Source organism: Bombina bombina, chromosome 6 (assembly GCF_027579735.1).
Source record: "Bombina bombina isolate aBomBom1 chromosome 6, aBomBom1.pri, whole genome shotgun sequence".
Taxonomy (NCBI): domain Eukaryota; kingdom Metazoa; phylum Chordata; class Amphibia; order Anura; family Bombinatoridae; genus Bombina; species Bombina bombina.
In genome coordinates this window covers 838,281,111-838,425,289 of record NC_069504.1, presented here as the reverse complement: position 1 = coordinate 838,425,289, position 144,179 = coordinate 838,281,111, and positions in this window count along the sequence as shown.

The window sequence follows — 144,179 nt, the reverse complement described above, 5'->3', positions numbered from 1 at the left end:
TTATTAGGATGACAGAAAAATATAACGTGAATTAAAGTACAAGCATATTATATTAACAAATTCGTACATTCTATATAGTTGTCCTCATTTTTATCCCATTATGTATCATAATGGACCAGTTTTGGATCCAGCATTTTAGTTTCAGACATTAAACATGGGAGTTTAATAAAACAATAAGACAAAAACAAATTGGGTATGTAGCTTAATAGTTTTGAAGCATGTTAAATAGGTCCGTAACTAAACTGACACCACAATTAAAAATAGAAATATAAGGGGAGAAATTTCTTATTCAACCCCAAGAACGTTGAGAAAAGTTAGAAATATAATTGCTGGGTAAGTTGTGAATGCAAGGAAGACAAACAAATTATGTGGGTACATTTTCCCTTTACAACAGCATAGTAGTTCTGATAAAATATACCCTTGAAGATAAAGTCCTCGCTTTTACCCCAGGATATAAAAGTATAGGTCACTCTTGGACCAAGTATGTAGAAACAGAATATAAACAGGGGAGATTGTAGAGCAGAAGTATAAAGAAACAAAAAAAAAATTGCATCGTTATAGAAATGAGTGAAATAACAAATTGAGGATAAACAATGCTTGAGCCACAGCTAAACACATTCACAACACACAATAGAGTCCATATTCTCTTAAATTAATGTTGTGAGAGGTATTAAGTTGATTGGAGTATGTGGTATAAGTTGTGAATCAATGTCATATAATGGTTAGCCCACTGCTTCGAGAAGTAAGCTATAGCATATGGGGCATTTTGTAAACCCTATTATTTTGAGAGTTTCTTAACCCAGTGTGGTGGTTTAGCACAACATTTATTATTAACTAGTTATGTTGTAAGAAAGGTCAGTGCCCATTATGTGATATCCAGCCTGGCTTTTTCTCCCTAGCTCCGTCCGCAAGCCACAAGATCCAAAAACAATGCTATCTGTAACTAAAAAATATATTACTTAAACCATGAAAATATATATGTAGGGTATAGGACAATTCGGACTAGTTGAATGAGGGCTCATTGATATAATACCGATACAGCAAAACTATCTGTGATACTAAGTAAGTGTATTTGTGAATACCCGTCCAGCAGGATGAATTCTTTTTGCCAAAATGAGCTGTTTGGTCTCAAGTACAGAAACTGTAGATCTCTATAAAGCAGTGGAAGTGATATAGTGCATTTTGAAATTACAACAAAAACAATAATTTTGGCAACCAGTCCGTATAGTAAAGTTTAAATTTAAGACAACCGTGTCTAGACAAACTATCATGTTTGGGTCTGTTGTTACTATCTGCCGATATGCATAATAAACAGCTATTATGGCAAGTCACCAGTCAACCCCATGAATTTGTAAGCATAACAAGACAGACCTTAGCAAAGTCCTGATGATTTCGTGTCACATCACTAATATGAGCAGATAGTGATAAGTCTAAAGAGCGTGCAGGCCTGATCTTCCTCAAGCCGCCTGGTGTTAGAGAGTACCTGTTTTTAATGTAAGTGGGCTCCGGTAGGTGACTTAGAATCTAGGTAGTCAAGAATAGTTTCTGCATCCCTTGCAGTCCCGGCTTCCCAGGGGTCCCCTCCAAAACCCCATAGGGCTGCGACTGGCCGCAGGCACACCAACCCTTGTCGGAGCCTCCTCTTAGTGCTGAGTGAAGCTGGTTTCGCTGGTGTCAGTAGATCTTTCCCCACAGATGTAGCTGTATGTCTTCCTCCATGTAGGCCATTTTGGCTGAATAGAGACGTATGATACTATATAAATATGTTTGTATAAGGCTGCAATCTGAAATCCTTCTGTTAAATCTGTTGGCTTTCAAGGATTGTGATCTGAAGAATTTGGTATATATGCTGGGGTGTCCAACTGTAGCTAACTACCTCAGGAATCCGAGGGGGGTAGCGCTGCCTATTAGGTGCCGCCGCCCTAGGCCTTAGTCATCTGATTTCTTCCTTCACCTTCAAGAATACAGCTTGATGTAGGTTATATAGCTTACCACTGACGAGCGGGTCAATTATAAGTACAACATTGGAAAATTGGCTGTAAAGGTGCTCTTAGTATTGGTGGATTGGAAGAGACTCTGCTGGAGATCACAAAAATGTGACCGGTCTCAATCACTGTTCAGACACACCCCCCACCGCTAATTTTTTTGCGTTATTTACGCACCGGATTTAGTGCACAACTTGTAATCTTGGTGATTGTGCTGATTTTCAGACTCCTAACCAAGCCTCAAATTATCAGATGTAGATCCAGGTCTACAAATTATAGTTTGTGCAATCTGTCTTTTCATATGCAGGGATGGAGGGGGGAGTTTCTGCCCTTCCTGATTTCCCAGCCCCTTTCAGTGGGTGTCCCCAGCCTAACCTCATCAACAGTGCTAAACTGGGAGCTTCTATGTAAGATTTTAAAAGGTTTTATACTGGATTTTTAGATCAGCATCTGTGCACATTCATCTTTATAGTAGTGTCTATTACATGCACATATATGAAAACTAGGTATGCTCCCCAGCGTAAAGGTGAATGTAATAATTTGTTTTGCAAATTGCTTGAATAGCACTGAATAATGGAAATTGAAATTTTGACTTTCATGTCCCTTTCACACTGAAAAAAATTACCAAGATATTTGGGTTGTTAAGAAGTCAAGGTATATTAGACCTTCCCTCAAAAAATGTAGTTCTTGCACAGACCTTTGTTACTGCACTACAATTGTATTTTAAACTCTTGAGGTAAAGGGTTATCAAGGTTTTTGTTTAAACAACTATGACTTCATATTTGAAAAACTCATGCAACACATTTTGCTCTGAAACTCATAGGCCTAGATTTAGAGTTCGGCGGTAGCCGTCAAAACCAGCGTTAGAGGCTCCTAACGCTGGTTTTGGGCGCCCGCTGGTATTTGGAGTCAGTGATTAAAGGGTCTAACGCTCACTTTACAGCCGCGACTTTTCCATACCGCAGATCCCCCTACGCCATTTGCGTAGCCTATCTTTTCAATGGGATCTTCCTAACGCCGGTATTTAGAGTCGTTTCTGCAGTGAGCGTTAGAGCTCTAACGACAAGATTCCAGCCGCCTGAAAATAGCAGGAGTTAAGAGCTTTCTGGCTAACGCCGGTTTATAAAGCTCTTAACTACTGTACCCTAAAGTACACTAACACCCATAAACTACCTATGTACCCCTAAACCGAGGTCCCCCCACATCGCCGCCACTCGATTAAAATTTTTAACCCCTAATCTGCCGACCGCCACCTACGTTATACTTATGTACCCCTAATCTGCTGCCCCTAACACCGCCGACCCCTGTATTATATCTATTAACCCCTAACTTGCCCCCCACAACGTCGCCGCAAGCTACTTAAAATAATTAACCCCTAATCTTCCGACCGCAAATCGCCGCCACCTACGTTATCCCTATGTACCCCTAATCTGCTACCCCTAACATCGCCGACCCCTATGTTATATTTATTAACCCCTAATCTGCCCCCCTCAACGTCGCCGACACCTACCTACACTTATTAACCCCTAATCTGCCGAGCGGACCTGAGCGCTACTATAATAAAGTTATTAACCCCTAATCCGCCTCACTAACCCTATCATAAATAGTATTAACCCCTAATCTGCCCTCCCTAACATCGCCGACACCTACCTTCAATTATTAACCCCTAATCTGCCGACCGGAGCTCACCGCTATTCTAATAAAAGTATTAACCCCTAAAGCTAAGTCTAACCCTAACACTAACACCCCCCTAAGTTAAATATAATTTTTATCTAACGAAATAAATTAACTCTTATTAAATAAATAATTCCTATTTAAAGCTAAATACTTACCTGTAAAATACATCCTAATATAGCTACAATATAAATTATAATTATATTATAGCTATTTTAGGATTAATATTTATTTTACAGGCAACTTTGTAATTATTTTAACCAGGTACAATAGCTATTAAATAGTTAAGAACTATTTAATAGTTACCTAGTTAAAATAATAACAAATTTACCTGTAAAATAAATCCTAACCTAAGATATAATTAAACCTAACACTACCCTATCAATAAAATAATTAAATAAACTACCTACAATTACCTACAATTAACCTAACACTACACTATCAATAAATTAATTAAACACAATTGCTACAAATAAATACAATTAAATAAACTATCTAAAGTACAAAAAATAAAAAAGAACTAAGTTACAGAAAATAATAAAATATTTACAAACATAAGAAAAATATTACAACAATTTTAAACTAATTACACCTACTCTAAGCCCCCTAATAAAATAACAAAGCCCCCCAAAATAAAAAATTCCCTACCCTATTCTAAAATACAAATATTACAAGCTCTTTTACCTTACCAGCCCTGAACAGGGCCCTTTGCGGGGCATGCCCCAAGAATTTCAGCTCTTTTGCCTGTAAAAAAAAACATACAATACCCCCCCCCCAACATTACAACCCACCACCCACATACCCCTAATCTAACCCAAACCCCCCTTAAATAAACCTAACACTAATCCCCTGAAGATCTTCCTACCTTGTCTTCACCATACCAGGTTCACCGATCCGTCCTGGCTCCAAGATCTTCATCCAACCCAAGTGGGGGTTGGCGATCCATAATCCGGTGCTCCAAAGTCTTCCTCCTATCCGGCAAGAAGAGGACATCCGGACCGGCAAACATCTTCTCCAAGCGGCATCTTCTATCTTCTTCCATCCGATGACGACCGGCTCCATCTTGAAGACCTCCAGCGCGGATCCATCCTCTTCTTCCGACGACTAGACGACGAATGACGGTTCCTTTAAGGGACGTCATCCAAGATGGCGTCCCTCGAATTCCGATTGGCTGATAGGATTCTATCAGCCAATCGGAATTAAGGTAGGAATTTTCTGATTGGCTGATGGAATCAGCCAATCAGAATATAGTTCAATCCGATTGGCTGATCCAATCAGCCAATCAGATTGAGCTCGCATTCTATTGGCTGATCGGAACAGCCAATAGAATGCGAGCTCAATCTGATTGGCTGATTGGATCAGCCAATCGGATTGAACTATATTCTGATTGGCTGATTCCATCAGCCAATCAGAAAATTCCTACCTTAATTCCGATTGGCTGATAGAATCCTATCAGCCAATCGGAATTCGAGGGACGCCATCTTGGATGACGTCCCTTAAAGGAACCGTCATTCGTCGTCTAGTCGTCGGAAGAAGAGGATGGATCCGCGCTGGAGGTCTTCAAGATGGAGCCGGTCGTCATCGGATGGAAGAAGATAGAAGATGCCGCTTGGAGAAGATGTTTGCCGGTCCGGATGTCCTCTTCTTGCCGGATAGGAGGAAGACTTTGGAGCACCGGATTATGGATCGCCAACCCCCACTTGGGTTGGATGAAGATCTTGGAGCCAGGACGGATCGGTGAACCTGGTATGGTGAAGACAAGGTAGGAAGATCTTCAGGGGATTAGTGTTAGGTTTATTTAAGGGGGGTTTGGGTTAGATTAGGGGTATGTGGGTGGTGGGTTGTAATGTTGGGGGGGGGGTATTGTATGTTTTTTTTTACAGGCAAAAGAGCTGAAATTCTTGGGGCATGCCCCGCAAAGGGCCCTGTTCAGGGCTGGTAAGGTAAAAGAGCTTGTAATATTTGTATTTTAGAATAGGGTAGGGAATTTTTTATTTTGGGGGGCTTTGTTATTTTATTAGGGGGCTTAGAGTAGGTGTAATTAGTTTAAAATTGTTGTAATATTTTTCTTATGTTTGTAAATATTTTATTATTTTCTGTAACTTAGTTCTTTTTTATTTTTTGTACTTTAGATAGTTTATTTAATTGTATTTATTTGTAGCAATTGTGTTTAATTAATTTATTGATAGTGTAGTGTTAGGTTAATTGTAGGTAATTGTAGGTAGTTTATTTAATTATTTTATTGATAGGGTAGTGTTAGGTTTAATTATATCTTAGGTTAGGATTTATTTTACAGGTAAATTTGTTATTATTTTAACTAGGTAACTATTAAATAGTTCTTAACTATTTAATAGCTATTGTACCTGGTTAAAATAATTACAAAGTTGCCTGTAAAATAAATATTAATCCTAAAATAGCTATAATATAATTATAATTTATATTGTAGCTATATTAGGATTTATTTTACAGGTAAGTATTTAGCTTTAAATAGGAATCATTTATTTAATAAGAGTTAATTTATTTCGTTAGATAAAAATTATATTTAACTTAGGGGGGTGTTAGTGTTAGGGTTAGACTTAGCTTTAGGGGTTAATACATTTATTAGAATAGCGGTGAGCTCCGGTCGGCAGATTAGGGGTTAATAATTGAAGGTAGGTGTCGGCGATGTTAGGGAGGGCAGATTAGGGGTTAATACTATTTATGATAGGGTTAGTGAGGCGGATTAGGGGTTAATAACTTTATTATAGTAGCGCTCAGGTCCGCTCGGCAGATTAGGGGTTAATAAGTGTAGGCAGGTGTCGGCGACGTTGTGGGGGGCAGATTAGGGGTTAATAAATATAACATAGGGGTCGGCGATGTTAGGGCAGCAGATTAGGGGTACATAGGGATAACGTAGGTGGCGGCGGTTTACGGAGCGGCAGATTAGGGGTTAAAAGTGTAATGCAGGGGTCAGCGATAGCGGGGGGCGGCAGATTAGGGGTTAATAAGTGTAAGGTTAGGGGTGTTTAGACTCGGGGTACATGTTAGGGTGTTAGGTGCAGACGTAGGAAGTGTTTCCCCATAGGAAACAATGGGGCTGCGTTAAGAGCTGAACGCTGCTTTTTTGCAGGTGTTAGGTTTTTTTTCAGCTCAAACTGCCCCATTGTTTCCTATGGGAGAATCGTGCACGAGCACGTTTTTGATGCCGGCCGCGTCCGTAAGCAACTCTGGTATCGAGAGTTGCATTTGCGGTAAATATGCTCTACGCTCCTTTTTTGGAGCCTAACGCAGCATTTGTTTGAACTCTCGATACCAGAGTTAAATTTATGGTGCGGCCAGAAAAAAACCCGCGGAGCGTTAACAGCCCTTTTACCGCCGAACTCCAAATCTAGGCCATAGATTGGAACAAGGCCAATATTAGTGTTTTTTTATTTACTGTGTTTACAGTAATTGCATATGTTCAAAGAAACAGATTATTTTCTTCCCTATTCCTTGATGTAGATAAATGTCATTCTAAGTTGAAATGCATTAAATTTATTGTATTATTAATCTGAGCAAGAACACTTTGCCGGAGGTAGAAAATCAGGGTCAGGCATACAGGTCTCCCAAATAAACCTATTAATTTTGCACAATATATGAGGTGACGTCTCTACTGAAATTATTGCAGTGTACAGATTTTCTTTTTTTTCCCGAAGCTGCAAAAATAAACATTTTATCTAAGGCTTTCTAATATTCTGAGTTGTCAGTAGAATTTTGTGATTTTTTGTATCTGCTGTGCTGTATATAACGAAAAGATGTGGCATGCGTTAACCTGATATAAAAACAAGCAAAATCCAATCTTAATGTCCTACTAGTGACTACAACAGCTCAAACAAGCAACAATAAGTGTCTTATAGTGAAGGTTATAATTCCTGGAGGTTCAAAATAACTATAACTTCAGCAGAAACTGTGAAACAATAAAAAACTGAAGTTACTAAAAGAAAAAGGAAAGCAACATATTTATGAAAAACAAAGTTTCAATGTACTTATTTTGTCTAATTTCTTCATTCTTTTGGTATTATTTATTTAAAATTTAAAAGCATACCTAGGTAGGCTTAGGAGCAGCAATGTCATACTGGGAGCAAGCTGATGACTGGTGTCTGCACATACAGTATATGCCTCTTGTCATTGGCTCACTTGATGTGTTCCCCTAAGGGCCTGATTCTCAAAAACCTACTGACATGGAGAGAAATCATAAGCTTATTTTACTGAGCTAATTTTAGCTTATTGTAAGTGTCTCTCCTTATCATAAAGCATATTAGTGAAGTCATAGGGCCTGATGATCTAAACCTCTCCGCTTAGGTGAGATGATCTATAATGATCCTCCAGCACTGCGATATCCCTAGTGAAATTCTTAAAAAGGCAGATTTTGCTTTACTTCTCAAAGGGGCGTTCCCTGCTTTTCTGTATGTGAAGGAGAGACTGCATGACATGGTAGTTCTGCTGCATTTACACTTTGTGTATTACTTTACACTTCAGTTTGCATTTTATTATATTTAAACTTTGCACTTTCTATTTTGATTATGCCTTCACAGTTTCTGTTTAACTTTAATAACAAATTAGGATCATACTTTCTATTTGAAATAAAACTGGAAAACTAACAGCTTTGATTTCCCAGAGAGCTACATTACTTTATATGGGCCCAATTAGCAAAGATTCTCTTCTTTGGAGAGGAATTATAGTGCAGACTTCACAGGAGCTGACCTCACTGAATACTATAAGAAAAAGGCCCGAACCTGGAAGTCCCTGGATGAGAGATGCCTTCCATGGAAAGTAATTAAGCTCTCTGGGATACAAAATGTTTCAGGGGAGAGAGACGGTAACTAGAAACCCCATAGGGCTGATATAAAAGCTCAGTTTGCATCAATTACAAATTAAACTGACATGTGTTTACTATAAATAAGCTTGCTTTTTGTTTAGTATATATTACTTCTCTGTCAGTTAAATAATTGTTTAAGATGTTTACAGCATTTAACAAGCCTTGTGAGAGAGCTTCAAACATATCCTGGGAACTCCACTATTAAGCCAAGGGAACTCCTCTGCCCAACCACTTTCTGAAGTAGTTTTTTAAATAGTTTTTTTTTATTGAGGTTTGAAAATGAAATACAGCAGACATACAGAAAATTCCGTTTCTTCTAATATTCAAAACACATTAGCTTCCCTCATCAACATTAGAGATCACTATTGGACCTCATTTTTTGCATTAGACTTTATATAAGAGAATGCACGCAAAATGTTAACCTCTAGCGAAGTTAACACTAAAGAGTGAATAACTTGTAATATAGCTCTAAGCGTGTAATCTTATACTGTCTGTTAACTTTTGTTTGAAGTCACTGACCAGAGCATGTTAAACACACTAAGTGCCCGGTGTTGTTGCAACCTCACTTTGCATATAACTATATTAACACTGGTGTGTGTCTAGATACACTAAGTGCATGGTGTTTAGCACAGCCTTGGTCACACTTTGAACTCATATTACTTTTATGAGTTTCTTCTGCATACAGAACTGGGCACATGCAGGAACTGTTTGCGCTCTTGCTTTGCAGCGCTACTACACAATTCATTTAACAGTTGATGCAAAATATAAAGCTTTCTGTCTTGCAATAAAATGTGTATATCAGGTAGAGTAAATATCCCCAAATCCAGCATTCTAAAATCTAGAATATTTCTGAAATATAGACATTTTCATTATTATATTATTTTAAAATAAACGGCTAGATTTAGAGTTTTGTCGGTAACGACCCGCGTAGCTAACGCTGGTTTTTTTTCCCCCGCACCTTTTAAATACTGCTGGTATTTAGAGTTCACAGAATGGCTGCGTTAGGCTCCAAAAAAGGAGCGTAGAGCATAATTTACCGCCACTACAACTCTCAATACCAGCGGTGCTTACGGACGCGGTCAGCTTAAAAAACGTGCTCGTGTACGATTCCCCCATAGGAAACAATGGGGCAGTTTGAGCTGTTCCGATCAGCCAATAGAATGCGAGCTCAATCTGATTGGCTGATTGGATCAGCCAATCGGATTGAACTTGAATCTGATTGGCTGATTCCATCAGCCAATCAGAATTTTCCTACCTTAATTCCGATTGGCTGATAGAATCCTATCAGCCAATCGGAATTCGAGGGACGCCATCTTGGATAACATCCCTTAAAGGAGCCTTCATTCTGTGTTAGGACGTCGGAAGAAGAGGATGGATCCGCGCCGGAGGTCTTGAAGATGGAGCCGCTCGTCGTCGGATGGATGAAGATAGAAGATGCCGCTTGGATGAAGATGTTTGCTGGTCCGGATCTCCTCTTCTGCCCGGATAGGATGAAGACTTTGGAGCCTCTTCTGGACTTCTTCTTGCCGGATAGGATGAAGACTTCGGGACCCTCTGGAGGACCGATCGGTGATACCCGGCGTGGTGAAGACAAGGTAGGAAGATCTTCAGGGGCTTAGTGTTAGGTTTATTTAAGGGGGGTTTGGGTTAGATTAGGGGTATGTGGGTGGTGGGTTGTAATGTTGGGGGGTGGTATTGTGTTTTTTTTTACAGGCAAAAGAGCTGATTTCTTTGGGGCATGCCCCGCAAAAGGCCCTTTTAAGGGCTGGTAAGGTAAAAGAGCTTTTCAATTTTAATTTTAGAATAGGGTAGGGCATTTTTTTATTTTGGGGGGCTTTTTTATTTTATTAGGGGGCTTAGAGTAGGTGTAATTAGTTTAAAATTGTTGTAATATTTTTATTATGTTTGTAAATTATTTTTTTATTTTTTGTAACTTAGCTTTTTTTATTTTTTGTACTTTAGTTAGTTTATTTAATTGTATTTATTTGTAGGTATTTGTAGGTAATTTATTTGATTAATTTAATGATAGTGTAGTGTTAGGTTTAATTGTAGATAATTGTAGGTATTTTATTTAATTAATTTATTGATAGTGTAGTGTTAGGTTTAATTGTAACTTAGGTTAGGATTTATTTTACAGGTAATTTTGTAATTATTTTAACTAGGTAGCTCTTAAATAGTTATTAACTATTTAATAGCTATTGTACCTGGTTAAAATAAATACAAATTTGCCTGTAAAATAAATATAAATCCTAAAATAGCTACAATATAATTATTATTTATATTGTAGCTATATTAGGGTTTATTTTACAGGTAAGTATTTAGCTTTAAATAGGAATAATTTATTTAATAAGATTTATTTTATTTCGTTAGATTTAAATTATATTTAACTTAGAGGGGTGTTAGTGTTAGGGTTAGACTTAGCTTTAGGGGTTAATACATTTAATAGAGTAGCGGTGAGGTCCGGTCGGCAGATTAGGGGTTAATACTTGAAGTTAGGTGTCGATGATGTTAGGGAGGGCAGATTAGGGGTTAATACTATTTATTATAGGGTTATTGAGGCGGGAGTGAGGCGGATTAGGGGTTAATACATTTATTATAGTAGCAGTGAGGTCCGGTCGGCAGATTAGGGGTTAATAATTGTAGGTAGGTAGCGGCGACGTTGGGGGGGGCAGATTAGGGGTTAATAAATATAATATAGGGGTCGGCGGTGTTAGGTGCAGCAGATTAGGGGTACATAGGGATAAAGTAGGTTGCGGCGGTGTGCGGTCGGCAGATTAGGGGTTAAAAAATTTTATTAGAGTGGCGGCGGGGTGTGGGGGCCTCGGTTTAGGGGTGCATAGGTAGTTTATGGGTGTTAGTGTACTTTAGAGCACAGTAGTTAAGAGCTTTATAACCGGCGTTAGCCCAGAAAGCTCTTAACTCCTGGCTTTTTGCTGCGGCTGGAGTTTTGACGTTAGATTTCTAATGCTCACTTCAGCCAAGACTCTAAATACCGGCGTTAGAAAGATCCCATTGAAAAAATAGGATACGCAAATGGCGTAGGGGCATCTGCGGTATGGAAAAGTCGCGGCTGGAAAGTGAGCGTTAGACCCTTTCCTGACTGACTCTAAATACCAGCGGTAGCCCAAAACCAGCGTTAGGAACCCCTAACGCTGGTTTTGACGGCTAACGCCAAACTCTAAATCTAGGCGAAAGTTATTCAAAATGACATTTTTCCTTGCCAGTAAGTCCCAATATTCTCTTCCTGTGTCTTTGGTTTGGCTTTTGTGTTCTTACATACAAATGTTAGTCTATATTTATATACATCTATATATATATATACTATATATATATATATATATATATATATATATATATATATATTTAACCTATTTTGGGCTAGATTATGAGTGAAGTGCTAACAGTGACGGGCGAGGGATAAGTGGTTTATAACGGGTGTTTGCATGCATCGGGTTTTCCTCTCATTTTCCAAGTTGAAAGTAAATGCGCTGGTGAGCAATTCATGTTAAAGGGCAATAATACCCAAATGTTTAAACACTTGAAAGGGATGCAGCATAGCTGTAAAAAGCTGACTAGAAAATATCTCCTGAACATCTCTATGTAAAAAAGAAAGATATTTTACCTCAAAAGTTCCTCAGTAAACACCTCCCATTGTAAAGGATTTCAAAGCAGCATTTTAGTGTGTCTGTCCTAGGACAGCTTAGGGGATGAGCCTTGTGAACTCTCATATTATTTCACCAATCACGTAAAGGAAGCTTACTATGAAATCTCATGAGAGTTAAGTCAAATATCATGAGATCACAGTAAGAGTTCATGACCTCAGCACTGCTGATGCTGATTGGCTGCTGTTCATTGCTTCATTTTTTTTTTTTTTTACCTGCAGCTGGGAGCAGGTGAAGTATAACATTTTACACAGAACTTACTCTGCTGAGCTGAGGAGATTTTGAGGTAAAATATCTTCCTTTTTTACATAGAGATGCTCAGGTGATATTTTTCTGTCAGCTTTTTTACAGTTATACTGCATCAGTTTCATGTGATTTAGCATATGAGTAGTATGTCCCTTTAACATTCACGTCCAGACCAGAGCTTTGGTTAAGGTCTAGATTACAAGTAGAGTGCTAAATTATCTCACCCGCAAATGGTCAAATTTGCATTACAAGTGGCTGGTGATTGCTACCGCGAGCTCACTAGCAATTTAGTGCTTTTAAAACTAACCAGAGTTCAGATCTCTGGTTAATTTTATAAATGTGCCCCAAATGCCCACAAAATACAATGTATTGTATTTTATTAAAAAATAATGATATCAAGATCTTTATTTTTTTAATAAAATAACTACACTGGGCAGTATTTAGAGGGTAAAGTTGGCAGGAGTGGGGTGTTAGAAAAATAACCGCACTTAAAAGTGCCTTTACATTGCAGTCTATGGGAATTGTGTGTTCCCAGTAAATATATATGTATGTGCTTATATACATATATATTTATGTGTTAATATGTGTATATACACATAGTAACACATAAATATATATGTATATAATCATATATACATATATATTTATATTTGCTGCCATCGCTGCACTACTAACCTCTTCGCTGCGCTTAGGTTCTGACTTCTGATGCCGTCTCTGACGGCATCAGAATGAGGCTACCACAGGAGCCTATAGAAGCGCACTCTTGTGAGCACAAAGCTTCCCAGCAATGCGAACACGTAGCTTGCATTTGCATTCCTGACAATTTGTAATATCAGCGCACATTAGCGGGAGCTGGTATTACACAGTGGAGTGCAAATAGCAGCACTCCACTTGTAATCTGACCCTAACACATCAAAAATACATTACACTCATAAAACTATCTAATAAAAAATATTTTTTAAAAATATTGCACAAAAAAAGTTATAAGTGCTTAAAGATATGAGGTATCAGTTGTTAGAAAAAGGCAGGTAAAGGGCTTCGACCCTCTCCGCTTCAGTTTCGGCTGAAGCGGAAGTTAAGAAGCAGCGGTCCTAAGATCGCTGCTCCTTAACTCGTTCGCCACCTCTAAGGTGGCAGACAGCAATCCGCCCGATCAAATACGATCGTGCTGATTGACACCCCCTGCTAGCAGCCGATTGGCTGCGAATCTGCAGGGGGTGGTATGCCGATAAATGCCAAAAGTGTATGCTGTCAGCATTTATCGATGTGCGGCGGACATGATCCACTATATCGGATCATGTCCGTCCACACATTAATAAATGGACCCCTATGTATATATATACATATATATATATATGATTATATGTGTGCACAGATGTATTTATATGTGTATATATGTATTTACAGTCATATATACACATATAAACACATAAATACATATGTACACTGTCACATATAGACTTATATACAAGTGCAGTGGAGCCCTTTGCAGTTAAGTAGATAAAATAATTTAATATTTAAGCAATATTCAAATTTTAAAAAACTGTTTATTTACTGTAAATATTTCACATACCAATGTTCTGCACATAGCAGAATATGTTCTATTTTAGATAGATATTCCTATATTGAATTGTTGGTGTGGAGAAGAATGCACTACAGCACTCTATGCCCTGACTATTAAGGCAGAAAGCGAAGCAAGAAGTAAAACATAACTTTTAATAATAAATATAAAAATGGAATAAAAAACAACCAATAAAAATGGGGAAATTAGGTGTACAGTTGAATAAACTTGTTTAATACATATATTATGTTATGCCTTTGGAGTACATTGATGAATATTTAAATATCCACAGATTTAAAGGGATACTGAACCCAAATTGTTTTCTTTAATGATTCAGATATAGCATTCAATTGTAAGCAACTTTCTAATTTACTCCTATTATCAATTTTCTTCGTTCTCTTACTATCTTTATTTGAAAAAGAAGGCATCTAAGCTAAGGAGCCAGCCAATTTTTGGTTCAGAAACCCGGGACAGCACTTGTTTATTTGTGAGTGAATTTATCCACCAACCAGCAAGAGCAACCCAGGTTGTTCACCAAAAATGGGCCGGCTTCTAAACTTACATTCTTGCTTTTAAAATACATAATACCAAGAGAATGAAGAACATTGGATAATAGGAGTAAATTAGAAAGTTGCTTAAAATTGCATGCTCTATCTGAATCACGAAAGACAAAATGTGGGTTACTTTAAGTACTCAATGTAGGAGCACTAATATTTGGCAGAGATGGAGATACAGTGAGTCCATGGTGAACCCCAGTAAGTCTAAAGTCAAGTGTTATCCATGCAGCTTTAAAACAACATCCGTGTGGCATTAATGATGTAAACCAGGCTTTAAAAGGACAGTCAACACCAGAATTTTTGTTGTTTTAAAATATAGATAATCCCTTTATTACCCATTCCCCAGTTTTGCATAACCAGCACAGTTATAATAATATACGTTTTACCTCTGTAATTACCTTGAATCTAAACCTCTGCAAACTGCCCCCTTATTTCAGTTCTCTTGACAGACTTGCTCACTCCTCAGTAAATTTACGTGCATGAGCTCAATGTTATCTATATGAAACACATGAAGTAACGCCCTCTAGTGGTGAAAAACTGTCAAAATGCATTTAGTTTATAGGCGGCCTTCAAGGTCTAAGAAATTAGCTTATGAACCTCCTAGGTTTAGCTTTCAACTAAGAATACCAAGAGAACAAAGCAAAATTGGTGATAAAAGTAAATTGGAAAGTTGTTTAAAATTGTATGCCGTATTTGAATCATGAAAGTTTTTTGGACTTGACTGTCCCTTTAATGTTAAAGGTTCATAGGATGTAATTAATCCTGAGGGAAACAACAGCAGTGGGGAAACGCTCTGTGACTCAATCTGCCACAATGACCATTGGTGTTTGAATGATTTCATATAATATTAATATTTGAATCAACTAAGTTATATTTCCACTGTGTATGATCAGTGTAACTAAAACACCAGTATCTAGTGTGAGTCTATTTGACACATTATGTAGTGTATGTTATGTTTCAACGCATGTTATTTATAATGTTCACTATATTGAATAGCTAGTTGTATATTGATAGCCAAACGCTTTTATTCTCAGGAGTGAATTAGTAAAGCATCATAATATCCCAATCGAACTGTAGGAAAAACATTGTTTTTAAGATAATTCATTCTTTGATCAAAGCAACAATGTTGCATTGGGATTATAATGTTACTATTATCAGGAAAAAGTATCAGTGCAATATAATAGAATCCACTAACGCAGTATTGGGTTCAACTAGGATTATATTTTTATGTGTAGCTTTGTTCCATTGATTGTGGTCACTGATAATACCACTAAAGATCAGTATATCTAGCACTTATATGTTAAGTGCCGTTTGGAAATAATTACAATTCTACATGTGGTTAGTCAAAACCATAGTTGCAAGTGCTCTATATGCTCCGTAGTTAAAGGCCATAATACCCAAATGTTTAAACACTTGAAAGTGATGCAGCATAGCTGTAAAAAGCTGATTAGAAAATATCACCTGAACATCTCTACGTAAAAAAGAAAGATATTTTACCTCAAAAGTTCCTCAGTAGCCACCTCCCATTGTAAAGGATTTCTAAGCAGCATATTAGTATGTCTGTCCTGGGACATCTGAAGGGATGAGCATCGTGCACTCTCATATTATTTCACCAATCAGGTAAAGGAAGCTTACTATGAAATCTCATGAGATCACAGTAAGAGTTAATGACCTCAGCACTGCTGATGCTGATTGGCTGCTGTTCATTTCTTCATTTTTTTAAATTTTTTTACCTGCAGCTGGGAGCAGCTGAGTATAACTTTTTACACAGAACTTACTCTGCTGAGCTGAGGAAATTGTGAGGTAAAATATCTTCCTTTTTTACATAGAGATGCTCAGGTGATATTTTCCTGTCAGCTTTTTACAGTTATACTGCATCAGTTTCAAGTGATTTAGAATATGAGTATTATGTCCCTTTAATAACGTTGGTACACCTATTTCCCTTAAATAGAAAGAGCCCCCATGCCCTCTTGATAACCCCTCAAGCTCAATCCAAAATATTCCAGTAAAATCTAGGGCCTGAAGTAAAACAATATTAATAGTATAGCACAGAATTATATGAAGAACTCTAATACTTGCAAACCATCGGCTTAGTACCCCCATTTGTGGGGGATTTAGTATACCTGTGCTATTCGACATGCAGATGCTAGCGCTCCATCGACTTTTGCTTAGCCAATAAAAATAAAATTGGACTTGTAAGTAATATGAGTGCAAAAATAAAAGTGCTATTGATTGTGCTCAAGCTATGCTAACACAAGTGTGCTAATATTTTTGAGCTCCACTTGTAATCTAGCCTTAATGTGTTACTTCGATTTTTTAAATATTGCCGAATTTGCCTATTTCTTACTCAAAACACAACAAAGGTTCTGGTTCAAATATTTATCATACCACATCCTGATTACTGCAATTCTTTTCCAAATGGTTTACCTTTCAGCAGACTTCTGTTTGTTTTAAATGCTGCTCTCGGGGTTGTCCAACTTACCCACTGTTTCTCCACTGCTGTTCCTCTATGACGGTCCTTACGCTGAGGGCCATAACCTCCAGTATCAGATTCAGAATTCTAACAATGCCCTACATAACTCTATGCAGTACCAAAGCCCATTATATCTTTGATCTCATCGCTACATTCTCTCCTAACTACCTAGAATAGGCATCTTATCATCTCTGTAAATTAATGTGTTTTTCAGAGATAAAAGTAGTTATCATGTTTGTAAATTTCCTTTAAATCGACACAAAAATTTGCATGTAGAGCACATGAGATAGAGAACTTTTCTAGCATGTGTTGTCAGAAATTAGCCAGAGCAAGATTTTACACAATATGTGTGGCAGAGGCAAGGGAATTGCCTATTATTTCCGGCAACAATATTATGGCATACATATGGCTGCTGTTTTTAAAATTTTGTTTTGATAAACAGTTACATGTTTTGAAGCAGATTTGAAGCTGAAAGGTTAGAACCCCAATACTAGAAGTATAGAGGTATAAGAGATAGCCAATCTGTTTTTGGTGTTTGTATTTGTGCATAATCACAAGAGAAGTTTACAATCAATCTGCTCGGGCGGTGATTGAAATGACAGAGCAATGTTCACCCAGCTTTCTCTGAAAATACTGTACAAATAAACGGCCAGATTACGAGTTTTGCGTTATGAGCGGCTCGGTAACAACTTACAAGTTATTTCCACCGCTCATCTTTAATAGCGCTGCTATTACAGGTTTTCCAAAAACCTGCGTTTGCAGGGCAATATGGCAGCGTTGAGCTCCATACCACACACAAATACCAGCACTGCTTTGAGCTGGTTTTACGTGCTCGTGTACGATTTCCTCATAGACATCAATGGGGAGAGCTGGCTAAAAAAAAGCCTAACACCTGCAAAAATGGAGCGTAAAGCTCCATAACGCAGCCCCATTGTTTCCTTTGGTGAAAGAAAATTTATGTTTAAACACTCTAACATAAACCCTGAGTCTAAACACCCCTAATCTGCCGCCCCTGATATCGCCGCCACCTACCTACACTTATTAACCCCTAATCTGCCGCCCCCGACATCTCCGCCACCTACCTACACTTATTAACCCCTAATCTGCCGCCCCCAATGTTGCCGCCACCACTATACTAAAGTTATTAACCCCTAAACCTCTGGCCTCCCACATCACTAACACTAAATAAATATATTAACCCCTAAACCTAACCCTAACACCCCAAACTTTAATATAATTAAAATAAATCTAAATACAAATTACTATTATTACCTAAATAATACCTATTTAAGACAAAATACCTATAAAATAAAACCTAAGCTAGCTATAATATAACTAATAGTTACATTGTAGCTATCTTAGGTTTTATTTTTATTTTACAGGTAAGTTTGTATTTATTTTAACTAGGTAGACTAGTTAGTAAATAGTTATTAACTATTTACTAGTTTCCTAGTTAATATAAATACAAATTTAACTGTAAAATAAAACCTAACCTGTCTTACACTAAAACCTAACATTACACTAAAATTAAATAAATTAAATTAACAAAATACATTTATCTAAATTACAAAGAATAATAGACACTAAATTAGACAAAATAAAAAAGAAATTATCAAATATTTAAACTAATTACACCTAATCTAATAGACCTATCAAAATAAAAAAGCCCCCCAAATTAAAAAAAAAACCCTAGCCTACACTAAACTGCCAATGGCCCTTAAAAGGGTAAAGAAATCAGCTCTTTTACTTGTAAAAAAAAATACAAACAACCTCCCAACAGTAAAAACCACACAACCAACCCCCCCCAAAAAACCTACCTAAAAAATCTAAGCTCCCCATTGCCCTGAAAAGGGCATTTGGATAGGCATTGCTCTTAAAAGGGCATTTAGCTCTTTTACGTTGCCCAAAGTCCCTAATCTAAAATTAAAACCCACCCAATAAACCCTTAAAAAAACCTAACACTAACCCCCGAAGATCCACTTACAGTTTTTGAAGACCGGACATCCATCCTCATCCAGCCGGGAGAAGTCTTCATCCAAGCAGCAAGAAGCCCTCAACGAATCCGGGAGGAGTCGTCATCCAAGCGGCAAGAAGTCGTCCTCCAGGAGGGCAGAAGTCTTCATCCAGATGGCATCTTCTATCTTCATCCTTCCGACACGGAGCAGCTCCATCTTCAAGACATCCAGCGTGGAGCATCCTCTTCTTTTGATGGCTCTTCAAGAATGAGGTTTCCTTTAAATGATGTCATCCAAGATGGAGTCCCTTGAATTCCGATTGGCTTATAGAATTCTATCAGCCAATCCGAATTAAAGGGTAAAAAATCCTATTGGCTGATGCAATCAGCCAATAGGATTGAGCTTGCATTCTATTGGCTGATTGGAACAGTCAATAGAATGTGAACTCAATCCTATTGGCTGATTTGTTACCCTTTAATTCCGATTGGTTGATAGAATTCTATCAGCAAATCGGAATTCAAGGGACGCCATCTTGGATGTTGTCATTTAAAGAAAACTTCATTCTTCAATAGCCAGCGAAAGAAGAGGATGCTCCATGCCGGATGTCTTGAAGATGCAGCCGCTCCGCGTCGGAAGGATGAAGATAGAAGATGCCACCTGGATGAAGACTTCTGCCTGCCTGGAGGACGACTTCTTGCCGCTTGGATGAAGACTTCTCCCGGATTCATTGAGGGCTTCTTGTCGCTTGGATGAAGACGTCTTCCGGCTGGATGAGGATGGATGGTCTTCAAAAACTGTAAGTGGATCTTCGGGGGTTAGTGTTGCCAAAAGAAAGCTCCCGATATAGAAGGAGCTTAGCGGTTAAGGGTTAGACATCCCAGCACTCTATCATTGCCTACTGAAGCAAAATTTGTCGCTTCTATCTCCATATTATACTAACCAATGTTGAGTTTAAGGGGTAGATTTATTAAAGGTCGAGCAGACATGACCTCGCTAAAAGCCGACAGCATTTAACATTGCACAAGCATTTCTTGTGAAATGATTGTGCAATGCCGCCCCCTGCACACTCGTGGCCAATCGGCCACTAGCAGGGGATGTCAATCATTTGGATCGGAGCCTTAAAGGAACATGAAACCCAAAATGTTTCTTTCATGATTTAGGTAGAACATACAATTTTAAACAGCTTTCTAATTTACTTCTATTATCTAATTTGTTTCATTCTCTTGGTATCATTTGTTGAAGGAGCAGCAATGAACTAATGGTTTCTAACTGAACACATGGGTGAGCCAATGACAATCGATATATATTTGCAGCCACCAATCAACAGCTAGAACCTAGGTTCTCTGCTGCTCCTGAGCTTTCCTAGATAAACCTTTCAGCAAAGGATAACAAGAGAAGGAAGCAAATTAAATAATTAAAGTCAATTGGAAAGTTGTTCAAAATTGTATGCTCTGTCTGATTGATCGAATAAAATTTTTGGGTTTCATGTCCCTTTAAACAATGGGCGTAGAAAGCAGCATTTGCTGCTTAATAAATCTATCCCTAAGTGTTTTTATCTAGTATGCGTGCCGGTATGAATTACTTCAAAACTTAATAAAATTATGGAATGGATGAATGATGTATACACTAATCTATAATTTGTAATTGGAAAAAAAACATTCTTTTCTTTGCTGCCTCTAGTTGCAACTCATATTTACTCATATTTAATAGTGAGTTTATTCAATGGGGCCCATTTATCAAGCTCCGTAAGGAGCTTGTGGGCCCGTGTTTCTGGCGAGTCTGAAGACTCGCCAGAAACATAAGTTATGTTGCTCCATAACTCTGTCCGCCTGCTCTGATGAGGCGGACAGGAATCGCCTGAAATCAACCCGATCGAGTACGATTGGGTTGATTGACACCCCCTTCTGGCAGCCGATTGGCCGCGAGTCTGCCAGACTCTGCTGAATGCTGAATACGAAGAGCGTATTGCTCTCCGCATTCAGCGATGTCTTTTGGACCTGATCCGCACTGTCAGACATATGATAAATAGGCCCCTTTGTCTTTCTTCCCACTAATGGGTGCATGGTATATTTAAAAATAACAAATACAAATAAATAACCTGCAAGCACTCGTAGTGATTTACAATAAAGGTAGTCCCCTACCAAACAGTATACGTCACTATAATTGGTATTGAACATTTTTTCAGAAAACTACTACAGCGAGAAACATGTAGGATTTTAACTTTAAAAACTTTGACCGTGAATGGGTTAAATGAGAAAGTGGAGTATTTATATTTTCTGTAGTGTAGTCTGTCCTTATTCCAAATGTTGTGATTAACTTTGATGCTTGGGAATTCATTTTTAACAATAACCATGTCGTGTAATGATTAATTTTCATATGTATATATAGGTTTTTAAAACATATTCATATAATACATTGTGCCACTTTTATTGCCATGTATTCAACACTCTATGTTAGAGATATATGTGAGATCTATGTATCGTTATTTGCAACTACTTATTGTATACGGCTTCATGTTTGTTAGTATTGAGCATCTTAATGGAATTCCGTTCACAAGGACAGGATGGAGGCGAGGACTGTGATTGGATGGAGTCATCGTGGAGGGAGAAGTATTTTGTATAAATAACTTTACTGGAGTCATGGCGTATAAATCCGAAGATGCCCTGTGCCGCCTGTGGGAGGGGCAAAACGAGCAGTCACACTTTCTAGATACTTTGGGGTAGATTTAACAAATGTCGAGCAGACATGATTCGCTATATAGGGTGTTTTTCTGTACGTTTTGGGCACATACTTGAGATGGTGGGGCACCTTTGACATTGGATATGATAAGAAGTACTGGTCGCACTATTGCCCAGGCTTGGATTTTGGTTACCAGTTTTCCTTATGGGATTGTATGCATCCGGTTAACCCCTAGGTGTCTCTGTGTAGCAGTACCTTAACACACCGGGTTATGCCTGTTTACATATGTGCATTATTATCCCGTTAACCTATGACAGAGGACACTAGATTGAACTGATTGATCGTTGGAATTTGCTTTGTGATTAGTTGATTGAAATCCCAAAGTTTGGAGGATGATCTGGCTCACCATCTGAACTGTGTTTTAATCTACTGCATGCACAGTTCCATTTCCTTATTTTGTGTGCGGCTGAACCATTATTTCTGTTTACCCACTTCTATTATATATATATATATATATATATATATATATATATATATATATATATATATATATATATATATATTGTAGTGTTTGTCAGCACCTGACTATTAAAAAAATAAAATGGTATTATATCAGCACTATCATTATAAATTCATTTGATTCTGTGGGAACTACTATCATTTGAGCTTGCTCATCAATACAGCTAGCAAATATCAGTGTTAAAGGGACAGTCTAGTCCACAATAAACTTACATGATTCAAATAGGGTATGTAATTTTAAACAAATTTCCCTTTTAGTTTTATCACCAATTTTGCTTTGTTCTCTTGTTATTCTTGGTTGAAAGCTAAACCCAGGTAGGCTCATATGCTAATTTCTTAGATCTTGAAGGCCGCCTCTTATGTGAATGTATTTTGACAGTTTTTCACCACTAGAGGGCGTTAGTTCATGTGTGTCATATAGATAACATTGAACTCACGCACATGAAGTTACCTAGGAATAAGCACTGATTGGCTAAAATGCAAGTCTATCAAAAGAACTGAAATAAGGGGGAAGTTTGCAGATGCTTAGATACAAGGTACAGACATAAAAACTGTATTATTATAACTGTGTTGGTTTTGCAAAACTGGGGAATGGGTAATAAAGGGATTATCTATCTTTTTAAACAACAAAAATTCTGGTGTTGACTGTCCCTTTAATCAATGATAATTCCCATGAAAAAAGAGATAAGCTATTCTAATATATTCTATTAGAAAACTCTGCAATAACACACATATCAGAAGTTTTTGTGCCATAATAACACCCCTATACCTTCCATGGGGATAATTCTGCAAAAGTGTTTCAGTCCATCAGAAAACATTATTTATGCTTATCAGATAAATTAATTTATTTCTTGGAAGAACAATACCCAAAACAATTCCAGAGTTTTGATCCTCCCAACCCAGCTTGCCCTTGCACTAGCCTCAGTTAAACTGACAAAGCAGAGAAGGTAAAGAAAAATGGCAGGAGAATTTGAAAAGCAGGGCAGTTGAAGTGCAGCTCAGGAACCTGCAGCCCCCGAATATAAAAACATTGGGGACTCTCACAATCAAGAAATAAATTAATTCATAATTTAAGAATGAATGGTATTTTCTTTTTTAAGATGGTGAGAGTCCATGTTCCATCACGTGTGGGATCCTACACCAAAGCAAGGAACTCCACAAGACTACATAACTGGTGGGACCAAGGAAAGGCAGGTGACTAGTTAGGCACAACAGCAGTAAAAATAGTCCAGCACCAGTGATAGAGTTCACGCTATAAAGAAGTGCTGCCAAAACATCACTTTAACAAAAATGTATTTTATTGATGTGCTTCTATATCTTCAGTTTTTCAGCTAAGGCAAAAACATCAAAACTATTGATTTTTTTAAGTAGCTGCCTTACAAATTTGTTCCATGGAGGCCTCATTTATGAAAAGTTCAAGAAGTAGCCAAAGATCTGATAGAATGAGCTATAATCTTTTTAGTTTTATGAGGTAGACACCGCCAGATAAACTTTCCTAATAAATTTTTTGAGCCATGCCACCAAAATAATTGGCTTTCTGGCCATTTCAAGGCCCAGAAATTTGCAGTAGAGAAACGACAAGATCTAGTCATTTCTACGTAGTATTTTAATGCTCTTGCCACATCCAAATTGTTGTGAAGTCTTTCCTTATCTGATGAAGGATCTGGAAATAGAGAGAAAAGAAAAAAAAATTCTGATTGATAGTCTCTGATAAGACTACCTTAGGCAGTAAGCAAGGAATGAGTAAATAATTTTTCATAACAACCTTATCTTATGAAAATAAGTAAACGTGGCTTGCAAGAAAAAGCCAACAAATCTAAAACTCTGCTAGCAGAGGTAATAGCGAATACAATAGGTACATCACATCTTGTGGTAAGTCTAGATTAAAGGTATCTGTAAACTTTTCAGAAAGGCCCTTACAAAATAAAATCAGATGTTCAGGCCGCATGCCTGAAAGCCAAAATTGCTGGTCCAGATGATAAGAAGAACCCTGCAACATCTGAAAGGAAAAAGCCACTGACGGCAAGTTGAGAGGTATATCAGGTGTGCACACCATACCCTTCACGGCAATGCCAGTGCAATGAAAATCACGGATACCATCTTTTGGCAAATTGTAGCCACTACTTCACAAATGGAATTCAATCTTTCTCAGCTGACTCAGCTCCTGACAATTTTGTTGAATTCTTCCTCATGTAGAAGCCACTTTCCTGGATCTAGGCATTGGTGACTGAGAAAGTCTGTCTCCCAACTGTCTACCCTGGAATGTGGATAGCTGAAAGAACCACCTTTTGAAGTTCCATATGTGAGACATTTTAGTAAGACTAAGCCAGATAATCAGAGCTTTGAATATCACCCAGAATTCCTGGTAACTTTGCTTCCTGGTGTGACCAGTCTCCTCTTGCCCTCATAAGCTCACACATTGCTCCCCAGCCCATTAGCATGGCACCTGTAGAAATTACTGTCCATAGTGGTCTACTAAAAGAGGCCCTTAAAGCTATGAATAGGTGAAATATCCACCAAACAGGGAATCTCTGGTTTCCTGATTTAGGATTATTTCCTGTGATAGATCTTTATAACTCTTGTTGTTCCCCTATAAGGGAGAGACAGCTGCAGGTAAGCAGAACCACATCAGAAGTGGCTACCTTAAAACTCTTAACCTCCATGAATGTCATAGCTGTAGGGTGAGGGCATTGCTGCTCTTTCAAGCAAGGATACCAGGAGAATGAAGCAACTTGATAAAATAAATACATTTGAAAGTTGCTTAAAATTGTATGCTTTAATTGATCTTGAAAAACACACATACACACAATACACACTACACAACCACTGCATAAACATTCAGAGTACACTCATACATGTACTATGCACACACACATATGCACACCACACACATGCACACACTACATACACACTGAATATTGACTATACATGCTATGTGCACACGCTACATAAACACTGCACACACACACGACCTACACCCATATATATTTCTTTCATGTAAGTAGCAAGAGTCCATGAGCTAGTGACGTATGGGATATACATTCCTACCAGAAGGGGGCAAAGTTTCCCAAACCTCAAAATGCCTGTAAATACACCTCCCACATCACTCATACCTTTGTTTACAAACTTTGCCTCCTTGTGGAGGTGGTGAAGCAAGTTGTGCTTGGTTTTCTTCTGTGAAAGGCGCTTCTAAGCAATTTGAAGCCCAATTTCTCTCTTAGTACAGTGTTTGTCTGAGGGATGTGAAGGGTGTATTGCCTGATGATACCATGTTTTCGCCTATGGGAAATCTATTCTAAGTCTCTCCGTAAATCGGTCGCAGGGATTCATCTGCTGCCTCCCTTTACAGATCAACATTATACTCCTCTACCATTACCTCAGCTGATATGTTTCAGTACTGGTTTGGCTGTCTGCTATATGTGGATGGGTGTCTTAAACGGTAAGTATATACTTTTATTATATAAGACACTCTCTGCTATGGATTGGGCACTTTTAAAGTTAAGTTGTTATATATTGTTTGTATACATGCCTTAAATCAGTAACTCAGTGCTCTTTTTTAGTGACTTTATTTGTGGCTAAATATTTGTCAAGGTTGGTAGAGTCTGTGAAACATACAGTTTTTTTTTGGGGGGGGGGGCTAGTAATTTATTTATAAATTAGGATGCTAAGTATTATGTTAGTCTCATGGAATGTTGATAATCACATTTAATGCAGCTATAATACCAGTATGCATTAGGCTTTATTTTGGTATATTTAGTTTTTTTGTATATATAATCAAAATACTTACCTGCTTTTTAGAGTGATAGGTGTTTTAGAAATCCTCCTTAGCTTTGCATGTCGCGCATTTGATGATGCTATTTATGTCATAGGGTGATGTGTCATCATTGTGTTCCATTTTTTTGGTGCCAAAAAAATTCCTGCAAAAAAATTAAATTTTCCCGCCATTTTTTTTCCTGCCAAAATTTTCCCGCAAATAATTTTTCCCAGTTCCACAGCAGGAACAAGGATTGGAGTTTTTATTCAAATCTATTCATTGTACCTTGAAGGAAAATTCTTTTAGACCTATTTTTGATCTGAAAACTTTAAATGGTTTTGTAAGAGTCTAAACTTTCAAGATGGTGACTATAAGGACTATTCTGCCTTTTGTTCAGCAAGGTCACTACATGTCCACAATAGACTTACAGGATGCTTACCTTCACAATTCGATTCATCTAGATCCCTATCGTTTTTTGAGATTCTCTTTTCTAAACAAGCTTTACCAATTTGTCGCTCTTCCATTTGGCCTTGCAACAGCACCAAGAATATTCTTAATAGTTTTAGGTGCCCTTCTATCTGTAATCAGAGAGCAGGGTATTGCTTTTTTTCCTTATTTGGACGATATCTTGGTACTAGCTCAAACTTTTCATTTAGCAGAATCTCACACAAAACAACTAGTGTGGTTTTGTCAGGTTAGGCTAAATCCAGAATCAGACCCAAATGCTAGAATGAATTTGAATAACACACTAGCACACTGAGTATAAACCAGGACCTGACCCCACGACAGCTTCTGAGGAAATATAGTACACCAACAATAGTAAGTGAAGGTTTACTCACAGGTTTCAAGGTTTTGGTACAAGGAAGCTTGAAAGCAGACAAAATGGAGTCAGGAAGAAGCGTAGTCAGACAGGCAGTAATTGGCAACTTGAGTTCAGGCAATAAAAGGGTAAACCAGTAGCGTAGTTTTGGCAAGCAGAGTTAGACAACATGGTTTCAGGCAGGCAAGGGTTAACCAGTAGCGTTATCAGGCAAGCAAAGTTTAGCAACGTGATATCAGGCAGGTAAGGATTATCCAGAAGTGTAATCAGGCAAGCAAAGTTTAGGCAACGTGATATCAGGCAGGTAAGGATAACCAGTAGCATAGTCAAGCAAGCAAAGTTTGGCTGGTCACGTGATATCAGGCAGGTAAGTAATTAAACTTGAATGCTGGCTTGAAAGGGATAAGGCAGAGACGTTGTCAGACAGGCAAAAGTTTGTTAACAGGTAATTCAGAAAATCGAGCAAAGAATTACTCACGAGCAGCCAAAGAAAGGTAAAACAAATGGGCACCAGGGGATAGAGACGCCGGAATAAGAACCCGGCGTGACGTCAGCAGAGTGGGAGGGCTACAGTGAGCGTGTCAGCAGAGAGGACGGCTTCAGAGAGCGTAAGACATTGCTAGGCAATGCAGCACAACAGCGCAGCAGACAGAAGCGGCACTGCTGAGTGGAGTGGAGCATGACAGGTTTCTTCAAAGACATGTTTGGAGGATCAATTTACAAAAGAGTTTCTTGATTCCTCAGACAAGGGTCACCTTTTTTTAGGTTTCCAGATATATTCAGTGTCCATGACTCTTTCTCTGACAGACAAGAGATGAATTAAGTTGCTTTTAGCTTGTCTAAACCTTCAGTCTCTATCATTCCCTTCAGTGGCTATGTGCATGGAAGTTTTAGGTCTCATGACTGCAGCATCGGACACGATCCCCTTTGCTCGTTTTCATATGAGGCCTCTACACAACAGCTTTGCATGTTGCACCAATGGTGCAGGGATTATACTCGGATATCACAACTGATATACTTAAATTCCAACATTTAACTCTCATGACTGCAGCATCGGACACGATCCCCTTTGCTCGTTTTCATATTAGGCCTCTACACAACAGCTTTGCATGTTGCACCAATGGTGCAGGGATTATACTCTGATATCACAACTGATATACTTAAATTCCAACATTTAACTCTCTCTGACTTGGTGGTTAGACCATCACCTTATTGTTCAAGGGGCCTCCTTTGTTCATCCTTCCTGGACTGTGATCTCAACAGATGCAAGTCTTACAGGTTGGGAAGCTATCTGGGGGTCTCTAACAGCACAAGGGGTTTGGTATCCTCAAGAGACGAGGCTACCAATCAATATTTTAGAACTCCGTGCTATTTTCAGAGCTCTTCAGGCTTGGCCTCTTTTGAAGAGAGAACTTTTTCATTCGTTTTCAGACAGACAATATCACAACAGTGGCATATGTCAATCATCAAGGAGGGACTTGCAGTCCTTCAGCTATGAAAGAAGTATCTCAGATACTTCTTGGGCAGAATCCAACTCTTGTCAAATTTCTGCACTTCATATACCAGGTGTAGACAATTGGGAAGCGGATTATCTCAGGCATAAGACCATACATCCCGGGGAGTGGTCTCTCCATCCAGATGTTTTTTCATCTTGTACAGATGTGGGGTCTTCCAGAACTAGATCTGATGGCCTCTCGTCTAAACAAGAAGCTTCCCAGATACCTTTCCAGGTTCAAGGATCCTCTGGAGGAGATAGTGGATGCTTTAGCAGTTCCTTGGTTTAACCAACCTGCTTACATTTTTCCACCTCTGTTTCTTCTTCCAAGGGTGTTCTCTAAGATAATGGAACAATCTTATGTGTTTCTGATAGCACCTGCATGGCCTCACAGGTTTTGTTATGCGGATCTTGTCCGGATGTCCAGTTGCCAGCCTTGGCCACTTCCTTTAAGGCCAGATCTTCTGTCTCAAGGGCTGTTTTTCCATCAGGATCTCAAATCTCTATATTTGAAGTCATGGAAATTGAACGCTTAGTGCTTAGTCATAGAGGTTTCTCTGACTCAGTGATTAGCACTATGATACAGGCTTGTAAGTTTCAAGGAAGATTTATCATCTGTTTTGGAAAACATATATTTAAGGGTGTTCCACAAATAATTATTATTGGCATTCTTTCAGAATTCCTAGAATTCTAAAGTTTTTTCAGGATGGTTTGGATTATGGTTTCTCTGCAAATACTTTAAAAGGACACATTTCTTCTCTTTCTGTCTTATTTCATAGAAAGATTGCTAAACTTCCTGATATTCACTGTTTTGTTCAGGCTTTGTTTAGTATCAAACCTGTTATTTAATCTATTTCTCCTCCTTGGAGTCTCAATTTGGTTTTGAAGATTTTACAGGCTTCTCCTTTTGAGCCTATACATTCTCTGGATATTAAATTACTTTCTTGGAAAGTGTTATTTCTTTTGGCTATCTCTTCTGCTAGAAGAGTTTCTGAATTGTTTGCTCTCTCTTGTGAGTCTCATTATCTGATTTTCCATCAAGATAAAGCTGTTTTGTGGACTTCATTTAAATTTTTGCCTAAAGTTGTGAATCCTAACATCAATAGGGAAATTGTTGTTCCTTCTTTGTGTCCTAATCCTAAGAATACTCTTGAAAGGTCTTTACATTCTTTGGATGTGGTAAGAGCTTTTAAATACTATGTTGAGGCTACTAAATATTTCAGAAAGACTTCTAGTCTATTTGTTATTTTTTCTGGCTCTGGCATCTTGGTTGAAACTTTTGATTCACAAAGCTTATTTGGAGGCGGGACAGTCTCTGCATCAGAGAATTACAGCTCATTCTACTAGATCAGTTGCCACTTCTTGGGCTTTTAATAATAAAGCTTCAGTTGATCAAATTTGCAAAGCAGCATTCTTCTTTGCATACTTTTACTAAATTTTACCATTTTTATGTGTTTGCTTCTTCGGAAGCAGCCTTTGGTAGAAAGGTTCTTTAGGCAGGTGTTTCAGTTTGATTCTAGTGCCTTTGATTTGATTTTTTTTTAATCTTTAAAGAAAACTTAATTATTTTTTTGGATTTAATTTCTCAGTGGATTTAGCTGTTTTTTCCCTCCCTCTCTAGTGACTCGTGGATTTCCACATCTTGGGTATTATATCACATATGTCACTAACTCATGGACTCTACTTACATGAAAGAAACATAATTTATGTAAGAACTTACCTGATAAATTAATTTCTTCCATAGTGGCAAGAGTCTATGAGAACCACCCTATTTTTTATGGTTATGATGTTTTGTATAAACCACTTTATTTTTTCAGTTCCTCTTTTTGTATGCTTTTTACTCCTTCTTTTACACCTCACTTCTTGGCTACATGTTAAACTAAGGTATGGGTGAGGTGGGAGGTGTATTTATAGGCATTTTGAGGATTGGGAAACTTTGCCCCCTCCTGGTGGGAATATATATTCCATATATCACTAGCTCATGGCCTCTTGCCACTATGAAAGAAATTAATTTATCAGGTAAGTTCTTACATAAATTGTTTTTTACAATAAAAAACTTAGATATTGAATAGAAAAAACACTTTACAGTCATAGTCAAGAAAGGTTGGAAATTAAAATGTCCCACACCAGAGAATTTAATAATTTAATAATTTTTTCCCATGGTTTTAAGGTTTGATTGGGAACTTAAAGGGACAGTCTATTCAAAAATTCTTATTGTTAAAACAAGATAAATAATCCCTTTATTACCCACTTCAAGTTTTGTACAACCAACACAGTTATATTAATATACTTTTTACTTCTGTGATTACCTTGTATCTAAGCCTCTGCAGAATGCCCCCCTTATCACGGGGCTGTTTACGACTTGCATTTTATCCAATCATTGCAGTCTCATTTGTAACTCCACAAGAGTGAGTAAATTGTTATCTATATGGTACCCATTAACTAGCACTGTCTTGCTGTGAAAAGCTTATAAAATGGACTGAGATAAAGACGGCCTGCAGGGGCTTATAAACAGGCAGAGGTTTAGATGTTATAAAGTATATTAATATAACAATATTGGTTATGCAAAACTGGGGAATGGGTAGTATCTATGTTTTTAATCAATAACATTTTTTGAGAAGACTGTCCCTTTAACTCTTGCAAATAACATATTTCTGCCATTGAATATAGATATAAAGATAGCTTCAGTTTACAGATAGATAGATAGATAAACAGATAGACAGATAGATAGACAGTTGATATATTTATATGCTTATGTATATGTTGCGGGTAAAATCAGATATTGGGTAATCCTAGGATTACCCGGGTAAAACGGACATTCCCCAAGCGGCTGTGGGTAAAGCCCGATGTAAGATCATAAATCCCCTCAGAGTGCAGAGTCACCACATTTTATATATATATATATATATATATATATATATATATATATATATATATATATATATATATATATATATATATACACACACAGTATAACATGCACTGTAATTCCCCCATCTTCACTATCTTTTTGCCTCCACCTGGTAGGGTTCAAGGGGGGAAGCCAAGGTTCACTTGGGGTGGATGCCAGAGGATCGGCATAGGCAAAAGAAATAGTGTAGATGGGGCACTTAAAGTACATCAGGCTTTACCCACAAATGCTTGAGTAATGTCTGTATTACCCGGATATCTTACTTTACCAGTAACATATACATATACAAAATACTTGTTATGTTTCTATTATATTTCTCTTTATTGAATTGTTCACCCTCACCATTGCACATAAACCCATTAACAACATAATACTGAAATGTTTACGTTGACAGGGCCTTTTCATGTTCACTTTAATAAAGATTATTTAACTTTCAATTTCTCCTTTATAACTTTGAAATAGAAAATTCTCCCCTTCTCAAATAGCCTATCTTTTTCTTTTTATCAATTTCCCTTTGATGGAGAACAAGAATTGTGAAATATGTGACTCCTTAAAGCTCAACCTTGCAGCGTCGTATTATTACAGTCTGATTGACTCATCACTGGCATCTAACAGAACCCATCATTTCACATCCTGCATGTCTATGCTATCTATAAAAAAGCATAGTATTTCTCTGTATCAGCTTTTCCTTTTTTCTCAGGTAGATCATTTTTTTTTCTCTAAAATGAAACAATTCACGTGTACCTATCAGTTTCTGTAAGGCTTTGATAAAATGGGGCATGCTTTAAAGCATACGTTTCCTGACACATTGACTGATTGCAATACATGTTGTAAATAAAGCTGGATTTTGTTTGAAAATGTAGCAAACTACGCTGTCAATATTATCATATCATGTAAATTGTTACTTTAGATCTGTGATGGTTAACTTCTTACACGTGGGTGGGGAGAACATATGAATATTTTAGAAGTCTTAAAGGGACATAAACCCCAAATGTTTCTTCCATGATTCAGATAAAGCATACAATTTTAAACAACTTTCCAATTTATTATCAATTTTGCTTGATTTCCTTTGGAATGCTTTATTAAAGTAACAGCAAGGCATATCTGAGAGCTAGCTGAATACATTGGTCAGGCAATGATAAGAGATATACATGCACAGCCATTAATCAGCAGCTAGCTCACAGCTCCTGAGCCTGCTGAGGTGTGCTTTTCAACAAAAAATAGCAAGTAAATTAGATAACAGAAGCAAATTGGAAAGTTATTTAAAATGGTATGATATATCTGATTCATTAAATGATTTGTTTGGGGTTTCATGCCCCTTTAAGGGCCACATATAAATGAACAGCTGTAGAACAAAGAATAAAGTGTTAACTAAAATTTCTAGTGGCACAGGACAAGATTTAGCCAAGGTACCCTCTGTCTGTTGTTCTCCCCTCCAATGGGCTCTTTTGAGTTGTTTCTTCTTTGTTTGCCTACCCACCAGAAGTACCCAAAGCACACATTCTTAGTTACATTTATTTTCCTGGGGCTAAAAAACTGTATAAGACAAAAAGAACAAGCAACCCCCAAGTCTCCCAAACTAAACTTGAAAAAAAAAATTTTTTGCATAAAAGGTGGCTATACAAGCCTGCCCTTTAGTATCCAACAACCAGCACAAATCAGCACAGAACAAAGATACAAAAAACGGACCAAGCCGTTACTCATGTGACCCTTCAATGGCCAAGTATTAGGCGGATATTCGGAGCATCTTCAAACTAGTTCATAGCTGCTGTCCTTCCTGCTTTCAGTACCGGAGCTCAAGAAGTTCCAGTTCCACCAAGGGAATCACACCGGTCACACAGGAAACAAGCACAGCGTCTCCGCACAGTGACGCCGGCCACATGTCCATAGCCCCAATCTTCAGCTGGTGTATAACTGGATATACATACAGGGAGAGTATGAATACAAAAGAGCCTCTGCACCACTCGAAGAAGCGTAGCGAGTTCCTCCACTAGCAAAAAGCTACAGAAAACAAAACGGAGTCTTCTTCTAAACGAGTGAAAATTCAATTTATTCAAAAAACCATCACAAACAGAGTAAGAGAACAGGACTGACTCGTTTTGGCTGTACTGCACACCGTATTCATAGACCACAAATCTGAATCACTCTGGAGCTCATTAAATAGCCCAACCTCTACCGGTACTAGTATGGAGTTAAGTTTTTCACTCCCCAGACCAACATATTATCTGACAATAACACTGCATGGTATTTACCTTATAAATACATTTTAAACAGTATGTTCCTATACATAAAGCATTTCTTCCACAATTTAAGGTAGAAACTAAAGGCATATATACATCACTCAGCATCTTTATATATGTACAGCAAAATAAATGTTATATTAAGTCATATCAATGGACATTATATAAGGCAGCATACAGAGGCGTAACTAGAAACCACAGGGCCCAGGTGCAAGAATCCCCCCACCGCCCCTCCCCCTCCAAAAAAAGGTGAATTTAATACATATCATTTTTTTTATTTTTGTTTTACATTTAACACAGAAAAAAAATGTGAATCAGATTACATGTCTGCAAAAGGAGGTACCCTGTGCCCACAGTCTGTGAGATGGTCTGACCCCCTATTACTGTATATATATAGTGACACTATTTAACCCCCCAGTATTGTATATAGTAATTTAGTGACACAGTCTGTCGGTGAGATGGCTGGCCTGACCCTACCCGCCCAGTACTTTATAAAGTGACCACAGTAGTCAGTGACATGGTCCACCCCCCCATACTGTATATAGTGGTACTGTATAGTGACACTGTTTACCCCCTGCCCCCCCCCCCATGCTGTAGTAACAAGGTCTGTAATTTGTTGTTTTCACAAACATACACAAACACACATACATGCATACATACACACACAGTCACATACATACACACACACACCATACACACACACATAAACACCTATGGGTAAAACTGAAAGACTAACCCCTGTAGTCATGTCACACTCACATGATATCAGTGCAGGCAGTGGTAGATTAACGTTTTTTATAATAAAAAAAATGTATATAAAAAAAAATATATATTTTTTCTTCTTTTTTTAAGCTGGGCCCCCACCCTTAGGGGCCCAGCTTAAACCTCTGCACCCCCTGTAGTTTCGCCCCTGGCAGCATAGTCAGAGACCAGAAAACAACTGGTTAACAATTTAACTTAGATATAAGGGAAAGGTAAGATTATGCAGACGACCTGATATATCATCTGTGTCATTGTAAGGGATATCTTATAATATTGACAGATACAAAGTCCACACTACAAAATAAAGGTAGAAACGTCTTGATATACAGGTTAAATCTCCTTAGGACTGTAAAACCATAACACACAGATGGTACATCAGACTATGGGTATGACAAGACATGCCTAAATAGGAATCCATTATTAATTATTGGATGGATAAAACCTGTAAGGGGAGAAAATACACAGCTCACATGTACTATTTCTGGAAGTTCAAAATAAGAACCCAATCATTCCCAGAAATGAATGATATCATTCTCTAAGTTAAACCCATCTGGTACCTGTGTTCTCATTTTGAATATCCAGAAAACTGAGGACTTGATTGATTTGGAAAAAAATAAAAAAACATTTAAAATATGTAAACAAAACCTTAACAGAAATGAGAAAAAGGCCCTAAAGTCCCTACAAGGGAATGATAACATTGTGATCAAGAAATCCGATAAGGGAAACGGTATCGTAGTTTGTGATAGAAGCTGGTATATTTCTGAAGCACTTAGGCAATTAAGTGATCAAGAAGTCTATATAAAGCTTTTGGGTAACCCGATGAAGCAGATACAGCTTCTTGATGACGTTCTCATGGATGGGTTTATAGACAGAGACATTTTTGATTGCATTTATGTTCAAAATCCTGTCACACCAGTCTTCTATCACTTACCCAAAACACACAAAGGTCTAGATAACATCAAAGGGAGGCCTATTGTGTCTGGCATAGGCTCCTTGTTGGAGCCACTCTCTGAGTGGATTGATGGTATCTTACAGCCTCTAGTTTTAGGGCTTATGAGTCATTTAAAAGATACCACCCATGTTCTAAATATCTTCAAAACATTTGAATGGAAAGAAAGTATGAGTTGGCTACTTATAGACATTGTCTCTTTGTATGCTACTATCCTTCACTCCCTGGGCTTAAAAGTTTGATAACGGTTTTAATTCCTACATTGTTAGAGTCATCAAGTTTTTACTTGAAAACAACTATTAGATGTTTGAAGATGACTTCTATCTTTAGAGACAGGGCATGGCTATGGGGACATGATTTGCCCCCTCCTTCGCTAACCTCTTTATTGGGTGGTGGGAGAATGCCCTCATCTATGAGGATAGAGGTAATTTCAATAAGGCTTTTAAGCTTTATAAGAGATTCATCAATGATCTCACTTTGGTCTGGGAGGGGAGTGAGGCTTAAGCTGTTGCATTTGTGGCCTTTCTGAATGAGAGTGATAAACCATCAAGGTTACCCATGAATGGAACAAATATGTGATAAATTATATGGATGTTGAATTAAGAGGTGATGTTAACAATGGGAAAGTTATCAGATTCTTACCGTAAACCGATAGCAGGAAATGCTCTTTTACACGCCTTCAACAATCATCTCAGGCATGTCACTAAGGGTATTGTAAATGGCCAATTGATGAGACTTAAGAAAATTGTTCTGAACAGAAAGATTACATGAGAGCTAAAAAGGAGCTCACAGATAGAATGAAGAAGAGAGGTTACCCTGTAAATATGATAGCAAAAATTGGTAGTGAAGTTGATACCATGAACAGGGATGACCTATTACAATCCAAATGAAAGAAAGAAAATGATAATAGACCTGTCTTTGTGACTCAATTTTCAGATCAGTACTATGAGGTATGCAACATAGTGAAAAAATATTTCCCAGTTTTAAATGGTGATATAGCCCTAAAGAAAGTGGTGGAAACAGGATTTAGAACAGTATACTTTAAAAGGTAAAACCCTGGGAGGAGTGCTATTACCAAGTATGCTTAAAAAAGATGAACATAATGTCAAAGAGTTCTTGGCTAGCTGTTAATGGGTTCTACAAATGTGGAAGCACACGATATATAGCATGTGATCATGCCAGGGTCACCAAAAGCTTCAGAACACATAATACAGGAGAAACCTTTGACATCAAAGGGTGTATAAAATGCAATTATGTATATGTGATTTATTTGATTGAGTGCTCCCAGTGTGGGTTAATTTGTTGGCATGACGACAAGGGATGTGAAGACACGTATTAGAGAGCATCTCCTATACATAAAAAATAACATCCCTTGCTCCACTCTAGCCAAACATTTCATCTCAGTACATAGTCAGGATGTCAGTAGCTTTGTTTGTATGACTATTGAAGCTGTTACAAAACAGTCAGGGGAGGAGATAGACTGTATATCCTAAGGAAACAGGAGGTTTTCTGGATATTGAAAATGAGAACCCAGGTACCAGATGGGTTTAACTCAGAGAATGATATTCATTTCTGGGAATGTCTGGATTCTTATTTTGAACTTCCAGAAATAGTACTTGTGAGCTGTGTAATTTCTCTCTTTACAGGTTTTATCCATCCAATAATTAATAATGGATTCTTATATAGGCATGTCTTGTCATACCCATATTCTGATGTACCATCTGTGTGTTATGGTTTTACAGTCCTAAGGAGATGTAACCTGTATATTAAGAGCTTTCTACCTTTATTTTGTAGTGTGGACTTTGTATCTGTCAAAATTACAAGATATCCCTTACCATGACACAGATGATATATCACGGCATTTGCATAATTTTACTTTTCCCTTATATCTAAGTTAAATTGTTAACCAGTTATTTTCTGGTCTCTGACTATGTTGCCTTATATAATGTCCATTGATAGGACCTAATATAACATTTATTTTGCTGTACATATATAAGGATGCTGAGTGATGTATATAAGCCTTTAGTTTCTACCTTAAATTATGGAAGAAATGCTTTATGTATAGGAACATACTGTTTAAAATGTATTTATAAGGTAAATACCATGCAGTGTTATTGTCAGATAATATGTTGGTCTGGTAGAAGTTGAGGTTGGGCTATTAAAGGAGCCCCAGAGTGATTCAGATTTATGGTCTATGAATATGGCGTGCAGTAAAGTCCTGTTCTCTTACTCTGTTTGTGATGTTTTTTTGAACAAATTAAATTTTCACTCCTTTAGAAAAAGACTCCGTTTTGTTTGCTAAAAACACTTTACCACAGATTTTTAGCTCTATCTCTTCCCTGGGGGCTACAAATAGTAATGAAGAGGGACCGCATGTGGCAGGTGGGCCATTCCTGCTTTAGATTATGAGTAAATAACAAACACCTAGATTACAAATTGTGTGTTATGGCTCAATTTGTAGCATTATGGCCATAACGCATCTATTTCCATAACGCAGCCATTGCAAGTTTGAACAAACCTCCATAGCGCAACAAAAATCCCCATTTACGCCCAAATCCATAATGCTATCCAGTAGTTATCGATATATCGCAACAAAAAACCTTTACTAATCACTTCAAAAATATAATACAAAGTACACTTAGACTCATAGACAGGGGTCAAGTGGAGCGGGAATGCATGGGATCGGAGTTCCTGCACTATTTTTGCAGGAGGAACTAAGTTCCCCCTGAACAGAGAACAGAAACACTTCAGGAAACACTGCTGCTGCTGGTTGGAGGAGCTGGAGCACTGTATCGTTAGAGGGATAGTGAGATCCTCTAGAAATGTGCAGTAACACTTCCTACAATACACTAACTGCAAGCCTGATCACACTGCACTGTGTGGTGCTTACATTTCTGTGTGGCTTGCTCTGGGGTTATTTAGCTCCCCTCAGCAGAAATAGGACTATTGCACCTTAAGTGGGTGAGACTCTGTGACAGAGGAGGAGGCAACCATTCAACACGTCATTAGTTTTAATTTGCTTTCATAGATTAGAGATTATATGCATATAAATAAAGTGTGTGTGTGTATGTAAGTCTGTTTGTGTATAAAACAATATTTATTGTTTGGGGGTGGAAGTCTTGGTGAGTTCCCACACTTTTTTTTGTAGGACTTGACCCCTGCTCATAGAAACGCTGTACAATAACTTACATTTTAATAAAATATTGCAATAAAAAATTATAGCGGATCAAAGATAAGAGATCTCGAGTGTTAGAAAAAAAATGCACACAAACCCATTTTACATTGACTCACATAGACATACATGAACATGCAGTCATTTAGCTAGATCTCCGTACAAATATCATCACATACATACATAATTATCTACATACAAACAATATAGATCTTTTTACGTTCACAAAACATTTTTGCAATATGGAATAATCATTATTTCTTGTACTATTTCACAGAATGACATGACGTCACTCATTTTGCGCACAACAGAAGTCTTGGAATGTTGTTTTTTCTCACCTCCATTGACTTCTATGGGGAATACGTGCTTGTGCACGCAATCGGCCTCTTTCCGTAATGCACACAATGATTTTTTCTTTTAAACTCGTAATATGGGCGGCCTACGGTTTGCGCTAATTTATAAATTCTTGCGTAGGTCCCTCAATGACAAATAGATAACGAAATATACTATTTGACATTGTAGTTATGTGTTTTTCATGTGTGAACAGTAGGGATGGCGAATGTGTTTATATTGAAATTCGAATGTTAGAACGAATGTTATTGTAGAAATTCGATTTACATAATAGAATGTTGATAAAAACAAATTTTCTTAAAAATTCGATTTTCGAATGTTATTTACAGTTTTTGAATGTCACATTCGAATTCGAATGTCACTTTCGAATTCAAATATTACATTTATAAAACACAATTGTAGACTAGAAACACTATTTTGAATTCGAATGTCACATTCGAATCGAATATCACATTTGTATCGAATATCACATTCGAATTTGAATATTACATTTAAAAAAAAAATATTAGCCTAGAAATACTATTTCAAATTCGAATGTCACATTCGAATCGAATATCACATTCGAATCGAATATCACATTTATTAAACACAGTTGTAAACTAGAAATACTATTTCGAATTCGAATGTCACATTCGAATTTGAATGTCACATTTAAAACACAGTATTAGACTAGAAATACTATTTCAAATTCAAATGTGACATTCGAATGTAGCATTCGAATTCAAATATTACATTTATTAAACACAGTTTAGTAGACTAGAAATACTATTTCGAATTTGAATGTCACATTCGAATTCGAATATTACATTTCGAAATTGAATGAATACATAGCTAAACATTCTATTATTCTAACGAATATTTTCGAATTTTATTGAAAAATTCGAAAATGAAAATTTGAAAATAGAATGTTAGAATGTTATATAAATGTAAATCAAGTGTCCCTAAGTAGACTAAAGTGGCTAAAATTATTATTATCATTTATTTGTAGAGCACCACCAAATTCTGTAGTGCAGGGTACAATAATAGGGGTATACAATGACAAGGATTTGTGAAAAAATACAAAACATAAAAAAACTAAACAAATCTAGTACAGAAGGAAGAGGGCTCTGCTCTGGAGAGCTCACAGTCTACAGGTTTAGGGTACAGAGACATAAGGTTGGGGTAGCTTGTCACATCGGTTGTAGATGCAGCAGTAAGTCAGACAGTTCATGTATTAGTTTGGTCAGAATGAGAAATGGAGGAGAGATGGTAAGCCTCTCTGAATAGGTGAGTTTTCAAGTAGTGTCTGAAGCTATACAAGGTTGGAGACAGTCTTATGGAGCGGGGTAGAGAGTTCAAGAGGACAGGAGCAACTTGTGGGTAGTAATGTCCCGAACTGTTTGCCCGCAAACGGTTCACGGCGAACTCAGCTTGTTCGCGTTCGCCGCTGCGGGCGAATACATGCGATGTTCGATCCGCCCCCTATGTGTCATCATTGAGGAAACTTTGACCCTGTATGTCACAGCCTTATGACACATTAGAGCCAATCAGCATCAGACACTCCCTCACAGACCCTCCCAGCTACTGGGCAGCAGCCATTTTAGACTCATAACGACCTTGCTTTCTTAGTGAGAGGACTTTTGTGTTGCTGCTGCTGACATTATAGGGAAATAGATAGCTAGGCTGGTGTATTTAGTGTCCACTACAGTCCTGAAGGACTCATCTCATCTCTGCTGCAAGGACAGCACCCCAAAAAGCCCTTTTTAGGGCTATAACTTCAGCCGTTTTTTTTTTTTTCTTAGTATTTTTATTAGCATTTGCCTGGCTTTCAGCCTGTGTGTGAGGCTCACAGCATATGCTGTGATTAGTGCCACCACTGATATTTGCCTAACAACATTAGTTTAAATTTAACCAACAAAAATTTGAAATTATTTTTCTAGTGTAATTTATTTTCATTTTCTATCAGGCCTGTGTCACACAGCATATACTCTGGTTCATTGCTCTGTGCCAGCCACCAGTGGTCATATCCGTTTATAACATTATTTTAAATTAAAAAAAAAACTTTTAAATCATTTTGCTAGTGTAATCTAATTTCATTTTCTATCAGGCCTGTGTCTGTCAGGCTCACACATTTTATACTTCAGTTTTTTTCAGTTTTTTTGTTAATCGCTCTGTGCCAGCAGCCACCACTCATATCTGCTTCACGTTATTTTAAATTTAAAAAAAAAACTTTTAAATTATTTTGTTAGTGTAATCTAATATCATTTTCTATCAGGCCTGTGTGTTTTGCTGACTTACAGAGCATACTGTCTTTAATTGCTGCCCTCCCTAGTCTATCAGCCATGACTCATATGTGTTTAACCTTTTTTTAAATTCCCCCCCAAAAAAACCTTTAAATCATTTTGCTAGTGTAATCTAATTGTATTTTCTATTAGGCCTGTGTGTATCTGACTTACAGAGCCTACTGTTTTTAATTGCTGCCCTTCCAAGGCTATCAGCCACGACTCATATGTGCTTAACCTTTTTCTTTAAATTAAAAAAAAAAATCTTTAAATCATTATGCTAGTGTAATATAATTTTATTTTCTATCAGGCCTGTGTCTGTCTATCGGACTTGCAGAGCATACTGTTGTTAATTGCTGCCCTATGTAGCAGCCAGCCAGTGCCACCACTCATATCTGCTTAACATTATTTTAATATTAAAATATAACATTTTAACTTATTTTGCTAGTGTAATCTAACTTAATTTTCTATCAGGCCTGTGTTTTTCTCACTTACACAGCATACTGTGTTAAATTGCTGCCCTACCTACCAGCCACGACTCATATCTGCTTTACATTATTTTAAAGCAAAAAAAAAATGTCAGGCCTGTGTGTTTCTGGCCCACATCTTATAGTGTTACACAGTTTATATTTTTTTTCCCCACAACTTATATCTGGTGTAACAACATTAGTGTAAATTTTATTTAATTTTTTTTTTAACATCAGTCCTCTTCTAGTGTTATTAAATTTTAGTAGCCAGGCTGCCATTAGTGCCAGCCTGTGTCAGGCTGCCAGCATATACTGTGCCTACTTCCATCCTCAGTGCCAGTCCACCACTCCTATCTGTTGTAACATAACATTAAATGTTTTTAAAAAAAAATTTTACATCACTCTTCGAGTGTTATTTAATATTGGTTCACAGGCCAGCCTGCCACCACTAGTGCCAGCCTGTGTGCCAGGCCCACTTGCCAACTAGTTACACCAATCACAGTTGTTGTAACAGTATTGTTAATATTTAAAATTAAAAATTGTTCGATTGTGAATCATCAGTTTGCTCGTGCCATTGAATTGCACTTTCCTCCTGCCTGCCAGGCTGTGTGCCAGGCCCACTTGCCAACTAGTTACACCAATCATAGTTGTTGTAACAATATTGTTAATCTTTAAAATTAAAAATTGTTCGATTGTGAATCATCAGTTTGCTTGTGCCATTGAATTGCACTTTCCTCCTGCCTGCCAGCCTGTGTGTCAGGCCCAACTAGCCAATTAGTGCCACCAATCATATTTCTTGTAACAGTATAGAATTTTTTTTAAATCATAAGTTTTTTGACTGCAAATCTTCAGTCTCCTAGTGCTATTGAATTGCAGTTTCCTCCTGCCTGCCAGCCTGTGTGCCAGGCCCACTTGTCAACTAGTTACACCAATCATAGTTGTTGTAACAGTATTGTTAATATTTAAAATTAAAAATTGTTAGATTGTGAATCATCAGTTTGCTCGTGCCATTGAATTGCACTTTCCTCCTGCCTGCCAGCTTGTGTGCCAGGCCCAACTAGCCAATTAGTGCCACCAATCATATTTCTTGTAACAGTATTGAAAAAATTGTAAATCATCACTTTTTTGACTGTGAATCTGCAGTCTACTAGTGCCCTTGAATTACATTTTCCTCCTGCCTGCCAGCCTGTGTGCCAGGCCGACTTAGCAACTAGTTACACCAATCATATTTGTTGTCACAGTATTGTTAATATTTAAAATTAAAAATTGTTAGATTGTGATTGTGAATCATCAGTTTGCTCGTACCATTGAATTGCACTTTCCTCCTGCCTGCCAGCCTGTGTGCCAGGCCCACTTGCCAACTAGTTACACCAATCATAGTTGTTGTAACAGTATTGTTAATCTTTAAAATTAAAAATTGTTCGATTGTAAATCATCAGTTTGCTCGTGCCATTGAATTGCACTTTCCTCCTGCCTGCCAGCCTGTGTGCCAGGCCCAACTAGCCAATTAGTGCCACCAATCATATTTCTTGTAACAGTATAGAATTTTTTTTAAATCATACGTTTTTTGACTGCAAATCTTCAGTCTCCTACTGCCATTGAATTTCAGTTTCCTCCTGCCTGCCAGCCTGTGTGCCAGGCCCACTTGCCAACTAGTTACACCAATCATAGTTGCTGTAACAGTATTGTTAATATTTAAAATTAAAAATTGTTAGATTGTGAATCATCAGTTTGCTCGTGCCATTGAATTGCACTTTCCTCCTGCCTGCCAGCCTGTGTGCCAGGCCCAACTAGCCAATTAGTGCCACCAATCATATTTCTTGTAACAGTATTGAAAAAATTGTAAATCATAATTTTTTTGACTGTGAATCTGCAGTCTACTAGTGCCCTTGAATTGCATTTTCCTCCTGCCTGCCAGCCTGTGTGCCAGGCCGACTTGCCAACTAGTTACACCAATCATATTTGTTGTCACAGTATTGTTAATATTTAAAATTAAAAATTGTTAGATTGTGATTGTGAATCATCAGTTTGCTCGTGCTATTGAATTGCACTTTCCTCCTGCCTGCCAGCCTGTGTGCCAGGCCGATTTGCCAACTAGTTACACCAATCATATTTGTTGTCACAGTATTGTTAATATTTAACCCCTTAACGACCAAGGACGTACGCCACACGTCCTCAAAAAAAATACAGTTAATGACCGAGGACGTGTGGCGTACGTCCTTGGTCTGGAAAGCAGCTGGAAGCGATCCTGCTCACTTCCAGTTGCTTTCCAGTTATTGCAGTGATGCCTCGATATCGAGGCATCCTGCAATAACCTTTTTTAGCAATCTGGTGCAGAGAGAGCCACTCTGTGGCCCTCTCTGCACCGGACATCACCGGCTAAATCCGTTGGTGGGTGGGAACCGGTTCGGGAGGCGGGTGGCGGCCATCGATGGCCCTGATGATGTGGAGGTGGGCGGGATCATGGGAGGGGGTGATCGGAGGCACGCACGGACGCGCGCGCGTGCACGGGAGGGCGGGGGCGGGCGCGTGCACGGGGAGGGAGCAGGTGGGATCCGCTACACTACAGAAAACTTATGTATTAAAAGTTTTGAAAAGTTGCAATATATATAAAAATGCATTAATCAGTACATGTTTAAAGTGTCTATTTCCTAGCTTCATGACCGAGTCTGGGATCAATTTACTATAGAGCTCGCTATATGTGTATATTTGGTACACGTGGTTTCACTTTAACTTTGCTCTTATGCTACTTCCCACTGGCAATATTTGAAATCCTTATATAGATATCTAGTCATTACTAATTTATAAATTCAATTTTAATATCTTGAATTTTTCTGAGAACGCACACTGCTAATCCTTGATCTGATATATTATATTGCGTTGGATGCAGCATCTATTTCGCTTCATCGGCTATATGATAGAAATATGTACGCTTCTTACTGAAGGCTCAACATAGCATTATGACCACTTAAACCGCTAGCAACACTCTATAGACAGTTATCTCCTGTTCTGCCTTTTAGATCTTGCTAACTCCATAACATAAACCCAGCCTACCTTAAACATATATTTTAGAATGCCATATTGCAGATTTGCTGCCCCAGAGCACTAGATTTGTCTAAAACTACCTCCATATCCTGCTCTCTGGGCTATGATGCTGGTATATTAAATATTGACATCTTTTTGTTTACTCCTAGATGAGCATAACCTTTATCTTCCTACTGCAATGCTCCTGGAATCATCAGTGAGCTGACATGGATATGGCTACTTGAACCTTAGTTGAATTTTTATAGCTTAATACTACATACACTGTCAATACAGGAGTTTATATAATACATCCAGTTAGTTCACGCATGGAAATTGGATTAGGTGTATAGACAGATCTTAACACTAATTATTTCTTCCACCCAAGTTTATTTTAATGAGCATTTAGAAATTTACATAGGACCCCAGTCAACCCATTTATTTTAATCTAGCTGTCACTTATAAGGCCTAGGATTACCTTACTTGTAATGCCTCTAATCATAGTTTAAGACTACATATATATCATCCCTAGTTTCTCTATGGTCATTCCCATATTATTAATACACATCATTGGCTCTGGTGGGGCCTCTCTCCTCCCTTTCCCGCCGGTACTTGTTGCCTGCGGGTCATATCCCTCCTCCTTTTTCCTACTCTGCCTATAGGTGGCACTCCCCTAGGAGAGGGGCTCACCCTGTGATCTCCTAGGCCCCAAATATTATCTCCCTCCCCCCCAAGACAAACTTTACATGTCCAGTAGCTGTCTCACTCATTCCACGCCCCACCCTAAAATACATAAATCCACCTTACTGTTACTATAGATACTGCCGGGCCGTGTTAACTGGGAAGGCACGGCTAGGCATAACTTTGAGTTTGGTCTGAGATTTATCAGCATGGGCTAACAGTATGCATAAATAGAGATACCTGTCTATATTCATCTAGGATTTTCACATATCTCATAAACCCCCCCTGTTTCTATCCTTATTGGGAAGCTACTCTTACTCTTGCTCCTATCCTAGCTTGGCTTAACACACGGTCTAAGTAGAGGGCAATCCTATTACATAGCATATTTAAATGCTTTGGGTCTTCGAGTTACCTGCCTATCCAACATACTAACTGGCTCCGCTCCCCCCACCCTTCCTTTTTTATTATCAAGCGGCTCTTGCCCGCTGTAACCTCCCCTCCCATTAAAATATAGAGCTACCCCCTCCCTAGCCCCAACCGTTCACGTATGGATATTTAAATCTTCTTCTCATAGTGCTAGGGGAAGACCTTTCAAGTATATATTATTTTCATGATGCTCTATGATAAAACTGAAGTCTCCCTATGAAACAGCCCACTCCTCAGAGTTACGCTTATGATATCTGAATAAGTTTCATTGCTAATAATACAATGTCTTTACTCTTTTGTATTTCTTTTTCTTTTCTTTTGAGGGCATACCTTATGTACTGTATCTGTTCATGACTTCAATAAAAATTTATTTAAAAAAAAAAAAAAAATGCATTAATCAGGGGGTGGGGGATTGGTCTGGGGGGGGAAGCTACACTACAGAAAAAGAACATCATAATAAAAAAAAAACCATTTCTCTTGCAAACTGGGTACTGGCAGACAGCTGCCAGTACCCAAGATAACCCCCAATAAGGCAGAGGGGGAGGGTTAGAGAGCTGTTTTGGGGGGGATCAGGGAGGTTGGGGGCTAAGGGGGATCCTACAAAGTAGCATATGTAAATATGCTAAAAATGTATTAACAAAAAAAAAAAAAACTTTTACTTTAGTACTGGCAGATTTTCTGCCAGTACTTAAGATGGCGGGGACAATTGTGGTGTGGGGGAGGGAAGGGAGCTGTTTGGGAGGGATCAGGGGGTCTGATGTGTCAGGTGGGAGGCTGATCTCTACACTAAAGCTAAAATTAACCCTGCAAGCTCCTTACAAACTACCTAATTAACCCCTTCACTGCTAGCCATAATACACGTGTGATGCGCAGCAGCACTTAGCTGCCTTCTAATTACCAAAAAGCAACGCCAAAGTCATATAAGTCTGCTATTTCTGAAAAAAGTGGATCCCAGAGAAGCATTTACAACCATTTGTGCCATAATTGCACATGCTGTTTGTAAATAATTTCAGTAAGAAACCTAAAATTGTGAAAAATTTAGCGTTTTTTTTTATTTGATTGCATTTGGCGGTGAAATGGTGGCATGAAATATACCAAAATGGGCCTAGATCAATACTTGGGGTTGTCTACTACACTACACTGAAGCTAAAATTAATCCTAGAAGCTCCCTACATGCTCCCTAATTAACCCCTTCACTGCTGGGCATAATACACGTGTGGTGCGCAGTCGCATTTAGCTGCCTTCTAATTAGTAAAAAGCAAAACCAAAGCCATATATGTCTGCTATTTATGGACAAAGGGGATCCCAGAGAAGCATTTACAACCATTTATGCTATAATTGCATAAGTTGTTTGTAAATAATTTCAGTGAGAAACCTAAAGTTTGTGAAAAAAATTGTGAAAAAGTGAACAATTTTTTTTATTTGATCGCATTTGGCGGTGAAATGGTGGCATGAAATATACCAAAATGGGCCTAGATCAATACTTTGGGATGCCTTCTAAAAAAATATATATACATGTCAATGGATATTCAGGGATTCCTAAAATATATCAGTGTCCCAATGTAACTAGAGCTAATTTTGAAAAAAAAGTGGTTTGGAAATAGCAATGTGTTACTTGTATTTATGGCCCTATAACTTGCAAAAAAAGCAAAGAAGATGTAAACATTGGGTATTTCTAAACTCAGGACAAAATTTAGAAACTATTTAGCATATGTTTTTTTGGTGGTTGTAGATGTGTAACAGATTTTGGGGGTCAAAGTTAGAAAAAGTGTGTTTTTTTCCATTTTTTCCTCATATTTTATAATTTTTTTTATAGTAAATTATAAGATATGATGAAAATAATGGTATATTTTGAAAGTCCATATAATGGCGAGTAAAACGGTATATAATATGTGTGGGTACAGTAAATGAGTAAGGGGAAAATTACAGCTAAACACAAACACCGCAGAAATGTAAAAATAGCCTTGGTCCCAAACGGACAGAAAATGGAAAAGTGCTGTGGTCATTAAGGGGTAAAATGAAAAATTGTTAGATTGTGATTGTGAATCATCAGTTTGCTCATGCCATTGAATTGCACTTTCCTCCTGCCTGCCAGCCTGTTTGCCAGGCCCAACTAGCCAATTAGTGCCACCAATCATATTTCTTGTAACAGTATTGAAAAAATTGTAAATCATCACTTTTTTGACTGTGAATCTGCAGTCTACTAGTGCCCTTGAATTGTATTTTCCTCCTGCCTGCCAGCCTGTGTGCCAGGCCGACTTGCCAACTAGTTACACCAATCATATTTGTTGTAACAGTATTGTTAATATTTAAAATTAAAAATTGTTAGATTGTGAATCATCAGTTTGCTTGTGCCATTGAATTGCACTTTCCTCCTGCCTGCCAGCCTGTGTGTCAGGCCCAACTAGCCAATTAGTTCCACCTATCATATTTCTTGTAACAGCATTGAAAAAATTGTAAATCATCACTTTTTTTACTGTGAATCTGCAGTCTACTAGTGCCCTTGAATTGCATTTTCCTCCTGCCTGCCAGCCTGTGTGCCAGGCCGACTTGCCAACTAGTTACACCAATCATATTTGTTGTAACAATATTGTTAATATTTAAAATTAAAAATTGTTAGATTGTGATTGTGAATCATCAGTTTGCTAGTGCTATTGAATTGCACTTTCCTCCTGCCTTCCAGCCAGTTTGCTAGGGCCAACTAGCCAATTAGTGCCACCAATCATATTTCTATTAAAACAGTATTGAAAAAATTGTAAATCTTCACTTTTTTGACTGTGAATCTGCAGTCTACCAGTGCTCTTGAATTGCATTTTCCTCCTGCTTGCCAGCCTGTGTGCCAGGCCGACTTGCCAACTAGTTACACCAATCATATTTGTTGTCACAGTATTGTTAATATTTAAAAGGAAAAATTGTTAGATTGTGATTGTGAATCATCAGTTTGCTCGTGCCATTGAATTGCACTTTCCTCCTGCCTGCCAGCCTGTGTGCCAGGCCCACTAGCCAACTACTGCCACCTATCATATTTCTGGTAACAGTATTGAAAAAAAATTAAATCATAACTTTTTGGACTGTGAATCTTCAGTCTCCTAGTGCCATTGAATTGCAGTTGCCTGCCTGCCAGCGTGTGTGCCAGGCCCACTTGCCATTTCCAACTAGTGCCACCAATCATATTTGTTCTAACAGTATTGTCAATTTCTGGTAAAAACAATTTTTGGACTAAGAAGCATGACTCAGCTAGTTTAACCCCTTAGTGACCAGAGCACTTTTCCATTTTCTGTCCGTTTGGGACCAAGGCTATTTTTACATTTTTGCGGTGTTTGTGTTTAGCTGTAATTTTCCTCTTGCTCATTTACTGTACCCACACATATTATATACCGTTTTTCTCGCCATTAAATGGACTTTCCAAAGATACCATTATTTTCATCATATCTTATAATTTATTATAAAAAAAATTATAAAATATGAGAAAAAAGTGGAAAAAACACACTTTTTCTAACTTTGACCCCCAAAATCTGTTACACATCTACAACCACCAAAAAACACCCATGCTAAATATTTTCTAAATTTTGTCCTGAGTTTAGAAATACCCAATATTTACATGTTCTTTGCTTTTTTTACAAGTTATAGGGCCATAAATACAAGTAGCACGTTGCTATTTCCAAACCATTTTATTCAAGATTAGCGCTAGTTACATTGGGACACTGATATCTTTCAGGAATCCCTGAATATCGCTTGACATGTATATATTTTTTTTTAGAAGACATCCCAAAGTATTGATCTAGGCCAATTTTGGTATATTCCATGCCACCATTTCACCGCCAAATGCGATCAAATACAAAAAATCGTTCACTTTTTCACAAACTTTCGGTTTCTCACTGAAATTATTTACAAACAGCTTGTGCAATTATGGCATAAATGGTTGTAAAATTTTCTCTGGGATCCCCTTTGTTCAAAAATAGCAGACATATATGGCTTTGGCATTGCTTTTTGGTAATTAGAAGGCCGCTAAATGCCGCTGCGCACCACACGTGTATTATGCCCAGCAGTGCAGGGGTTAATTAGGGAGCTTGTAGGGAGCTTGTAGGGTTAATTTTAGCTTTAGTCTAGTGTAGCAGACAACCCAAAGTATTGATCTAGGCCCATTTTGGTATATTACCTGCCACCATTTCACCGCCAAATGCGATCAAATAAAAAAAAAGTTCCCTTTTTCACAAACTTTTTGTTTCTCACTGAAATTATTTACAAACAGCTTGTGCAATTATGGCATAAATGGTTGTAAATTTTTCTCTGTGATCCCCTTTGTTCAGAAATAGCAGACACATATGGCTTTGGCGTTGCTTTTTGGTACTTAGGCCGCTAAATGCGCATCACACGTATTATGGCTAGCAGTGAAGGGGTTAATTAGGTAGCTTGTAGGGAGCTTGCAGGGTTAATTTTAGCTTTAGTGTAGAGCTTAGCCTCCCACCTGAAACATCAGACCCCCTGATCCCTCCCAAACAGCTCTCTTCCCTCCCCCACCCCACAATTGTCCCCGCCATCTTAAGTACTGGCAGAAACTCTGCCAGTACTAAAATAAAAGCTATATTTGGGCTTTTTTTTTTTAAAGAAAAGGCATATTTACATATGCTGCTCTGTAGGACCCCCCTTTAGCCCCCAACCTGACTGATCCCCCACCAAACAGCTCTCTAACTCTCCCCCTCTGTCTTAATGGCCGCCATCTTGGGTACTGGCAGCTGTCTGCCAGTACCGAGTTTAAAATAAAATTGCTTATATTTTTTCATTTTTTCCCCTTTTCTGTAGTGTAGCTCCCTGCCCCACCAAAGACCATCCCCCCACCCCCTCCAAGAAACATTCGATTTATATATTTTTTAAATTAAAATACCCTTTTCTCAAACTTTTCACACTTTGATTTTCTGTAGTGTAGCGTTCCCACCCGCTCCCGCCCCGTGCACGCGCCCGCCCGCCGCCCCCCGTGCACGCGCGCGTGCCCGTGCACGCCCCCATCGGCCCTGCCCCCGATCCCGCCCCCCTCTACATTACCCGGCCCATCGATGGCCGCCCACCCGCCTCCCAAGTCGGCTCCCACCCACCAACGATACCGGCCATCGATGTCCGGTGCAGAGAGGGCCACGGAGTGGCTCTCTCTGCATCGGATGGCCATCTAGAGTTATTGCAGGATGCCTCTATATCGAGGCATCACTGCAATAACCGGAAAGCAGCTGGAAGCGAGCAGGATCGCTTCCAGCTGCTTTCCACACCGAGGACGTGCAGGGTACGTCCTCAGGCGTTAACTGCCTTTTTTTGAGGACGTACCCTGCACGTCCTCGGTCATTAAGGGGTTAATCTAATTGCAGTTGCCTTCCTCCCAGCGTGTGTGCCAAACAGGCCCATTTGCCAACTAGTGCCAACAATCATATTTGTTGTCACAGTACTTATAATATTTAAAAAATAAACATTTTTGACTTTGAAACATCAGTCTTTTTGTTTGTTGTCAGTATCATAGCGTATACTGTGCCCACTTGCCCAGTGCCACCACTCATAATTTGTGTAATAGTATTGTAAGTGTACATTTAAAAAAAAATGACAGGCAGAGGCAGGCCACCCCGCAGGTTCCGTGGTCGTGGTCGTGGTGCTTTAGACCCTACAAATATGCACATTGTTCAGACGCCGGGTGCCAGGGGGGATGTGAAAAGTTCTGAGGAGGACCTAGTTGAATGGCTAACACAGGACACCCAATCTTCTACAGCTTCCGCTCCTAGTCCTCCTAACCTTGACGCACCATCCACCTCCAGCTGTGCTTTGGGCACGTCTCAAGTGACCAGTGCCACTCGCCCGCCTGTCACCACCACCAACACTAGCACCACAGCCGCTTCACTTGATCTGTCACAGGAGTTATTGACACATCAGTTGGAAGAAATGAGTGATGCGCAAACCATCATTAACAGAGGATGTAGATAACAGTGATATGTCTCAGTCAGGCAGCATTACAGACATGGAGGTACTGTGGGATGAGGATGATGATGTTGTACCCGCTGCCGCTTCCTTTCTTGATGTGTCAGATACAAGTGAAGCGGTTGATGATGATGTGTCAATGGATGTCACGTGGGTGCCTGCTAGAAGAGAAGAAGAAGAGGGGGAAAGTTCAGATGGGGAGACAGAGAGGAGGAGGAGAAGAGTTGGAAGCAGGGGGAGGTCGTTGCAAGGTGCTAGTGGCACAGTCAGACAGCATGCATCGGCACCCAGGGTCAGCCAGAGAGCACGCCGACGCCCATCAACGCATGCTGTTGCCACCACCAGAATGCCGTCATCGCAGAGCTCAGCAGTGTGGCATTTTTTTTGTGTGTCTGACTCTGACAACAGCGATGCCATTTGCAACCTGTGCCAAAAGAAACTGAGTTGTGGGAAGTCCAACACCCACCTAGGTACAACTGCTTTGCAAAGGCACATGGTCTCCCATCACAAACGCAGATGGGAAGAACACATGAGTAGAAGCAGCACACAAATTGAAAGCCGCCCTCCTCCTGCTCCAGCATCTTCAGCCATGTCAACCACTGCTGTCCTCCTTGACCCCTCTCAACCATCCTCCACTGAGTCTCTCTTACGTAGCAGTTCCTGGTCATCTGCCCACAGTCAGCTGTCTGTCAAGGACATGTTTGAGCATAAGAAGCCAATTTCTCAAAGTCACCCCCTTGCCTGGCGTCTGACAGCTGGCTTGTCTGAACTCTTAGCCCACCAGCTTTTACCATACAAGCTGGTGGAGTCTGATGCTTTCAAAAAATTTGTATCTATTGGGACACCGCAGTGGAAGGTACCTGGCACCCCCCCCAGCTCCCCAGGTACTATTCCACATCCCGGGTACGGCAGTGTCATGCCGTCTTGGGGTTGACTTGCCTGAAAGCGGAGAGTCACACCGCACCAGCACTCCTGACCGCCCTGAACGCACAGGTGGATCAGTGGCTGACTCCGCACCAACTGGAGATTGGCAAGGTTGTTTCTGACAATGGAAGTAATTTGGTGGCGGCATTGAAATTGGGCAAGTTGACACATGTGCCGTGCATGGCACATGTGTGTAATCTGATTGTACAACGATTTGTCCATAAGTACCCAGGCTTACAGGACGTCCTGAAGCAGGCCAGGAAGGTGTGTGGCCATTTCTGGGTTTCCTACACGGCCATGGCACACTTGTCCGATATTCAGCGTAGAAACAACCTGCCAGTGAGGCGCTTGATTTGCGACAGCCCGACACGGTGGAATTCAACACTCCTAATGTTTGACCGCCTGCTCCAACAAGAAAAAGCTGTTAATCAGTGTTTGTATGACCGGGGGGCTAGGACAGCCTCTGGGGAGGTGGGGATTTTTTTGCCAAATTACTGGACGCTCATGCGCAATGCCTGTAGGCTCATGCGTCCTTTTGAGGAGGTGACAAACCTTGTCAGTCGCACCAAAGGCACCATCAGCGACATCATACCATTTGTTTTCTTCCTGGAGCGTGCCCTGCGAAGAGTGCTGGATCAGGCCGTAGATGAGCGTGAAGAGGAAGAGGAAGAGTTGTGGTGTCCATCACCCCCACAAACAGCCTTATCAGCATCACTTGCTGGACCTGCGGCAATGCAGGAAGAGGATTGTGAGGAAGAGGAGTCAGAGGAGGAATGTGGCTTTGAGGAGGAGGAGGAGGAAGACCAAGCACAACAGGCATCCCAGGGTGCTCGTTGTTGTCACCTCTCTGGTACCCGTGGTGTTGTACGTGGCTGGGGGGAAGAAGATACCCTCAGTGAGATCAGTGAGGATGAGGAATGGGACATGATTAGCTCTGCATCCAACCTTGTTCAAATGGGTTCTTTCATGCTGTCGTGCCTGTTGAGGGACCCTCGTATAAAAAAGCTGAAGGAGAACGACCTGTACTGGGTGTCCACGCTCCTAGACCCCAGGTATAAGCATAAAGTGCCTGAAATGTTACCAAATTCCCGCAAGTCTGAAAGGATGGAGCATTTTAAAAATAAATTAAAAAATATGCTTTACACAGCGTATAAGGGTGATGTCACAGCACAACGGGAATGTAACAGGGGAAGAGATGAGAGTAATCATCCTCTTCTTCCTCCCATGACCATGGCGGCAAGGACAGGACGCTTTCCTGACGTCTTGTTGATGGAGGACATGCGTACCTTTTTAACTCCCATGCATCGCAAGCGCCTTTCGGGATCCAGCCTCAGAGAAAGACTCAACCGACAGGTAGCAGACTACCTAGCATTAACTGCGGATCTCGACACTCTGAGGAGCGATGGACCCCTTGACTACTGGGTGTGCAGGCTTGACCTGTGGCCTGAGCTATCCCAATTTGCAATGGAACTTCTGGCCTGCCCCGCTTCAAGTGTCCTGTCTGAAAGGACCTTCAGTGCAGCAGGAGGTTTTGTCACTGAGAAGAGAAGTCGCCTAGGTCAAAAAAGCCTTGACTATCTCACCTTTATTAAAATGAATGAGGGATGGATCCTGAAGGGACTGACATTGGGCGATACATTTAAGTAAAAAGGCCTGATGATGAGATGAGCTGGCTTGGGCTACAACTGGTACACACGCTGGCTTTTTTTTTCTTATAATGCAGGATGACTTGCGTGACTTATCCGCCAACAACTAGTGTTCAAGACGCAAGGTTTTAGGGCACTTTCAAACTGGTTTACAAACATCAATTTTTCTGGCCGCTGCTACAGCAGCGGCTACAACAATACCCAATTTTTCATTCATTTGTACATGCCTAATATTTCTGTCCTCTGCTGCCGCTCTGAGGGTACAAAACTCAAAGGAAAAAATAAGGCACATAACAGTGATTAAACTGTTAAGAATAGTACAACTTGGCACACCACTCATATCTGGTGGACCATTAAATTGCACGCACAGTGCCCCAAATTTGAAAGAGGAGGCCCGACAAAGCATCTTTTTCCGTCTCTTGGTTGCTCTAAATTATCTCCGGGTTCCATCTATGCCATACCTGTACTCTATTGTGCAAAAGGGTGGCATATGTGGTTTTTCATGCTGTTGTGCCTGTTGAGGGTCGTGGCCCATGGTATAAAAAAGCTGAAGGAGAACGACCTGTAATGGGTGTCCAAGCACATTTTTTGTAAAATGTTCCCGGTTCCTCTCAATTATCTCCGGGTTCCTAAAATCAATGCCATACCTGTACTCGATTGTGCAAAAGGATGGCATATGTCCTCTTTCCTGCTGTTGTTTCTGTTGAGGGTCCTGGACCCTCTTATAAAAAGGCTGAAGGAGAACGACGTGTACTGGGTATCCAATCATTTTTTTTGTTCAATTTCCCGGTTCCTAAAAATTATCTCTGGGTTTCTAAAATCAATGCCGTAGCTGTACTCTATTGTTCAAAAAGATGCACAATGTCCGCTTTCCAGCTGTTGTTTCAGTTGAGGGTCCTGGACCTTCTTATAAAAAGGCTGAAGTAGAAAGAAGTGTACTGGGTGTCCTATCATTTTTTTGGTTCAATTTCCCGGTTGCAACAAATTATCTCAGGGTTTCTCAGGATGCCATATGTCCTCTTTCCTGCTGTTGTTTTGGTTGAGGGTCCTGGACCCTCTTATAAAAAGGCCTAAGGATAAAGAAGTGTACATTTTTTGTAAAATGTTCCCAGTTCCTCTCAATTATCTCTGGGTTCCTAAAATCAATGCCATACCTGTACTCGATTGTTCAAAAGGATGGCATATGTCCTCTTTCCTGCTGTTGTTTCTGTTGAGGGTCCTGGACCCTCTTATAAAAAGGCTGAAGGAGAACGACGTGTACTGGGTGTCCAATCATTTTTTTTGTTCAATTTCCCGGTTCCTAAAAATTATCTCTGGGTTTCTAAAATCAATGCTGTACCTGTACTCTATTGTTCAAAAGGATGCCATATGTCCTCTTTCCTGCTGTTGTTTTTGTTGAGGGTCCGGGACCCTCTTATAAAAAGGCTGAAGTAGGAAGAAGTGTACTGGGTGACCAATCATTTTTTTGGTTCAATTTCCCGGTTGCAACAAATTATATCCGGGTTTCTAAAATCAATGCCTTACCTGTACCCTATTTTTCAAAAGGATGCCATATGTCCTCTTTCCTGCTGTTGTTTCTGTTGAGGGTCCTGGACCCTCTTATAAAAAGGCCTAAGGATAAAAAAGTGTACTGGGTGTCCAATCAATGTTTTTTTCTATTTCCCATTTCCTAAAAATTATCTCTGGGTTTCTAAAATCAATGCTGTACCTGTACTCTATTGTTCAAAAGGATGCCATATGTCCTCTTTCCTGCTGTTGTTTCATATGAGGGTCCTGGAGCCTCTTATAAAAAGGCTGAAGTAGAAAGAAGTGTACTGGGTGTCCAATCAATGATTTTGGTTCAATTTCCCGGTTGCAACAAATTATCTCCGGGTTTCTAAAATCAATGCCTTACCTGTAATCTATTGTTCAAAAGGATGCCATATGTCCTCTTTCCTGCTGTTGTTTCTGTTGAGGGTCCTGGACCCTCTTATAAAAAGGCCGAAGGAGAAAGAAGTGTACTGGGTGTCCAATCAATGTTTTTTTCTATTTCCTGTTTCCAAAAAATTATCTCCGGGTTTCTAAAATCAATGCCTTAACTGTAATCTATTGTTCAAAAGGATGCCATATGTCCTTTTTCCTGCTGTTGTTTTTGTTGAGGGTCCTGGACCCTCTTATAAAATGGTCGAAGGTGAACGACCTGTACTGTACTGGGTGTCCAAGCATGGTTTTTAGTTCAATTTCCCGGTTCCTAAACATTATCTCTGGGTTTCTAAAATCAATGCCTTACCTGTAATCTATTGTTCAAAAGTATGCCATATGTCCTCTTTCCTGCTGTTGTTTCTGTTGAGGGTCCTGGACCCTCTTATAAAAAGGCCGAAGGAGAAAGAAGTGTACTGGGTGTCCAATCAATGTTTTTTTCTATTTCCTGTTTCCAAAAAATTATCTCCGGGTTTCTAAAATCAATGCCTTACCTGTAATCTATTGTTCAAAAGGATGCCATATGTCCTTTTTCCTGCTATTGTTTTTGTTGAGGGTCCGGGATCCTCTTATAAAATGGTCGAAGGCGAACAACCTATACTGTACTGGGTGTCCAAGCATGGTTTTTAGTTCAATTTCATGGTTCCTAAAAATTATCTTCATGTTCCTAAAATCAATGCCATACCTGTACTCTATTGTTCAAAAGGATGGCATAGGAGGTGTTTTTCCTGCTGTTGTGGCTGTTGAGGTTCGTGGGCCATCGTATAAAACGGCTGAAGGAGAATGACCTGTACTGCCTTGCTGCTCCTTTTAGGCAGGCCATCTCTTTGCATACATGCCCACAGACTCTGTAATGGATGCCTCTTTTAGGGAGAGGTGCGGCCATAATGCAGGGTCAGAACCTCTGCCTGCAACTGTTATACTCGATTTTGCGAAAGGAAGTAACCTTACCATGGTTCCCTGACCGCACGTCTTGTTGTTATATTTTGTTGAGGGTAATCATGATGGCCATGTAGACCACCCCCGAGAGGCCTGGAAGTAACAGGGATTAAAGTGCTAAGAATAGTACTAATTTACACAACCGAGTTAGCCATGTATCTTAGTCCAAGACCGCATGCCTTTTTTTTTGGTTTGGTGCAGCTAATCATGCAGGCCATATAAACCTGCCACCATTCGGTGTTGTAACAGGTATTAAACTAATAAGAACAGTACTACCAAAATAAAGCCAATTAACAGGCTTTGAAGAGCCAAGGTTTTATTGTTGTACTATGTTAGGCTAAACATGATGGCCATGTAGACAACCCCCGAGAGGCCTGGAAGTAACAGGGATGAAAATGCTAAGAAAAGAACTACTTTAAACAACCGAGTTAGTCATGGGTCTTAGTCCAAGACCGCATGGCTTTTTTTTGGGTTGGGTGCGGCTAATCATGTAGGCCATATAGACCTGCCACCATTCGGTGTTGTAACAGGTATTAAACTAATAAGAACAGTACTACCAAAATAAAGCCAATTAACAGGCTTTGAAGAGCCAAGATTTTATTGTTGTACTATGTTAGGCTAAACATGATGGCCATGTAGACCACCACCGAGAGGCCTGGAAGTAACAGGGATGAAAGTGCTAAGAATAGTACTACTTGAAACAACCGAGTTAGCCATGGGTCTTAGTCCAAGACCGTTTGGCTTTTTTTTTGGGTTGGGTGCGGCTAATCATGCATGCCATATATACCTGCCACCATTCGGTGTTGTATCAGGTATTAAACGAATAAGAACAGTACTACCAAAATAAAGCCAATTAACAGGCTTTGAAGAGCCAAGGTTTTATTGTTGTTCTATGTTAGGCTAAACATGATGGCCATGTAGAACACCCCCGAGAGGCCTGGAAGTAACAGGGATGAAAGTGCTAAGAATAGAACTTCTTGAAACAACCGAGTTAGCCATGGGTCTTAGTCCAAGACCGCTTGGCTTTTTTTTGGGTTGGGTGTGGCTAATCATGCAGGCCATATAGACCTGCCACCATTCGGTGTTGTATCAGGTATTAAACTAATGAGAACAGTACTACCAAAATAAAGGCAATTAACAGGCTTTGAAGAGCCAAGGTTTTATTGTTGTACTATGTTAGGCTAAACATGATGGCCATGTAGACCACCACCTAGAGGCCTGGAAGTAACAGGGATGAAAGTGCTAAGAATAGTACTACTTGAAACAACCGAGTTAGCCATGGGTCTTAGTCCAAGACCGCATGGCTTTTTTTTGGGTTGGGTGCGGCTATTCATGCAGGCCATATAGACCTCCCACCATTCGGTGTTGTAACAGGTATTAAACTAATAACAACAGTACTAATTAACACAACCTAGTTACCATGGGTCCCAGAGCATATGTTTTATTATTATATTTGTAAGGGTAATCATGCAGGCCATATAGACCTCCCCCGATAGGGTGAGTAACAGGTTTTGAAATGCTAAGAACAGTACTACTTAACACAAACTTACCATGGGTCCCAGAGCATATGTCTTATTATTATATTTTGTTAGGGTAATCATGCAGGCCATATAGACCTCCCCCGATAGGGTGAGTAACAGGTATTAAAATGCTATGAAGAGTACTACTTAACACAACCTAGTTACCATGGGTCCCAGACCGCATGTCTTGTTATTATATTTTGTAAGGGTAATCATGCAGGCCATATAGACCTCCCCCGATAGGGTGAGTAACAGGTATTAAAATGCTAAGGACAGTACTACTTAACACAACATAGTTACCATGGGTCCCAGAACACATGTCTTGTTATTATATTTTGTTAGGGTAATCATGCAGGCCATATAGACCTCCCCCGATAGGGTGAGTAACAGGTATTAAAATGCTAAGAACAGTACTACTTAACACAACGTTACCATGGGTCCCAGAACCAGAGCAGATGTCTTATTATTATATTTTGTAAGGGTAATCATGCAGGCCATATAGACCTCCCCCGATAGGGTGAGTAACAGGTATTAAAATGCTAAGGACAGTACTACTTAACACAACATAGTTACCATGGGTCACAGAACGCATGTCTTGTTATTATATTTTGTTAGGGTAATCATGCAGGCCATATAGACCTCCCCCGATAGGGTGAGTAACAGGTATTAAAATGCTAAGGACAGTACTACTTAACACAACATAGTTACCATGGGTCCCAGAACCAGAGCAGATGTCTTATTATTATATTTTGTATGGGTAATCATGCAGGCCGTATAGACCTCCCCTGATAGGGGGAGTTACAGAGATTAAAGTGCTAAGAATAGTACTACTTAAAACACAACCTAGTTACCATAGGTCCCAGAACGCATGTCTTATTATTATTATATTTTGTCAGGGTAATCAGGCAGGCCATATAGACCTCCCCTGATAGGGGGGGGGGGGGGGGGGTAACAGGGATTAAAGTGCTAAGAAAAGTACTAACACAAGCTAGTTACCATGGGTCCAACACCGCATGTCTTGTTGTTATACTTTGTCAGGGTAATCATGCAGGCCATATAGACCTCCCACGATAGGGGGAGTTACAGGGCTGAAAGTGCTAAGAATAGTACTACTTAACACAACCTAGTTACCATGGGTCCATGACCGTATGTTTTCTTATTATACTTTGTCAGGGTAATCATGCAGGCCATATAGACCTCCCTTGATAGGGGGAGTAACAGGGATTACAGTTCTAAGAATAGTACTACTTAACACAACCTAGTTACCATGGGTCCCAGACCAGATGTTTTGTTGTTATACTTTGTCAGTGTAATCATGAAGGCCATATAGAACTCCACCAAAAGGGGGAGTAAGAGGGATTAAAGTGCTAAGAAAAATTTTACTTAACACAACCGAACTACCATGGGTCCCAGACCGCGTGTCTTGTTGTTATACTTTGTCAGGGTAATCATACACGCCATATAGACCTCCACCGATAGTAGGAGTTACAGGGCTGAAAGTGCTAAGAATAGTACTACTTAACACAACCTAGTTACCATGGGTCCAAGACCGCATGTTTAATTATTATACTTTGTCAGGGTAATTATATAACTAACAAATCTATCTATTTCTCTTCTATCGATTCTATCTAACTATCAATCTATGTATATCTATCTATCCTATCTATCTATCTATCTATCTATCTATCTATCTATCTATCTATTTATCTTGTGTCCGGACTGTTTTGAGACAGCCACTTGTGTTTTTGACAAATTTGAAGTAGGACAGACCAATCATCTTCTTCCATCTCTCGGTTCCAAAAATGAAGGCCATATAGACCTCCCCCGATAGGGGGAGTAACAGGTTGTAGTAAACTGCTAAGAATAGTACTACTTAACACACCACGGTTCACAGACCGCATGTCTTATTGTTATACTCTGTCAGGGAAATTATATATATTTCAAATCTATTTATTTATCTATCAAATCAATCGAACTATCAAACGTATCTATCAAATGTAGATTGCATCTATTGATCGATGTAATTCGGATCAATAAAATGTATATTACATATTTTGGTTGATGTAATTCGTATCTATCCAATGTATATTGCATCTTTGGATCGATAACATTCGTATCTATCAAATGGATATTGCATCTATTGATCTATGTAATTTGTATCTATCAAATGTATATTGCATCTATTGATCTATGTAATTTGTATCGATCATATGTATATTGCATTGATCGAGCTATGTAATCTATGTATCTATCTATCAAATCTATCTATCTCGTGGTTGTGCAAATGGACTGTTTGCGTTTTTTTGCGGTGCGTTACACTTGGAGTTTGCTCTGTCACTGTGAAGCGGCCGTAACCCTTACACTACCTGATAGATACAACATCATAACTGATGTTTTAAAGCACGTTATTGCAAACAATTTGGGGATGTTAGGTGATTTAGGCCCTTTATGGGTTAAAAGCAGACTCTGCATCAACTATGTAATTTTCCATGGGAGTTTTGCCAGGGATCCCCCTCCAGCATGCCACAGTCCCGGTGTTAGTCCCCTTGAAACAACTTTTCCATCACTATTGTGGCCAGAAAGAGTCCTTGTAGGTTTTAAAGTTCGCCTGCCTATTGAAGTCAATGGCGGTTCGACTCCGCCGTTCGCGAACCAACATTTTTAAGTTTGCGACATCACTACTTGTGGGAAGTCTTGGAGACGGAAGTGGGACGTAGAGATAACAGGAGTGGAGAGACTAGGTCAGAGGTTGATCAAAGAGGACGGGATGGGGAATATTTCACGATGAGAGAGGAAATATAGTTGGGAGTTAGACTGTTGAGTGCTTTGTAAGTTAGGGTTAATACTTTAAATTGTATTCTGGATTGTATGGGGAGCCAGTGTAGAGACTGGCAGAGCAGAGCAGCTGATGTAGATCGGCGACTTAGGTGGATGAGTCTAGCAGAAGCATTCATAATAGATTGGAGGGAGGAGTGGCAGTGTTTTGGAAGGCCATTTAGAAGTAGATTGCAATAATCAATGCGTGACAAAATGAGGGACTGTATGATTATTTTTGTAGTTTTTTAAATTAGAAAGGGACGAATTCTGGAAATGTTGCGTATGTGTGAATGGCAGGATTTGGAAAATGCTTGTATATGTGGGTTGAATGTGAGTTCTGAGTGTGATCCCAAGACAGCGAGCTCACAGTAACAATTACCGCTTAAAAAATTAACCAGAGATCAGATCTCTGGTTAATTTTAGAAATGTCCACCAAAAGCCCCCAAAACCAAGTGTAATATACTTTATTACAAAAATAAAGATAGGAGCATCTTTATTTTTTAATAAAATAACTGCACTAGGCAGTATTTTGGGGGTAAAATTGGTGGGAGTGCCTTTACATAGCAGTTTATGGGAACTGCGTGTTCCCTGTAAATATATATGTATATGCTTATATACATATATACATATATATTTATGTGTTAATATATGTATATACACATATTAACACATACATATATATTAGGGCTGCACGATTAATTGTATATGCGATATAAAACTGTGATTAATCGCCTTGATTTAAAAAACGCGAGAGTTGCGAGTTTTTGCTAAAAAAAATCCTCACTAGTGGCTGTAATGCATTGATTTGTATGTGATTTCTTGCAAACCAGCTCCATCTAGTGGTTGCTTTTAGCACACATTTGTAAATTGGCTGTTTTACTTTCACTTTCTGATCTCAGTAGCAGCCGGCCAGCTGATCAATCTAGAAGTCTAAAAGCAGAGCTCATGCAGGAATGAAGAGCCACTTACTTATATTTCCCCCTAGGGACGTCTACAGTCGGAAACTTAGGGTATGTAAACATTATGGAACCTCCCACACAATCTCCTGCTTGGCTCAAATACATAGCAGATGCAGTTAACCCCACGGCTGCCAAAAAGGCTAAAACTGCAGTCCCCTCTGCTGCTGGGTTAACTTAACTGCATCTACAATGCATTTGATATCAGCAAGAAACAGCATTTCTGAAAGTAGCAATTTTTTTTTTTAAATGTTTAAAAAAATAATAATAATAAAAAATATATATATATATACACACACATATATATGTGTGTAGATATATATGTGTGTTTAACTTTGTACGTGATTGTATATTATATATGTGTGTATGTGTGTATATGTGTGTGTGTCTATACAGTATGTATATATATATATATATATATATATATATATATAATTGTGTGTGTATGTGGCTTACACTGCTTTGTTTGTTAATCATACCACTGTCCACAGTTAGAATGACTGTCCAAGAAAACATGACAATGTTGTGTGTCATAAGACCTAATAACAAGCTAGTGGCTACTATTTAATCACATCACTGGCAGCAAATTTTACATTTTAAAACTATTTTTTGTTTAGTATTTTTATGCTCCAAGAGTGTATTTGACATTGATAAACATGTACATTAAGATTATGTAGTGTTAAATAAACTTTTAAATGCAAAATGAAGGTGTTATAGTCATTTATAAGAAAATTGCGATTAAATCGCAATCACGTGTTTTTTTTGCCCATATCGCCCAGCCCTAATATATATGTATATAAGCAAATACATATATATTTACAATTTGCTGCCATCGCTGCGCTACTTACCCCCTTTGCTGCGCTAATTCTCCTGCCGTGTCTCACTGCATGAGAACGAGGCTCCCATTAGAGCCACTAGAAGCGCGCTCTCATGAGTGCAATGCTTCCAAGCAATGCAAACGCGAGTTCGCGTTCGCATTGTGCTCAACTTGTAATACCTGCACACATTTAAATGCGCTGGTATTACTCAGCGGAGCACAAATATTGCTTTCACAAAATGAATATTTTCCGCTCCACTTGTAATGTAGCCCATAGTGTGAAGAACCCAATACTGGCTATAAAGTAGAGTGAGAACTTTTTTATTTGATAAAGGGCTAATATAATCAAAAAATGACATGCCCTAATTAGTTAGAGCAATACATTTTAAAACTAGTGAACCTGTAATGCAGTGTATTTAACCCCTGCTTTTTTATTAACATTATAATACTATAGCTTTGAAATGGATCCTGCTTTGCTGACGAATATGTCTGCTATGTTGCAGGCCCTATCCTCATCAAAGGGTTACAAGTTACTTTTTTTGTATTATATAGATTTCCTGATGATCTGTCTTTAATTTTTCCCAGTAGACCTGTCTGTCTGCATCACTTGCAGAATTTTGGCTTTTAACTATTCTGACCCTAACAGTGATTTGCTATCCCTTGGAAGCTCTGTGGGCTATAACCATTCCTTGTTCTGCTGATCTTACACAATTCATGTCCTGCAGGGCAATATATTATAGATAGAAGACCTTAGATTTAGTGTCTATAAAGGGTTGAAAGAGAAACTTTTGGAATAATTTAATAGAATTTCACACATGAGCACAACTTTCTAAAAGATAGCGTGCAGCTTGGCAAATTGCTTATACTTTCATGCAATCTTATAACACACAGTTAAGTGGATACAACCAGACACCATTACCACAGGGCAAGTGACAAGGCAGCAGTGTAGTGACGCTACAATCCCTAAAAATCCACCATCTCACTAGTCAAGTCACTGAGTTTTCACTTATCTAATTAACTGTAACATTTAAAGTAAGCATCTATGTATTTTATTTTTTTATAGCAAATGTTTTAAACAGTTGCCGTATTGTCAGTTGCATAATCATCAGGTGTAAATAGGAGAAAATATTGCAACGACTTTCATTTTACCCACAGTTTAAATATTTTTTACTTGCTTGGCAGGTAATAAGTGTAAAACTGGTCTTACTTAAATGGGGACAGATTATAAGTGGTGCGCTATTTAGCTCTTTCGCTTGAGCATAAACACAGACAGAAGTATACTTTTAAAACGCACTGTTTAGTAATTAAACTTTTTTTTTTTTTTAAATGAGTAAAGGATTTTTTTTAAATCACTGAACGAAAATTCAGACAGAGGCGGATATGGGTGGGGGACTATTCATTCAAAATAGGGAGGAGAGGACTATCTCAAAGAGACATCTCACCTTCTAGAAGACCCAGTAACCTATATTAAACTTAAAAGTAACACTACCAATTAATTGTTAAAAAGAATATGTCTCTCTACTAGACACAGCTAAAAAGGAACTTTGAACATCACAGAATTTAAATATGTATACACCACTTATCCCTAACACGGGAGATTTTTTATATTAAATTGCATTGTGGTTAAGGTTATAGTGTTTGAATTGAGCTGGATTTTCTTGCTTTCATATATATATATATATATATATATATATATATATATATATATATATATATATATATATATATATATATATATATATATGTAATGAATAGCACTCACAGGTCTTATTTGCAGTAACAGTTCAATTCTTTATTCAAAATATTCCATAAAACATCAGGTCAACGTTTCGGTTCTTACTTGAACATTTTTCAAGACTCAATTATTTTCCAACTACAATAACAACAAACAATTCATATATTTATACTAATTACAATCTTATCCAAACAAATAAACACAGTTTTTTTTTTCACAATGTCAAGAAAGGTCACCATTTTACTATTTGTTTTCTCACAAATAAAGTATAACCATACCAGTTTTTTATTACTAAATACATACACCATATATAGAAGCATATTACACTATGAGGCCCATTTATCAAGCTCCGATTGGAGCTTGAGGGCCCGTGTTTCTGGCGAGTCTTCAGACTCGCCAGAAACAGCAGTTATGAAGCAGCGGTCTAAAGACCGCTGCTCCATAACCCTGTCCGTCTGCTCTGAGCAAGCGGACAGGAATCACCACAATTCAACCGATCGAGTATGATCGGGTTAATTGACACCCCCTGCTGGCGACTGATTGGCCGCGAGTCAGCAGGGGGCGGCGTTGCACCAGCAGCTCTTGTGAGCTGCTGGTGCAATGCTGAATACGGAGAGCGTATTGCTCTCCGCATTCAGCGAGGTCTTGCGGACCTGATCCGCACTGTCGGATCAGGTCCGCAAGACCTTTGTTAAATAGGCCTCTTAGTAAAAAAATCCTTTTTGTAACAGCTTGCCAATATAGTACATTCCATTGCCTTTTATATGCAGATTGTGACTTGCCTCAAGCCATGCAGATCCGGTTAATATGTGATACAGGTCACCAGCGCCTTTCCAATCAAACACTTTGTGATATACCATATACTTTTTAACCTTTATAAAATATTTTAATTAATATTTATATAAATACTTTGTATCAAATAGTGTATATATTAGTTTAACACTTTATTTTAATGTATTTATGTTGTGTTTAGAGCAACTTTTATTTTAGCCAAAACCCTTTACACAAGGTCTAACCTGATACACTCAAATTTAGTATGTGCTTGGTGGAAGGTATTTACTTCCAACTTGTAATACGCGTGCAAGTTAGTGCGGTCACGATATTGCAATAATCGCAAAACGTGTAATCTAGCCCATGTTTGGGCCTAGCCATTGCTATTGTATAGTTCAGTAATGACAAATGTTTTTAAGCTCCCAATCTGCAACAGGAAACCATTTTATTTATTTCACAGTGAAAACACTTTAAATAAAGCATGGAATAGAAGTTTCTTTTTCTGTTTTTTTTTAATAAAAGAAACTATGTTCAACTGCCCTCAATTGTCAAATTGAAAAGAGTGATCTGCAAATAGTTAAAGCGACAGTCTACTCCAGAATTTATTGTTTAAAAAGAGAGATAATCCCTTTATTACCCATTTGCCAGTTTTGCATAACAAACACGTTATATTAATACACTTTTTATCTGTGTAATTACCTTGGGCTAGATGTATTAAGCTGCAAATGTAGCTGTTTCCGCATGAGCCTTCAGCATTCAAAGTTAACAAGCAGCAGTCGTAAGACCGCTGCTCCATAAAAGGGACACTAAACCCACATTTTTTCTTTCATGATTCAGATAGAACATGCAATTTTAAGCAACTTTCTAGTTTACTCCTATTATGAATTTTTCTTTATTCTCTTACTATCTTTATTTAAAAAGCAGGAATGTGATGCATAGGAGAAGGCCAATTTTTGGTTGAGAACCTGGGTTATGCTTGCTTATTGGTGGGTAAATGTAAGCCTCCAATAAGCAAGCGCTATCCATGGTGCTGAACCTAAAATGGGCTGGCTGCTAAGATTTACATTCCAGCTTTTAAATTAAAGATAGCAAGAGAACGAAGAAAAAATGATAATAGAAGTAAATTAGAAAGTTGCTTAAAATTTCATGCTCTATCTGAATCATGAAAGAAAAAAATTGGGTTCAGTGTCCCTTTAACTCATCCGCCACTTTTGAGGTGGCGGACAGCAATCATCCCGATTAGATATGATCGGGATCATTGACACCCCGTGATAGTGGCAGATTGGCCGTGAATGTGCAGAAGGAGGCATTGCACAAGTATTTCACAAGAAATGCTTGTGCAATGGTAAATGTCAACTCCGTATGCTGTCGGCATTCAGCGATGTCGGGCATACATGATCCGCTACAGTGGATCATGTCCGTCCAACATTTAATAAAACAACCCCCTTGTGTCGAAGGTGCCTATTTATCCAAGCATCAACTATGTTGCATTCACGGGCATCAATACGCTCGCCTAACATCACCAAACATCGCGGCTGCGGATCTGAATACGATCTCCATATTTCTAAAAAATCCGTCAAAAACACGCGCACCAAGTACGGCGCGATGAGCATCGGACTGTTGTTAACATCGATGACGCTGTTATTCATGTTTTTCCCAACTTTATTTATACCAACTAAACTGCTACAAAGTACACTAACACCCATTAACTACCTACTAACCCTTAAACCGCCGCCCTCCCGCATCGACGCCACTATAAGAAACCTATTAACCCCTAATCTTCCGCTCCCGACATCGCCGCTACTTATCTAAATATTAACCCCTATTCTGCAGCTTCCCGACATTGCGGCCACCACTAAATAAACTTATTATCCCCTTAACCTCTGGCCTCCCACATCACCACCACTAACTAAACCTATTACCCCTAAATCACCAGCCCCCACATCGCCAAAAACTAAATTAAGCTATTTACCCCTAAACCTAACAACCCCTTAACTTTATATTACAATTACAAGATCCCTATCTTAATATAAATTAAAACTTACCTGTAGAATTAAAATAAACTAATTTTAAACTATAAATTAACCTACCCTATTATACTAAAATTAAATTAAACTACCAATTAAATAAACTAAATTGCATATTAAAAAAACCTAACACTACAAAAATTATTTAAATATACAATTAACCATTATTACAAAGTCCTATATTCCAAAAAAAACAAAACACTAAGTTACAAAAAATAACAAACACTAACACCTAGATGACGAGTTTTGTGTTAGCCTTAAAAAGCAGCATTGAGAGGTCCCTACACTGCTTTTTTCCTAACGCTGGTATTACGAGTCTTGCAGGTACAGGTGTACCGCTCACTTTTTTTCCGCGACTCTAAAATACCACAAATCCACTTACGTCAATTGCGTATCCCATATTTTCAATGGGATTTTCCTAACGCCAGTATTACGAGTCTTCCTAAAAGTGAGCGGTAGACCCTCTCCTGTCAAGCCTGGTACCGCATTTAAAAGTCAGTAGTTAAGAGTTTTATGGGCTAACGCCGTAACATAAAACTCATAACTGTGCTAAAAAGTACACTAACACCCAACTTCCGCATCGCAAACTCTAGTTAAATTTTATTAACCCCTAATCTGGTATATCTATTTATAAATACTTAGAACATATTCTGCTATGTGCAGAACATAGGAATGTTAAAGATTTACAGCACATACTGTAGTTAAAACCTTTATTAAATAAAATATTAAATTAACTGCAAAAGGCTCCAATGCACTTATAAATGTGTCTATATATATGTACATATGTATTTATATGTGTATATGTCTGTAAATACATATATACACATATAAATCTATATGTATACATATATAGACACACACACACACACACACACATATATATATATATATATATATATATATATATATATATATACATATATACACATTTATGCATGTATCTCTAGGATAAAGGGACATTTTCACTAAATACATGCTAGATATAATGATTCCATTCTGAAATAAATAATGAAAGTATTTTGCAGCGTCTTATATATATATATATATATATATATATATACAGTATAAAAATTAAATCAATGTAAATATTTGCATAGGAAATTAGCACATCTAGGCAAGAATCCCCACTTGCTTTTCCCCAGAAATACCTCATATACAATGTTACCAATGCACAAGAGAATTCTGGGTAAGGTATGCAAATTAGATATGCAAATTCTCAGTTTTTTTGCTTCAAAATACTGTTTTAACACAGCTATCCTTTTAACAGGATTATTACAGCAAATCAGAAATCACTCACTAGACAGCCTGTTTCGTTCTATTTGGAACTCATCAGTAGGAGATAGATTTCTGGTTGCTGCATTGATAAAGCTATTTTCAAGGTTAAACCAAAATTCATTAAAATTATGGGGGGAGATAAAAAACTGAAATTAAAATCCTCCATGTCTCAAAATTAAATCGATGTAAATATTTGCATAGGAAATTAGCACATCCAGGCAAGAATCCTACAGAACAAAACAGGCTGTCTAGTGAGTGATTTATGATTTGCAGCAATTATCCTGTTAAAAGGATAGCTGTGTTAAAACAGTATTTTGAAGCAAAAAAATTGAGAATTTGCATATCTAATTTGCATAACTTACCCAGAATTGTCTTGTGCATTGGTAAATTGTATATGAGGTATTTCTGGGGAAAAGCAAGCGGGGATTCTTGCCTAGATGTGCTAATTTCCTATGCAAATATTTACATTGATTTAATTTTGAGACATGGAGGATTTTAATTTCAGTTTTTTTTCTGAAATTTTTTTTCTGAAATTTTCTGAACGTAAGCTTGTGTACCACAGCAGAGGCTTTTGAGTGCCGGATGTGACACATGTGATATTGGTTCGTCAAAGCTGGTAAGTCTGCAGTTACTGGATTTTCACGTTTTAATACTGTTAAAATCCACTATGAGAAGATGACATAAGTACTTATAAAAGAAAACCATAGTCTTCATCTTATTTTAAGATGTAGATCACATCAAACCAGAAACAGTGATTTTAAAATCAATAAATCTAATTAATGTAAAAAACAAACTACATTTAAAAGATTAAAAGTGACAATATAGTGACTAAACAAGCATCAGTATGCCCATCATGCCTTTAAACAAATGGGACCAGATTGCAAGTGGTGCCCAAAACTAAAATTTTGCGCTCAAAGAAATTTTTTAACACGGCCCGTTTAACATGCGTTACAAGTAAAAAGTTCATGGACATGCAAAAGATTGATGCACGCTAATTTCAGGACTTCGGATATTGTGAGCGCTTTAACTTGACTGTGCGTTAGACCAACAGCGCTAAACCGGAAGGTAGTATGAACACTGTAAATTCCAATTTTTATATATATATATATATATATATATATATATATATATATATATATATACACAGTATCTCACAAAAGTGAGTACACCCCTAACATTTTTGTAAATATTTTATTATATCTTTTCATGTGACAACACTGAAGAAATGACACTTTGCTACAATGTAAAGTAGTGAAGTAGTGAGTGTACAGCCTGTATAACAGTGTAAATTTGCTGTCCCCTCAAAATAACTAAACACACAGCCATTAATGTCTAAACAGTTGGCAACAAAAGTGAGTACACCCCTAAGTGGAAATGTCCAAATTGGACCCAATTAGCCATTTTCTCTCCCCGGTGTCATCTGACTCGTTACAAAGTCTCAGGTGTTAATGGGGAGCAGGTGTGTTAAATTTGGTGTTATCGCTCTCACACGCTCTCATACTGGTCACGGGAAGTTCAACATGGCACCTCATGGCAAAGAACTCTCTGAGGATCTGGAAAAAAAAAGAATTGTTGCTCTACATAAAAATGACTTAGGCTATAAGAAGATTGCCAAGACCCTGAAACTAAGCTGCAGCACAGTGGGCAAGACCATACAGCGGTTTAACAGGACAGGTTCCACTCAGAACAGGCCTCGCCATGGTCAACCAAAGAAGTTGCGTGCACGTGCTCAGCGTCATATCCAGAGGTTATCTTTGGGAAATAGACGTATGAGTGCTGCCTGCATTGCTGCAGAGGTTGAAGCGGTAGGGGGTCAACCTGTCAGTGCTCAGACCATACGCCGCTGTAAGACTCTGTTCTCTTCTTTTCCTTTGTCACTCCCAGTTACTCCCACTGACTGCTGATTCGCTAACTACTCCTTAAGACAGGTGCTCCCCTTGCACTCTGTGCTTAGTATTGAAGTTTCTACATACAGATTGGATTACAAACTTTCTCTGTCCTGCATGTTCCAGCTTACCTATAATCAATTGCTGGTATCTTAGCAGGATTCAAAAGACTTTGTTTGCCGTTTATACCTTCAAAGACATCATTGTCTTCTGCCTTATATTCAAGTGAGGAATTGTACATCTTTCGTTTTGTTTAACTAGCTGCTTCATTCTTTTTGCAGCTCATACCTTCAACACAGCTAAACAGCAGCACGCAAAAGGATTCAAACCGTGACGTCACTTCCACTCCGGGCCCGGCACCAACAAACTTTCTCCCTGCTTGCTGTTGGAACGGACTACTACCGAATAGACTTGATATTTGTGTATGAGTTTCAGGTACCACACTATTTAACCGCATTACCGCTTTACTAACCCATAATCTGCTAAATTACTTGTGGCTATTACTGCAACTACCTAATTACTAAAGCATCAACTAATATCTGCTTAACTGTTTATTCTCTGCAAAGATCCTGCTTTTCCTTGAAAGTAATAAGGCATATCTCCTGCATAAACTGCTTTGTTGAATTAAGTCACTTGCTTTCTGGGAAAGACTTTTTATTGCTGTTCCGTTATTTCTCCAGTTCTTTACTCTATTTCTGTTGTTGTCTATCTAAGATATACATCAGATTATATAAGTTTTTCATTGCAGCCAGCTGCTGTATACAAACCTTGTTCTTTTTCTGAATTTGAGCAATATTCACAAATCTGAAAGAGTCCTTTTTGCAATAAAGGATTTAGACAGAATTGTGTAACAAACAAACAATTTTGGTCGTAACTGCAGTTGTGTTCCACTATCAAGAGTTTATTCAAAACCTAACATAATACTAAGCCCCTACACTATGGAACCAGCAGATTTGCGTCAAATTGTTTACAACCTTACTCAAAAGGTTGACCAGCTCTCACAAGGCATGCGTGAATTACAGATTGAAAATGAAGCTCTACGTAACATAATAAAGGACTCTATTGCTGTTAAAGGTAATCAGGCTGAAAATATTACCGAACCACAATTGTCACTTCCAGATCTTTTCTCTTGTAACAGAAAAACATACAGATCATTTAAAAATGCCTGTCAACTTCTTTTTTCTATGAAACCTAGAACATACCCCACTGAGAGAGTGAGAGTTTTGACTACCATTTCCTTTCTCAGGGGGGACCCCAGAAATTGGGCAGATAAATTTATTGAAAACCAAGATCCTATTCTCGGCTCTCTGGATGATTTTTTCAATGCTATGGATGAAATGTTTCAGGACACAGATGTGCAGCTCACTGCAGAAATGACTTTGAGGAGTCTCAAACAAGGGAAAAGACCTGTAGAAGAGTACATCACAGACTTTAAGCAGTACTCTACCGATGCATTATGGACCCCAGTTGCTCTCCGCAACCAATTCCGTCTCGGTCTTTCAGAGACACTAAAAGATGAATTCGCCAGAATTGAGCTTCCCCAGACTCTAGAAACATTTATGAAGATGGCTATTCATATTGATCGCCGTTTAAGAGAAAGAAAAGCTGAAAAATACGCTATTGAATACAAACCTAAAAGTTCTTACTCTTCATCTCTTTCTAACTCATTTACTCCTACTAAAACAACTGCAGAACCTATGGAGATTTTATGAGAGGTCCCCTGACTCAAGAAGAAAAACAACGCAGGCGCATAAAAAATTTATGTATGTATTGCGCTAATGCATCTCACACTGTTCAAGATTGTTCACTTCTATTAAAGAATAAGAAAAGTAAGTCTAATTACCTGTATACTTCGTTTCAATCATCTATACAAAATACTTATTGTACTTTATCTGTTTCTTTACAGCTGCTTCAAAGTCAAGTGATGATTAATGATGCCATCATTGATTCTGGGGCTACTGGGAATTATTTAGATCATGATTTTTGTATCAAATACAAAATCCCTCTCATCAAGAAGAAGACTCCTATACCTATTAGGGTCATTGATGGTTCACTTATGTTTTCTGGACCTATCATTTTTGAGACTATCCCTATAAAGCTTAACATTGATGGACATTTTGAAATGTTATCTTTTGACGTTCTCCCTTCGCCCCATTTTTCTTTAGTTTTGGGTTTAAAGTGGTTACAAGTACATAACCCCACAATTACTTGGTTTCCTTTCAAAATAAAGTTTATTTCTGCTTATTGCAAAACTACCTGTTTTCCTTGTCCATTATTATTACATTCAACTGTTCCCTCTGACTCTTTACCCATACAATATATTGAGTTTGAAGATGTTTTCAGTAAGACTGAGGCTGAGAACCTACCCCCTCATAGGGTTTATGATTGCCCTATTGATCTTCAACCTGGTGCTCGAATTCCTTTTGGACATCTCTATCCCTTAAGTAATCCAGAACTCGAAGAACTTAAATTGTATCTTGAAGAAAACCTAAAAAAAGGTTTTATTAGACCTTCCACATCCCCAGCTGGTGCTGGTTTCTTTTTTGTTCGCAACAAAGATGGCAGTCTTAGACCCATCATTGATTATCGCGAGTTGAATAAATGTACTATCAAAAATCGCTATCCGCTGCCATTAATACCAGAGATGATTGAGAGGCTCTCTGACGCTTCCATATTTACTAAGCTAGATTTAAGAGGGGCATACAATCTCATCAGAATAAAAGAGGGGCATGAATGGTTGACGGCATTTAGGACCAGATATGGCCTATTTGAATATCTTGTAATGCCGTTCGGCCTATGTAATGCCCCTGCCACTTTTCAATACTTCATAAATGATGTATTTCGTGATCTTCTTGATGTATGTCTAGTTATTTATCTAGATGACATTCTCATATACTCAAGAACTATGGAGGATCATGTGAAACATGTTCGACAGGTACTCGCCCGTCTCAGAGCCCATAAACTCTACGCTAAATTAGAAAAATGTAAATTCCATACTACTGAAGTTTCTTTTTTGGGATACAACATCTCTCCTTCAGGAATTCAAATGCAAAAAGAAAAAGTGGACACTGTTCTGAACTGGCCAGAACCAAAATCTAGGAAAGATTTACAACGCTTCTTAGGATTCTCCAACTACTACAGGAAATTCATAAAAGGGTTTTCTAAAATCGTAAAACCTCTTACGATTCTAACTGGTTCTTCCATTCCTTTCACCTGGGGAAATGATGCTAGAAACGCCTTTGTTCATTTAAAAAACAGGTTCACATCTGCACCTATTCTTCAATTTCCTAACCCATCTTATCAGTATACTTTGGAGGTTGATTCTTCTGACTATGCTATTGGTGCTGTACTTTCCCAACAAAAATCCTTATCAGAACCTCTTCATCCAATTTCTTATTTCTCCAAACTTATGACACCTGCAGAACGTAATTATGCCATCGGAGATAAGGAATTGTTGGCTATACGTCGATCCCTAGAACACTGGAGACATCTCCTGGAGGGTACTACTTTACCAATTATCATTTATACGGATCATAAGAATCTACAGTATTTACAATCTAACAAAACACTCTCTGCCAGACAGGTTCGCTGGAGTCTTTATTTTGACCATTTTAATTTCTCAATTATTTACAGACCTGCCAACAAAAACGCAAAAGCTGACGCCTTGTCCCGAATTCCTAAACCTCCAATTGACTTGCCCATCAGGAAAGACATTGTCTCTCCTGAATGTTTCATTGGTATCACTACTCCTATCTTAACAGAATTAAGAGATTTCTGTAAAAAACAACCAACACCTCCTGAACCAGATTTGCTTAAAAACCATGGCTTGTATTTCCGAGGTCAAAAGATATATGTGCCTAATTCTATGAGAACACTTATCATTCAGTCTTGCCATGATAACCCTCTTGCTGGTCACCCTGGTGTTAAAAAGACACATGAACTTGTTTCTCGAACATATTGGTGGCCTCAGATGAAATCATCTATTTCTGATTATATAAACACATGCAGGGTTTGTGTCACTTGTAAGCCTGAACGAAAACCACCTTTTGGTTTACTCATGCCTTTACCAGTTCCCGATAAACCTTGGCACCATGTCTCAATGGACTTTATTGTCGACTTACCTCCATCAAGTAACCAGACCACTATACTTGTTGTCATTGATGTTTTTACTAAGATGGCTCATTTTCTACCATTCCACAAATTACCAACCTCTTCAGAGACTGCTCACTTATTCATTGATCATATTGTTAAGTTACATGGACTTCCTTCTATCATAACTACTGACCGTGGATCACAATTTACCTCAAAATTCTGGACCAAATTATGTGAAATTACTAACATTGACCATCGATACTCCACAGCCTTTCACCCCCAGACTAACGGACAATCAGAGAGATTAAACCAGTGGCTTGAACATTATTTGAGGTGCTACTGTTCTTATCATCAAAATGATTGGTTTAAATATCTCTCAATGGCAGAATTTGCTTATAATAATTCAACCAATTCTTCCACAAAGATGACTCCTTTCTTTGCAAATTATGCTTACCATCCTAAGTTTTCTTTTATATCATTTACTTCTTCAGATTCTCCTTTGCTCGATGAAATACATAATTCTTTACAAGAAAATTTCAAAACTATACAAGAGAATATTCTAGATGCCCAGAAGTCACAAAAACATTTTTATGACCTTCGAAGAAGAAAACCACCTGAATATAATGTTGGTGATTTAGTCTGGCTTTCTACAAAAAATTTAAGACTACAAATCCCTTCCAAGAAGATGGCCAGTCTATTCATTGGTCCTTTTCCCATTCAAAAGATTATTAATGCCAATGCTGTCAGATTGGAGCTTCCTAACTCGCTAAGAATTCATCCCACTTTTCATGTTTCCCTTTTGAAACCATATATTCCTACGAGACATAACCAGACTCTATTACCTCCTTCGCCTTTACCTTTGGATGATAATGAATATGAAGTTGACTCCATACTAGATTCCAGATATTCCAATGGGATCCTTCAATATTTGGTAAGATGGAAAAACTATTCCAGTGATGAGGACTCCTGGGAACCTCTTTCCAATCTCAACTCCCCTCGTCTTCTATCAATGTTCCATCGTCGCCATCCTGATAGGCCTCGGCCAATCGCTGTGGAACAGCTCCCTTGAGGAGGGGGTCATGTAAGACTCTGTTCTCTTCTTTTCCTTTGTCACTCCCAGTTACTCCCACTGACTGCTGATTCGCTAACTACTCCTTAAGACAGGTGCTCCCCTTGCACTCTGTGCTTAGTATTGAAGTTTCTACATACAGATTGGATTACAAACTTTCTCTGCCCTGCATGTTCCAGCTTACCTATAATCAATTGCTGGTATCTTAGCAAGATTCAAAAGACTTTGTTTGCCGTTTATACCTTCAAAGACATCATTGTCTTCTGCCTTATATTCAAGTGAGGAATTGTACATCTTTTGTTTTGTTTAACTAGCTGCTTCATTCTTTTTGCAGCTCATACCTTCAACACAGCTAAACAGCAGCACGCAAAAGGATTCAAACCGTGACGTCACTTCCACTCCGGGCCCGGCACCAACAAACTTTCTCCCTGCTTGCTGTTGGAACGGACTACTACCGAATAGACTTGATATTTGTGTATGAGTTTCAGGTACCACACTATTTAACCGCATTACCGCTTTACTAACCCATAATCTGCTAAATTACTTGTGGCTATTACTGCAACTACCTAATTACTAAAGCATCAACTAATATCTGCTTAACTGTTTATTCTCTGCAAAGATCCTGCTTTTCCTTGAAAGTAATAAGGCATATCTCCTGCATAAACTGCTTTGTTGAATTAAGTCACTTGCTTGCTGGGAAAGACTTTTTATTGCTGCTGCATTTGTTCCGTTATTTCTCCAGTTCTTTACTCTATTTCTGTTGTTGTCTATCTAAGATATACATCAGATTATATAAGTTTTTCATTGCAGCCAGCTGCTGTATACAAACCTTGTTCTTTTTCTGAATTTGAGCAATATTCACAAATCTGAAAGAGTCCTTTTTGCAATAAAGGATTTAGACAGAATTGTGTAACAAACAAACAATTTTGGTCGTAACTGCAGTTGTGTTCCACTATCAAGAGTTTATTCAAAACCTAACAGCCGCATACTGAATCAAATTGGTCTGCATGGCTGTCGTCCCAGAAGGAAGCCTCTTCTAAAAATGATGCACAAGAAAGCCCACAAACAGTTTGCTGAAGACAAGCAGACTAAGGACATGGATTACTGGAAGCATGTCCTGTGGTCCGATGAGACCAAGATAAACTTATTTTGGTTCAGATGGTGTCAAGCGTGTGTGGCGGCAACCAGGTGAGGAGTACAAAGACAAGTGTTTCTTGCCTACAGTTAAGCATGGTGGTGCGAGTGTCATGGTCTGGGCCTGCATGAGTTTTGCACCTGGGAGCTACAGTTAATTGTGGGAACCATGAATGCCAACATGTACTGTGACATACTGAAGCAGAGCATGATCCCCTCCCTTCGGAGACTGGGCCACAGGGCAGTATTCCAACATGATAACGACCCCAAACACACCTCCAAGACAACCACTGCCTTGCTAAAGAAGCTGAGGGTAAAGGTGATGGACTGGCCAAGCATGTCTCCAGACCTAAACCCTTTTGAGCATCTGTGGGGCATCCTCAAACGGAACGGGGGGGGAGCGCAAATTCTCTAACATCCACCTGCTCCGTGATGTCATCATGGAGGAGTGGAAGAAAACTCGAGTGGCAACCTGTGAATCTCTGGTGAACTCCATGCCCAAGAGGGTTAAGGCAGTGCTGGAAAATAATGGTGGACACACAAAATATTGACACTTTGGGCCCAATTTGTACATTTCCACATAGGGGTGTACTCACTTTTGGTGCCAACGGTTTAGACATTAATGGCTGTGTGTTGAGTTATTTTGAGGGGACAGCACTGTTATACAGGCTGTACACTCACTACTTTACACTGTAGCAAAATATCATTTCTTCAGTGTTGTCACATGAAAAGATATAATAAAATGTTTACAAAAATGTGTGGGGTGTACTCACTTTTGTGAGATACTGTTTGTATATATATATATATATATATATATATATATATAAAAGTAGAAGCATAGAGACAAGACCTGGTGTTGATCCCTGTAGTCCCACGCCACAAAAGCCAGCACACGAGATTTAAGCAACACACCTTCCTTTAATACAAAGCATAACGTTTCAGCTCCCACTGGAGCCTTGTTCACATGCAATAATTCATCACGATAGATCAGGCATATTACAACATACACAAGAAAAACCCTTATATACCCCCACCCACCAATCGGAAAGCCACATAAAAAACCGCCAAATACAAAGCTAATTGATACAGCTGTGTGTCAAGCGTGTCAAACCTGGACCGCAAGCCAAAATGCGTGTCCATGGTAACCTGCTCGTGGGTATAATGCTACTGCGCATGCGCGCTTGACGGAATAGTGCACGCGTACGCAGTGACGACATGGCGTCAGAACTGGTTGTCATGGTAACCCCAAGCAACATATGCTAGAACAGCGGAACAACACGCTACTAAAGAGAAATAATGTATACACGTCAACGCATTCATGTATGGGCACCAGGGCAACACAGCGCATTACACACCTCATTAAACTAAAGATCTAATATTGATCGATGCCATAAACATATGTTAATAGACATATGCCTAGTAAATGACAAGAACAGGTCAGAATAACTATAGGATACACAAAAAAATGTGAATTACATCCGATTGGACAGTGAAATTAACTTATTTATATCAATTTTAAAACATGTTGTTTTACTAATTGCTAGCCACTTATATGGTTATGAGTATCAGATCTGTTACTTAAATGGGCTATATCATGCCACTAGTATATTCCAATTAGGAATTAAAAGTAATTTAGATCATTCATATATTTATCAAAAGCACATAGTGACTAACAAGAGAAAAACTAAAATATATATACAAAATTTTGCAGCGTGTATCTAGGGTATGGTAGGAACATCAATAATGAGATGAGAAGAGACCCACAGTCATTTATAGAAGCAACTATAGTCAATGGACATATTTAAGCCACGAGGTGCTATAGTGTCAAGTCGGTAGATCCACCGTGATTCCATTTTTAGTAGAGCCTTGGCTCGATCTCCCCCACGTTTATTTTTCGGTACGTGGTCAATTAGAATGGACATTCTATCTCTTCATTGAGGACCATTCTAATTGACCACCATATAAGTGGTGCCCATACATGAATGCGTTGACGTGTATACATTATTTCTCTTTAGTAGCGTGTTGTTCCGCTGTTCTAGCATATGTTGCTTGGGGTTACCATGACAACCAGTTCTGACGCCATGTCGTCACTGCGTACGCGCGCACTATTCCGTCAAGCGCGCATGCGCAGTAGCATTATACCCACGAGCAGGTTACCATGGACACGCATTTTGGCTTGCGGTCCAGGTTTGACACGCTTGACACACAGCTGTATCAATTAGCTTTGTATTTGGCGGTTTTTTATGTGGCTTTCCGATTGGTGGGTGGGGGTATATAAGGGTTTTTCTTGTGTATGTTGTAATATGCCTGATCTATCGTGATGAATTATTGCATGTGAACAAGGCTCCAGTGGGAGCTGAAACGTTATGCTTTGTATTAAAGGAAGGTGTGTTGCTTAAATCTCGTGTGCTGGCTTTTGTGGCGTGGGACTACAGGGATCAACACCAGGTCTTGTCTCTATGCTTCTACTTTTGTCTACATTTATCTTGGCCGTGCATTCGAGTGGTTGTTACATTGGTGAGTGCTGATCTTTCTTGTAAATATATATATATATATATATAAAATTATTTTATATACATGAATATATACAGATTTAGATATAACTATAGATGTATTGTAAATACAGATATAAATAGAAGAAAAATATTGGTGTATATATATATATATATATATATATATATATATATATATATACTGTATATGTATACATGTGTATTTATGTGTTCATTTGTTTTTATATGTATGTATGGGTGCATTTACATATTTACACATATAAACACATAAATACACACGTATACACTTATATACACATATATAGAGCACACTTACCCTTTTCTGGGAAACGCACTTTACCATGGACCTATAGTATCAAAGTGGCGTTCTAATGATAGAGAGCTCAAGTGAAACTTGTTATCGGGGGTGCACTTTCATTAGTGCACCACTTGTAATCTAGCCCATAGCATTTAGATGGTTTAGAAGTGGTGAGGACAGAATCGGATTACAATAGGTTACTTTTGAACTCATGATTGTGCAATCCCATTTTTAGCCTTGTTATGAAGATGCCTGTACTAGTAACGATAATCATGACAGCGCGAGTGTGAGTTAGAAACAAACTGTAACAGAAAGAGATTGTTTCACCTCCACACCATTTCTAGGTGTTGAAGTCCTGATCTCACTTTTCCTGCAGATCCTCTTAGCTGTACAGGATACCACATACATAAAACATATACATATGTAAATGAACATATACATGTGTAAATGTGGGCCCTGGCCACTGAAGATGGACTATACAATAGCAACGGATAGAGCTTTAATTAATCAATACCATGTTTAATTTGAGTATACTGTTGTCCAATCGTAGTATGTCCAGTTAATTATCCATGAGCTAACAATTTTAGCTGTCCCCAGTCCCTTCATTTTGTACAATAATCTCTCATGTGGCATTGTATGGGAAAAAAACCTTTGCAATATTCACATCAACTGATTCACCCTAATCTATATTTTTGCTTAACTCCCCAAAGAATCTAAGTAGATTTGTTTGACATGAGCTATTACTCATAAAACCATGCTTATTTGAACTCATAATCTAGTTATTCTGAATATACTCTTGATTATAATCCTTTATAATCCCTTCAAGTATCTTCCCCACTACTGATGTCAGACTTACTGGTCTATAGCTTCTTGGAACAGCCCTGCTTCCCTTTTAAAAAAGTGGCACCACAACAGCTTGACTCCAGTCCTTGGGTACTATGCCTGAGGTTAACGCATCTTGGAACAAGGTTTGGCTATCAGGGGTTTGGCTATGGCAGTGCTAAATTCCCTTAGAACCTTTGGGTGTATTCCATATGGACCTGGAGCTTTATTTAACTTGATATTACCCTTTTTTTCTTGTTATAATCTAGAGATACCCCAGTTATTGATATTTCCTTGTATGTTCAAGTTTGTTTCAATGTCTCTCCCAATGGTTCCTCTTTTGTGTATACTGAGGAAAAGAAATAGCACCTCAGCCTTTCCAGGTCACTGTTAATGATGTCACCTTTCTCACAATTTAATTTACCTATTAGATTTTTTGCCATTTATGTATTTAAAAAACCTTTTTTGGGTTTGTTTTAAAATTCTTTGCACTTACTCTTTTATTTTCAATTTTGGCTTATCTGATCACTCTTTTGCATGCTTTGTTACATTCCTTATATATCTGGAATGATGAGTCTGTACTATTCTTTTGAATAATTTAAATGCCCAAAGTTTTTCCTAACTTCTCTTAACACATTTGCTTTTAACCACATTGGTTTATATTTATTTATTTTACTTTTATAACTATATGTTATATGTATATTTATTTAACAAAGTTTTTCTAAATGTTCTCCATTTATCCTCTGTGTTTAAATTTGAGAATAATTTGTCACAATTTATGCTATTTAACAATTTCTTTAAATCATTGAATTTTACATTCTTAAAATTAAAAGTAGTCCCCCACTGAGCTCTTCTACCAACCCTAGACACATCATGTTGTAGCAATAGTAAGTAAACTTACTTGCTTGCACTCCATCTACAGGTCAGATATCTTATAAGACCAGTGGTTCTCAAATGGTGTGCCGCAAGAGCTGGCAAGGTGCGTTGAAAACTAAAGTAAAGTAGTGGTGGGACTTCTTGTGTTATCCTTCAGTAGCTAAAAAAGTTTTGTCCATTTTCATGCAATATACTACATAATACCCTTAGCTCTTTTGGCCTCTGTGACACTGCTCTTTCTTGGATTCACTCCTTTCTTTCTCACAGGTCTTTCTATGTGTCATTTGCCGGCGACTCCTCCTCTCCAATGCCTCTGTCTGTTGGAGTGCCTCACGGATCTGTTCTGGGCCTCTACTCTTCTCCATTTATACTTCTTCACTGTGTAAACTTATCAACAGTTATGGCTTCAAATATCACCTCTATGCTGATGACACCCAGATCTATCTCTCCACCCCTGCGCTCTCTCCCTCTGTCCTTTCTCATGTCAGCGACTGCTTATCTGGTATCTCTTCCTGGATGACCTCTCACCACCTAAAGATTAACATGTCCAAGACTGAGCTCCTTCTAATCCCCCCCTCAAGCTCTACGCCGATTATTGACTTCTCTATCCCTGTCGACGGCATCACCATTTCCCCATCGCCCCAATTCTGCTGCCTCAGAGTTACACTTGACTCAAATCTATCCTTTGTCCCCCATATCCAATCGCTTTCTACATCCTGCTGCAACCACCTACGCAATATTTCCAAGATTAGCCATTTTCTGAAAGCTAACACCACAAAGCAAATAATCCACTCCCTTGTTATTTCCCGACTTGACTACTGCAATAACCTACTGGCTCGAGTCTTGAGAAAGGCCTAGCACGGGCCGAAACGCGTTGACCAGCACTGGTAAGCCTTATTCTATTGTTTGCTATTTATCTAGGACAATCTACACTATATTCTATTTTGTTTTTTCCACAGGTGGATCGTTTTTTCCTTTTTGTTATTGTTGTATTGCTTCTACATCAACTACCAAGTATCACTAATATTTGTTTTGAAGACTGTTGGAGTACTCACATTTTTAATTTAAAATTTTTATTTTTATCTCTCATACTTCAATTTTTGGATTTTTATACACTACTATTTATGCTGTGACGTTTCAACACTACAAATTTTACTACATTTGCACCAATTTGCTATTTCGTTTGATACACGGATCTTTTTAATTTTTGAGACTTTCGCCACTGATTTAGACTTTCAACTACAACCGGATCACATAAAATTAAATTTTGAATAACACATTGACTATTTATTACAGGATTTTACACACTTTATTTTTACCTTTTTTCTGTTTGGATTTTAGATTTTTAGGAATTATACGGATTTTTTTTTTCACTGTTACTTTTTCACTGTTTGATTAACTAAGATCACCATTTGAAGCTAATAGATTTACTATCATCAATTGATTTACCACTATTGGTTTGTTCTATATCTTGCTGTAATCAATTGCGTATTGTTTTTACTTTATTTTAATAATTTGTTATATTCAATTTCTTATCATGGATCCATGAAGTCTGTACTGTAATTTGTTTTTACTTTGTATTTTATTGTTCTTAATCCAACTGTACCTCAATTTATCTATGTGTGAAGATATATTATATTAAAATATATATTTTTTAGCCACACTGGTATATCCCATTACTCAAACCTAGCCTCCTTAGGGTAGGCGCCTGGGATTCTCTCCCATTTCAATGCTACAATTTCCAGCATGACTGTTCACCTATGCACAAATAGAGGTCCATGAAGACATGATTTGATGAATTTAGTGTAGAGGAACTTGAGTAGCCTGCACAGGGCCCTGACCTCAACCATACTGAACATCTTTGGGATAAATTAAAATACTGATTGTGAGTTAGACCTTTTCGTCTAACATTAGTACCTGACCTCACAAATGCTGTTTTAACTGAATGGGCACAAATTTCTATAGACACAATCAAAAATCTTGTGGAAAGCCTTCTAGAAAAAATTGCATCTGTTATAATTGTAAAGGTAGGGGTCAACTCCATATTAATGCCCATTGTATGGAAGGGATTCCATCGAGCTCATATAGGGCTAGATAATGAGTGGAGGGCTATTTATCTCTCCTGCTTGTGCGCTAACTATGGCCAACTTTAGATTCTTGTGTGTGTCGGTTATTGCGCGTATTACAATTAGAAGGTAAAAAGTTTCACTTGAGTGCTAACCAGATGCGCCCAAAAAGCTGAAGTCAGAATATCGCAAACACATTAACGTATTCCCTCATGTAATCAATGAAGTGCAAAAAGTGGAAAACAAACACCCAACAAATCACGCAAACCCGATTGTGTTTTCTCAGGTGCGCTTACCCAACATGAAATATTAATATTTCACATTCCAATGTTCTTCACATAGAATAATTTGTTCTATTTATTCATAAATACATATTTCTGCATATATCTGATGGATTTTTGGTACAATATATATATATATATATATATATATATATATATATATATATATATATATATATATATATATATACACACACACATATATATATATATATATATATATATATATATATATATATATTTATATATGAATAGAATGAAATAATGACATTAAATACACAGTTAAACACTTTATTAAATATACATATTGCATAAATATGATGTTTCATATTTCAGCTTCTTGACTGCAAAGGGCTCCAATTATTCACTTATATATGTCTATATATGTATACATATGTATTTATGTGTTTATATGTGTATATATGTCTATTAATACATATATACACATATTAATACATAAATAGATATGCACACATATATATATACATATAAATATACTGTGTATGTATATATATATATATATATATATATATATATATATATATATATATATACATATTCTGACATTAATATCTATGTACAGTATATCTATATTGAAGCCCTTTGCAGTCCTTTTTTCCCCTAACACCTGAGACCTTATACCTTTGAACCCTTGTAACTTTTGTTTGCAATTTTTTTTTTAAATAATTTTTATTAGATGGTGTTATTATGACTAACTGTACTTTTTAAATGTGTTTTTGATGCGATTTGTGAAACTTTTTATTTGAGCGTAACACTTAACGAGAGCTCTGAGGCTGTGCTATCGTGACTCACGTTAAATTCAATTGCACTTGAGCAAACATGTTTACTTTCAACTTGTAGTAGGCAGTCTACTTCTGACGTGCACAAACACCGTCAATAAACCCTTATTGCTCACCTGCACATTAAGAAGCCATTCGCATTCTAGCCCATAGGCGGGATGGTCAGGTGTCAAGATATGATTGGCCATATTGGGAATATAAATATAAAACTGGATATTCATCATGCTTATTTATTTAAAGTAACAGTTAAAGGGCCACTAAACCCAAAGTCTTTCTTTCATGATTCAGATAGAGACTAGAAATTTAAACAACATTACAATTTACTTCTATTATTTATTTTGCTTCATTTTTTAGATATCCTTAGTTGAAGAAAAAGCAATGCACATGGTGAGCCAATCACATGAGGCTTCTATGTGCAGCAACCAATCCGCAGCTACTGAGCATATCTAGATATGCTTTTCAGCAAAGAATATCAAGAGAATAAAACAAATTAGATAATATAAGTAAATTAGAAAGATGTTTAAAATTACATTCTCTTTCTAAATCATGAAAGAAAAAATGTGGATTTCATGGCCCTTTAAGTTCAAAAGAAACTTTCATGATTCAAATAGGGCAAGTAATTTTAAAAAAACTTTCAAATTTAATTGTATCACCTATTTTCCTTTGTTCTCTTGGTATTCTTAGTTGAAAGCTAAATCTAGGTAGGCTCATATGCTAATTTCTTAGACCTTGAAGACCGCCTCTAATCTGAATGCATTTTGACAGTTTTTCACCACTAGTTCATGTGTGTCATATAGATAACATTGAGCTCACACGTGAAGTTACCTAGGAATCAGCACTGATTGGCTAAAATGCACGTCTGTCAAAAGAATTGAAATAAGGGGAGCAGCTTGAAGAGTCTTAGATACAAGGTAATAACAGAGGTAAAAAGTGTGTTATAACTGTGTTGGTTATGCAAAACTGGGGAATCTATACTATAATTGCGTTTGTAACAAGTCCATCGGTGTCGCCAGTTACCAACGCATCCTCAAAGGGATGTTGGCTGCGCGAGGCATATATATCTAAAAAAAACACACACACCAAATTACCGGGATGCCCTGTCACCTAGATACAAACCTCCGGGCAAATAAGTCCCTGGTAGTTCTTGTTATTATTCTTCATTCTCTTGGTATCCTTTGTTGAAAAGCACACCTACCTAGATAGACTCAAGAGCAGCAATGCGCTTCTGGGAGGTAGCTGGTTATTGGTGGCTATGCACATATGCCTCTTATCATTGGTTCACCACACCAGATGTGTTCAGCTAGCTCTAGTAAAGCATTGCTGCTCTGGGACTGGTTTTATCTACATCTTTAATCTTTTTTTCAGGGGTTAAACATTCTGGGGTTAAAGGATTGCCTTTATCCTAGACCCCTGCATGCAACTCGCATATCTAATGCGTTTTTAATCTTTTTCAAATAAAGATTTATTTTTTATCCCCTTCGAGTGCTCAGGAATCTTGTTTTCTCAGTTAAACATCCAGAGTTATGCGCAACCTTCATCCTGGAATCATATAAATAACTTCCAAGTCAGTTGGCATCTTTTATTAAAGGAACAGTCTACACCAGAATTGTTATTGTTTAAAAGGATAGATAATCCCTTTATTACCCATTCCCCGGTTTTGCATAACCAACACAGTTATATTAATATATGTTTTACCTCTGTGATTACCATGTATTTAAGCTTCTGCAGACTGCCCCCTTATCCCAGTGCTTTTGACAGATATGCAGTTTAGCAAATCAGTGCAGACTCCTAAATAACTCCACGGGAGTGAGCACAATGTTATCTAATATGACACACATGAACTAGTACTGTCTAACTGTGAAAAACTTTCAAAATGCTCTGAGCTAAGAGGCGGTTTTTAACGGTTTAGAAATCAGTTTAAGCATAGCTAGGTTTAGCTTTTCAAAAATACCACCAAGGAAACAAAGCAAATTTAATGATAAAAGTCAATTGGAAAGTTGTTTAAAATTGCATGCCCTATCTGAATATTGAAACTTTTATTTTGACTACACTGTCCCTTTAAGTAGGAAAAGTTCTAACATCTCTGTTCTCTTCCACGATTAGTGTTGGAAATCATGTTATCAGAAAACTAATTACTTTACCACTGAGCCGAAACAAAGATGATTAATTACCCCCTGCTCATTGTTGTCAACTATCTACCTTTCATGTGGATTAGACATGAAGCCTACTTAATTATTGTATTTTAATGATATGCCAGCATATGACATTATAGAGTCATACAATGAATTCAGGGCTTCCCAGACTACAATCTCAGGGTCATGTCTGGGCTGCCAAGGCTTTTGTTTGGCCCTTAACACCACTGAGATCTGAAATTTGTTACAGAAAAATCTAGTCTACACTTCTCATCAGGAATGTGTATTTGTATAAGAAGTTTATTCATGTTATGATTATATGCAATTAAATTAAATTGAACTAAATTAATAGTACTTATTTCCCTATGTAATTTGTAATTAAAATGTAGTTATTATCTAGTTTTATTTTGAGGCATTATCTTTTTTTCTTTTTTTTTTTAAAGGTTTTATTAAGTTTTAATGAAAGTACAAATAGAATTAGGAAAGGAACAGTTCCAATACACATTTGTAAATCATAGAGTACAGTTATAAACGTTTAGCAGATAAGAAAATACCAACATGCTCCAAATCATTAATAGATTGGTTCAATTTGACAGAACGGGTATTAAGGCAATATCTGTAGTATAAGTTGGAGTATAATTTGAGTATAGTAATGTGGCTCTTGCTCAATTCCACCATTAGTAACGTAACGGAAAAATAACACTTGGGTGTCCCTGGTCTAGTTCATAATAAGGGGATAAGTCCTATCATATGGACTGAGCTAATAACTAAACGATTCAAATTTGTTGGTTTTATGTGGCTATGTAAGAATTTCTAACAGTAAAGTTATAAAAAATGATACTAAAATGGTAACAGAAAGTTAATTTACTATATCATATTTTGAAAGGAGTAATAGTTTTAATCAGTATTCTTTAATACATGACCAATGTTATATGCAGTTGTGTTCTAAAGGAACATAGAGAAATTGAAATTATGGCTTGCGTTAGTGTTCCAAATGGAAACATTAAAAGGATTTCTCAAAAGCAAAGAAGGCAAAGTGTTATATAAAACGACTGTGAAACATTGGCTAGGCTAATGTGATAGTTGTTTTACAGGATGAACATTGTCACCCTTCATTTGTTTGTAAATGATTAAAGTGCTATCCTTAAGGGACAATTAATGTGTAGTAATACAAAACTGCTTTAACTGAGAATAAATATAATTTTAATATAAAAAATATGATTGATTAATAAGGTGTGATATCTTCAGGAAAAATAAAATAGTGTCCTTTAAGGAACTTATTTTGAGATTTTATATTTTTGATTTAAATAAATAAATGTTATACAACATGTTTTTTTATTTTAATGTTCTTTAAGTTATCACATTTATTTCAAAAGTTTAATCTCATAAACGAGATCTATATATATATATATATATATATATATATATATATATATATATATATATATACAGCATATATATATATATATATATATATATATATATATATATATATATATATATATATATATATATATATATATATATATATATATATATATATATATATATATATAAAGTTTTTGGAGAGAATCTCTACATTTAAAAAAAAAAAACCCTGGATATGAGTTAATAGGGGAGGATTTTACAGCACCCAGTCAAATTCGGATTTGCTAAAGCTATCCACTGAAGGTGAAATATGCATTGAATCTCCCACTTGTCACTGGGAAGGGCAATTACATGACTTACTTATCCACTTAAACACTGAGACTACAATACATGACATATGTTACAAAAAATGTATAATCAAAGTAGAATCTGTGAGTCTTGATGTAATCATAAAACTTGACTTTTATTCCATAAGGTTAAACCATATTGACAATGGTATACTTCAACTGGGTGAAAATGCCAAACAAGCTTACGCGTTTCGGCCTTAGCCTTAATCATAGCTTGATGTGATACTGCCCAACTGCTCTATTTAAAAGACACAAAGCTGCTGTGATTGGATAAAAAACAATTGTCAATAATATATCAGGCATAAGTACTTATTACAGTATACTCTATGTTAGCCTTTTTGTATAGTATGTTCAAATCTTCAATCTAGTTAAGTGTTTTATACCATTGTGTATCAAGGGTTAAATCGCCAATTGTTTTTTTATCTAATCATAGCAGCTATGTGTCTTTTAAATAGAGCAGTTGGGCAGTATCACACCAAGCTATGATTAAGGCTATGACTGACTGAAACCCGTAAGCTTGTTTGGTGTTTTCACCCAGTTGAAGTATACCATTGTTGATATGTTTTAACCTTAAGGAATAAAAGTCAAGTTTTATTATTACAAGGCTTACGGATTCAACTTTGATTATTTGAAATATTATTTGTCGGTTTTCCTGTTGGATACTTCCATCAAATCTGCCAGCGATTGAATTACATGGTCACATGTATTGTGACGAGTCATACACCACTTCTCAGCCTGTTATGAGGAAGGAGGAATTAGGACGTGTGGTCGGAACGGCACCATTTTGTCCAGAGAGTCTCACCTGCTTGCGAGGTTTTGAGAGGACGCCATGACCCCTGCAGATGTCTGACCTCCAGGTCTGACCTCCAGGTTAAATGTGTGAGTATGTCTGTATACGCACGCTAAACGTAGCGGTGATACAGTGATACGGCCATAGAATTTACTCGACATACCAAGTCTTCCTGGGTGTATGAACTTACTATAAGACTGATTAGTCATTGAATGTTTGACCTTTCGCCATATGTTTGAGTGGATGGGATAATCCACAGGAAGGTTTCTGTGAATTTGTGATATTGCTGCACTTAATTAGGGCTTACAACGCTGTGTGCACAAACCTCTCTGTTTGTTTACAATAAATATACTCTTAAATATGATTTCCTGGCTTGCTGGTAGTGCTTTGTCTTGAGCTATTATCTTAGAGCTCTTTATTGTTTGAGTAACCTTTCAGCCAGCTGGTTCCTATTAAAATACTGAAACAGTATTGCACATGATTTCTTTTCTTTGAGGTTTCATCTGCAAAGGGCAGTTCCAGTAGTTACCAACGAATGCATTATATCCTTACATATTTGATTTTTATTTGTGCACAGTGTTTTATATTTCAATTATTAATATTTGATTTATATATTGTTTTTGAATTAACTACTGTCGTGTTTATTTAAGATTATTTGTTACATTATATTTGAATGTGTCATTCATGTTGGATGAAGTAATTAATGTATTATTTTAACTTTAATTCATCAGAACTAAAAAAAATAATCATCTATATATCTACAGTAGGTAACCAAGTATTGCATCTAGCTATGCAAACTAAAAACAAAGAACTCTCTAGAATCTAGGTGCAAATCTCAAACTCACTTAATTAAAAAAAAGTTTATAATACTAAAATAGTCTAAAATAACAAAAATAATACTAAAATAGCCTAAAATAAAAATTTGTACCGCTGCATGTATTTTTTTTAACTTTTCAGTTATAGTGAATAATTTGGTTTTATCTCTGTATTCACACAGTAATCTTTTTACTATTTAATGTTTCATAACTTTTGTAAGAATATTAAGCACATGTCTCAAAAAAGCTTTACCTTTAAAAAAAATATGGCTTCTTAATTGAATCTATATAGCTGCTTATAGACGTGTAAATTATTCTATAAAGAATCATTCTCCCCAGAGGCTTCTCTTTATTTGTGATTTTGTTTAGCAATATATAAAACGTGAGCATTCAGAAATTCTATTATTAAAATAAATAAATACATCTTTATTGTTACATACCGTATTGCTTCGATTTCTCTAAATAATGGTTCAAACTATTATTAAAACTATAAACTTGATTTTTAAATATATATTTTATAGTTATATAATTAATTTTCAGTTTCCATTAAATAATTTTCTTCCATAAATAAAATTTTACCTCCTTTGTTACCTGGTTGGATCATAATGTGTTTTTTGTTTTTATCTTTGAATTATTTCAGGACAACTGTTTATTATTTTATACAGTTTAATTATGTTACTTTGGGATTGTCTACCGCTATTTTAACCATCTCAGTATATCATACTTTAAACAATGATATTTATATAATTATTACTTTGCTGAGTATTTTTCAGAATTGGGATACTAAGAAAATATTTTTTTGGAAATCTCTAAATGTTACCATAAGTAACAGAATGATTTATACAGTGACAGTATAGTAAAGATAATAATATTGTTATTATTATTTACTAAACTGGTCTTCCAATATATTAATATCCATTTTAATGTTTTAGTGTAACTCTCGCCAGGACCCTCTACCCATTTGATCCCTTTAAGTGTTATCTTGTTTACTGCCTTTGTTTATAGCGCTGCAGAATCTGTTGGCGCTCTACAAATACCTGATAATAATAAAGACATTAGTTTCTTAGTACAGTCTTGTAAAATATTATTCTACTTGCTCTTAAATCAAAGGTCATCTTGTCCAAAGAATGAACTTTTAAAAACCCTTAAAACCAAACCCTAGATGTAATATTAGCTTTCATGTCATTTACTATAATAATTTTTTTTTATATATTCTTTATTTTCCTTTATATATCATCCAAAAATTCATTCATAATGGAGGACCTTTCCCTCCAATTTGACAAAGAGAAATAATTCATAACAACACCAAACAGTGCACAATAATAAAGATGCAAATATAAAAGTAAAACAAAAAGTAAATAATATAGAAAATATTTTATTTAAGTTAGGTATGTGATGCTTACCTACCAATCTGAAATATTGTAGGGAGTTAAAAAGGACTAGGGTGTTTGTATTTTTATAGAAACAGAGATGTACATCTAGCTTAAAGGGACACTGTACCCAAAAATTTTCTTTCGTGATTCAGATTGAGCATGAAATTTTAAGCAACTTTCTAATTTACTCCTATTATCAAATTTTCTTCATTCTCTTGGTATCTTTATTTGAAATGCAAGAATGTAAGTTTAGATGCCGGCCCATTTTTGGTGAACAACCTGGGTTGTCCTTACTGATTGGTGGATAAATTCATCCACCAATAAAAAAGTGCTGTCCAGAGTACTGAAACCAAAAAAAAGCTTAGATGCCTTCTTTTTCAAATAATGATAGCAAGAGAACGAAGAAAAATTGATAATAGGAGTAAATTAGAAAGTTGCTTAAAATTGCATGCTCTTTCTGAATTACAAAAGAAAAACATTTGGTACAGTGTCCCTTTAAGTGGCTAAAATAAAAAAATGTAAAAATCCCTGGCACCAGTAGTGTAAAAGAAGTAACCATTATGATACTCCAGTCTGCTATACTGAAATGGGACAAAAAGTTAGTATATTATTGTTATAACCAAATTTATTAAAAACAATAACAAACATTCAATCAGTATAAATCCATTCCTATGGGAATGAAAGTCGCATATTACATGAAAAAGATCCAAACATAGGGCTAGATGATGAGAGGAGGTGCTAATATTACAAGTTTAAAGTAAAACATTTTTGCATGAGCACTAGCCCAAAGTGCACAAAAAGTGGAATATCAGGACCATGTTAAAGTATTCCATCATAGACTTCAATGTGTAAAAAGTAAAAAAAAACACCCATACTAGTGTGCAAACTTGATCATGTTTAACCAGGTGCGCTAACCTAACATTAATATTAATATTTCACATTCCAATGTTCTTCACATAGAATAATATGTTATATTTATTATTAAATAAATATTTCTATATATATCTGATGTTTTGTTTTTTTTTGGTAAAATATTTATCTATACGTACAGTATATAAACAGTAATATTTATTTAAAAATACATATAACATATGCCCTATTTGAACAACATTGGAATGTGAAAATCTTACAGTAAATACACAGTTAAACATGTTATTAAATATGAATATTGCATAAATATGTTTTTTTATGTTTTCAGCTACTTGACTGCAAAGGGCTCCAATTCCCTTTGGATATATATGTATATATGTCTGTAAATACATATATACACATATAAATACATTTGTACATACCTATAAACATATATATATATATATATATATATATATATATATATATATATATATATATATATATACATACACATAAATGTACATATTTAGACATGTTTATGTATGTATCTCTGTTAAAGCCCTTTGCAGCCCTTTATTTTAATAACAACTGAGACTTCATATCTTTGAGCCCTTATAACTATGCAATTTTTTTTAATAATTTTTGTTATTATGAGTGTAACTGTATTCTGCAATGTGTTTTTGATGTGGTTTGTTCAAGTTTTTTGTCTTGCATAACAGTTAAAGGACCAGTAAATATAGTTGATTTGCATAATCAACAAATGCATGAAAGATTATGTAATAGCACTTAGAGGCCTATTTATCAAGCCATCAACCACAAATACGCTGGAATTCCGCAGCATAATTGTGGCGAGCCTGATTAGACCTAGTTATCAAAGCCTACAGACCGGCAAAAGTTGAAATTTGTGACATAACATACGATCCACCGGTCTCAATCTGACACAGATTGATGCTTACGTCATTACAGATGTTCCGAATACAAATTCGGCACTATCTGACAACTTTTGCAAGTTATCAAATTTCTAACAGGTACGCTCACCACTATTCCGGCCCAGCGTACCTGGTTTTCAATCAGCCACCCTGGAGGCCGCGGATTCTATTCTATCAGCCAATCAGAATGTAAGGGACACAAACTTGGATGACGTACCTTAAAGGGAAACTTCATTCTTCATTGACCATCGTAAGAAGAGGATGCTCTGTGCTGGATGTCTTGAAGATGGAGCTGCTCCGCGCCGGATGGATAAAGATAGAAGATGTCGTCTGGTTGAAGACTTCTGCCCGCTTGGATGAAGACTTTGGTCCGTTTGGATGAAGACTTCTGCTGGCTTCGATGAGGACTTCTGCCGCTTGGATGAGTATGGATGTCCGGTCTTCCAAAACTGTAAGTGGATCGTCGGTAGTTAGTGTTAGGTTTTTTTAAGGGTTTATTGGGTGGGTTTAAATTTTAGGTTAGGGACTTTGGGCAGTAAAAGAGCTAAATGCCCTTTTAAGGACAATACCCATACAAATGCCCTTTTCAGGGCAATGGAGAGCTTAGGTTTTTTAGATAGTGTTTAATTTGGGGGGGTTGGTTGGTTGGATGGTGGGTTTTACTGTTTGTGGGGTGTTTGTATTTTTTTTTACAGGTAAAGAGCTGATTTCTTTGGGGCAATGCCCTGCAAAAGGCCCTTTTAAGGGCCATTGGTAGTTTAGTGTAGGCTAGGGTTTTTTTTTTATTTTGAGGGGTCTTTTTTTATTTTGATAGGGCTCTTAGATTAGGTGTAATTGTTTTTTATTTTTGATACTGTGGTTTTTTATTTTTTGGTAACAGTGTTTTTTTTGTTGTAACTTAGTTTTTTGTAATTTAGTAATTTGTAATAGTAGATTTAAATAACTTGAGTAGGGTTAGGTTTTTAAATATGTAATATAGTTAATTTAATTGGTAGTTTAATGTAATTTTAGTATAATAGGGTAGGTTAATTAATAGTTTAATATAGTTTAATGTAATTTTAGTATAATATTTAGGGTAGGTTAATTAATAGTTTAATATAGTTTAATGTAATTTTAGTATAATAGTTAGGGTAGGTTAATTAATAGCGGCGGGATAGGGGTTAATACATTTATTTAGTTGTGGAGGGGTCCGGGAGCAGTGGGATAGGGGTTAATAGCTTTATTAAAGTTGTGGTGGGTTTCCGGAGCGGCGTTATAAGGGCTAATACATTTATTTCATTGAGGAGGGGTCCGGGAGCGGCGGGATAGGGGTTACTAGCTTTATTAAAGTTGTGGTGGGCTCTGGGAGTGGCGGGATAGGGGTTAATACATTTATTTAGTTGTTGAGGGGTCCAGGAGCGGCGGGATAGGGGTTAATAGCTTTATTAAAGTTGCGGTGGGCTCCGGGAGTGGCTGGATATGGGTTAAACATTTTAGTATAGTGGCGGTGTTTAGTGACAGGATATAAATAAAGTTGGTAAGAAGCCGAATAGCAACGAGATCGATGACTGTTAGTTAAAAACAGTCCACTGCTCATCACCCCGTACTTGGTGCGTGGCTTTCTGCCGGCTTTTTTATAAATATGGAGAGCGTATACAGGTCCGCGGCTGCGATGTTATGCGATGTTAGGTGAGCGTATTGGTCCCGGCGAATGCAGCATAGTTGACAGCTTGATAATTCTGGCCTTATTGTCTGAACTTCACATCAGCAGTAGATTTTTTTTCTGACAAATTTCAGAGTTATGTCTATTTCCACTCCTCCTGTATCATGTGATAGCCACCAGCCAATCACAAATGCATATATGTATAGTCTGTGGGTCTCATAAAGTGTAAATATAAAAACACTGTGCACATTTTGTTAATGGAAGTAAATTGGAAAGTTGTTGAGAATTGCATGCTCTATCTGAAACATGAAGGTTTAATTTTGACTTGAGTGTCTCTTTAACCAGAGCTCTGAAGTCGCACTAACTCGACGCAAGTTAAATTAAATTGTGCTCAAGCGAACTCATTTACTTTCAACTAGTAATACATGCAGTAATTTAGAGAAGGCGCAAAGAGCCTCGATATACCCCTTATTGCTCGCACACAACAGTTAGCGCAACACTTGTAATCAAGCCCATAGTTCGCTAAAACGTCCTTAAAAATGTCAGAAATAACAAAGAGCATCTATTGCATAAAAACAAACAAATCTATCCTTGCAAGTAAACTGCCAATCCGATCCTTTACAGTAAATAAAAGTTCAAGTCTCATTAACTTACCATTTAATTCTTTATCTTTGAAGCATAGTCTTCCAGGGGGACTGTAATATATGTTTTACTTTCTCATGGTCCTCTTCTGGATATATTATTATTATTATTATTATTATCGGTTATTTGTAGAGCGCCAACAGATTCCGCAGCGCTATGTATAGCAGTGTGTCACCCAGCTTCTGAATCAATACTGCCACAGTTCCAGTGCGGTATAGGATCCAGCTGATGCCAAGGACATGGACATTTGTCCCATGGACAAAAAAGCTTGTTATCTGTAACCCATTTCAACCCTTTGATCAGATTTTTTATTTTTATCCCTAAGAAAGTTTTACAGCATGACACACTAATTATTTCCAAAAGGACTTGTCAAAACAACACCTTTTTGCTGCTAAGCCTTTTTTACCCCAGTGATGAGCCAATTTTGAGCTTTTTCTGCTACTGACATTTAAACCCTATTGTAAGTCAGTTAATGACCCAAGCCCTTTATATATTGTTTTTTTTTTCTGCAGGCCCAGCAGATTCACAATATACCATTATTATATTTATAAACCATGGCATGTTAGAAAGCTTCAGCAAAAACTGTAAAAACTGTAAAAAATAATCTATATTTTTTCTTAAAGTTTAGTAAATAATATTGAAAATGGCCAAGTGACCACTGCTTTTACAGCGATCACCTTGCTAAATTGTCATAGAGGGTAGCCACAAGTAAAATGGGGGCCCATGCAGGCTTTTGGGGGTTATAATATAGATTAGAGAGGTCCCAAGGTACAATACAGAAATAAAAGCCTTTATATTGCAATCACTAGTATACATAAAGGCATTAAAGCTTTGATATATGTTAGCATATTATGGGGCCAAACAAAATGCATCTAATAATTTTAATACAGAAAATCACCAATAAAGTCTACTACCAATACTGGTATTTTTAAAGATACATAATTTGTTTTTCTAAAGGATTTTGATCAACCGCTATATGTTTTGAACATTAATGGGTATAACCTGTAGTGAGTTTTATGTCATTATAATGTATTTTTACTGTATAGGAAATAAAAGTCATGTTAGGGAGCCTGGCTTAATGGGCAGCAAAAGAGCTGATTGCCCTTTTAAGGGCAATGGCTATACAAATGCCCCTTTTATTGGCAATGGGTAGATTAGATTTTTTTAGAGTTAGGTCTTTTTTTATTTTGGTGGGTTGGATGAGTGGGGGGTTTTACTGTTAGGGGTTAATTTGTATTTTTTTAGGTAAAAGAGCTGTTTCTTCAGGGCAATGCCCTACAAAAGGTCCTTTTAAGGGCTATTGGTAGTTTAGAGTTAGATTAGGGGGTGTTTTTATTTTGGGGTGGCTTTTTTGTTTTTATAGGGGTATTAGATTATGTTTACATTTTTTATTTTGGATAATTTTGTTTATTTTTTTCTGTAATCTTAGATATTTTTTAATTTTTGCGATATTAGATTTTTTACTTTAATTTTAATCTTATGTTTTTTTTAAATATAATGTTAGTCTTTTTTATTTTATGTAAGTGTAGTTAATTGGGGTTAATTTAGGGGGTGTTAGGATAGGGGGCTTAGTGATTAGATTAATACTTTGCGTTGCGGGGGGGGTGGCGGTTTAGGGGTTAATAGTGTTAATAGGTAGTATGCAATGTAGAGGGTTGGCAGTTTAGGGGTTAATAGTGTTAATAGGTTAATTGTGTTGTGGTTGGGTGGCAGATTAGGGGTTAATATTTTATTAGATACTCTGTGATGTCAGGGCATCTGTAAATGTCAGTGGAAAATACATATATATATATATATATATATATATATATATATATATAATATAAGATAAAATAAGTATGAAATCTCTCAAATAGTAAGTTTGAGCATGCTCATTCATCACACTCTATGTATTCCACATCTGAGAACAAAGGATCGCTTCCAAAGATGTCCTGCTGAGGTGTGAAGCTAAAATCCCTATCAGATTGTCACTGACCCCTATTTCTACTCTGAAACCATCTATATTTTTGTGTGTTGTAAATCTTGGATCAAGCATGAGGATTCCCTTTCCTGACTACAATGCATGAATATAAGAGGAAACTCAAAATGAATATATATATATATATACTGTATATATATATATATATTCAGACACATATTAAACATAAACATGGAAACCTGAAAGTTGAGATTCCAGCATGTATTTTTTTAATATGACCAATGTTAATAATCTATTTCTTTATTTTCCAGGCATATAACAAATACACGTGTGGTTGTCCCAATTAGAGGTGCACTGAATATGAAATATGCTATGGTCTTATATGAATAAAAGAAAATAACCAAATGCTATTTTTAAATGGGTTTGAAGAGAATAATTAGCAGTATAAATTATTTATTAATATGATTATTGAAAACATACTGTGTTTGATATTGAAGTGATCAGAGAAGATAGCACTATATGATCCTATGAATATTTAACACTTACGCCTAGATTTAGAGTTTGGCATTAGCTGTCAAAACCAGCGTTAGGGGCTCCTAACGCTGGTTTTGGGCTACCGCTGGTATTTAGAGTCTTGTAGGTAAGGGTCTAACGCTCACTTTGCAGCCACGACTTTTCCTTACCGCAGATCCCCCTATGCCATTTGCGTATCCTATCTTATCAATGGGATCTTTCTAACACTGGTATTTAGAGTCTTGGCTGAAGTGAGCGTTAGAAATCTAACGACAAGACTCCAGCCACAGAGAAAAGCCAGGAGTTAAGAGCTTTATGGGCTAACGCCGGTTTATAAAGCTCTTAACTACTGTGCTCTAAAGTACACTAACACCCATAAACTACCTATGTACCCCTAAACCGAGGCCCCCCCACATCGCCGCCACTCTAATAAAAAATTTTAACCCCTAATCTGCCGACCGCACACAGCCGCCACCTACGTTATCCCTATGTACCCCTAATCTGCTGCCCCTAACACCGCCGACCCCTATATTATATTTATTAACCCCTAATCTGCTGCCCCCAACGTCGCCGCCACCTACCTACACTTATTAACCCCTAATCTGCCGACCGGACCTCACCGCTACTATAATAAAGCTATTAACCCCTAATCCGCCTCACTCCCGCCTCAATAACCCTATAATAAATATTATTAACCCCTAATCTGCCCTCCCTAACATCACCAACACCTAACTTCAAGTATTAACCCCTAATCTACCGACCGGACCTCACCGCTACTCTATTAAATTTATTAACCCCTAAAGCTAAGTCTAACCCTAACACCCCCCTAAATTAAATATAATTTTTATCTAACAAAATAAATGAACTCTTATTAAATAAATTATTCCTATTTAAAGCTAAATACTTACCTGTAAAATAAACCTTAATATAGCTACTATATAAATAATAATTATATTGTAGCTATTTTAGGATTAATATTTATTTTACAGGCAACTTTGCATTTATTTTAACCAGGTACAATAGCTATTAAATAGTTAATAACTATTTAATAGCTACCTAGTTAAAATAATTACAAAATTACCTGTAAAATAAATCCTAACCTAAGTTACAATTAAACCTAACACTACACTAGCAATAAATTAATTAAATAAACTACCTACGATTACCTACAATTAAACCTAACACTACACTATCAATAAATTAATTACATAAAATACCTACAAATAAATACAATTAAATAAACTAACTAAAGTACAAAAAATAAAAAAAGAACTAAGTTACAAAAAATAAAAAAATAAGTTACAAACATTTATGTAATTAATTTATTGATAGTGTAGTGTTAGGTTTAATTGTAGATAATTGTAGGTATTTTATTTAATTAATTTATTGATAGTGTAGTGTTAGGTTTAATTGTAACTTAGGTTAGGATTTATTTTACAGGTAATTTTGTAATTATTTTAACTAGGTAGCTATTAAATAGTTATTAACTATTTAATAGCTATTGTACCTGGTTAAAATAAATACAAAGTTGCCTGTAAAATAAATATTAATCCTAAAATAGCTACAATATAATTATTATTTATATTGTAGCTATATTAGGGTTTATTTTACAGGTAAGTATTTAGCTTTAAATAGGAATAATTTATTTAATAAGATTTATTTCGTTAGATGTAAATTATATTTAACTTAGGGGGGTGTTAGTGTTAGGGTTAGACTTAGCTTTAGGGGTTAATAAATTTAATAGAGTAGCGGTGAGGTCCGGTCGGCAGATTAGGGGTTAATACTTGAAGTTAGGTGTCGGTGATGTTAGGGAGGGCAGATTAGGGGTTAATAATATTTATTATAGGGTTATTGAGGCGGGCTGGTCGGCAGATTAGGGGTTAATAAGTGTAGGTAGGTGGCGGCGACGTTGGCGGCGGCAGATTAGGGGTTAATAAATATAATATAGGGGTCGGCGGTGTTAGGGGCAGCAGATTAGGGGTACATAGGGATAACGTAGGTTGCGGTGGTGTACGGAGCGGCAGATTAGGGGTTAAAAATAATATGCAGGGGTCAGCGATAGCGGGGGCGGCAGATTAGGGGTTGATAAGTGTAAGGTTAGGGGTGTTTAGACTCGGGGTACATGTTAGGGTGTTAGGTGCAGACATAGGAAGTGTTTCCCCATAGGAAACAATGGGGCTGCATTAGGAGCTGAACGCTGCTTTTTTGCAGGTGTTTTTTTCAGCTCAAACGGCCCCGTTGTTTCCTATGGGGGAATCGTGCACAAGCACGTTTTTGAAGCTGGCCGCGTCCGTAAGCACCGCTGGTATTTAGAGTTGCAGTGGCAGGAAATTATGCTATACGCTCCCTTTTTGGAGCCTAACGCAGCCCTTCTGTGAACTCTAAATACCAGCGGTATTTAAAAGGTGCGGGAGAAAAAACATAATTTATGTAAGAACTTACCTGATAAATTCATTTCTTTCATATTAGCAAGAGTCCATGAGCTAGTGACGTATGGGATATACATTCCTACCAGGAGGGGCAAAGTTTCCCAAACCTCAAAATTCCACCTCAAAAAAGGGTGGGCCTCATGGACTCTTGCTAATATGAAAGAAATGAATTTATCAGGTAAGTTCTTACATAAATTATGTTTTCTTTCATGTAATTAACAAGAGTCCATGAGCTAGTGACGTATGGGATAATGAATACCCAAGATGTGGATCTTCCACGCAAGAGTCACTAGAGAGGGAGGGATAAAATAAAAACAGCCAATTCCGCTGAAAAATAATCCACACCCCAAACAAAGTTTAAATCTTATAATGAAAAAAACTGAAATTATAAGCAGAAGAATCAAACTGAAACCGCTGCCTGAAGTACTTTTCTACCAAAGACTGCTTCAGAAGAAGAAAACACATCAAAATGGTAGAATTTAGTAAAAGTATGCAAAGAAGACCAAGTTGCTGCTTTGCAAATCTGATCAACCGAAGCTTCATTCCTAAATGCCCAGGAAGTAGAGACTGACCTAGTCGAATGAGCTGTAATCCTTTGAGGCGGAGTTCTACCCGACTCAACATAAGCATGATGAATCAAAGACTTTAACCAAGATGCCAAAGAAATGGCAGAAGCCTTCTGACCTTTCCTAGAACCAGAAAAGATAACAAATAGACTAGAAGTCTTTCGGAAATCTTTAGTAGCTTCAACATATTTCAAAGCTCTAACTACATCCAAAGAATGCAATGATCTTTCCTTAGAGTTCTTAGGATTAGGACACAATGAAGGAACCACAATTTCTCTACTAATGTTGTTAGAATTCACAACCTTAGGTAAAAATTTAAATGAAGTTCGCAACACCGCCTTATCCTGATGAAAAATCAGAAAAGGAGACTCACAAGAAAGAGCAGATAATTCAGAAACTCTTCTAGCAGAAGAGATGGCCAAAAGAAACAAAACTTTCCAAGAAAGTAATTTAATATCCAGCGAATGCATAGGTTCAAACGGAGGAGCTTGAAGAGCCCCCAGAACCAAATTCAAACTCCAAGGAGGAGAAATTGACTTAATGACAGGTTTTATACGAACCAAAGCCTGTACAAAACAATGAATATCAGGAAGATTAGCAATCTTTCTGTGAAAAAGAACAGAAAGAGCAGAGATTTGTCCTTTCAAGGAACTTGCAGACAAACCTTTATCCAAACCATCCTGAAGAAACTGTAAAATTCTAGGAATTCTAAAAGAATGCCAAGAAAAAAGATGAGAAGAACACCAAGAAATGTAAGCCTTCCAGACTCGATAATATATCTTCCTAGATACAGATTTACGAGCCTGTAACATAGTATTAATTACGGAGTCAGAGAAACCTCTATGACTGAGAATCAAGTGTTCAATCTCCATACCTTCAAATTTAAGGATTTGAGATCCTGATGGAAAAAAGGACCTTGTGATAGAAGGTCTGGTCTTAACGGAAGAGTCCACGGTTGGCAAGTAGCCATCCGGACAAGATCCGCATACCAAAACCTGTGAGGCCATGCTGGAGCCACCAGCAGAACAAACGAACGCTCCTTTAGAATCTTGGAAATCACTCTTGGAAGAAGAACTAGAGGCGGAAAGATATAGGCAGGATGATACTTCCAAGGAAGTGACAATTCATCCACTGCTTCCGCCTGAGGATCCCTGGATCTGGACAGATACCTGGGAAGCTTCTTGTTTAGATGAGAAGCCATCAGATCTATTTCTGGAAGTCCCCACATTTGAACAATCTGACGAAATACCTCTGGGTGAAGAGACCATTCGCCCGGATGTAATGTTTGGGAACTGAGATAATCCGCTTCCCAATTGTCTATACCTGGGATATGAACCGCAGAAATTAGACAGGAGCTGGATTCCGCCCATACAAGTATTCGAGATACTTCTTTCATAGCCAGAGGACTGTGAGTCCCTCCTTGATGATTGACATATGCCACGGTTGTGACATTGTCCGTCTGAAAACAAATGAACGACTCTCTCTTTAGAAGAGGCCACGACTGAAGAGCTCTGAAAATCACACGGAGTTCCAAAATGTTGATTGGTAATCTCGCCTCCTGAGATTCCCAAACCCCTTGTGCTGTCAGAGACCCCCATACAGCTCCCCAACCTGTCAGACTTGCATCTGTTGAGATCACAGTCCAGGTCGGAAGAACAAAAGAAGCCCCCTGAACTAAACGAAGGTGGTCTGTCCACCACGTCAGAGAGTGTCGTACAATCGGTTTTAAAGATATTAATTGTGATATCTTTGTATAATCCCTGCACCACTGGTTCAGCATACAGAGCTGAAGAGGTCGCATGTGAAAACGAGCAAAGGGGATCGCATCCGATGCAGCAGTCATAAGACCTAGAATTTCCATGCATAAGGCTACCGAAGGGAATGATTGAGACTGAAGGTTTCGACAAGCTGAAACCAATTTCAGACGTCTCTTGTCCGTCAACGATAGAGTCATGGACACTGAATCTATCTGGAAACCTAAAAAGGTTACCCTTGTCTGAGGAATCAACGAACTCTTTGGTAAATTGATCCTCCAACCATGTTCTCGAAGAAACGATACAAGTCGATTCGTATGAGATTCTGCTAAATGTGAAGACTGAGCAAGTACCAAGATATCGTCCAAATAAGGAAATACCACAATACCCTGTTCTCTGATTACAGATAGAAGGGCACCGAGAACTTTTGTAAAAATCCTTGGAGCTGTTGCTAGGCCAAACGGCAGAGCCACAAACTGGTAATGCTTGTCTAGAAAAGAGAATCTCAGAAACTGATAGTGATCTGGATGAATCGGAATATGCAGATATGCATCCTGTAAATCTATTGTGGACATATAATGCCCTTGCTGAACAAAAGGCAGAATAGTCCTTATAGTTACCATTTTGAATGTTGGAATCCTTACATAACGATTCAATATTTTTAAATCCAGAACTGGTCTGAAGGAATTCTCCTTCTTTGGTACAATGAAGAGATTTGAGTAAAACCCCAGCCCCTGTTCCAAAACTGGAACCGGCACAATTACTCCAGCCAACTCTAGATCTGAAACACATTTCAGAAATGCTTGAGCCTTCACTGGATTTATTGGGACACGGGAAAGAAAAAATCTTTTTGCAGGAGGCCTTATCTTGAAGCCTATTCTGTACCCTTGTGAAACAATATTCTGAATCCAAAGATTGTGAATCGAATTGATCCAAATTTCTTTGAAAAATCGTAATCTGCCCCCTACCAGCTGGGCTGGAATGAGGGCCGCACCTTCATGTGGACTTGGGAGCTGGCTTTGGCTTTTTAAAAGGCTTGGATTTATTCCAGACTGGAGATGGTTTCCAAACTGATACCACTCCTGTAGGGGAAGGATCAGGTTTTTGTTCCTTATTGTGATGAAAGGAACGAAAATGATTAGCAGACCTAAATTTACCCTTAGATATTTTATCCTGTGGTAAAAAAGTTCCTTTCCCCCCAGTAACAGTTGAAATAATAGAATCCAACTGTGAACCAAACAATTTATTACCCTGGAAAGAAAGGGAAAGCAAAGTTGACTTAGAAGACATATCAGCATTCCAAGTTTTAAGCCATAAAGCTCTTCTAGCTAAAATAGCTAAAGACATATACCTGACATCAACCCTAATGATATCAAAGATGGCATCACAAATAAAGTTATTAGCATGTTGAAGAAGATTAACAATGCTATGAGTATTATGATCTTTTATTTGTTGTGCTAAAGCTTCCAACCAGAAAGTTGAAGCTGCAGCAACATCCGCCAAATATATAGCAGGTCTAAGAAGATTACCTGAACATAAGTAAGCTTTTCTTAGAAAGGATTCAATTTTCCTATCTAAAGGATCCTTAAAGGAAGTACTATCTGCCGTAGGAATAGTAGCACGTTTAGCAAGAGCAGAGATAGCCCCACCAACCTTAGGGATTTTGTCCCAAAACTCTAATCTGTCAGATGGCACAGGATATAATTGCTTAAACCGTTTAGAAGGTGTAAATGAATTACCCAAATTATTCCATTCCCTGGAAATTACTTCAGAAATAGCATCAGGGACGGGAAAAACCTCCGGAATAACTACAGGAGGTTTAAAAACCGTATTCAAACGTTTAGATTTAGTATCAAGAGGACCAGATTCCTCTATTTCTAATGCAATTAAGACTTCTTTAAGTAAAGAGTGAATAAATTCCATTTTAAATAAATATGAAGATTTATCAGTATCAACCTCTGAAACAGAATCCTCTGAACCAGAAAAATCATTATCAGAAACAGAATCAGAATGATTATGTTCATTTAAAAATTCATCTGAAAAATGAGAAGTTTTAAAAGACCTTTTACGTTTACTGGAAGTAGGAATAACAGACATAGCCTTCTTAATAGATTTAGAAACAAAATCTCTTATGTTAACAGGAACACCCTGAATATTAGATGTTGATGGAACAGCAACAGGTAATAGAACATTACTAAAGGAAATATTATCTGCATTAACAAGTTTGTCATGACATTCATTACAAACAACAGCCGGAGGAACAGTTACCACAAGTTTACAACAAATACACTTAACTTTGGTAGATCCAGCATCAGGCAGCAATTTTCCAGAAGTATCTTCTGATTCAGGGTCAATCTGAGACATCTTGCAATATGTAATAGATGTAATAGAAAAAACAACATATAAAGCAAAATTGATCAAATTCCTTAAATGACAGTTTCAGGAATGGGAAAAAATGCCAATGAACAAGCTTCTAGCAACCAGAAGCAAATAAACAATGAGACTTAAATAATGTGGAGACAATAATGACGCCCATATTTTTTAGCGCCAAAAAAGACGCCCACATTATTTGGCGCCTAAATGCTTTAAGCGCCAAAAATGACGCCACATCCGGTGACGCCGAAATTTTTGGCGCAAAAACGTCAAAAAAATGACGCAACTTCCGGCGACAAGTATGACACCGGAAATGACAAAGAAAATTTTTGCGCCAAAAAAAGTCAAATTTAAAGGTAAGAAAAATTGATTATTCATATGCATTATCCCAATAATGAAACTGACTGTCTGAAATAAGGAATGTTGAACATCCTGAATCAAGGCAAATAAATGTTTAAACACATATATTTAGAACTTTATACAAAAGTGCCCAACCATAGCTTAGAGTGTCACGAAAATAAGACTTACTTACCCCAGGACACTCATCTACATGTAGTAGAAAGCCAAACCAGTACTGAAACGAGAATCAGTAGAGGTAATGGTATATATAAGGGTATATCGTCGATCTGAAAAGGGAGGTAAGAGATGAATCTCTACGACCGATAACAGAGAACCTATGAAATAGACCCCGTAGAAGGAGATCATTGAATTCAAATAGGCAATACTCTCTTCACATCCCTCTGACATTCACTGCACACTGAGAGGAAAACCGGGCTCCAGCCTGCTGCGAAGCGCATATCAATGAAGAATCTAGCACAAACTTACTTCACCACCTCCATGGGAGGCAAAGTTTGTAAAACTGATTTGTGGGTGTGGTGAGGGGTGTATTTATAGGCATTTTGAGGTTTGGGAAACTTTGCCCCTCCTGGTAGGAATGTATATCCCATACGTCACTAGCTCATGGACTCTTGCTAATTACATGAAAGAAAAAGCATGTGTAGCTAACGCACCCCTTTGGCCGCAGAACTCTAAATCTAGCGGATAGTTTATTAATATCAAATTATAATATACATATTAAAAAGTAAAATTACAAATTCTTGTATAGAAATAATTGAATGAAACTGTTTGTGTCTCTTTCTGCTGCCCCGGTGTTGTGAAGCGAGAATTACAGCCAAAAGATTTGACTGTTAAAGATGCGTTTCCATAGTAACCATGCATTGCCAGGGAATCAATGAAAGGAGGCATCTCCCAAGTTGACCTATGGGATTTCAGATCCGAAGGGTCTATCCAATTCAGCAATGATGGTACAGAACAAAAAGGGGTGGGGTTATATCACATGATAAAACCCCAAGCATAGGATGGTCTGGAACTGGCTGCTGTCTGTCTGCTAACTGGTAACTGAAATTGGCTGCATTGGATACAGTTACTAAAAGGCATAATAGCTACCCTTACTTCTCCACATTGCAAAACTATACTTTTGTAGTTTGAGGTGAATTGGACGTACATTGAAAATTCTGGAAATAGGAAGATATTCGTTGATCCCCTGGTAAAGTATAAGAGGTTGCTAAATATAGGTAATATTTAAAACAAACATTCATTCTTGCTGTAGTTAGCAGATTTAAAAAAAAAAAAATTCATATTTTAACCTTGTATTTCGTAGCCTATGTATTTTAGAACTAGTCATTAATGCTATGTAATTTATCTGTGCAAATATATAAATATATTTTAGAATTTGTCTTAACTGTAGGTAATTAAGAACCATTTCAGCATAGATAAATTGGCATTTAAACTGACTGTTTACATTAAGAATATATATACTTCTGGTGTTCTAAGTATGAAATACAAGGAAAGAGGCACCGTATGTGTGAATCTGTAACAACCAGCATCAAAAATAGAACAAGTGCAGGGTACTCACAATATAGAAAGGCATTAATTCATCCCCTGTATTTTAAGCGGCAAGCAAGAGGTTAGAAAGAAGCTGCAGTTTGCCAGCATTCTCAGTCATTTTCAACAAGCAAAGAAACATTCCCAAGTGATTAATCAAGAACTGGCAGAACTAGCAACTATCCCATATCTGCAGGAGATCAGTCAACAAGATGCTGAACTGCTCCTGATCCTTATATTGCTGGACCGACCACTCACAGTCTGCTAAGACATACAGACTTCAATCTTAGGATTCCTGGAGTGCCGTACACAGCTAGCTGGTTTGCTGTTAAATACCAGCCTGCATCTACAGGCACATTTGAGTGCCTTTCTATATTGTGAGTACCCTGCACTTGTTCTATTTTTGATGCTGGTTGTTACAGATTCACACATACGGCGCCTCTTTCCTTGTATTTCATTCTAGATTTGCTGACCTTTGGAGGGTGAAGATCGAGTGCGGCCTAGAGCTCTACAGAATTCATACACCAGAAACTATACTGGACTTTTTATATCTGGGTTTGTTTTCCATCCATGTTTTGGGACTCTGGCATCTAGTGGTGCATATATATTTATATTGCAATGTTGTAAGATTTTGAATCTGCTGATTTTTGCAGTTTTTTTTATATATATATTCATATATTTTGTGTATGTATATATATGTGCATGTACCTAATATTTGCATTATAATTTTGAAATACAGTTGTGAAGTACATATTTTATATTATAGCGCCCCCCTATTGGGTTTATTACCCTGGTTATTATTGGTGTTCTAAGTAGAATTGTATTAGAATCATTTGTTGGTTAAATAACTTAATTGTACCAGTCTGAATGTTAGTGGCTTATATCTTGGTCTCATTGTGGTATTTTAATACAATTCAATTGTGAATAAATAAGGTAATATTAGCATATAATAATAGCATATTTTAATAATTTAAACGTGTATAGTATTGATTCATATCTGTTTTCTACAAATATATTTCAATGTGCCTATAAATTTTAACTAATATAAAGAATTCAGGAATTTACGTTAATTTTATTGTTTCGTATATGCATTTTATTGGGGTTTTATTGTAAAGAATAATTATTAAATATATTGTATTATAACCCAGCCATATACTGACATATTATTTGGAGGCACTTTGCTTTAGATATTATTTTTTATCATATTGATATGATATATTTGTAGTAAATAGAAATTATTATTATTAAATTTTTTTTATATATATATATATATATATTTTTAAATTGAAATATTGATTTTCATATTTCAGAATTAATATTAACCCTTTAAGTGCTAATGACGACTCTGAGCCGTCACAGAGTTTCTCACTCTGGTGCTAATGACGGCTCAGAGCCGTCATGCGCACTCTCCCAGCTTGAGGGAGATCTGGGGGCTCCTAACTGGTCCCACCCCGGGGATTGTGCCTGTAGAGTGACAGGCATCGCTGGGTCTTCACGTGATGCATGGTGACGTCACGCACAATAACGTGATGACGTCACCGCCCAACTTTATTTATACTTAACAATGTTAAGTTTAGGAGGAGGGGGCATGCTGCTTAGAAGCCTGTATCTCAGGCATCTAAGCTGCTACAGACCCCCAAGACCCACTGTTGGAAAGGTAATCGCCTAACCTTTCCAACAGTGTAAGTCTTGGGTGCAGTAAAAAAAATTTAAACAATGAAAATAAAACATAGAAAATATTAGCACCCAGGTGGGAAAGTGCTTAGCACTCAAAGGGTTAATATTTTTTAAAATATAAAAAGATTTTTTTTTCATATTTCAAGATTAATATTACTATTTTGAAAATATATTTTTTTGAAAAATTTAAATATTAATTTTCACATTTCAAACTTAATATTAATATTTTTGAAAATATATATATTTTCTCTTTTTGGCCAAAATTGTATTAGCGTTTTAATTTAACTAAATACTAGGCAAATATAATAATGTCTGTAAGTAACCAGAAGTGAATCACTTAATTCTGTACATAGCCTTGAAATTTGTTCCCCGACAATACCCCTTACTCAAGGCAGTATTCTTAAGGTGGACATTATAGGCCCCATTAAAGAGAGGTTTAATATTGCGGGTGAATTAAATGACTATATGGATATGCTTGAAATTAAGGCTAAAAATATTGCTATTGATGATGAAAGGTGGAATGAAAAAAGTGAATTATTCCAAGAATTATTAAAAATTAATCAATGCAAAAATCCCAAGAAGCGAGACAAACTAATACTAAAATCTTGGCCCCTTGTAATATGCATTATTGACAAAATGTCGCTCTACCTCATAGAGAAAGAATTGCAAATACAGGGGCCAGAAAATAGTATTCGCTCTTCACGCAAATGCGAAGAGAATTTAAATATAGCCGAAAATAAAATTGATGAGTTTGCCCAAGACATAGCCACCTTAGATAAACATAACTTAAATTTACTAGCAAAAATACAAGAATTAAATAAACAGCTCGCACAAAGCCAGAGAGAATGAAGTGATTTAAAAAGGTCATATCGCCATAATGAAAACCCCTCTATTAGCAGTGAGAATAATGCAGATAATTCTAACTCTCTTAAAGAATGCATCAGGTATGAAATGCAGAAATTTAGGGAAGAATGTAGACTAAGGACCCCTGTTGAGTCTGAAGTAAATTTCCCAAATAGACAATAACCTCATGATATAAATTCAGGGAGCTGCTATAACTCAGCTGATGATGGGGAGGGAAGCTCTAGTAGTGAGTCAGAGGGCGGAGCTAGATACCCAAATAGCCCACGTAATAATAATGTACGTAGGGGGTCTCCCCATAGTAAAAGGGAAAATAGGGAACAATCCAACCCCAAAAATAAGGCTCCTAGGAAATCCCAAGATACATCTAATAAGGTATATGACACCCCTAAAAGCATTACCTTCTTAAAGGATGCAGTACCTAAGTTCTCCAACAAGTGAACCAACTCTATAATTGACCACTTAGAGACCTTTGAAAATGCTTTATCTATAATGAATGTTAAAAGTGCGCAGTCAAAAATTGAATTTCTGCCCTGGGTATTTGAAGGTAAATATCACACATTTTTTTCTTCACTAAAGGATATGAATATTCATTCCTGGAATGAAACAAAACGACAGTGCAGAAAAGAATTCGGGCATTATCGCACTAAAACTGCAGCGAAAATAGCTGTATACAGTTTAAAATGTAGTGCAAACCAAAGCCCTATAGAATTCCTTTTTGTACTGAAAAATGCGTACAGTATGGCTGAAGATTATCCCATATTTGAATGCCCAGAATTTGTGAATTTATTTTTCAAAGCATTGCCCGCGCACATCAAAGTTAATTTAGCTAGAGATTTTGATGAGCACTGCTCATTAGACTGTCTAATCAAAGAGAGTACAAATATATACTCTATTCAGCAGTCTGGTGAACAGGGGGCTAAAAGGGAATCAAAACCCAGTCCCAAAATTGTGGCAGAAACTAGGGTGTCACCTAGCCCCCTCAATTTGGAGTCTAAAAAGAAAACCTATGCAGAGGTGGCCCGAGAAAACAGGCCATCCCCACAAAGTTTTAACTCTGCCCCTCCCCCAACACAGGCTGAGGCGCATATAGAGACTATACCCAAAATGGGGGGCATACCCAGGTAAATAATTATTCTCAAAGAGAAGAATACCCACAAGAGATTAGCTACAATAAGTGGTGAAAATACTCTCAGGGTAATCAGACACCCCAAGTAAATAGTGCTCCCCAAAATACTAACACTGAACAAGTTGAACCCCAAAGACAACCACGTCAAAATAGGAAAAATGGCTATGATTCTGAGGGATCCCAAGGATCTAGGAATCAATACCCTGGGACATCAAAAAATCGGTCCATGGGTAATGATAGCTTGTCCATTCAAGTGGGCCAACTCAGCACACAAGTTAGTCAATTATGTACACTATGTACCAATATGAGTCAAGCTGTTATGGCCCAGCAACCTATCAATCCTTTTTTAGGGGTACAGCCAGTGGCCAGCATTGGGCCACAGGCACAGTCATAAATACTGCAGTATCACCTGAAAGGGAGGGGAGAGATATACAAAATAAAATGATAAATGTCAAAAATGGTACTAATCATGTTCTCTCCCCACAGACCGGAAATGGACGATTTAGCTGTTATGACAAGCAACCTCAGCCGGGAAAATTTAACCAATCTCTTCCTTTGCAGCATTCTCTTAACCTTATATCCACAGATACACAAGAACCCAATCAGCCCTATTATAGAGGACATGAGTGGTAAGAACAAAGTTTCTTCTGCATCAGGTAACACGGCGGATTCAGGTAACACGTGGCGAAGCCCACAAGTGTGTAACCATGCCAATTTTATGTGTGAAAATGTAGAAACTGCAGGTAGATATTATTTATTAGCTTAGCTGCAGGATTCAGTCTCCAACCCTATCATGGGATTAATTGATACTGGATCTCAGTCAACTATTTTATCCCACAGGTACTACACACAGCTAAATGAGCTAACACCCCACAAAGCTAAAATGAAAGAATTCGATGGTTCTCTAATAGGAGTGGGGGGGGGGGGGGCTCTCTAAAAGTCTACAGTACTGCATGGTTAAAATTTAAACTGGGGAACAGGGTCATAAGACACCCTGTCATTATAGTGGATCTGCCAACTGATAGTTTAATAATTGGTAGTGATCTCCTGAAGCGATTAAGCACCATAATTGATTGCATAAATAATGTAATTTGGTCACAAGCGAAAAGGCCTATTAATTATGAGAAATCCAATATATCTCGCACCCGACATAACTGTCACATGGCGGAAGAGAAACCAGATGCTGTGGAGATTCATTTCAGGAATAACTCTGTACCTGAAATCACTATCCTACAGATAGATGATCAGACTCCTTTAAGTGGCTCTGATGGTAATACTTTTAAAATTTTGCCTGGAAAGATAGCGTATATTTCCTTAGACGGCGATGTATTAACCATATCTCTCCACAAGGGGATCATAAAATCCCTAAGGGGGAAGGCCACACTCAATACCTCACAGGAATTGAGAGAGTTAAAGAGGACCTATACAAGTACATGACCTTGGGAAAACCAAATATGCGAACTTGAACTTAAAACAGGAAGCTAGCTATATAAGCGAAGGCTTGTTCGCACAGCTAGCTGAACCTAAAGTGATTAAATATCTTTCTCCCCAAGACCACTGTGTCCACGACCTGGATGACAGGTGTGAAAGCTATAATATCCCAGCAGCTAAATGCTTATTATCTATCTCTATAGGTAATAAATCAGCAAAGCACCTGTTTTTAGTTTTAAATACTTCCCATAATCAAATATACATTGGCAATGATCTCTTACATAGATATGCCATACAAATAGATTTGATTAACTCTTGCCTCTGGAGCAGGTTAAAGGGGGACCCTGAAGTTTTACAGCCGTGAAATCAAACCAGCAATTGCCCTATGCTGTTAATATGCAGGTGTCTAACAATGTTATAATTCCTGCTGGGACTGATAAATTCCTTTTACCATTACAGATAAAGAGAGGTCAGAAATAAAAAAACTTCTGAAACACTAATTTGCCTCTCCCATAGAATACAATATCTGGGTATCAAAATGACCTATACTCCTTTGGTAAATATTGGAACTATTCCAATACATGTTATTGTGCATAACATGACCCCACAGGATATAACTTTATCCAAGGGAACTACCATAGGATATGCGCTGGAATCAAGTTATTACACTTTTGGATTCCAGAATAATGTAATTGGGCTAATACCTGAAGGATACTTAACTGAAGAACAATTAATAGAACAATCCTTTGCCTTTATACCAGAGGGTCTGTTTACTATTCAGTCTATTTATCCCTTCAGCTCAGAGGAAGGCATCTGTAAAATTGAAGAAGCCTCTCTAGTATTTGATCAGCCGATAAAAGATCAAGAATACCCCAATACCCAGAATCATGGGGGCAATGTAAATTATAATCAAGGGGACCTCACCTCTAGGTTGGAAGAAGCCTATGAAAAGGACAGCCTGAAATCTTTCCAGGATTTCAGCAAATAGTCGAAGAGCAAATATCCTTAGCTAATGGCTGTTCCAGTGATGATGAACACCAATAGATACGAGAACTCCTGATGGAGTACAAGGGTATTTTTGCTAGGGATTCTTATGACTGTGGGACTACAGACTTGCACATTGCAAGAATACAAACAGATCCCAATGCACCACCTGTCTTTGTTAAACAATACAGACTTTCTTTAGCATCATATGATTCTCTCGCAGAAATAATAAGAAACCTGGAAGAAAGAGGTATTATCAGACAGGTGCATAGTTCTTATAACAATCCTATTCTAGGTGTTCTCAAGCCCAATGGACAATGTCATTTGTGTGTTGACTTAAGACAACTAAACAAACGAGTGTACATGTCTGGCTGGCCTGTGCCATATATTGACCAATGCCTAGCACAGATGCAGGGATCCAAAATATTCGCTGCCATTGATTGTGCACAGGGATATTGGACCATACAGGTACATGAAGAGGACCAATATAAGCTTGCATTCTCATTCCAAAAGGTCCAGTATGCATTCCAAAGACTCCAGTTTGGATATATAAATTCTGGACATGAATTTGCTGTATTCATACATAAGGCTATGACTGATGCACTGGAAAGGGCGATCTTATCTTATGTTGATGATGTTTTAATCAAAAGCTCAAATGGTGCTGCACTCGTGTACACTTCTTGGGGCATGAAGTTACTTCTGAAGGGTTAAATCCTCAGAAGAAAAAGGTGGAAGCTATAGTAAATTCTAAAAACCCAACTAACTTAAAGGAATTGAGATAATTCCTGGGTATGACAAATTACTCTCGCAAATTCATTGATAATTATGCAGAATTAGCAAAACCACTACTACTTCTTCTAAAGAAGGATGTGAAATGGCACTGGAGTGAAACTCAAGAGACAGCCATAAGAGAGCTGAAGAGAAAACTCACTCAAGCACCTTGCTTAGCATACCCTGAAGGTGGTAAACCTTTCTTCTTAGAAACAGGTTATACAGATATAAGCATGAGTGCTGTTTTATACCAAAAGCATGATAATTATTGCAAAATCATTGCTTATGCGAGCAAAACTCTATCCCCAGTAGAAATAAAATTTAGTGATTGCAAAAAAGCCCTCTTATCTACTGTATGGGCTCTACAAAATTTCCGCAGCTACATACAGGGCGAGACAATTATTGTAGAAACGGCCCACCAGCCTTTGCTATATCTACAAAGTGAGAGGATTAGAGATGGGAATTTGTCTAATAGCCGCATAACAGCGTGGACCCTTTCCTTACAAGGCTGGCCCTTAGAAATTTGCTACAAGCAGAATAAAAAGAATTCAGTCGCACAGGGGCTTGCTGAGCTCCACGACTGTACTGCTAAAGATCCTGGGGAAGAATTATCAGAAGATGATTTCCTGGAGGAACAATTGTTTTCCTCATATAAAATGTATAATGAGGACCAATGTCAAACATTACCTTGGGTATATGTTGATGGTTGTTCTTACCATGCCACTATTGATAATGAGCGCAGACTAGTCGCTGGCATTGGTATAACTTGGGCAAATGGAATCCCAAATATTTCTGTAGATTTCAACATTGGATCAAGATCCAGTCAAGTTGCAGAACTCACTGCTGTTCTAAAAACCATTGAAATGGCTATTGAACACGGTATTCATGAATTTGTAATCATTACTGACTCAAATTATGTGCGTGACAGTTTTGTTGAATACCTGCCAACTTTGAAAAGAAATGGCATGCAGAAAAGTAACAACAAACCAGTCAAGCATGGCAAGTTATTCTGTGAGATTGATAATCTGGTGGTGTCCAATAATTTAACCATACACTGGAAGAAAACCAAGGGTCATTCCAGGATTCTAGGCCCTGATAAGGAAGGCAATAATCTTGCGGATTCAATAGCCAAAAAAGGGGCCATAACTGGAGAACTCTTTAATATTGACCTCTTAATGGGTGCAATTCAGGTAGAATCTATTACCAGAAACCAGGCTAAACAACAGAGTGAGCCTAATCTGGTACAATGGAGTCAGGATTCTCCTAGTAAGGACCTGATCACTAGTCAAAAAACACATAGAAGTATAAACACATAGAAGATCCTGAAATCAACCCCATCTCAAAAGATAATTGTATTGGCAAAGAAGATCTTAGAATCTTAATGAAATCCAGATCGCAATTCCAGTTACAGGATGGTTTGTTAATTAGAACCTCCAAAACTGGCATCCAGCAATGGGTAGTACCTACCAAGTTCAGAGGTCTAATGCTTCAACATGCCCATGATGCTCCCACATCTGGTCATCGTGGTGCCAAACTTACGTATGAAATATTGCGTTATTATGCCTTTTGGCCACACATGTTGAAAGATGTTCAAACTAACTGTCAAGGTTGTCTAATCTGTCCACAGTTCCAACCCACTGCACCAACGCATAGAGCGCCATTGCAGAAAAGGGGGATGGTAATGCCATGGTCAGATATACAAAATGATTTTATTGGTCCAGTAACAAGGTCATCAAGAGGTAACAAATAAATGTTAACAGTGACATGCCTGTTCACTAAATGGGTAGAGTGCATCAGTGCACCTAACAATAGTGCTGAAACATGAGCAGCTTTGCTCATCAACCTTGTGTTTTCCAGATTTGGTTTTCCCCAAAGAATCGAATCACATCGGGGAACCCACTTCACTAGCGAAGTGATGACCAAAATGTGGAAAATACTAGGGGTTAAAAGAAAGCTCCATATTGCATATAGAGGCTGCCTCAAGTGGTGGTGTAGAGCATTACAACCAGTCCATTGTGAAAATCCTCAAAAAGTTTGTGAGTGAAACGGGTAAAGACTGGGATGTAAAACTACCTCTATTCCTAATGGCATTAAGAGCAACTCCAAGTAGTGCTACCAAGATGTCACCTTTTGAGCTGATGACTGGTAGAAGAATGGTTCTACCTCAGCATCTACTGTACCATACATCAGACCAGAATTTGATAAATGCTGCCAATACGCATCAGTATGTAGAGAACCTAAGAAAGCACCTGCAATATGCCTTTGCATTTCCTCAAAGGAACTTAGAAAAGGCCGCAACCGCCACTAAAACCTATTATGATCTCAAAACGTCCAAAAAGGAATATGGGATAAATGACAAAGTTTATCTTTATAACTTTGGAAGAGATCAGGTTAAGGAGAAGAAATTTCTTCCATCATGGAAGGGTCCTTTTGTCATTACTGACAAAATATCTCCAGTCGCCTATAAAATTAGGATACCCAAAAATGATACTTTTATGGATAAGTGGGTCCACATTAATCAGTTGCGAGCATGCCATCCTAGATCCCAACTACAAGTCATAGAGGGAGAATGAAGTGTCATATCCCCAAATGCACTAAAGACATACTGTATTTTAAAGATACCTAGCTGATGAGCATGAAGACTCAAAAATAATGGACTCTCTTCCTAGAAGACTGTCTATGATGTGTACGGTCAATACACTCACCAAGTACCGCTGACGTTAAGCCAATTCAAATACATGTGTCCTACATCTATTTAAATTAGAAGGGGGAATTATGTCAGGGCATCTGTAAATGTTAGTGGAAAATACATATATATATATATATATATATATATATATATATATATATATATATATATATATATATATATATATATATATATAAGGATAAAATAAGTATGACATCTCTCAAATAGTAAGTTTGAGCATGCTCATTCATCACACTCTATGTATTCCACATCTGAGAACAAAGGATTGCTTCCAAAGATGTCCTGCTGAAGTGTGAAGCTAAAATCCCTATCAGATTGTCACTGACCCCTATTTCTACTCTGAAACCATCTATATTTTTGTGTGTTGTAAATCTTGGATCAAGCATGAGGATTCCCTTTCCTGACTACAATGCATCCAGGTGAGAACAAAGAAATGAAGCATTTGGTCAGTTAATGAAAACTGGTTTTAAAACCCAGGAAAGTAATAATTAACATTTACTTGATGATCAAATGTTAGACCACCAACCTCTGTTGTAGACGAAGTTCTGCACTATTTCCTAAAAAGCTAACATATGAGCTAACAGACAGTTACTTCAAAGCGAAATTAGCATTTTGAAACCCCTCAGATGTGTATACCCAAGATGAGTGATAAACTTATCAGACATGTCCTAAGTATATGTAAAGATATGGGGCCCCTATTGTGTTTGAATCCACAAATTCTAGACAATGGACGTTTGGCCAGGCAAAAACACATGTTACAGTGTAGCTATTTGAATTTAATTTTTTTATACAGCCTGCATAATTCAAATAACTATATAACAATGTATAATCTGCTGGATTTTTATATGAATATAAGAGGATACTCAAAACGAATATATATATATATATTTATATATATTCAGACACATATTAAACATGAACATGGAAACCTGAAAGTTGAAATTCCAGCATGTCTTAACCTATGTATTTTTTTTTTTAACATAGGATGCTTAAAGGTTTTAATATGACCAATGTTAATAATCTATTTCTTTATTTTCCAGGCATATAACAAATACACATGTGGTTGTCCCAATTAGAGGTGCACTGAATATGAAATATGCTATGGTCTTATATGAATAAAAGGAAATAACCAAATGCTATTTTTTAAATGGGTTTGAAGAGAATAATTAGCAGTATAAATTATTTATTAATATGATTATTGAAAACATACTGTGTTTGATATTGAAGTGATCAGAGAAGATAGCACTATATGAGCCTATGAATATTAAACACATAGTTTATTAATATCAAATTATAATATACATATTAAAAAGTAAAATTACAAATTCTTGTATTAAAATAATTGAATGAAAATGTTTGTCTCTGTCTGCTGCCCCCAGTGTTGTGATGCGAGAATTACAGTCAAAAGATTTGACTATTAAAGATGCGTTTCCATAGTAACCATGCATTGCCAGGGAATCAATGAAAGGAGGCATCTCCCAAGTTGACCTATGGGATTTCAGATCCAAAGGGCCTATCCAATTCACCAATGATGGTACCTAAAAAAAATGGGTGGGGTTATATCACATGATAAAACCCCAAGCATAGGATGGTCTGGAACTGGCTGCTGTCTGTCTGCTAACTGGTAACTGAAATTGGCTGCGTTGGATACAGTTACTAAAAGGCATAATAGCTACCCTTACTTCTCCACCTTGCAAAACTCTACTTTTGTAGTCTGAGGTGAATTTGACGTACATTGAAAATTCTGGAAATAGGAAGATATTCATTGATCCCCTGGTAAAGTATAAGAGGTTGCTAAATATAGGTAGTATTTAAAAAAACATTCATTGTTGCTGTAGTTAGCAGATTTTTTTAAAAAAACAATTCGTATTTAACCTTGTATTTCATAGCCTATGTATTTTAGAACTAGTAATTAATGCTAAGTAATTTATCTGTGCAAATATATAAATATATTTTAGAATTTGTCTTAACTGTAGGTAATTAAGAACCATTTCAGCATAGATACATTGGCATTTAAACTGACTGTTTACATTAAGAATATATATACTGGTATTCTAAGTAGAATTGCATTAGATTCATTTGTGGGTTAAATAACTTAATTGTACCAGTCTAAATGTTAGTGGCTTATATCTTTGTCTCATTGTGGTATTTTAATACCATTCAATTGTGAATAAATAAGGTAAACTTTTATGATCTTTGCATAGCATATTTTAATAATTTAAACGTGTATAGTATTGATTCATATCTGGTTTTCTACAAATATATTTCAATGTGTCTATAAATTTTAACTAATATAAAGAATTCAGGAATTTACATTAATTTTATTGTTTCGTATAAGCATTTTATTGGGGTTTTATTTTAAAGAATAATTATTAAATATATTGTATTATAACCCGGCCATAAACTGACAGTGATTTGGGGGTTGGCGGATTAGGGGTTAATACATTTATTAGTTATTGTGGTGGGAGGATGTCGGTTAAGAGGTACATATTGCTCAAGCGTTAGATGTTTGTTAATACTTCCAGGAAGTTACGGTGCTCATATACTCAGCGCAAGGCTCGCTGCGTCTGCCTATGTGTGGCGAGGTTAAAATGGAGTAACATTTCTCCATTTTCGCTGTGTAAGTCCTTGCGCTGAAAATGTGATACCGACTTGCGACGCTGGTTCTATGTTAGTTTATGGGAGTAAAAACAGCGGTGCTGTATATGTGATCACTAAATCCGATAGAATTAGCCGACTCCGGCTTTTGCGAGTGACGCCGCATATGGGATCGAGCCCATAGTTTAGGCACCACTTGGGAACCGCAGTCAGCAGTGGTAGTGAACAGCCCAAGCTGCTCATTGGGTGATCCTTACTTTCCACTCAGGACCAGCAGTTCTATGCTGCTACTGAGCAGTACTTTAACTATTGTCAGGGGGCCAGGAATCAGACTGAGACAAGAAGTGCAAAAATAATCACACCTTTATTAATAGCAAAAAATAATAAAAAGTCCACAGGTCAAATAACAAGCCAGGAATCAAAACCAGAGCTGGTAGTCAGACAAGCTGAGTCAGGAGCCAAAGTGAATAGTCAGACGAGCCGGAATCAGGAACAAGAAGAGCAGCAGAGTCAGGAACAAGCCAGGGATCAGGAACCAGGAGGGACGTCAGACAGCCAGGTAATACACAGGAGCTCTCACAAACAGGTCTGAGACAACTCAAGGGCAGAGCATACTGAACAGAGGCCCTTTAAATAATAAGTGATGACATCACAATTCTGAGACTGCATCCTTGTCTCACACAGATGATGTACATCAGTCTGGCCATAAAATGAAGTGCAGGGAATGAGCAGCATCACACAGTATGCACCAGAGTCAGCAAGAGAGGTGAGTAAAATGGCTGCCAGCAGCACATGGCAAACAAAGCAGGGAAAAACCCTGACAACTATGAGGTAAATTTTAATCCTTCAGAAAAGCTTATCAAATTATTGAAATCCCATAGACTTTAATGGTGAATTTTCTGAAAAATCATTAAGTAAAATTTGTAAAGGAATAAAATGGACCACTATGTGTTTAACCAATTTGTAGGGGGAAAACACATAGCACTGCTGTGAGGGTTTTCACAGCATGTATGTTCCTTTAAGCAGCTACCTGCATCCTCCTAGCCCTGCCCACAGAGCCTTTAAATCACCTGCTCACCCAAAGACAGGTGCTTAGTATTTGTTGCTTTTGACTGAGTAACTCCTGCTCATACTGAGCTCACATATTCCTGCAAAGAAGATTACTTATTTCCAACTACTCTTGGATTACAAAATCTTACAGCTGGACCACTTGGCATTACGCCTCTTCAACTTAAAAAGACTTTTGTACCTGCTTTTGTTTTTCTCCCTTCAATATTATACACGGCTGTTGCCACTTCATGAGAGGACTTATTTGAGTGTTAGCTCGCCTTCCTGCTCGGAGTCTGGCTCTTCCCTTACTAGCCGCTATTTCTAAACCACCGTTGATAACTTCCCTGCTGTTTAAAACCAAGCGTTTCTTACCGCAATTGTGTTACACGGAGTCCGGGCTTGCCAGCGTTCTTAGCTGTCAATCAAACAGCGTGTCAGCGAGCGACTCCTCCCCTGCCTACTGCGCTACTCCACAGAACGCTGCAAGCAGCAGCAGCAGTGAGAAGCAAAGGAACTGTTACCATCCTAAGGAGGAATTGAGATCAGATAACTCCTGTTTCATTTTGTATGTCAGTCTGCTAATCTCTCATAATCACAATCCTCCTGTAAAACTGTAAAGCTGTTTTGGGACACTTATTACAGTTATACTTATGCATATAAAATCACTCTCTACCTATAACGGATATCACTCTCTGCTATAGTGATATTATTTCAAGAGGGTGAAACATTCAAATATTTACTTATCTGTTTCTGCAGTTGTGTTCCACAAAACACTAAGTCTGCTCAATCATTACAGAATACTAAGCCATCAAAGGATCATGGAACCAGCAGAACTTCCTCAAGTGGTCTATAACTTATCCCAGAAGGTTGACCAAATAGCTCACGCAGTGAGAGAACTGCAGATGGAGAATAAGACTTTAAAAGATTTATTTAAGGACTCCATAGCAGCTAGATCAGCTCATGATACTGCACCTGAACCTCAAATATCTCTCCCTGAGACTTTCAGCGGGAATAGACGCAATTACAAACAATTCAAAAACTCCTGTCACTTACTTTTTACTTTGCGTCCTAAAACCTATACTACAGAGAAGATAAGAGTGTTAACCGTCATCACATTCCTCAGAGGAGAGCCCAGGGTTTGGGCAGACAATTTATGTGAACACGAAGATTCTGCCCTTGCCACTCTAGAATCTTTTTTCAGTCTTATGGACGATTTATATTCAGACAAAGACACCCAATTGACAGCAGAGGCTCATATGAGGGATCTCAAACAGGGTAAGAGGCCCGTAGAAGAATATATTGCGGAGTTCAAACTTTATGCTTCTGACTCCCTCTGGAGCCCTATAGCGCTTCGTAACCAATTCCGTCTAGGATTGGCGGAGAATCTGAAGGATGAATTGGCAAGGGTAGAACTACCTCCTACCTTAGAAGCATTGATGAAGATCTCCTCTCAAATTGATAGAAGACTCAGAGAGAGACGTGGAGAAAAGCTACATACCGATCTCTATCACAAACATTCACCTCCCAGAACTCATACCAAACCCTCACTACCTACATCCGTTCCTATGGAGATTGGGGTGGTTAGAGGACCTCTATCAACTGAAGAGAGGATGAGGCGTAAGACTAGAAACCTATGTATGTATTGTGGTGATCCAACCCACTCTGTATATGAATGTCCCATTCTTCAGAAGAATAAGAAAAGTAAGTCCACCATTATTTGTTCCTCTCATCAGGTACATAAACAATCCACTTACTGTAACCTCTCTCTGTTCTTGCAGTGGGATCAGAAAAGGGTACCAACTGAAGCCATCATAGATTCCGGGGCTTTTGGGAACTTCATCGACTCCCAGCTTGTAAAATTGAATAAAATCCCACTTGTGTTGAAAGAAATACCGCTTGTACTTCGTGTTATTGATGGGTCCACTATACGTAACGGCCCTATTACACATCATACTGTTCCTCTGAGAGTTGTTACTGAAAACGGCCATACCGAATTCATCTCTTTTGATGTGTTGCCTTCTCCTCATTTCCCTGTAGTTTTAGGTATCACATGGTTGAAGTTACATGAGCCTTCCATAGTATGGACCTCCTCAAAGATGTCCTTCAACTCCTCATACTGTCAAAACACTTGCTTCCCACAGCATCACCTTCTCCATACTCTCCCTGATCCACAGATACTACCCGATTACTACAAAGATTTTGCTGACGTATTCAGCAAGTCTGAAGCTGACACACTTCCACCCCATCGACCGTATGATTGCCCTATCCAACTACAACCAAGCATACCATTCGGGCACATCTATCCATTAAACGAAACTGAATTGGCACATCTCAAAAACTACCTCGAGGAAAACCTCAAAAAAGGTTTCATAAGACCTTCCACCTCTCCCGCTGGAGCAGGCATGTTTTTTGTGAGGAATAAGGATGATTCACTTAGGCCCATTATCGACTACCGCAAGCTTAACAAAAGGACCATAAAAAATCGCTATCCGTTACCATTGATTCCAGAGATGATTGAACGTCTATCAGATGCTACCATCTTTTCCGAGGTGCATACAATCTGGTACGGATACAGGAAGGTCATGAGTGGCTCACGGCGTTCCGCACTAGATATGGGCTATTTGAGTACCTGGTGATGCCTTTTGGATTGTGCAACGCTCCGGCGACTTTCCAATATTTTATAAACGACATTTTTAGAGATTTACTAGATGTCTGCATGGTCGTGTACCTCGACGACATTCTAATATATTCTAAGACCTTAAAGGATCACATTAAACATCTCCGCTGGGTACTCTCCAGACTTCGTACTCACAAGCTCTATGCCAAGGCAGAAAAGTGTCAATTCCATTGCAAAGTGATTTCATTCCTAGGGTATGAGATCTCCCCTGACGGTATAAAGATGCAACATAAGAAGGTAGATACTGTTTTGGACTGGCCTCCACCAGCCAACAGGAAGGATCTACAACGCTTCCTTGGTTTCTCCAACTACTATCGAAAATTCATCAAGGGATTCTCCAAGATAGTAAAACCGTTAACCCAACTTACAACCCAGTCTAAACCCTTCATTTGGACCAAGGAAGCGTCCACAGCTTTTGACTTCCTCAAGAATAGTTTCTCTACAGCACCTATACTCCGATTCCCTGACGCCTCATTACCATACATCCTTGAAGTTGATTCATCTGACTACGCCCTAGGGGCTGTACTCTCACAACGCCAGTCTATGTCGGAACCCTTACACCCAGTCTCCTTCTTTTCCAAGACCATGTCCCCTGCAGAAATGAATTACACCATTGGAGACAAAGAACTCCTCGCCATTCGCAGAGCCTTAGAGAACTGGAGACACCTTTTGGAGGGAGCTAAATATCCTGTCACCATCTACACAGATCATAGAAACCTCCAATTCCTCCAGAATAATAAAACCTTATCAGCTAGGCAGGTCCGTTGGAGCCTTTATTTCTCTAGGTTTGATTTCATCATCCAATATAGACCTGCCAACAAGAACGGGAAGGCCGATTCTCTCTCTAGAAGAGACGTTAGACCTTCAATTACACAAGAGATCCAGTCAGTGATTCCCCAAGAACGGTTCATTGGAATTACTACACCATTCCTAGCTGAGATTAAGAAACATCAAAGACAAGACGAAGAGAAAACTCGCTACCAAGTAGAGAACAAAGATGGCTTACTCTACCACAAGGATAAGCTTTATGTACCTCAAGCTCTAAGGAATCAGGTTTTAAAATACCATCACGACATACCAACCTCAGGACATCCTGGTGTCAGGCGTACATTGGATTTACTGAACCGTTACTATTGGTGGCCCAAACTAAAGCAATCGGTTAAAGAATATGTTGGTACCTGTTCCACCTGCATTACCTCTAAGAACGAAAGGTTAAAACCTTATGGGCTATTGATGTCTTTACCTATACCCAGCCGCCCCTGGGAACAAATTAGTATGGACTTCATTGTTGAACTACCCTTATCTCATAAGCAGAACACCATACTTGTAGTAATAGACATGTTCACTAAGATGGGGCACTTCATTCCCTACCATAAGGTCCCTTCATCCTCCGAAACTGCTAGGCTCTTCCTAGACAACATTGTAAAACTACATGGAGTTCCTGCTAGAGTGATAACTGACAGAGGAACGCAATTTACCTCGAGATTTTGGGCTACATTGTCTAAACTCCTTCAAGTTGATCACAGATTCACAACAGCCTACCATCCCCAAACCAACGGGCAGACGGAACGGTTGAATCAATGGCTTGAGGAATACCTCAGATGTTTCTGTTCCTATCAGCAAGACCAGTGGATTTCCTATTTACCTATGGCTGAATATGCCTACAACAACTTAACCAGCTCATCTACAAACTGTTCACCTTTTTTTGCAAATTATGGTTTTCACCCCACTCTTTTTCTCAATACTAGCTCCAGCACTGATTCCCCCAAATTGGATGATTTCACTATTAGGATTCTAGACAATTTTGATTTCATCAAAAGAAACATACAGAATGCTCAAGCTACGCAGAAAAGACATTACAACCTCAGAAGGAGAACTCCCCCCAACTACTCCATCGGTGACTGGGTTTGGCTTTCCACGAAAAACTTGAAACTACAAGTTCCCAGCAAGAAACTTGCTACGAAATTTATTGGACCCTATGAGATATCTCGGGTGGTCAACCCTAACGCTGTCACCCTACAACTGCCAGTCGGAATGAAAGTGCATCCGACTTTCCACGTCTCTCTTCTGAAACCTTATACTGGATCCAGACAACAAGATATCAACAGTACTGACTCCTCAGTTATAACTGATACTCAAGTATACGAAGTACATTCCATTCTGGACTCCCGTTACAAGGGTTCAATACTGCAATATCTTATCCACTGGAAGGGTTATCCTTCGGATGACGACTCTTGGGAAGAAGCCTCAGCGATTAATGCTCCAAGGCTCATCTCTGCGTTCCACAGTCGCTTCCCGGATAAACCTAGACCTCAAGCTGTGGGACAGCTTTCTTGAGGTGGGGATGATGTGAGGGTTTTCACAGCATGTATGTTCCTTTAAGCAGCTACCTGCATCCTCCTAGCCCTGCCCACAGAGCCTTTAAATCACCTGCTCACCCAAAGACAGGTGCTTAGTATTTGTTGCTTTTGACTGAGTAACTCCTGCTCATACTGAGCTCACATATTCCTGCAAAGAAGATTACTTATTTCCAACTACTCTTGGATTACAAAATCTTACAGCTGGACCACTTGGCATTACGCCTCTTCAACTTAAAAAGACTTTTGTACCTGCTTTTTTTTTTCTCCCTTCAATATTATACACGGCTGTTGCCACTTCATGAGAGGACTTATTTGAGTGTTAGCTCGCCTTCCTGCTTGGAGTCTGGCTCTTCCCTTACTAGCCGCTATTTCTAAACCACCGTTGATAACTTCCCTGCTGTTTAAAACCAAGCGTTTCTTACCGCAATTGTGTTACACGGAGTCCGGGCTTGCCAGCGTTCTTAGCTGTCAATCAAACAGCGTGTCAGCGAGCGACTCCTCCCCTGCCTACCGCGCTACTCCACAGAATGCTGCGAGCAGCAGCAGCAGTGAGAAGCAAAGGAACTGTTACCATCCTAAGGAGGAATTGAGATCAGAGAACTCCTGTTTCATTTTGTATGTCAGTCTGCTAATCTCTCATAATCACAATCCTCCTGTAAAACTGTAAAGCTGTTTTGGGACACTTATTACAGTTATACTTATGCATATAAAATCACTCTCTACCTATAACGGATATCACTCTCTGCTATAGTGATATTATTTCAAGAGGGTGAAACATTCAAATATTTACTTATCTGTTCTGCAGTTGTGTTCCACAAAACACTAAGTCTGCTCAATCATTACAACTGCAGCGTTGCTATTGTTAAAATGTCATCTTTTAACAAATTAATATGTTATGCTTTAAAATTTAATATTTCTACTACAATGTCCCTTTAAAGGATAAAATGTCAGGCTGCCACACACAGGTATAATGTATACATTCAAAGGTATATGTAAGCCAAACTTTTTTTTCAGTATAAAGTTAGAGGGACCGCTGCTTCATAACTACTGTTTCCAGCGAGCTTGAAGGCTCGCACGAAAACAGAGGCATCAAGCTCCATTCGGAGCTTGATAATTCGGCCCCAGAGTGTACAATTTTAAAACTTTCCAATTTTCTTCTATTATCAATTTTGCATCATTCTCTTAGCATCCTTTGTTGAAGGAGCAGAAATGCACTACTGGGTGCTATCTGAACACATTGGGTGAGCAAATAACAAGAGGTATATATGTGCATCTACCAATCAGCAGATGGCTCCAGTATTTCAATGTTGCTCCTTAGTTTACCTAGGTATTATTTTTATACACAAGGGAATGAAACAAATTAGATAATAGAAATTAATTGCAAACTTGTTTAAAATTGCACGCTCTATATGAATCATGAAAGAAAAATGTTGGATTTTTATGTCCCTTCAAAATTATTAATTGAAAGGCTGAGTAATTACATTATAGAATACCCAAAACATTCACAGTAGTTTGCCTTAATATTGGCATCGGTCCTGGAACAATGTAAATCTATCAAGGGAGAAACACATTGCTTCTTTTGAATAATAACATAGGCAATAAAATCAATTTTAAAACATTACTGTTTAATTAGTGTTCTTTCTCCTTGTAAATCCTGGTAAATTCATTTTTTCTAATCTACTAATTAAAATTTAACAGGCACATTTGTAAAACATTATAAACATAAATACTGTTAATTGTGCTTTGCTGATCTACTATTAATGAGGTAGCTTACGCAGTTTTATTGTTTTATGTAATAAATTATGCATTATTTCAGCCTAAATGTGTGTCTTAAAACTGATAAATCTTATGTTGCTAATTTGTGCAGCACCTAAGTTATGGAGTACACTTGATAGTCTACCATAAGGGCTCAGAAGGTGATACTTAATGATACACAGTACACTGTATGATAGGTGCATATTTATTTGCAAACTGTAGGCAATCTAAAAACTGTATATAACCAAAACTTTGCAAATATTTTTAACAGCTCAATGTGAAATTGCAAATGTTTATATAATTGAAATGGTAGCAATTATCTGGGACATATTTAATGATTTTGCTGAGTAGATTTCAAAACAGTTCCATAGATCATAGAGCAGTGATGGCTAACCTTGGTACCTCTTATGTCTTTAAACTACATTTCCCATGATGTGTAGGCACTCTACAGTCTAGTGGAAAATTATGGGACATGTAGTTTAGAAATATTAGGGTACCAAGGTAAAACATCATTGTCATAGAGTATGAAAGTGTCAGGGCAGTGTAAATGTGATGGATACGATGAAGAGAGTGCAACAATTCCGATTATCCTAACTTTGTGATGGAATAATCTCTATTTTATTAAAGAGACAGAGACAAGTATTTTGCTATAACTTTTCCTTTACTGCTCAGCCAGCACTTTAACCGAAATAAACATATTAAAAGAAAAACATTGACAGAAGTGAATACAATGCAGAGACCAATGAGAGAAGAGTCCAAATAGTAATAAAGTGACCAGAAGGTTGCTATTCCTTCTCTTTGATCTTTGCTGCGAAAGAAGGATAACCAAATTTCCAGAGAAGTTGAACAGGAAAAGTCCAAACAGGAACAAGCAGATTAACAGCATCCTTGAAGAGTAGAAAAGAAGTTGATAAAAGATTAAAGGGCCATGGAACCCAAATGTTGAAACACTTGAAAGTGATGCAGCATAGCTGTAAAAAGGTGATTTAGCATATGAGTATTATTTCCCTTTAATCTGTTTGATGTCGTAGTAAGGTAAATTCTGAACAGGAACTGAAGAATTAAGTGAAAGAAGTAGATTGTTGGAGTTCATTATGTTGTAGCTTTTCTTAAATTCCTGGATTCGAAGAAGTTGGAGCTAGGAAACAACAAATACAAGATTAAACATAGCATAAATAAGTTAAATAATGGGGAGGGAAAAAAACAATAATAAAACAATAGAGGTGGGAAAAGACTTGTCTCTGTCTCTTTAATAAAATCTAGCTTATTCAATCACAACATTTTATTACATTTATTTTGATAGTTTAACACAAAAATATTTATGCTACTAGCTGGTGCAGAATGGAATGTATAGGTTTAAAATAAAACTGACTACAAATGTTATCAGAGGACCAATCGTCAGTGTTTAAAATATCTTGAAGAGAAACGGATTTGGAAAAAGCTTTGGAAGCAGAAGCTCTTCTAATAGAATGAGAAGTAAAGTTATATTCCACACCAGCCTGTACCATAATCTACCATAATTAACCCATCTACATGTAAATGAGGAACAGCAAAAGAACTACACATAATATAGGATGTTTATAAGAATAGGGATAGAAAATAATAGAGGAAAGGATTTTAGTTCTACAAGAGATGAAAAAAATTACTCCTTGAGGAGAGAACATTTGAATCATAATCAATGGCTCTTACATGAGAGACTATTTTGCAGGATAAAATACATAAAAGTGTAGTTAATTTAGCAGTTAGTTGTTTAAGGGAGAGAAGTTAATCTGACCAATTATTGAAAAGAGAAATGACTAAGTCGACATCCCAAAAGAAAGAGTATCTGGATGAAGGATTTCTTTTGAGACAAATTGATTTAATTAACCTACAAATTAAGGGATTTTGACCTATGGGTATGTTGTTAAGGGGTTCATGACCTGCAGAAATGAAGATAATTAATGATTTCACTTAAAGGAGCTGAAATCGGTTCCTGCTAGACCATTTAAGCCAGGCGGATAAGTAACATTTTCTGGTTCCTGGGGCCAAGTAGCCCTGAAGGAGGAGTTTAGCGTCCCCTGAAAATCTGATACAGTTCTTGATGTAGTACCTCCAAGATAATTGATATAATGTACAGTAGGAAAAAAAGATCCATATGAAGTAAAATTGAAATGGGATGGTCTTGTTTCACAAAACTCTTTACAGCGAAGGCTCCAGCAAAAAGTTCTAAACAATTGATATGAAGTTGACTTTCTGTTTGAGACCATTTTGGCCCAGTAATGAATGAACCGCATCTTGCTCCCCAACCAGATTTGCTGGCATCTAATTCTATGACCAAATCTGTAGCACTGCGTCGATATTGAGGAGCCACCAGTTGAGTTCTTCTATAGCTTTGCTGGACAGAGATATCCTGTCTTGATAAGAAAGACCCTTCCGAAGATGATACATCTTCAATCTCTGGAGAGCTCTGTAATGAAGCGGAGCTGGAAAGATAGCCTTAATGGAAGAAGAAAGGAGGCCAATAACTTGGGCAAGAAGGCAGCTGAAAATTTGTGTTTGTTGAGGAAGTATAGAATTTCTTTCTTGATTCTCTTGATTTTCTCTTGAGGGAGACTCAGAGTAGTTGAACCAGAGTCTATATTGAAACCCAGAAAAATTTGATTTTGATAAGGAGAAAGAGAAGATTTCTTGAAATTGATGTCAAATCCTAAGGACTGAAGCAAATGAATAGTAATAGAAAGATGTTCTTTGAGGGAGACTGGTGAATTAGAAAAATATTGTTTCAGTAAATAATTAGACAAACTCCTCTTTTCGGAAGCCAGGCACTGGCTTCAAAATTTTAGTGAACACCCAGGGTGCCGAAGAAAGACCAAAAATTCTGAATGAATAGGGACTGAGAGATATGCATCTTTTAAATCTAGTCTGACTAACCAATATTTGTTGTAAAGACAGTCCCTTAGTAAATGTATACCTTCCATCTTGGAGGGGTTTTAAGTCAGAAATTGGTTTAAATTTCTTAGATTTATTGACAGGTCGAACTAGGTTCCATCTTTCTTTTTCCCCAACATGTTGCTTATAACGGAGTCCTCTTGCGAGGGAGTGATTTCTATAGCATGTTTTGCTAAAAGTTCTGAAATTTAATTGTGTAAAAGGATTTGGTCTGATTTGAATTTTTTTTATTGGAAAGGTAATAGAATTTTGGAAAGGATGATTGAACATTTCTAGAGGAAGACCAGATACTTCTTGTAAAACCCACGGGTATGAGGTTATTTTTTGCCATTCTGAAAAAAACATAGCTAATCTTCCTCCTTTTTTTGATGGAAAGAATTTGTGTAATGAATGATGAGTGAACTTACCTTCTAAACGATCTTAATCTGAAGGACCTGTTTGACGATGTTCTGGCACGTGAAGGATAGAAGGTAGTAAGGGAGGTGGAGGGGTCAACAAAGTTGTTAAAGAGACCTTTTCCAGGCCTGTAAAAAAATTTGAGGCTGTTGAGACTGACAGAGAAAAAAAAGTGTATTAGATTTTATCTTGTTCAAAGAATTGAATGTGTTCACATAAGAACTTTGCTGTTGAAGGCCTGTATTGCCAAATAATAGTTCATCTGCCTGAGGGCCCATCTCAGTAGTGGCAAAATCTGAGATTTTGGGGTCAATGCATCTCAACACTATACACCTTATCTGACTGGCAATAGAAATGTTAGCGTCACCCAAAAAATATATATAGTTCTTTGGGTTCATTGCCTTATAGTATAGGGATCCAAAAGCTCATTAGTTGAAATAGCTTCTTCAGAGAGCTCAAATAATTTCATTACATGGCCTTAATGTATCTAAAAGTCTGTCTTGGCAGGATTTTAAAAATCTATCAGGGTCTTTTCTAATGTTAGCATTTCTGTTTCCAATACATTTTTGTCAATATAAGGGGTCAAGTGTGTATTGTGAGGGAGTTCTGGATGTGGCAATGTGTGCCTAGTTTTCTTAGAAAGCAGTCTACATATGAAAAAAAAAATCCTAAAACTTAGCTACTCTTTTAGAAGGTCAAATTAGCCAATAGAATGAGAGCTTCTTAAATCCTATTGGCTGATTTGAACAGCCAATAGGATTTTAGCAGCCCTAATTCCTATTGGCTGATTCAAATTTTTCAGCCAATAGGAATGCAAGTGACGCCATCTTAAATCGCGTCCCTTGCATTTAAGATTCAGTGTATGGCGGCGACCGTATAAAGAGGATGCTCCGTGCCGGATGTCTTTAGGATGGACCCGGTCCATGCCTACGGGATCAAGATAGAAGATGCCGCCTGGATGAAGATTGAAGAGGTCGTCTGAATGAAGACTTCTCGTCGCTTGGATCAGGACTTTGCCGCCTGGATGAAGATTGAAGAGGCCGTCTGGATGAAGACTTCTCGCCACCTGGATCAGGACTTCAACTCCGGGATGAAGATCGTTCAAGCGGAACTTCAAAAACTGTAAGTGAATCGTCAGGGGATTAGTGTTAGGTTTTTTTAAAGTTTTTTTTTTTTTAGTTTAGGGTCTGGACACTAAAAGAGCTAAATGCCCTTTTACGGGCAATGCCCATACAAATGCCCTTTTCAGGGCAATGGGTAGATTAGGTTTTTTTTTTTTCTTAGTGGGTCTTTTTTTTCACTAAAAGAGCTGCTATCTTTAGGGCAATGCCCTACAAAAGGCCCTTTTAAGGGCCATTGGTAGTTTATTCTAGATTAGGTTTTTTATTTTGGGGTGTTTTTTTATGGGTATTAGAATAGGAATATTTTTTTTATTTTTTAAAATTTGTTTGTTATTTTGTGTAATGTATATTTTTAGGGGGTGTTTTTTTTTTTAGCAAAAGGCCCTTTTAAGGGCCCCCCAGAAGGCCCTTTTAAGGGCCCTTGGAAGTTTGGGGGGTGGGGGTTTGTATAGTGTTAGGGGGTGTTTGTATTATTTTTGGAGCAAAAGAGCTGTTTAACTTAGGGCAATGCCCTACAAAAGTCCCTTTTAAGGGCCCCCCAAAAGACCCTTTTAATGGCCCTTGGTAGTTTATTCTTGATTAGGCTTTTTTAATTTGGGGTGTGTTTTTTTTTTTTTTTTAAAGGGTAATAGAATAGGAGTAATCTTTGGATAATTTCGTTTTTTATTTTTTGTAATGGTAGGTTTTTTTATTTTTTGTAATGGTAGGTTTTTTTATTTTTTGTAATGGTAGGTTTCAGTGTAAGGCAGGTTAGGTTTTATTTCACAGATAAGATTGTATTTATTTTAGCTAGGTAGTTAGTAAATAGTTAATAACTATTTACTAACTAGTCTACCTAGTTAAAATAAATACAAACTTGCCTGTGAAATAAAAATAAAACCTCAGCTAGCTACAATGTAAATATTAGTTGTATTGTAGATACCTTAGGTTTTATTTCACAGGTAAGTATTTCGTTTTAAATATTAATTATTTTTAATAATTGTAAATTTAATTTAGATCTAATTTCATTATGTTAAAGTTAGGGGGTGTTAGGGTTAGGTTTAGGGGTTAATAGTTTTATTTAGGTTGTTGAGATGTGGAGGGCTGGCGGTTTAGGGGTTAATAGGTTTATTTAGTGGTAGTGATGTGGGAGGCCAGAAGTTTAGGAGTTAATAACTTTATTTAGTGGCGGTGATGTTGGGGAGCGGTGGAATAGGGGTTAATAGGTTTATTTAGTGGTAGTGATGTGGGAGGCCAGAAGTTTAGGAGTTAATAACTTTATTTAGGGGCGGCGATGTTGGGGAGCGGTGGAATAGGGGTTAATAACTTTAATATAGTTGCAGCGATGTTGGGGTGCGGCAGAATGGGGGTTAATAACTTTAGTATAGTGGCGGCGATATCGGGAGCGGCACATTAGGGGTTAATAACTGTAGGCAGGTTTTAGCGATGTCAGGGGCTGCAGATTAGGGGTGTTTAGACTCGGGGTTTATGTAAGGATGTTAGGTTTAAACTGTATTTTCTTTTCCCCATAGACATCAATGGGGCTGCATTACAGAGCTTTTGTTTCCGGCTCTTCCCATTGATGTCTATGGGGAAAGCGTGCACAAGCACATCAAAACACTGCTTGTTTTTGGTGCGGTATGGCGCTCAACGCAGCCATATCACCCGCAGAAGTCGGGTTTTTTTAAACTTGAAATGGCAGCGCTATAGGGGGTTAAATAACGCAACTTTTGTTGCGTTCTTTACTTTCTCTATAGCACTCAAAACTCGTAATCTAGTTGAGTTTGAGGTAAGCCCAAGATGAAGCAGTGACCAGATGGTTAGTTGTGAATAAGTAAAAGAATAATGGGAAGATATATCACAAAGGACTTTATCATTGTACAGAATGGACCACTTGGTTATATACTAAGGAGACCGATTTCCACTGGAGGACATTTTGGAATATTTGATTGGCTGAAGAAAGGTCATGTGACCAGACTAAACACTTATGGAACTGGGAGAGCTGGAAAGATACTAAAAACATTCTTTTTTTTCCAAATAAATGTTAATTAGCCACATTTTGATTAGGACATTTATTTTTTTACATACTTATTAAATATTTTTTTAATTTAGATTTTTAAATTTTATATATTATATTTTATTTATACCACAGTGTATACTTCCCCCAAGAATCTATGCATATACAAAAGTGGGGTAGCAGGAAACAAATACAAATGGTGCAGCTCAGTAAATGTCATAGGGGAAACTAGTTTATACTAATTAAAGGGGCATTAAACACAAAGGCCTAGATTTGGAGTTTGGCGGTATCCGTGAAAACCAGCGTTAGAGGCTCCTAACGCTGGTTTTAGGCTACCGCCGGTATTTGGAGTCAGTCAAAAAAGGGTCTAACGCTCACTTTTCAGCCGCGACTTTTCCATACCGCAGATCCCCTTACGTAAATTGCGTATCCTATCTTTTCAATGGGATCTTTCTAACTCCGGTATTTAGAGTCGTGTCTGAAGTGAACGTTAGAATTCTAACGACAAAACTCCAGCCGCAGAAAAAAGTCAGTAGTTAAGAGCTTTCTGGGCTAACGCCGGTTCATAAAGCTCTTAATTACTGTGCTCTAAAGTACACTAACACCCATAAACTACCTATGTACCCCTAAACCGAGGTCCCCCCACATCGCCGACACTCAATTAAATTTTTAACCCCTAATCTGCCGACCGCCACCTACGTTATACTTATGTACCCCTAATCTGCTGCCCCTAACACCGCCGACCCCTATATTATAATTATTAACCCCTAATCTGCCCCCACAACGTCGCCGCCAGCTACCTACAATAATTAACCCCTAATCTGCCGTCCGCACGCCGCCGCCACCTACATTATAGCTATGTACCCCTAATCTGCTGCCCCTAACACCGCCGACCCTTATATTATATTTATTAACCCCTAATCTGCCCCCCTCAACGTCCCCTCCACCTGCCTACACTTATTAACCCCTAATCTGCCGAGCGGACCGCACCGCTACTATAATAAAGTTATTAACCCCTAATCCGCCTCTCTAACCCTATAATAAATAGTATTAACCCCTGATCTGCCCTCCCTAACATCGCCGACACCTAACTTCAAACATTAACCCCTAATCTGCCGACTGGAGCTCACCGCTATTCTAATAAATTTATTAACCCCTAAAGCTAAGTCTAACCCTAACACTAACACCCCCCTAAGTTAAATATAATTTAAATCTAACGAAATTAATTAACTCTTATTAAATAAATTATTCCTATTTAAAGCTAAATACTTACCTGTAAAATAAATCCTAATATAGCTACAATATAAATTATAATTATATTATAGCTATTTTAGGATTTATATTTATTTTACAGGTAACTTTGTATTTATTTTAACCAGGTACAATAGCTATTAAATAGTTAAGAACTATTTAATAGCTAAAATAGTTAAAATAATTACAAAATTACCTGTAAAATAAATCCTAACCTAAGTTACAATTAAACCTAACACTACACTATCAATAAATTAATTAAATGCAATGCCTACAAATAAATACATTTAAATAAACTAACTAAAGTACAAAAAATAAAAAAGAACTAAGTTACAAAAAATAAAAAAATATTTACAAACATCAGAAAAATATTACAACAATTTTAAACTAATTACACCTACTCTAAGCCCCCTAATAAAATAACAAAGACCCCCAAAATAAAAAAATGCCCTACCCTATTCTAAATTACTAAAGTTCAAAGCTCTTTTACCTTACCAGCCCTGAACAGGGCCCTTTGCGGGGCATGCCCCAAGAAATTCAGCTCTTTTGCCTGTAAAATTACACATACAATACCCCCCCCAACATTACAACCCACCACCCACATACCCCTAATCTAACCCAAACCCCCCTTAAATAAACCTAACACTAAGCCCCTGAAGATCTTCCTACCTTGTCTTCACCTCACCGGGTATCACACCGATCCGTCCTGGCTCCGATATCTTCATCCAACCCAAGAGGGGGCTAGACATCCATCATCCGACGGCTGAAGAAGTCCAGAAGAGGGTCCAAAGTCTTCATCCTATCCGGGAAGAAGAGTAGATCCGGACCGGCAACCATCTTCTTCCAAGCGGCATCTTCTATCTTCATCCGATGAGGACCGGCTCCATCTTGAAGACCTCCACCACGGACCCATCTTCTTCCGACGACGACTTCTCGACGAATGACGGTTCCTTTAAATGACGTCATCCAAGATGGCGTCCCTCGAATTCCGATTGGCTGATAGGATTCTATCAGCCAATCGGAATTAAGGTAGGAATATTCTGATTGGCTGATGGAATCAGCCAATCAGAATCAAGTTCAATCCGATTGGCTAATATAGGGGTCGGCGGTGTTAGGGGCAGCAGATTAGTGGTACATAGGGATAATGTAAGTAGCGGCGGTTTACGGAGCGGCAAATTAGGGGTTAATAATAATATGCAGGGGTCAGCGATAACGGGGGCGGCAGAATAGGGGTTAATAAGTGTAAGGTTAGGGGTGTTTAGACTCGGGGTACATGTTAGGGTGTTAGGTGCAGACGTAGGAAGTGTTTCCCCATAGCAAACAATGGGGCTGCGTTAGGAGCTGAACGCGGCTTTTTTGCAGGTGTTAGGTTTTTTTCCAGCTCAAACAGCCCCATTGTTTCCTATGGGGGAATCGTGCACGAGCACGTTTTTGAAGCTGGCCGCTTCCGTAAGCAACTCTGGTATCGAGAGTTGCAGTTGCGTTAAATATGCTATACGCTCCTTTTTTGGAGCCTAACGCAGCCATTCTGTGGACTCTCAATACCAGAGTTATTTTAAAGGTGCGGCCAGAAAAAAGCCAGCGTTAGCTACACGGGTCGTTACCGACAAAACTCTAAATCTAGCCGTAAATAAATGCTAGATAGAATAATGCATTCAAAGAAAAGATTAGTCTGAGAATAACATGTAGATGTATTTTTTAAAAGTTTCATTAGCTGTTTAAATATTGACAAAATAAGTGTAACATTTTAGTGTCTATAAAACAATGGGAGCTGCCATGTTGTAACTTAGTTTGCATTTTCTGCTGTGGCCAATTAGGGACAGTTATAAATAGGTCACTAGAGTGTGCAGCCAATGGCTGTGTGGAATACAACAGTGTTCTGCACTTCCATTTCTAACAGGAACTGAAACGCTCATAATTTCAGAACAAAATTAGAAGAAAAGGGGACAAAACAAATAATTAAAGTATATTGCAGAGTTTTTTTTTATATGTATGATTTATCTTTTTATATAACCATCTCAAAGTGTTTAATGTCCATTTAATGAATGCAAATGGTTTTAAATTAGACTTTAACTTAATTCTAATCTTGCTACTGCATATTTACATATTTTATTGTTTTAAGGACTGGTTTGAAAGTGACTGAACTTTGTTTTGGATAAATCTATCTCTGTATGTTTGGTAGTTAAAAAAATTAGATTGCAAGCTATTTTAAACATGGATTTGTCTTTGCAATAATATAAATAAATTCTATATCCACTTTGAGTTCTTAAAAGCCAAGTCTAAACATTTTAAAAACAAATTTACATTTGTTTTGCTTCAATTGTTTTTCCTTTGCCTATGTCCACCTGTCACTTGTCTAATATTGAGGAGCAATTCCAGGCTTGCTTCTTGAGAAGACAAGGCTAGCCACAGTAAGGGCTAGATTTAGAGTTTTGTCGGTAACGACCCGCGTAGCTAACGCTGGGTTTTTTCCCCCAGCACCTTTTAAATACCGCTGGTATTTAGAGTTCACAGAAGGGCAGCGATAGGCTCCAAAAAGGGAGCGTAGAGCATATTTACCGCCACTGCAACTCTCAATACCGGCGGTGCTTACCAACGCGGCCAGCTTCAAAAACGTGCTTGTGCACGATTCCCCCATAGGAAACAATGGGGCAGTTTGAGCTGAAAGAAAACCTAACACCTGCAAAAAAGCAGCGTTCAGCTCCTAACGCAGCCCCATTGTTTCCTATGGGGAAACACTTCCTATGTCTGCACCTAACATGAACCCCGAGTCTAAACACCCCTAACCTTACACTTATTAACCCCTAATCTGCCGCCCCCGCTATCGCTGACCCCTGCATATTATTATTAACCCCTAATCTGCCGCTCCGTACACCGCCGCCACCTACGTTATCCCTATGTACCCCTAATCTGCTGCCCCTAACACCGCCGACCCCTATATTATATTTATTAACCCCTAATCTGCCGTCCCCAATGTCGCCTCCGCCTACCTACAATTATTAACCCCTAATCTTCCGACCAGACCTCACCGCTACTATAATAAAGTTATTAACCCCTAATCCGCCTCACTCCCGCCTCAATAACTCTATAATAAATAGTATTAACCCCTAATCTGCCCTCCCTAACATCACCGACACCTAACTTCAAGTATTAACCCCTAATCTGCCGACCGGACCTCACCGCTACACTAATACATTTATTAACCCCTAAAGCTAAGTCTAACACTAACACCCCCCTAAATTAAATATAATTTAAATCTAACGACATAAATTAACTCTTATTAAATAAATTATTCCTATTTAAAGCTAAATACTTACCTGTAAAATAAACCCTAATATAGCTACAATATAAATTATAATTATATTGTAGCTATTTTAGGATTTATATTTATTTTACAGGCAACTTTGTATTTATTTGAACTAGGTACAATAGCTATTAAATAGTTAATAACTATTTAATAGCTACCTAGTTAAAATAATTACAAAATTACCTGTAAAATAAATCCTAACCTAAGTTACAATTAAACCTAACACTACACTATCAATAAATTAATTAAATAAACTACCTACAATTATCAACAATTAAACCTAACACTACACTATCAATAAATTAATTACATACAAATACCTACAAATAAATACAATTAAATAAACTAACTAAAGTACAAAAAATAAAAAAGTACTAAGTTACAAAAAATAAAAAAATAATTTACAAACATTAGAAAAATATTACAACAATTTTAAGCTAATTACACCTACTCTAAGCCCCCTAATAAAATAACAAAGCTCCCCAAAATAAAAAAATTCCCTACCCTATTCTAAAATAAAAATAGAAAAGCTCTTTTACCTTACCAGCCCTTAAAAGGGCCTTTTGCGGGGCATGCCCCAAAAAATTCTGCTCTTTTGCCTGAAAAAAAAAACATACAATACCCCCCCAACATTACAACCCACCACCCACATACCCCTAATCTAACCCAAACCCCCCTTAAATAAACCTAACACTAAGCCCCTGAAGATCTTCCTACCTTATCTTCACCACGCCGGGTATCACCGATCGGTCCAGAAGAGCCTCCGAAGTCTTCATCCAAGCCCAAGCGGGGACTGAAGAGATCCATCATCGGGCTGAAGAGGTCCATCATCAGGCTGAAGTCTTCATATTATCCGGGCAGAAGAGGACATCCGGACCGGTAGACATCTTCATCCAAGCCGCATCTTCTATCTTCATCCATCCGGAGCGGAGCCATCTTCTTCCAGCTGACGCGGATCCATCCTCTTCTACCGACGCCTACTCGCCGAATGATGGTTCCTTTAAATGACGTCATCCAAGATGGCGTCCCTCGAATTCCGATTGGCTGATGGAATCAGCCAATCAGATTGAGCTTGCATTCTATTGGCTGTTCCGATCAGCCAATAGAATGCGAGCTCAATCTGATTGGCTGATTGGATCAGCCAATCGGATTGAACTTGAATCTGATTGGCTGATTCCATCTGCCAATCAGAATTTTCCTACCTTAATTCCGATTGGCTGATAGAATCCTATCACTTTCTTGGAGTATGTGAATACTAATGACTTAAATCTTAGATTCACAGGTGAATTACAACAATATAAAATATGTTTCTTAGATTTAGAACTCATAGGTGATCCAGAAAGAGGTATAATATTAACCGACACATACCGTAAACCAACAGCCGGAAACACCATACTCCATGCCAAATCCTGTCATCCCCCACATTTAATCAGATCAATTCCTAAAGCTCAGTATATCAGAATGAGAAGAAATACCAACTGTAATGAGAAATTTAACACACAATGTACTGATCTTACAAATAGATTAAAGCAGAGAGGATATTCGATGAAAATTCTTAATGAATCGCATGAGAAGATTAAGTATAAAACCCAAAGTGAAGTAATAACATCTAAGAAAAGAGCAGATCAGGATTTCAGTAAGGATAAAATTGTTTTTACTACTGAATATTCCAAACAATTTAATGAAATTTCAGCTATCCTTAAAAAACATCTGCATATATTAAAGGAAGATGAAGCTTTGGGTAACATTTTTCAAACATGCAAATTTGTGTCCAAAAAGCCCCCTACACTGGGAACCAGGTTGGTCCCCAGTATGGTAAATACAATGAAAAGAAATAAACAGGGGAGTAACTGGATAAGAACAAAGGGGACATATAAATGTGGCACTAGACCATGCATTACATGTGAAGTCATAGAAAAAAGTGATACCTTTACTAGCTCAACAACACATGAAATATATAATATGGAATTCTATGCAAACTGTAAGACAGAATTCGTGGTCTATCTAATAGAATGTTCTCTTTGCTCCCTACAATACATTGGTCAGACGACCAGGGAGCTCCGATCGCGAATTAGGGAACACATTAGGGACACGAAAAACTATAACAAAGATTCGGCGGTAGCAGTTCATTTTAATCAAACACATATGACTCACATAGCACATATTACTGTTAAAGTCATTGACAAGATTCAGTCACCCCTCAGAGGGGGGAACAAACAAAAATTGTTGCTTAAACGAGAATTATTTTGGATATATAAACTTAAAACAATAGCACCACAGGGTTTGAATAGGGAATGGGATATGTCTTATTATGTTGAATAATTGACACATTAAATATTTTCATATATATATATAAAAAATCATTTTGCCCTTCTATTTTAATTCACAAGAATTCTAACCAGGTCCATTGCTTTACAGTGTATATAGAAATTTATTTTTTATTTATAATTTTTTTTGAAATATTGAATTTGGGATAGATATTCCATTTATATTCATTACCAAATATTAAATATTATATACCTAGCCTAACAAGGAATGCATAAATAATGGATTAAGTCAAAAAGTATTAATAAGAAAATCTGAGCACATTTTCCCATCCTTTTTATAGTCATTGGATATATTTAATACATACAATAAGCATAGTTCTGCTGCAGGAGCTGACTCTGAATCTGCATTTATAAAGACATAATATTGTGTTGGAAGTACTGGCTAAATATGTGTATTAGTACATTTCAAAAAGTATTTAAACCTAAATACATATATATATATACGTTTTTTCAAATGTAACATTCTTTTCTGTGTTCATTGATAGTGCTGGTGAGGGCAAGCAGTTTTAACACTATTTTCTACAGGTGTTTCTATAGCTTTACCATCATTGGGTACTTAAAATAGCCGGGGTTGTACTATCACATCACACTCCTATGATTAAGTGCCGAGCATAGGCACGAAACATGTAAGGAGGGGTTTTTTCAACTGCTTCCCTTGTACTTTTTTGCCAAATTGGCTTTTTAACATATGTTCAAATAAAGTATTTTACTTTTAATCTACTTTTTCTCTGCTTGTTGCTGCCGTAATTCCTTTGTCTTTTTGCATTACAAGCAGCGGAACCGGCTGCTAATAGCGGCGTGCACCCCCAGTGCTCCACTACTATTTTTCCCACTTACTTCCGGTTGAAGCCGGTTCAGGGCCTGAAGCGGTACGCCGTTCGTGACAGTTTCAGATAGAATCCTATCAGCCAATCGGAATTCGAGGGACGCCATCTTGGATGACGTCATTTAAAGGAACCGTCATTCGGCGAGTAGGCATCGGTAGAAGAGGATGGATCCGCGTCAGCTGGAAGAAGATGGCTCCGCTCCGCTCCGGATGGATGAAGATAGAAGATGCGGCTTGGATGAAGATATCTACCGGTCCGGATGTCCTCTTCTGCCCGGATAGGATGAAGACTTCTGCCTGATGATGGACCTCTTCTGCCCGATGATGGACCTCTTCAGCCCGATGATGGACCTCTTCAGCCCGATGATGGACTTCTTCAGCCCCCGCTTGGGCTTGGATGAAGACTTCGGAGGCTCTTCTGGACCGATCGGTGATATACGGCGTGGTGAAGATAAGGTAGGAAGATCTTCAGGGGCTTAGTGTTAGGTTTATTTAAGGGGGTTTGGGTTAGATTAGGGGTATGTGGGTGGTGGGTTGTAATGTTGGGGGGGGGTATTGTATGTTTTTTTTTCAGGCAAAAGAGTAGAATTCTTTGGGGCATGCCCCGCAAAAGGCCCTTTTAAGGGCTGGTAAGGTAAAAGAGCTTTTCTATTTTTATTTTAGAATAGGGTAGGGAATTTTTTTATTTTGAGGGCTTTGTTATTTTATTAGGGGGCTTAGAGTAGGTGTAATTAGCTTAAAATTGTTGTAATATTTTTCTAATGTTTGTAAATTATTTTTTTTATTTTTTGTAACTTTGTTCTTTTTTATTTTTTGTACTTTAGTTTATTTAATTGTATTTATTTGTAGGTATTTTATGTAATTAATTTATTGATAGTGTAGTGTTAGGTTTAATTGTCGATAATTGTAGGTATTTTATTTAATTAATTTATTGATAGTGTAGTGTTAGGTTTAATTGTAACTTAGGTTAGGATTTATTTTACAGGCAATTTTGTAATTATTTTAACTAGGTAGCTATTAAATAGTTATTAACTATTTAATAGCTATTGTACCTGGTTAAAATAAATACAAAGTTACCTGTAAAATAAATATAAATCCTAAAATAGTTACAATATAATTATAATTTATATTGTAGCTATATTAGGGTTTATTTTACAGGTAAGTATTTAGCTTTAAATAGGAATAATTTATTTAATAAGAGTTAATTTATTTCGTTAGATAAAAATTATATTTAACTTAGGGGGGTGTTAGTGTTAGGGTTAGACTTAGCTTTAGGGGTTAATACATTTATTAGAGTAGCGGAGAGGTCCGGTCGGCAGATTAGGGGTTAATGTTTGAAGTTAGGTGTCGGCGATGTTAGGGGTACATAGGGATAACGTAGGTTGCGGCGGTGTGCGGTCAGCAGATTAGGGGTTAAAAAACTTTAATAGAGTGGCGGCGATGTGGGGGGCCTCGGTTTAGGGGTGCATAGGTAGTTTATGGGTGTTAGTGTACTTTAGAGCACAGTAGTTAAGAGCTTTATGAAGCGGCGTTAGCCCAGAAAGCTCTTAACTCCTGGCTTTTTGCTGCGGCTGGAGTTTTCAGCCACGACTCTAAATACCAGCGTTAGAAAGATCCCATTGAAAAGATAGGATACGCAATTGGCGTAGGGGGATCTGCGGTATGGAAAAGTCACGGCTGCAAAGTGAGTGTTAGACCCTTTCCTGACTGACTCTAAATACCAGCGGTAGCCCAAAACCAGCGTTAGGAGCCCCTAACACTGGTTTTGACGGCTAACACCAAACTCTAAATCTAGCCGTTATTTTGTTAGTTTAAATGGTATTGTTTTGCAGTTATTATCTGCTGAAGACTGTTAAAGATAGATGTGTAGCAGGTTTAAAGGGATATTAAACCCAACATTTTTCTTTCATGATTCAGCTAGAGCATGCAATTAAAAACAATTTCCCAATCTTCTGTTATCTAATTTGCTTCATTCTCTTGGTATCCTTTGTTGAAGGAACAGCAATGCATTGCTAGGAGATAGCTAATTCACTGGGTGAACGAATGACACGAGGCATATATGTGCAGCCACCAATCAGCAGTCCCTAAGCCTACCTAGGTATCCTCTTCAACAAAAGATACCAAGAGAACAAAGCAAATTACACAATAGAAGTAAATTAGAAAGTTGTTTAAAATTACATGATCTGAGTCATGAATCAACATATATTGGGCTAGATTATAAGTGAGGCTCAAACAGTTTTGCGCTAACAATATTGTGTTTCTGCAAGGATCTTTCATTCCGCTGATATTACAAATGCGTAGAAATTGTGATTGTGCTAGCGCAATAACCTTTTATGCTTCAATCCTTTCCGTGATCTCAGAGTTTTGGTTAACTGGGTTCCGAAATAGAAAAGTTGCACAAAACACTTCTTAAATACATTACAAAGAACACACACTCATTTTAACACTGTCTAATAAAAATTATTTAAAAAAAAAAAATGCACAAAAAAGTTATAAGGGCTCAAAGAAAGGAGATCTTGGGTGTTAGAAAAAAAAAAGGCAGGTGAATGGCTTTAACATTGAGACACATACATATACATTGCTAAAAATGTATATGTATGTATAAATACACACACACATATATATATATGTATATATATATATATATATATATATATATATATATATATACAGTATATATATATATATATGTACACATATATTAATGTATTTATATGTATATATATATATATATATATATATGTATTTACAGTCATTTATACACATATAAAAACATTACTATATATGTAAACATATATATATATATATATAAGTACGTTATATCCCTTTGCCATTAAGTAGCTGAAAACATGATAAAACATATTTATGTAATATTCATATTTAATAAAGATTTAACTATGTATTTACTGTAAATATTTCACATTTACTAATGCGAATATGCTATGTTGTATGCGCGATGGGTGTTTGTTTTCTTTTCAACCATTTTATTTTTCTCCATTGACTTCTATGTGGAATGTGAAAAGGCTATGGAGTTTGCACGATCTCAGATGTTTTTTCCACC